We start from the raw sequence: 144,179 nt of genomic DNA, 5'->3' as shown, positions 1-144,179 counted from the left end.
TGTAAATTTCATGGATATTCGGTAAATGTAATGGAATACACGTGTTTACAATATATGCATGTGTTCTACACGTGTTCCTTTGGGTTGCCGAAGACGAAATAAAATTAGTGTAAAATTACAAGTGACCTACGCGTGTGGATTTGGGTTACCGCATACGAGATTTAATTAGTGTAAATGTATACGTGATCTACGCGTGTTCCTTTGGGTTGCGGAACACGAAATGAAATTAGTGTAAAATTACACGTGACCTACGCGTGTTGATTTGGGTTACCGCACACGATATTTAATTAGTGTACATTTACACTTGATGTACGCTGGTTGCTTTGGGTTACCATACACGAAATGAAATTAGTGTAAATTGTCATTTGAGCCACACGTGTTGATTTAATTAATTAAATTTACACCGGAATGGAAGATATACCACGGAATTTAACTTTTTGTATGTATCACTCCATCTTGTAAATATAGTACACTAGCTGAGGTACCCGGTATTTCCCGCGAAAATATGCCTTTTTGTATAGAGTCTAAAAATAGAATGCTTTAAAAAACGATATCAAAATAAATTACTTAACATAATTAGTACAAATCACGTATAAAATTTATATTTTAAAAAATGAGTATAAAATTAATTGAATTAACGAAATTTAAATAAAAAATTACTCTTATAAAATAAAAAATACAGAGAACAATGTAATCGTTTAAATAAATAATTATTGACCATTTAATAGTGTAACCTCAACAAATTAACACCAAAAATTAAAATCACATTCCTCGAACTTCAATGCCAAGACTCGAACCCATGCCCTGTCAATCATTGGACGAGTATCTTAACTAGGCTATTACATCATATGTTGCTTCTAAAAATTAACAACAACGAGTCTATCACCATCGACGAGAATGACGCCGCGCGGCGGTCTTACGTACCATCGTAGTCATTTCACTTTTATCTGCTAAGCGATAGTACAGGATAAATTCGGTTGGTGTATTAGTTAAATTAATAGCTTATGTATTAGTATAAATCGTTGTATTTTATGATAAATCCTTTAAGCAAGAATTCACTAAAGGTAGGCATGACGCTTTTTTAAAACTGTAAATTATTTTATATTCTTATGTTTAAATTAATTTTTGGTGTATTTCCATTAAGCCTTTGAAATTTCCTGTCCGTCCTCATGGTAACATTCGCTAAATAATAATAAAGGACATATTTCATTGCACTAAGGTAAATAAATTTTCATGCTTTTTAATAATTGAAATAAGTCATTGATTGGTTCCAAGGATTAATTACTAAAGCAAAAGTTCTACTTTTTTATTGCTTATGTATATTTAAAAACCTTTTTATGGTTTGTTGATGGCGAAAAAGTCAGTTATGGTGGTGTAGTCTAGAGAATGGTTATATTTTTGTTGCTTTTAAATTGAAATTAAGAGTTAATTTCAGTATTTAATACTTTTAATGGGAAAATCTCTTGCATGAAAACCTTAAAAAGGTTTGTTGATGGTAGCAAAGTCGATTATGTTGTAGTCTAGAGAGCAGTTATATTTTTGTTCATTAGAAAATGAAATTAAGAATTAATTTCAGTATTTAATACTTTTATTGGGAAAATCTCTTGCGTGATGTCATTTAAGATTTTATTGACCAAAGATTTAGTAATTAGTAAGAATATACTTTGTTTTTATATTTTCTTACATTAATTAAATCATTATAATTGACCAAAATGTTTTAAATTTTAAAGGTGCTGTACGAGTAAACAATTGCTATACAAAAGCTCAGGAAACGGATATTGAAGCGATCATTAAAGAATGGTTGAAAAAAGCGACCAATAGAATTAAAAGCTCGAGCAAGGGCAAAGGTAAAAAACAAACCAAAAACTTAAACGCTGAACAACAAGTAGAAAACAACAAGGAAAACAACATGAACAATGAGGATTGCGAAAAGTAATCATCTTGTTAAAATTTTTAATTTCATTCGACAAAATCGCCTGTAAAGTTTTTTGGCTAATTTTTATCAAAGGAAAACTGATTCGTCAATAATTGTACCACTATCACACTACAATAAATTTTTTATTTTACGATTTTTCGTTATGAATTTGGTTGTTTGAACTTGATTCTCAAACCGTAGGAAAATATTAATAAGCCTAATTTTATTGTTTATTTCCGATGTCAAATTATCATCGCAAAATATTTGTCAGCAACTATTAGACAAGTGTTTGATTGGTGTTGAGGAAGTGTAAGTAGGGTGTTGAGGAAGTGAAAGTAGGGTGTTGAGGAAGTGAAAGTAGGGTGTTGAGGAAGTGTAAGTAGGGTGTTGAGGAAGTGTAAGTAGGGTGTTGAGGAAGTGTAAGTAGGGTGTTGAGGAAGTGAAAGTAGGGTGTTGAGGAAATGTAAGTGGGGTGCTGAGGAAGTGTATAATAAGTGTTTGGGTGGTGTTATTTAAGTGTAAGGTTGGTGTTCGAAGGGTGTTATTCTAGTGTTAAGAAGTGTAACATTGGTGATTAAAAGGTGTTAGGATAGTGTAAAGTCAGTATTTGAAAGGTGTTGAATGGTATTTAGGAAGTGTAAGTAGGGTGTTGATAAATTGAAGTTGGGTGTTTTTTACTCGTGTTACTCACGTGGATAATAAATGCGTACACACGTGATTTAGGCGGACGTGATCCATCGTGGACACACGTGGATGTAACACGTGAAAAAAAATTATTTCAAAACTCGTGATACACACGTGATTTTGCTACCTGGGTCGGCTTTGACTAGTTCATTTTTCACTGAATCTTAGGCTCGGACTCGGACTCGGAATACGTAATTTTATTACTCGAACGGGTACCCGATTCCCACGAAAAGGGTACATAATTACTCGAAGCGGACTCGAATAAAACGATAATTTGAAAATTACCCGGCGAGTCCATTATTACTCGGCGAGTCCATTATTAAAAGTCCTAAAAATTAAAATATATCATACTAATTAATTAGAAACCACTATTAATGAATTTACAAATTTAATGATTATTTAAACAGCGGCCAATAAATTTCAGACGAATTGGCCACGATAACTTAGGACTCGAATTGAACTCGATAAAAATTAGGACTCGAATTGGACTCGTTAAAAACATTCCGGACTCGTATTGGACTCGAAAGCTTTAAACCTAATTCTTTAGGACTCGAGGACTCGATCAAGTCCTTAATATTTGGACTCGAGGACTCGCGAGTCCAAGTTTCTAAGACTCGAGACTCGACTCGAATTTCAAAAAACAGGACTCGCACACCCTTACTTTTTATACCTGCTTATGGAAGAGATGATTTTATATAATGATTTTTGAGGCTCCAGTTTAAAATGTTTAACAATAAGGTCAACGTTAAAATAATTAGTAAAAGACGAAATCAGAAGTAAATGAACCGAAGTTATTGAAATAGCACTCAGAATCGGAGGGCGTTTTCCTTATGGAAATGATGAGAAAATCGAGTCAAATAAAAGCTCATTTCCATCCCCGTCTTTTGACGTGATAAATTGCACTTAGAAATAGCTATACCAACAATTCCCATGTATAAAAATTGGTTTCATAAAAACAAAAAACGGTTTTTTTCGGCCTAGGAGCGCGCAAAATTTCAAAATCGAGGTCAAAATGTAACTTCATAAGAAAAACGCCTCCAACATGGGAAGTTTAGCAGTCTGATAACTTCGGTTCATTTACTTCTGACGAAATTTAATGTAAGCAATTTCTTAAGTATTAACAATTTTTAAAACTAAGGATGTTTTTAAAAGATTAAATTAAATTAATTAAAATAATTACATTTTTTTCAAAAATAATTCATTATGAATTTGCATTTTGATATGTAAACTGCGCATGTGCCAGTCACGGAAAATAAACATTTATAAGAGGAATTGGTATTTATTGCATAAATTAACAAAGGCTAGTTGTGAGTAGATAACAAAATCTAGTGTGAAGAAATATGTAGTTCAGGTTGTTATTCCTCTAAAGGCTGGTTAACACGGGCAGTGTTTTCCTGATTTTCTCAATTTTCTCGTTTTACCACCTTTTTCCGTTGTTCCGGGGAGTGAGAAATCGGATAACCTTTTTTTGAGGGGCGTTGGGCTCGACCAGTCAGCGAGCGTTATGCCGTCACGTGGTAGACGCAAAAATTCTTAAGCCTACTTTTAAAGAATTTCAAAATCCCGTGACAGCGAAACGCTCGCTGATTAGTCGAGCTCAAAGTGCTTCAGAAAACCGGGAAAAAAAGTAGAGATATTTCCACATTTTTTTCTCCGTTTTCTCGTTTACCGGCAGCGCTGACGGCGGAAAAATCCGTTAAATTTTGTCCGTGTGTACAGTCGTTTTCCCGTGCGCCAGAACAACGGGAAAGGGTGGTAAAACGAGAAAATAGAGAAAATCAGGAAAACACTGCCCGTGTGAACCAGCCTTAATAAATGACAATTATAGGAAGGTTAGCTTAAAAACATCCTTAGTTTTAAAAATTGCTAGTATTTCAGAAATTACGTAATGTTAGTTTCATTAAATTTCGTCTATTACTTATTATTGTAACGTTGACCTTATTGTTAATCATTTTAAACTGGTGCCTCACAAATCATTATATAAAATCATCTCTTCCATAAGCAGATAAAAAAGGCGAGTTTTACGAAGTGAGAAACATGAGCCGTTGAGTATTATTTTAACACATATTTAGTTTGTGATTGTATACGTAGTTAAAAGTAATACTGTTTTAGGGTTAGTAATTGAAAATATTTCAAAGAACCACTCCTGACAATACATATAAACATACGTTTCTCATTCTCTCTAAGTATACAAATTCCGGGTCTCGGTCGGGTATCTTAGTCTGGCTTGTATAGAGAGCAAACTCCAAAGAGAATTTTTTTTTAAATATTTCGGCGGAGACGCCACCGAGTGGTCAAGACGGCAACTAAAGGGGCGTTTATTGAACAAAACTCTACCCTTGGATCTGAAACTGACCTTGAACAAATATGGTACAGGTTTTTTGGGGGGAGAAATTCGATGAGCCAACCTCAAAAATTTATCTCTCTCGCGCCCTCGAGATCCGTTTCAGACGTGAAGCGTACCATAAGAGATGTAAGAAACGTTACATTCGGCAATATAAATTCCGAGTGAAGTTGAGGTGATACCCAGTATAGGGCGGTTATAAAGGGCTACCAGACCGACCCCGACAAAGACTCTAGTCATAGGTAGCATAGCGTTGTATCTACTTAGAGAGAATGATCCACTTATGATATAAATTATTTTTTTCTTTAAATTGTGAATTCCGCCTAAGATTCAGTGAGAAAAGAACTGGTCACAACCGAGGTTGCCCCCTAAGAAAGTTAAATTGAACCTACCACACATTATAGATGATATAAAATGAATCTTTTGAAAGTGTTGATACTTTTGGGTAGAGCTCGGCGAAACGGATAAATTAACCGCTAAAATTTCGATTAACCATAAAAATCACGATTAACTGTTTATTCGTGGATATTATCCAGACTAAAAAGCAATTTAACATGTAAAAATAATAGATTTTTTCGGATAATTTGGATAAAAATAAATAAAGTGATTAATTCTTATCCAAACACCGAGCTCTACTTTTGGGAGCTTGGTATTACAAAAGGTAAAAATTAAATTCGGAAGCATTTATTGTACCATATGTTTCTTAATGTATTTTCCAAGCTAACCAAAATGGTGGATTACAAAACTTCAATACTGAAGGATATAAGGTTTTTGCTAGGTATTTATAGATTAGGTTTAGTTTTCAGTTACAACAAACATTACAGGCGACACTAAAAAGTTCAATACCTCAATTTAACACGCAATTATTTTCAATTTAATATTTTATTAATTTACTACTCAAAATTAAGGGTTGAAAAATATATACATAAGTTAACAGTCTGTCGTAGCCTAAACGGGACGACAAATGCCATGTACCTCGTAACTTGATTTTGCGACTGATATCAACGCCTACAGAGACTGCTTCCAGAGCTAGATCCTTTATTCTTAAAGATTATTATTTAGAAAATGTTCGAGCATTATTTATCACACATCGTTAAATACATAGTAATAATTTCTAAAAGATTTAAACCATTTTTCGTATGATATAAAAAATTTCAAAAGTGTTGAATTTCAAGAAATTAGTTATTGATATTTTGTTAAAATGAAATATAAGTATAAAAAGTTATTAAAATTAAAGATAAGGGGTACTGAAATCGAGATACGATATACCAAAAAATTTGGGGTTTCGGTTAAACTGTGTTTATTCTAAAACTACTTAATATTTTCAGCTAAAGCCTTGGATATCACCGTTTTTTAGGCAAATCTATCAGTGTTTAAAATTAAAAAGAAATCGATTGACCCATGGTGACATGTTTGGTCGAAAACGTATGGAATTACCCTGCAGTCAAAAATCTGTAATTGTAGCTCGATTACAGTCTCAATTTTATTTTTGAAATCTCAACTGTAGTTTTAGACTATTCCATCTACTTTGCAGTTTACGTTTTGGACTGTAATTAGACTGTACTCCATTGCAGTTCATTGCAGACCAACTGCAGCAAAATTTCAGATCAGCAGCCATATAAAAGCCCGACAGCAGCAAATATACAGCCATATTTTTGTAAGGGATGTCCCAAACGAAGTAAACTTCGTTTGCCAGTTTTGTCAAGCAACCTAGTACCATTTTAGCAAGGTTACCGAAAATGTCTGGAAAATTTGTCGAAGACTATATAAGAAACATGGCATCGACAATAACGAAATCTTTTCTAATCAGTGCCAAAGTTTCAAATCTCTGTTCCAATGACTAGTAACATTTTGCACTTTGAGAGGATCGAGGTCTTAATTTCGTTAACTGTGAAAATACTGCTTTTTTTACGAGGAAAATTTTGAGCATCCTGAAGTTATTATACCACGTTAACCGAATTTATCGTACTTCAGTTAGTTCCCCGTTAACTTTCAAAGGTAGCACTTTTGCCAGTGGTAAGGCAGGGTTTTCTATTTTTTAATTTTTTTTCAAAAACATCAAATAGATCGATTATTTATTTAAATGGGATTTTTTAAAGACTATATATATATATATATATATATATATATATATATGTGTATAATGAATTTATTCAATTTAAGCTAATAATAATATACAAGTTTTTATTTTTTTAAACCTATCTTAATACTTTACAAAAAAATTCGGCGGAATCCCCAGCCACAGGTATAATCCAATGCAAAATTAGGGGGAAAGTACGATAAAAAAACTTATTTGAACATAAATTATAGCAAATTGGCGAGGTTTTTTTCTTTTTCAAAAATACTATCTAAAAATTTATTTTAACCAATGATTTTTTTACATACTAAATAACGAACCAGCTGATGCTTGGGAGGACTGCTATGAAGAATTTCATATTCTTACTAAGGGCCGAAATATATTTAAGATATTGGAATTCCCAGCTTTGGCACAGGGAGCTGTTCGCACTGTTAAAGATGTAATGGACGCTTCTGACGATTACTTTTCTCCTTACAAAAAGTTTATCATGTCCCGCTATCAATTTTCAACAACCAAACAAAAATGCTTTTCAAACAGAGCTACGTATTAAAGCGGACCATTGTGCTCTGGGTGCATTGCGTGACTCGCTGATCTGTACTTGTGGGGATTCAAAAACCTGAGCTCCGTAAAAAACTATTTGCCAGGCAAAACCTCACCCTCACTCAAGCATCAGCATTGTGTCGGACTGAAGAAACATCAGCTATGTCAGCTGTATCAGAAACGGGATTATACTCTGATCATTCACCTCCTGTATCTCCCTTAGCAGTTGATGAGGTACAATCTTTCCGCTGTGAAACGTTTTCACGTTTAAAGGTATGGCGCGGACATCCTTTCATCAACCGTAACCCACCAGTACAGCCTCAAAATACTCACCGCTCTATGCAATCTTCTCGGGGTATAACTCACAGCTACCCTAGATTGTAGGCGTTTTCTGATACTCATCCTTTTCGCACATATAACAAGACTTGTGACAAATGTGGTGGTCACAACCCCTTTGCTTAAGCCCGTCGTAGTGTGCTCACTCTTCAAGAAATCTAAGTTTCACCTGACTCACATCCTGAACAAGATGACTATCATACTTATCACTATGTAGAACAAGACCCTTATTATTCATCGACGAACTACCTTTATACTTGTGGAGATGGATCTCAACTTGACACTCAGGATACTAACCACTCGTTTGCTGATCTTCACCTTCTTGACAAATCACCGAATAAACATGCTCCTGGTCCTAATAAATGTATGGATCCTTTTCATATTGCATACTTGGCAGTCAACTCTACCACCACCACTACACCAGGAGATAGGAATACGCCAATAAAAATACAGAATTTAGACATCTCTTTCAAAATCCGAAGTGAACGTTCTCCCAGTGGTCTACTATCATAAACTACGCAAACGCCCTTCTACTATGCCACCACAGAACCATGTCATGGCATACAATGTAGAACAAGTTCACATGCTTGGAATGATTGATGTCGCTTACTCACCGGCATAGGACCCTGTTCGTTTTATATCACGGCTCTGGACACCATACCAATCATTGCAGCAGACACTTCAATTGTCCTCGGACTAGTCCAGCGCCTTGATGGCATCGTTTCTAGAAATGAGACTCTCACTAACTGTAATCAAGGCGTTGACTCTATTTATCTTTATCATGGAGAACCGGAAGGCATTTGAAAACCTGAATGACACCCCTAGGGGTTTAATTGAAGAATTTAAGGATAATTTTGGCGCAGTAGGATGTCTTCCTGATTTCCATGACATTAAAGTGAAATCCACTGCTAAGCCTGTCATAACTCCACCACGCTCTGTTCCATATGCATTTCGCCAACCATTCAGGGTGGAACTGCAATGCATGGTGGACTTAAAGATCATTCGCCTCTCACAGAAACCACTAACTGGGTTTATGCTCTAGGATTTGTGCCTAAGCCTTATGAAACAATCAGAGTGTGTTTAGACCCTCGTAATCTAAGTGGCTCCACAATCTTCACTATACTCAATGTCTCTGCCGCGTTTTCGCAAATCCGTTTGACGGATAGGAGTTCTCTTTTTTACACATTTTCCACCATATATGGTCGATTCTGTTTTAACCGGCTTCCAATGCCATATGCATACCATATTCGAAAGCGTACCATGCGTGTCTATTTCCACTGATGACATCCTAATTGCTGCCTATTCTACGATGCAACACAATGCAGTGCTATTTTCTAAAGCAAAATCATTGGGAATTAATTTCAGCCGCAAAAACCTTCAACTAGCAAAATCTGAAGTAACCTACTTTGGACACATTGTATCACCTGATGGCATTCGTATACACAAGATATAACTAGAGCAATAATCGCCATACCAGCTCCCTCAAATAAGTAGGAACTCCAAAGTTTTCTTGGAGTCATCAATTTTTAAGCCAGTTTATTCCTAACCATGCCGGAAAAACTGCACCACTTAGAATATTTCTCAAAGCGGACTCTACATTTCTCTGCGACGCTAATTCTCAAAGACATTTTTAAGAATTAAAAACAGCCATGACACTAAAGCTACAGTTCCCTCCTTTTATGATCCTAACAATCACTGTGTAATCTCGGCTGACTCTAGTCAAACGGGAATTGGATGATCATCCCATTCATTATTACTCTACCTCCTTGAACTTTACACAACAGCGTTATGCACAAATATAAAAACTTTTAGCGATTTTATATTCACTGGAAAATTTTCACTTTTAAATCAGCAGTACCGTACCAATAGTCCAAACAGATCACACACCGCTATTGCCTGCAGCGACTGGTTCTTCGGCTAACACGTTATAACCCTCAACTGGTATTTGTTCCGGTTTTTCGGATGTATATATCCCGAGCCCCAGCACAGTCGAATGATATTAATACCTCTTATCTCGAGGGTCCGAATACTGCTTTGAACTCCTTATCTACTTATCAGCTAATCGTGAAACTGAAATAAAATCAAAAAAATTCACAATATCAAGATATGTTGCAGCTGCTACATTACGCACAACATATCTGGCCACGTTACCCGACCTCATTAACACCTTCAATGAACCACTACTGGCTTTATAAGGCAGAAATATTTCTCCATAGGGATTGCTCTACAGAGGTGATCGTTTGATAATTCCAGCCGCTCTTCGTGAGAAAGTGATGAACCAGTTACATTTAGCCTATCAGGGCATACATTCTTGTTTTCGCAAAGCACGTCTACACGTACATTGGCCGGGACTCACAACAGACATCACTACACTAAAACAACGCTGTGACATTTGTCCATCTCGTGTGGTGACATCTCCTCATTCTGTTCCTAAGCGCCGTTGGGAAATGTGTGGATTACTATTCAAAGTACTTGGAAGTCGATGAAATTCCTTCTACCAATGCGGCGTCGCTGATACGTGCAATTAAATAACTTTTAATATTTTATCGGTATAATTGGCTTTGTAACCCTTTACTAAAGTGGTTTTATTCTTGCTCATACGAACCAAGTCGTCTATTTCAAAAGGGAATGAGACTGGGGGTGAAAAATCACTTTCCGTATAAATTCTGCCACACGTTCAATTTCAATTTCAATTTTTAATATAGTCATTCAAAACATACAGTATCAAACGAATTAAAAATGATTAAATTTGTGGTTTAGAACAGATAGTTTATCATATTGGACAAAGATTGGATTTCATGTGGTAAAGCATTATACATTTTTACCCGAGGGATGGATAAAACGTTATTGTTTCTTAGGTTATAATCGTCAGTATTTTGCGTTGAGTGGAAGAGGCTAGAGTCTGCTGAACCAATTGAAACCAAATGAACCTGCTCTTGTAGCCGGTTCATTTGGTTTCAATCGGTTGAGCAGCGATTGTCAAACCGAAAATGGAAAAAACCGTATAGTAGAAAACCGGTTTATGAAATTCTGCAAAGTTTAATTGGTTACAAGCTACTAAACGTAGCGCTGGGAAAATGCCTCCCCGTTTTCCAGCCAATTTGAATAACTTTGGTTTGTTTACTTCTGGTATTGTTAATGTTACTTAATTTATCTATTATGCAGGATGGACCATTATGCTTGTTAATTTAATAGCTAAAAATGAAAATGTTCGTATTTCAAACAATTTAGTTATCAGTCGATAAGAATAACTAATACAGGAAATATAATTAAATATTTTATTTTCTCTTCCTTACGTAATTTGGCTAACTCTCCATCTACGCCTGTGATTAGACCCATATAAGTTAACCAAAAAGGAATTGCATATTTTTAATTAATTGATTAATAACATATTTTTTTATATTTTTATAGATTTTAAATGCACCCAGAAACTTATCACTTGATAAATTCGAATCTGTATCTGAATAGAGCGTTCTATAATATCAGCCCAAAACTGGCCAAACTTTTCATTCAGACTATAGAGCTCGTTCGGCAGGACTAACAATTTCTGTTATTCTTTGGTTTAAGAGAATTCGGCTTATGTCCTGTCTTTATATGAATATTTTAGAGACGTACCTACTTTTAGGAGTTGTAGGAGGGACCCTAGGTGATGAAGTATGTTTGGGGTTAAGAATATTTTCATGATCTAAGTTTCTTTTTAAACCCGTGGATTTGGGACTAGTATTTTGCTTATTTGCCATCATACATTTATTACAAATATCATTTAAAATAAGAAAAACGGCGCGGAAAGCCGGAAATTAGTGAAGCCTAAGCTAGCAACTACGCTACTCCTAAAAATCGACTGCTCTCAATTTCTTACGGGTTTGCCAGAAAAATATTTTTCGCTCAAACGAAAAACCGGCCAAACCTTCACCTCCTCCGAACTCAAAAGGGGGAAAGCACACCACACCGATTTTATAGAAGGTTCTATTGCAAGAAACGTCATTAATCCTCAATGATTCCGGATTTTTAGACGCATCTCAAATTGAGAGTACTCCGAAGGGTAGTACATTTGGGTATTTACAAAGAAAAAGTGTGATGTCTAGTCTCGTAGGAATGTCCCACGTCAAAAAATGCAATCAATTTGAAAAATCTAGTGCTGCCATTTCTACAGCTGTGAAATTACAGCTTGTGATTCCTCTACACAGTTTCAAGTAGCATATTCTGTAAATGCAACACAAACTACTCCTTCGATTCGAGATGCTACTACTCAATGGGAAGATGAATCGCTTCGTGACCATTCATACATCACTGACTTTCACTGTATTAAAATCTACCAGAACTGTTAAAACTCGGACTGTTGGGGAGCAAGTAAATTTATCAAATGTTTCCTATCTCACTATGTCAAATTCAGACTGCGTTTTTTATACAGGGCTTGAGCTGGCTGTATTCACACAGTTATTATTGTATTTGTAAAAAATTTCCCAAGATTTTACCTTTCGAAGGGCACTTGGTGATCAGTTTTAAATCGTCTTGATGAGATTGAGGTTAGGGTTACTCTTAGAAGATTTGGCTAGGAGATTTTTAGTTTCATCTTCATTAAATTGCAATATTTTCCAGATGTGGTTAATAGTTATGGCAGAAAACCTCAATCATCTAATTTTCTGGTTGCCAAGAGCCACACTTCCAGCTTGTTTCAAGGAATGGTATCCACGTACAACTTGTATAATTGACTGCTCTGAGGTTTTCATCAATCGTCCATCACTATTAAGGGCAAGAGCCCGAACTTACAGCTCATACAAAAGCCATAATGACTCAAATTTTATAAGTTCTACCCTTAATGGAGATGAAATAATGGCTGACAAAGGATTTACTGTGACGGATGAACTGTAAATTAGACAGGTGAAGCTAAATGTGCCTTCATTTACAAAAGGAAAAAACAGCTCTCCGAGGAAGATGTGATATCTACACGACGCATAGCAAGCGTACGTATTCATGTGGAAAGAACCATAAAAAGACTTAAAGAGTTTCGGATATTAAAATATGAACTGACATTAACAAAACTTTCAGTAAATGCAGATAACATTTTATTGGTCTGCGCTTCTTTATCAAACTTAAAAGGTTATTTGATTAAAGACAAAAATGACATTGAATAAGAAACTTTATTGGCATTCTCTGATTTAACTGACTAATTAAAAGTTAAAAACCAATTTTAATTTAAGTGTGGTTTAAAATATGCCTACATGAGATTCCAAAATTTTGGTTTCAGTGTCTTTTAAACTATCATCAGTATTAGTCAAGTCAAATTGAGTGGTTTCCGGTAGTTCACGTTTTCCGTAAGTTTTCTGAAATAACCTCTGATAAACAGGGAAACTATATAACAATTACTAAAATCAATAAATTGGCATACTCTAGAAGATGTAAATATGCTTTGTTCTGGAATAGATATTTTTGGGAGCTCTTTCAAATTCTTGTTTAAATAAAGAAATTATTCATATTTCAGTTAGTTTTTTATTTCAGAATATATAGGGTAATTTTTTGCTTTCGAATGGTGCCTTACATTTTGAAAGTAAATTTCATCCGGCAGAAAATGTTTACTACACACCCATTTTCCTAGTAATTCAGCATTTCTCAGAGGAAATCTAAGTGTAAAAAAATCTCTTATTCCAAGATTATTATAAAATATTTACTATAATATTACATACTTATGAAATGAAAATTTTATTTCTTTCCCAGATGTGAAAAAGCGCAGTTTTTAACCATTTTTGGGGATATGCTTTTAGACGCAAAAATTTAAACACGATTAGACCGCCGTTGCGCAGCGGATCGCCTTTTTTCCCCTCTTCGAAATTCGCGTCGTAGCCATGGCGACAATGTTTAATGCGTTTGTCAGATGGCGCGTACATCGCTATTCCACCATAATGTCAGCCATCTAGTTCACCTGTTTCCCTTGGGATTGGCGGAAAGGGCAGTGCTTCTAGTCTAATTTCTATTTCTATGGAGAAAATACGAACATTCAGGCAAAACGGGTTTAATTTCTAGTCAAAATTAAAGATAATTAATAAATAATACAAAATCAAGTTGCAAATTGAGTTTGTGCAATAAAATAATTAGCGATTTGACCTGTATGTAATTGTAATTTGGTTATTTCTGGCTATTTCGTTCTCAATTCATCATTAAGACTTGGATGCTTTTACATATATACGTATTTTACTTGTTGAACTTGCGTGTGTAGAGTATGCCGGTGTAGTGGTTAGCGACATTAAGTGGTTAGCGACATTAAGACTTGGATGCTTTTACATATATACGTATTTTACTTGTTGAACTTGCGTGTGTAGAAGATGCCGGTGTAGTGGTTAGCGACGTGCGCTTATTATCCACCGGGCCTGAGTTCGTATCTCGCTTCCGCAAGTACTTTTATTAGATTTTTCATTTTATTTTTACTTTCAGTTTAAACATTTTATCTGCTTTTTATATCAAATATTTGATATTACTTAAATTCCTCGAATAATATTACTTAAATTCCTCGAATTTATTATCTTGTCATTTTAATTCATTTTGGGCTACCAACGCCATCTCGTTACAAAAAAATAACTAAGAATTTTGGAATTGCTGTATTATAATAGTTTTTAATTTCAGCAGTGTTGAAGTAAATTGGGCGTTAAAGATGCGGCAACTATTTCGTAAGCGAGAAAAATACAAATACCCTCTGTAGCTATTTCTTTCATTAAAAATTGCTTCGTATTATATAAAACTGATAAACTTGTACTGTAAATAGGGTTAAATTCAATTGTGCATTGTTTCAGTACGTCTAACTCACTGTTGTAACTACTTTATTTATAATATTCTGAATAAATTAAACTCGGTTGTTTCGTCTCAATTATTTTAATTATAATTAAAATTTTATATCGGCGGGATTGAACCGGGATTACGTTTTTAGTAAATAACTCTGAATTGCGGAGATAAATCTTTAAGGGTGATCTCGAGAAATTAATACCATTAGGGACGATTCTTCCGAGGAGAGGTATATTTTGGCTTCCCAACTTGTTACGTTTATATTGTTCCACCTTCATCACTTAAAATGTTTAAGTTCGTTTATGCCACACTCAACGTCTTGCGGTGTTATTGGATATAAAAAAGGCTTTCTACGATCGGTCCAAACATCAAGAATTATTTAATCAATTCTTTGCTTTTCTTCTTATTCCATTTGCTTCGATATTCGGAAAACAAATAAAAATGTTAATGGTGGTATTCCGTTTATTTGATTCTTTTTCTTGATGTTCGCTAGTCTACCGGGATCGAAAAATCTGTATTATAATTTTAATCAGCTAGGCTAATACCCAAGGCACCACCCTAGGCCTAAGTCATCAAGCGACTTTTGAAGCCATTAATTAAGGTGGCCGGGTTACAATGCGTAGGAGGGTGGTGGCAAGCCCTGCATGCCACGCGATCGAGCCAACAGCTCCCTACACTAACTATTACCGTTCTTGGTTGCACGCGTATACCCACAGATTTTAAAACTGTTTCTTCGTTTAGAGAGTGAAAATTTCGTGTGCACATAAACGGTTTCGAAAGCTAAAATTGAACATTTTCGGTGCAAACTGTATTAATAGCCATACGATAAATATATTCGACAGCAAAATTTTAAAATTTTAACGATCGAAAACGTTTTAAAACAATTTATGGTTTAATTTCCTATTCTCCAAATTTTGGATGTATTCCAAAAATAATAGATACAGTAGAATCTAGATCGACCGTAGTTGAGTACTATTACAAAACTATGATAGTATGAATTTACTATTGCACTCACCAGAAACCGAAATTAAAAAATTTAAAATTTTCTGGGCTGGTTATTTGTTGGTTGAACTTAGGAAAATTATAATTTTGTGTTTAGTTTTTAAATTTTTAAGTTATATATTACTTATTATTATTGCCATTATGGATTTATTATATTTTTCGTATTGTAAAATGTATTCTGTGGGAGGGTTAGCGTTTCATATTTTAAGTGTTATGTTTCATTTGCCTGTTGAAATTATGTATTGATTTTATATAATTGTTCTTGGTTGTTATTATGCTTCAGTTAGAATTTTCCTATTTCCAACAACATTATTATCAATTCTACTTAGTTAATATATTTTCCTTATGGATAATGTAGTTCCGAAAAACACGAGAGTCACCCATTTCCTTGAAAGCTTTAATGTGTAGACGAAAAATAAATCCTGTACATGAACAATCAATAGATTGGTTTCGCAAATAACATTATGAAAAACAAGATGTCATGGATATTTAAGTACACACAATCCCCCCGATGAATTAAGTATATTTTGAATTTTAAAAATAAATTAGAACCAATTTTCAATAATCTTCGACATAAACTTCACATAAACGTACTATGATAACCACTCTGTTTATAAAAACAATGCCTCTATCAAAGAAAACTCCGTAACCAAGTTGTATTAATCGCCTTTTCCATAATTAATTAACAATATATCAATCACCCTGTACAGTAAATAATTAAGCGCACTATAACTACCTAAGTGTAAATTTAACTAAAATGTTAATCGCCCTGTACAATAATTCAACAACCCTATCTTGAAGTTTTTAACCAACTAAGAGTAACTTTACCACAACAAGATTAACCACAACGCTATGTCAATAATAATGTTTATAAGGTACATTTTTTAATAGACCTGTTATAACCTTATAAGAACAATATAACGAGCTAAAAGGAATTTAAACCGAAAGCATCAATTTCTCAATCACCATTAACAAGATTTCATATTGTTTGTTGTGGTGTAGAGGAGTGATTGGCACTTTCGCCTCGCAGCAAGAGGAGCTGGATTCGATTATAGCTTGTTGTACTGTGTGAAAACTTGGAACCACTCCTTTTGCGTTAAGTTTTCAACTTATCTCCCCACTGGTTATTGGGGTTTCACCCTTCCAATAAAAGCTTGTCAAGGATAACGGTATAATAGTAAGTGTAGGGAGCAGTTCACTCGTGTCGCAGATGGACTTACCACCACCTCTCTACGCATTGTAACCCGGCAACCTGTTTTAAGCATTAAAAGTCACTAGATGATTTGGGCCTTAGGTGGTGCCTTGGGGATTAGCCTAGCTGATTATTTTTATTCATCCACTAGAAATTAAATTTTATTTATCATGTTCGTTGGTTTAATAACCAACACCCTATGTAGGAAGAATTTGCGCCATTAAAAATAAACCACTAAAGTACCCCATACAGCATAGGCAAAACCCGGTTCAGCAATTCCCAAGATAACATACCATAGCATAGCATAGCCCAAGTCTTATCTAATATTTAGTTACGATAGCAAGACGTAACATAGCTTATACCGAAAGTATCCATTTCTACGTAGAAAACAACATAAACAGATTGCGCTTGAATTCTGAATATATAATAGGTACTAAATTGAAATATCACAACAGTGCTTACGTGATTGTGGGTTCCACTTACTTAAAATATAATTTTCAACCAAGCTAATTTTATTTAAAAAAAGAGTATGTAGATTTTATTTCAAAAGTCGACAAATGCTTAACTTTTTGGGCTCATATTTCAAATTTTTTTAATATGAATTATTTAATGCTGGCGGTCGCTTGATGTATCAATCACTATTCTAACCCAAACGGAACGGCGGCGGCAACGCACCCGGTGAAAATAGTACACACAAAACCTGATGAGATTGTGCGTAAAATGGGGCTGGTCAGATCGTCAATAACATTTCTGTGAAAGGAAATAAATAGGAAACTATGGTGGATTTAATGACTTAGGACCAAATAACGATTAACTACTCAAACAGATAAAAAACTGCTAAGCCCTTTTATATTTTGTACCAACAATACACTTTTGAGGTTATAAGTCTCAGATCCTATCAGCGATTCTGCAGAATCAAATGCAGAGTTGCATGTCCTAGCGTCAGTGTAAATCTGTGCATTTCAGTCTGCTAATTTTTCTAATTTTATTTTTCAGATCACAACAATTTATATAAATAAATTATTTATTTTATTTAAGACCCGGCAATCGAATTAACGAAGGAGATAAGTACAGTTTATTGAGGACTTTGGTTAAATACTAGATACTTAAAATCCATTTCCTTTTGGACTTAAATGTAAATATTTAATTTATTACATGAAAGTGCGAATATTGTTACTTTTTCTTTAAATTAGTTAAAACGACAAGTCACTACGAATTCCTAGGCTTTCAATGAACTCCTTTCTTATGGGGGCTTAATATCACCCTCTCATTTAAAAGGGTTTTTAAACAGAATTCCAACGGGATTGGTGTGTACAATTTTAACCTGTTACATAAACGCCGTTGCCGCCTCCGCTCGGGGCATAACTCTATACCATTTGCAGTAAAATCGTAAATGATACATTAATCGACAGAAAACATCAAGCCCTGCCATTATTACTAATTTTATTATTTGGTTCTTTGACCATTGTAGTGAATTTGTTTATTTGACCATTGTAGTGAATTTGATTATTTGACCATTTTAGTGAATTTGGTTATTTGACCACTTTGGTGAATTTGGTTTCTTTGAAAATTTTAGTGAATAAGTTTATTTGTACATTTTAGTGAATTTGGTAATTTGACTATTTTAGTTAATTTTGGCGATTTTCGACTTAAAATTAAATTAAGACGTTACACTAATTATATGTTTGTCATATTACAGTTTTGTTGAAGAACTTATTTAAATATCAGGTTTTTTATTCGATAATTTTTTCTTTAAAGGAAGAACTGTGTGGAAAGGAACGCAACATTTAGTATTTAAAAAATGTCGTTTGTGGGAGAAATAAAAAAAATTGAAACTTTATTTAATCAATCAATTAAAGCAGTCACTTGCGAAGTAAGAGAGTCTTACTATGATAATTGATAAGATTAGAAACATAGCTTTAGATAAATCAATAAACTTATAGTTTTAATGACTTATACGAGCTAAGTATAAAAAAAGTATGATAAATTACAATTATTTAGCTTTTGTTATTAATCTAAAGTTAAGGTATGTCCAAAAATTATTTAAATGATACTAAAATTTGCTGAATGTAAAGTAATAACTAGTGTTATAATTTATACAGATTTTAGTTATTCCCTTGATATTCACTGAAAAGGACTATTATTCACAATTTTCTGGGCCCAGGCGCTTAATTATTTCAAGTAATAATAAAACATATAACTTTCTATTACGCATACGCAAACCTTGGATTAAGAATTTGCTTTCCAAAGTAACGCAATGCCAATTGCAGGATTAAGTGCGCAATGTGTATTAAAAGTACTTTTTTCATTTACTGAAAGCAAATTAAAAATAAGCACAAAGAAACAGCCTTCAGTAAAGATTTCTAGTTTGATTTACACGCAATTTCTTGTATATTTGAAGGTATTTACCTTTATAAATAAGCTTATTAGCAAAAACGCCGACTTTAATTCCTACATACTTTCTACGCTCTTGAGAACGCAGCCAACTGGCGCAGTCACGGGAATCTAGTGAAATTCAGTTTGCCCCATTGAAGTTTCCTATATCTATATACGAAGTTATTTTATCTATGAATCAATTTTACATAATGTTTGCTAAGCTTTTTCAGTTACGTTTAAAAATGCCTTAGTTAAAAAGGCTATTCAATAAAATCCACCGCAACCCTATTTAAAATAAACATTCTTAGCTTTTCTCGTGAGTAGGAAAAACGTTCTATGTGACTTTGTCAGGGATTTAATTTACGCAACAACTAAACATTATTTATGACGGTTAAGGTATGGTGGAAATTTAGGTTACGAACAAATCGACTTTTTTGACTATCTTGAAAAGCAATAGAAATTAGATAATTACATTCAAAACACCAAATGAAGTAGCAAATGCTCAACCCACCTCGAAAATAATGTCACCATAAACCTAAAAATTGTTTTCACTTTAGAAAAAGAATCATATTGGTATGCGATCGTTAGTTTAAAATTTTAAAATTCCGGTATCAAACTGTGATATATTGCGTAACATTTGAGAAAATCTTAACCCTATCCTGTAACATTGGGTAATTTCTTTTTACATACCTGTTAATTTTATGTTTAACCCACGATGCCATTCATATAGATGTCAACTTTTTCTAAAAACAAATATCTTGTCTGCCGTATTATTATAATGACTTACTCGGTTACTAAAGTAAATGAGCTTGAATAATCTTAGGTCTGATTTGACTTATAATATGTGCAATTATCTTCTAAAAAAAATTCAACGAAACAGCTTATACATTAAATGGATACATCCGTTAGGTTTATTTAAAATATCAGTTTATTAGCTTTCGGGACAATAATTTGGAAATAATCTGATTATTGCAGTGGTGGCCTTGGATTTCTTACAAGAAGAACCCTAATGGAGAAATTATCGACGTATTCGGTCCAGTTGCGGAATTAATGGACGTTTTGGAGAAATCTATGAAAATCAGGTACAATCAGACAGATAAGAATAAGCAATTAGCAAGTCAAACCAAAGAATGCAGGAAGTTAAAGATGGTGTCATTTCGGATAACAAAATTTGTTGCGGTACACACTGCTAAGTTCCATTTTAAGTCAATAAGTAAAAACTTCAGTATGGCGTTTTAATATGCAAAGTTGATGTATATTTTCATAACAATTTTCTAACGTGATTTAAATTGCTATTTATTATTATTTAATTTCTTTGCAAATCTCTGTATTGACTCGATCAGAAATTCATAAATTTCCTTTCGAACGCTTGACGTCACAGTATATTACCACCAATGAGATTTTCTCCACCAAATCTTTGGACCGATTTGTCGTAAAATTAGAATTTGAGGTTTGTAAGCAAAATGGCACCTTGATAAAAAGATTAACTAAAGTTTCTAGTGAGCTAATTTTCAGTAGAAAAAGGTTGTAAATTGAATCTCGTTTAAGTGTGATATTTAAAAAATATTTGTTTTTGTGTCAGTGCGTTTATTCTTTCTTTGGGCCACCACGAATGGGTACCTCCCCGACTGCTTATTTAAGTCGGCTGTTTCTTTTCGTGACTCGCTGAATAGGTATATATCTGTTCTGTTTCCGACTGTATTGATTTTCTTTGTATCCTTCGGTTTTGTGACTCTTCTGTCTCTTTTGATATCTTTGTGAGTTCGTGCATCTTTTTATTAGTCTGTTTTGCCTCTGTGACAAAACGTTTTTTCTTTAATAATAATCTATAATAATAATCAGCTAGGCTATTACCCAAGGCACCACCTTAGGCCCAAGTCATCTAGCGACTTATAATGCCATTAAACAGGTGGCCGGGTTACAATGCGTAGGAGTGTTTTGGCAAGCCTTGCATGCCACGCGAGCCAACAGCTCCCTACACTAACTATTACCTCAACAAGATTTTATGGAAAGAGGAAACCGAAGAACTCGGGGGAAAACCTCTTTAGCCAGTAGGGAGAGAACTCGCAAACTCAACGCGGAAGGAGTATTTACGAGTTTTCACCCAGTGCCACAAGCTGGGATCGAATCCGGCTCCTCTTGCTGCGAGGCGAAAGCGCTAACCACTCCGCCGTTAGTTTCGTGTTTCTTTATGACTCCAAGCTATTTTTCAGTCTTTTATCTCTCTCTCTTTTAATTTCCAAAATATTTATTTCAGCCTATTTTGCAACTCTCTATGACTGACTCCCTCATGGAAAAGCGTGTTAACAGATTTTCGTCCTGTAAAATTTCTTCAAGCTTCAACCATTCTTAATGTGCAGAGATTATTAGCTCATTATTAGATATATCTTTACGATATTTCTGGTTAATTAAAAAATAAAATGCTTTACTTAACAGGTTCAAATACATTGAAAACTGCGCAGGAGGATGGGGGAATAAATTAGCGGACGGCTCTTACGGCGGAATGATTGGGATGGTTCACAGAAATGTAAGCTTCAATGGTTTTGAAAAATTTGAAAAACAGAATAGTGGAAATAAATATAAGTCGTCTTAAATTCACCACTATTATTAATTAACTAATTTTATGTGAAACATGTGGAATGAAACCGTAAGCTAACGCTAAAATAACCTTTGTGTGAATATTTTGAAATTTTTATCTTGGTTTTATCCACATTTAAGCTAGATGATAAATTCGAGAGTTGAAATTTACTATTTACTATTTGGACTATAGTTTTTAAGTCGTCGAATTGCGTTTTGGAACCAAAACGCGCTTAAGGCATGCAGATATTTTTTTTAAATATTTTTCCGCCCAATGAGGAACTTGAAATGTTTTTAAATAAAAGAGGGCTGAACAGCTTTTCATTTAATACGCCGCACGAGACAGCGCGCTCTGTTTTTCTTAGCGCGCGCGGTTTTTTAAATATTTTTGCGCGCGCTGTCTCGTTCGGCGTATTAAATCGAAGGCTGTTAAGTCCCCTTATGTTGTGCAGCGCCCCCTTTTATCTTAAAGGGGAAAGGTCAAGCTTTAACCAGTTAGATAGCCCTATAGCCCATTAAAATCTAAAATTTATGGCGAAAACCGCATAAAAAAATATTGAGTGGTTAATTTTTAATAAAATAAAGAAATTTCGGGAAATCGAAAAGCGCGCGTCCGCCGCGACACCTGGTGAGAAGTCGGTGAGACAGGAAAACCACGTAAAAGCGCGCGCTGCTGAAGACGCGAAAATATGTTTTGCACGCGCGCCGCGTTCCAGTTAAGAGGGACCTAAGCCTTAATTGCGCGATTTTAAAAGTTAGGTTAGTTCGCAAATCGCTCATACGAGGTTAGGGGCGCTGGCGGCAGCCCCTAAGATGGCGGCGAAAATTCAAACCCAAACACCTGGCGTTATTTTCCGTTTAAACTTTTTGGGCCAAAAGCTATTTTTTCAAGACAAAATAAGGTACGTGTTAGTATATTGAACGTCTTGTTAATCTTTTGATACGGAAATAAGGCCATATTTGGAAAAGCTTGGCTGTTTTCCTTTAAAACATTTCAAGAACCTCATTATACCCATATAAATTATAGAGAGGAACGGAAAGTGTAGCCTCGACAAGGCATTAAAATAATCTTCACGTCTCAAAGCTTCGCGCTAGGCTCATAGGTGGGGTAGCTGAGTGGTTAGCACTTTAGCCTCGCAGCAAGAGGAGCCGGGTTCGATCCCAGCTAGTGGCACTGGGTGAAAATCCGGAACCACTTCTTCTGCGCAGAGTTTGTAAGTTCTCTCCTCCCTGGTTAAAGGGGTTTTCCACCGAGGTCTTCGGTTTCCCCTTCCCATAAAAACTTGCTGAGGTTAACGGTAATAGTTAGTTGGTTCGCGTGGCATGAAGGGCTTGCCACCACCCTCCTACGCATTGTAACCCGGCCACCTATTACTTGATCACGCACAAGCAACATTGCTTATGTGGTCGAAGGTGGTGCCTTGGGTATTAGCTCTATTTAAGAAAAAAACTTCCGGTTGCGTTCCAGCTTTCTATTGGCTAATCGAGGAAGGAAAAAAATTTCAGTTTCTACACTCTCATTGGCTGATTAAAATTCTTATTTCTTAATCATTGATCCGGGAATCAGGATTTCGCGGGACCTTGATGAAAGTATTTACATTAATTTCAATTAATTTTATTGGATATTTATTATTATTTATAAGTAATGGTTTTCGTGAACTTTTGAATATGTGTTGTAGAAATCTAAACAGAAAACACATTTATCAAATCTTAAAGCCTTAGCTTTTGACGCAAATAATTATTTACCTTTTCTAGTCTCTATACATTTAATTTGTTCCAATCATCGATAAATTATTTATCGTCGATTTTAACAAATTAAAAGTATAATATTAATCGATAATTTCCATTAAAAATGAAATTATTAGTCATATTAACCGAGTTAGTTCTATGCGAAATTGTAGCAGACAACAGAAGAAATGACCGTGTTACGTCACAAACTTTAACTGGAAAAGAGTAGTCCTTATCTACTTGAAGTCGGAAATGCGACTTTCCGTTCCTCTCTATAATTTCTCTGATTATGGTTTTTGATTAAGAATTAATCTCGTCCGAAAACTGACTCATTATCAAATAGGAGTATTGTATTTATTAAAATGTTTAATGAATGAAAAGATCTATTTTAGGACGTCATGGTTGCTTTGGGTCCATTCGCCATGACCCCAGACCGATTCGACGCAGTTCACTTCACCAATCCTATTTATACCGACGTCGGAGCGATTTTGGTTGGAAGCCAAAATGAAACGAAGGACCTTTTCCCATTTCTTAAACTGTTTCATTTCCGCGTGAGTCAATAAAATTACCTTTCTGATATCAAAGAGTTTGGCTGGCTTATTCACGAAGGGGTCGGATTACGGGGTAGAAACCTGATTTTGAAAAATATTTATATAACATTTTCCAGATAGCAAATATTACTCCAGAAAAATAAAATTTAGTAAATCGGTTATCTTTGGTTATTGCGATTTAAATGTTTTTACATCATTTATATTCCGCTAGGCTAATACCCAAGGCACCCAAGGCACCACCTTAGGCCTAAGTCATCAAGCGACTTTTAAAGCCAATAATCCAGGTGGCCGGGTTTAGTTGCTTAGGAGGGTGGTGGCAAGCCCATCATTCCTCGCGAGCCAACAGCTCCCTACACGAACTATTACCGTTAACCTCGACAAGTTTTTAAAGGAGGGAAACCGAAGAACTCGGGGGAAAACCCCTTAAACCAGTGGCGGAGAGAACTTGCAAACTCAACGCGGAAGGAATAGTTCCGAGTTTTCACTCACGTCGTCAGTGAAATAAGCTGGGATCGAACCCGGCTCCTCCTATTAATATTATTACTATTATAGTCTTATTATTTATATGTTGACCTTAATCAGGGCAAAATTAATTTTTCGTATCTTTTAAATAATTTATTAATTTTAGTGGAACGTCTAAATAAGTACTAAGAATTTTAATTATCTTTTTCAGGTATGGGTAACAATGCTTACCTTGTTTATATTCTCTGTGGTGTTCAACTGCACCTTTGATTTTAAAAGTAAATTAAAGGGTGACCGATTGGAAAAAGCAGGATTATCATTTCTACGTTTTTGGAGCTCTTTAACTTTAAAATGTGAGATCAAATAATGCTTTTCGAATTTATTATTGTAACACGGTAACACTTTCTTTTTAAGCGTTTTATTGCGTCCCGGAAATGTTTAGTCAAAATGTCCTTTTTACGTTTTGGATAATTTACTCTACATTAATGTGCTGGATATTCTCAGGAAAGCTATTATCATTTATCGTAAAATCTAGACCAGATGAATTCATTTCCCAACTTGAGGATTTCATGAAATTTCCGGATGTTATTCCGCTTTTATTCGAAGGAACCAGCCAACTATCGGTTCTAAAGGTTAATTTTCAATTCGTTTTTTCGTCAATTTATATTGTGGAAATATTTGTTGAATAATATTTACTTAAATATTTTAAACGAACATGTTTACTTTCATCGGCCAGGGAATTTCGTTCTGAAATCTCAAAAACTATTTAATCTATAGATCTGCAAATTTTAGGGTCCGAATGAGCCGTTTTTAGAGTATGATCTAAATGCCTCATATTTCAAAATTTCCAAATTATAAGATCTCTTTTAAAGCTCAAAATTAAGAAAATTCTTTTAAAATATATACATACATACATATATATATATATATTTTTTAAAAGAATTTTCTTAATTATCAGCTTCAATAAAATATTGCAAAAGGTTTTTTTTAGTTATTACAAAAATCTATCTTTATATATTAACCCTTTTCAATATTTGTGCTTCGGTACAACCACTACAACTAAAACCGTATTAGAAAATAACTCAACCTCGATACTTCAATTATAATTTTGGCTATCAAAAGCTTAGATGACCAATCGCATTTATTTATGTGTGCTCCATAGAGTAAAAACATACCTATCAAGAAACCTTTTGAGGCTTCTGGTAAATGTTTTATATCAATTTGCTTATTTAATTTATGCCCTTCGAAACTTTTTAAGCAAATCCACCTTTTTGCGCCTTGAGAGTATCTGTAATACATTGATTTTAAAATTTTCACGCACCAATCCTTTGACACTTGTCACATTAATTTTATAGTCCAGGCAACGAAAAGGTATAGAGGGAAATGTTGGGAACACAATTTTTAACTTCGTAACTTTGGACTAGTTAGGAGGTGAACATATCAAAAGTCCCCGCCCGTAGCCCTTGAGCCGGTGGGGGGGGGTTTGAAGGTCCCATATTTCGGTTTTTCACTTATATCTCGGATATTATGCGCTTTAGCGACATGGCTACTCTATACCAAATGAAAGCTGATTACATATTCTACAAGTTTGACCCAGTCAAGTTCTTCGATATCTTGTATAGTTTTCGAGATAACCGCTCTTGAAAGTCCGTAATTTTGAAAAAATTAAGTTTTGCGATAACTGTCGACTAATAAATATTTCAATTCCTCACCATTCCCAGTCAACGCATTGGCCGAATTATGCACCGTTATGTACACATAGTGAGTACTGGACGTCTAAACAGCACTGATTCTCATTTCACGCTCAACACTGAAATTGCTTTAACATTTGAAGGTAAATAGATAAAATAGTAAAGTAATATATATTATTGAAGGGAATTTAATACTCTACAACCCTATGACCGTCATTTATTTTTTGGGTGCATCGTTGAAGAGTTATCCGGTCGAAAAGAGGAAAAAATGTGAGACAAAAATGTTTTTTTTTTCAAAATTACAGACTTTCAAGAGCGGATATCTAGAAAACTATACAAGATATCGAAGAACTTGACTGGGTCAAACTTGTAGAAATTTTAATCAGCTTTCATTTGGTATAGAATGGCCATGTCCCTAAAGCGCATAATATCCGAGATAAAAGTGAAAAACCGAAAAATGGGACCTTCAAACCCCCCTCCCCCCACCGGCCGGGGACTTTTGATATGTTCACCTCCTAACTAGTCCAAAGTTACGAAGTTAAAAATTGTGTTCCCAACATTTCCCTCTATACCTTTTTTTGAGCATTCGTTGGCTGGACTATTATTTAAAGAATTCAAGTTTTACGATAAGGCAAGGCCTATAGTTATTTTTCCTCTTAAACGGTTCTTGTGTAAAATTCTAGCACTTTCAACGTGCAAGTAAAGATCATGAGATTTCTTATCAAACGTATATAATAAATTATTTAAAACAGTATTTATCGCCATATACTGCTAATGTTATTCACATGATTCTGCCGACTTCCCAAAATACTTTTCTGAAGGAAAAGTATTGTGATTTTGAATAGTTTCAGGGCTTATAAATAATTTAAAACCATATGAGGCGTACTTTTTACATCATCAAGTTGGGTTATAAACCCGAAATGTTTTGGGCCGTGATGCGTTGTATCTTTTTTCCATTTTAACGAGAAAATCGCTTCTATCGAAAATGCCTCTAGCTTGCGAAGATACACGTTTCCTTTTCACAACCCAAATGGATCGATCTTACCCAAAAATAATTTATAGACTTAAGGTATTTTCTGTTGTTCTTCAACACTACGGGAACGTAACTCTTTACATTTATCACTGACAGGAGAGTAAAACCGAGGGCGGTAAACATGTGTGGAATCAAATCCAATCGCATAAATCAATCGCACTCATGAGATTCGCTGATCTAAATAGTACTAGTTATATGGACACAATTTTGGATCGCAGGGACAAAGCTGCAATTTTGGATTATTCTCACGCACTGGCTTTGCTTGCTGAAAGATTCAGTAAGAAGGAAAAATGCGGATTTCACTTGTCGGAGATTGATTCGTTTCTTCAACCAGTGTCATTAGCTTTTAGCAAATCCTGGTCAGCAAAAGCCCTGCAGAGTCTTACTATTTAGTGAGTAGATATAATTAACTTTTCTACGCAATAGAATGGGCGAAGTATTTAGTAGTGTCTAGTGTAGAACTGGAATAGCAAGTTCACCGAAATATAAGTTCCAGTTTCAATTTGTTGATAAGTAGTATTTTTAGGTAGGTCTATGGAATTATTTTGATACCTCTAATTTTAATGATTTCGTATATGAAAATAACTATGATTTGTTGACAACGAATGTGTGAAATATCTGAAAGGAATCTGCGCAGATGCGATACATTATTTATGTCTCAAAATGAAATAATCATCAAGAGGTTACATAGGACTGTGAAAACATATGAAAACTCAAGAAAATTAAGATTAATATCCAAAAAATTGGAGAAAGTAATAAGCTGATAGACTTTCCTACATATGCTAAATTTTAGGTATTTTTGGTTTATCTTCCATACAGCACAAATGTTTTTGTAGACCGTGGGATAATTACACATAATGTGATGAAAAGCTGCTATTCATATTCATACTGTTTCCAGACATTCACTGACCGTCAAATGACCGCCATTGGTTTCAAAGACGTCTTGGGAGTATTTTGTATTTATACTTTGGGAATTGTCTTTTCATTAATAAGTTTCTTTATCGAAAATTATCAGTGCTGTAAATTTTAATGTTGCTCCAGGTTTGTTGTATGAAACATGTTTTAACTATAGAACATTTAAAATTCGATTAAAGTGGTGATACGACTTATTTATCAGTTTCTTTCTTATACCCATGTGATGATCCCTGGATCTGAATTACGATAGTTTCTACCGACCTCATGACGCGGTAAAAAATAGTTGGTTTAATGAAACCTCTAGAAAAGTACACTTTAAAAAAATGACTTTTTAAATTGAATGATCCGAGTTTCGCGTCTTTTTGTTTGCTCGAAGACCTATTGGTCGAGTTATTAGTAAGTTTTTTTAATTTCTTCAAATTTGTTTAGGCTTTAGCTATATTATCCCTTTTAATTACGGACTAATCTACTTTTTCGCGTATTTTATCATACACTATCAATAACTTCAAAGCTAAGATCAGTAACTAACGTAAAACCCGACCCCTCCTCCCACCCTGTCCTTTCTACCCAATCCTGAAAAGAGATAACCGTTATTGTAGTCGTAATAAGTATCCTGATACCAGGTTTCTACTAGGGCAAAATCTTTTACGTCGTCAGTAAGACTACAGTGTGTAAGAGAGTTATTACTTAACAAATAAGGGAAGTTGGCCGAGGCACTTTTGATATTGTCATACAAAATATTAAACATAAAACGGGAAAAACAAAGAAAATAAAGTGGAGGGAGAGTTAAATTTGTATAACTTTTGAACTAGTAAAATTGTATTTTTAATTGGTGTTTCCAATATGTATTTGATTAATGTTAGTAAATTTGTATTTCTCTGTAAGTTTTGATTTCGTGAAGGATGATAAAATTTGCGAATAAGTAGATATGTCCTTAATGAAAAGGGATAATAAAGCTAAACCCTAAATAAATTTGATTTCGTGAAGGTGCACAAGAAATTTCTTGGGTGTAGTCATGTTCTAGTTAGATGTTCATTCCCTTAAGCTTAGGACTATTTTTGAGAATCTACATTTTATCTTCGTATGTTTGGGCTTTGAAAATTGCATAACGGCGCTGTCCTTGGCGGTAGGGGCCTCTTCTGAAAGCCTGACTATGGAAGAAATCGAGGTACAGCTCTGGTTGATTACGAAATAAGTCTTTAATTTTATCGGCTAACTGAGCTCTTGTCTCTGCTTCCGAGTCGACTATACCCTTAATGATGACGTTGTTTCTTCTACATTCTACATCCATGTTTTCTAGTCCATTTTTTCGATTTTGGTTAATAAATATTTTTTTACAGAAACTAGGTCGTCTTTAACGTTGTAAATTTCAAATTTTAACCCCGGGATAGCTTTTACTTTGTTTTCAAGCGATGAGAGTTTATCTTGGACACTCGATAGTATTGTTTTTTTTCTTCACTGTTAAATTGTTGTTAAGTCTTTCTTCGGTATCCAACATAAATCCAAAAATTTTAGCAACGTAGTCACGGTGACGATAGCACATCTGTAGGAACTCTGTTTAGAATTTTCATTCGTCACTTCAACGGGTTTGCATTTAATAGATTTGTGGTAGTTGTTGTTATAACCTTCCAATAAATCCGGTAATACGTCGATATATTTGTGCGTATCTTTCTCCGTAAAATATCGGTACATTCGAGACTTCAATGTTCGATTGAATCGTTCTTAATACTGGATTTTATTTCAGAATGCGTTGCGAAAAACTAGATTCCTCTACGTTTTAATTCACCTTGCACGATCAGTCTGTACAACCTGTGGCTGACGACCTGATTCTAAAATAGATTTGAATGACTTTATACCATAGTGGATCCTTTCTTATCCTTGGTAGTCACAGCGAATGCGTTTATGCTAAACACATCGATATATGATTTTTGATATCTTGCATGTCTGCCAGATCAAGTTGTCATTGTTCGTCTATCCCATACACAATCGTCTCACTGGTCTGTGTAACGTATACGTTTCTTGTCGTTTTAAAAATAATCTCACGTTGTTTATGGTCACTTTAATACCCTTCACCTGGGCAGCCCGATAAAGACCGCGAATGCCTCCGTAACTACCAGTGTTCTTTACCTTGAATTATATTTCTTCTAGCTTATCTATTCGTTGTACAGTTCATTTTCCGTTCGTGATACCAGTACGCGAAATAAATTAGTTCAAAAACCATAATAATAAATAATTACAAAAACGCCGTAATAACTTTGGGCGATTTTAAGTATGATAACGGTAAAGAGGTTATCAACTCAGACGGAGTAGGGACGTTGCTTCCTTACATGATGAAGTGTAATTCGAAAATGAAAGAACTGAAACCTGATATTGGATTATGCCTAACTCAATAATCCATTGCCATATACATAGATTCGGGACTTGGGGGAAAATAATCTAAATTATCGTACACGTCCTCTGGTGAATCGTTAGAATTAATAACTACATAATCAATGGGAGGTTCAAAGGGGAATTTATTTTTTACAAGTGATTTGGGTATACATTTTCCTTTGTCAATAATTCATAAAATTTATCCAATCCAACGATTTCGTGTTTCGGTTGGGTTTTGTATCCTTTAACTGATTCGTGTAAAATGTCCATGATATTAGATCTAACTATAGGGCGTTCTTTATAAATAAGTTCCCCACTGGTAGACCATTCAAATCTACTGTTTCTTTCAATTCACTTGTACAAAGCAATGACGGGTTTAAGATGGGAATCTAGTATCGCGATAGCTATTTCCGAATACAAATCTTTCATTCATTTCGGTTCTTCAACAATTTTTGCCTTCTTAGTCCTTTTTTTTACGTTGTAACTCCACTTTTTGTGACTGATTAAGATTCTGATGATTTTAAACCGTTTTCGTATCCAAGTTTTCGTCAAGTTTCTTTTGCGAATTGAGTCGTCGATAAACGTCTTCGAGAACTAGGATTATCTTTCTAGCTATTTTTGATAGCTCTACGTATAGCCGCGCCTGCTGCACTGCTCACAATTGAAAGAAGTGGTGCTAATAGTAACGGTAAAAACCCGCCCTTTTGTTTTAGAATATTTTTCCGTTTTGCGACGGTATTGGGTTTAGATATCATCCGCAAAATTGGACAATGTCGCATCAATCGCTTTTTCTGATGATCTGTCAGTTTTACATTGTCACGCGGAACATTTATAGAACATTCCACAATAGCTTTAATCGCTTCGTTCTTAGCATATTTGATAGCGGTATTCCTCTGACACGAATAACCCGTAGTTAGATATTTTAAAAACTAATTATAATTATGAATTATCTTCATTTTGGGATAAAAACGGCAGCTGCTTCTCGTGGTATAAGTCCGGTTCGTAATCTGTGATCATCTGACATAGTTGGTTTCAAATCCTTCCATAAACTTGGAGGAATAAAACAAGTATACAGGAGTTGCGGAGAGCTGCGAAATCGGTTTCGTCAGTGACCGTGATCTCGCGCGATTCGGAGGGGTTCAAACGCGACTAGCGCCAACTGCATTCGGGATTTTGCAACTATTCTCATTTTATAGCATTGTTTTCGCGTCGTCTGGTTTGTTTTATTCCTCCAAACAAATACGAGTCATTTTGGAAAAAGGCGCAAAGAATTTAGAAATGTTTCAAAACAAACCAGACGACGTGAAAACAATGCTATAAAATGATAATAGTTGCAAAATTCCGTATGCAGTTGGCGCTAGTCGCGTTTGAACCCCTCCGTCTCGCGCGAGTTCACGGTCACTGACGAAACCGATTTCGCAGCTCTCCGCAACTCCTGTATACTTGTTTTATTCCTCCAAGCCATAAATACCCAAAGTCTCTAGCAATTGATTAAGATGAAAGGCGTTAGTTAGGGAAATCCGTTTAGCTAAATGAAATATCGCCGACTTGTCACGTGGTCACGTGGTGACTTGAAAATTATCAGATAGTGCGCGTTTAAATTTAATGTTGTAATTTCCTTCCCAAGATAATTCAAATTTTGCATAAATACAAAAACCGACGTGTTTTTATGATGGGAACCTCTTATAAACAAATTCGTGACGTCCTTGTTATTTGATATTTCACAAAGTAAATCATCAAGAATAACAAAATTCTTGACATTTGAGTCCCAAAATTTTCACGTCAAATAATCCGGGTGTAGCATCTAATACCGATTAAACACTTTGTGTTGATATTCCGTATAGCACCATATTATTCTCTCTGGTGGGGGCGAAATACACGTATCTTTATATTTGATAAGACTAGCCACGAAATACGATTTCCCAGAATGAGTCGCACCTGCGATCCAACCGTTAAAAGGATGTTGCAACCTGAAATCCATTTTAAAGAATTACACATTTTTCACAAATCAACTAGTTTTTATTCACGAAAGTTGTTTAGCGTTACAGATTATTCTGGCGACCAAGCATTTACAAAATTCATCATTTAAAATGGTTTTTAAAGTAATTTATTTTATAAATCTCATTATAGTCGAGGTTTGTTATCATAACAACATGCATTTCCCAGTCTTCTAAACAGTTGTCAGAATATATTTATAACTGACAATCCTTTTCATGTCCGCGACCGTTAGTTTCCTGGAGACAGTCGCGGTACTCCGTGTGCCGGACGCGCTTCTGCACCACACTCTTGCACGTAATTCTCTAACCTTTGAATAATAATAAAGAAATTGAATATTCTAAACATTGCTCTTTATTCATTCTCCAATTGTGTATTTACAAGATTGATATTTTTAAATAACCACTCGGCATATTAATTGCTTTTCTCTGAAGCGCATGAATATTTTTTTACTTAAATAGTTCGATTTATGCGGGATAAGGCACGGAAACATGGGTCCGTCTTTATCTGGTTCAGTCACTTTGAAGAATCCCACACCATTTACGTCTGTAACATCGCGGTGTAAAAGTTCCAATATATACACATTTCACCGAGCCTTTACAAAAAACTCTTCCGTAGCCTCGGGTAGCCATTTCCACGCATGCTTTTAGTTTGTTGTATGACGTAAATCCATAGTCCCGAGCGAGACCGTGAACGTTCTTCTCAACCCAGTGTTCTGACGTTGAGTGCGGGAGGGTAGATCGAATCGGGGGTACGCTGGGGTGAAAGCCCATGCCGCGACCAGGGGTGAAGCCTCGGCTGAACGAGCTGCAACTTCCTTGACTATTTTCTCCGGTCTCTCATCTTTGGTCCGCCCGTCAAAGAATTGAAAATCAACGACTATCAATTTCTTATACTTGTAATTCAAAAGTAAAATAAATACATTGTCCCCAGAGAAAGAGGACTAATATACTAAAAAGGGATTACACTTACATAATTCACCACCCTGCCTTTACACGTTCACCACCCAGTGGCGCAGCCTTGGCAGTTCACCACCCTGCCTTTACACGTTCACCACCCGGTGGCGCAGCCTTGGCAGTTCACCACCCTGCCTTTACAAGTTCACCACCCGGTGGTGCAGCATCATTTCAACGCAAAGTCGCAGTCGGCTTGTTTGAGAGATTAGAAGAAAAATCTTAAAGACGACCAAGCTATTACTCTATTGGACTTAGCTGAATTTTTTTCTTTCCTAACAAGTACAAGATCCCATTCAAGGGTTTCGCTGGGAAACTACTCAAGTCACTTTACGTTCGTTTGTTACTTATTTTAAGAGAAATGGACAGCTTGAATGCTTAAGTAGTTTCGTAGTAAGTGACGAAATGGAGCCCAGCGCAACAACGGTTCGCGTTTGCAAACATGAGGATGATTTTGGTATAACAGCTGAATGTGGAAAAAAATCCATGCGACTATATTTGTTTCATTGCAAAACAAATTGTAACCAGAGAGTCCTTTCAACGTTCTGAAAGTAATCAGATTCTTAGGCCACTTCAATTCTTCAAATTTGCAAAAGAAAACGTTAAAGGGATAAAATTATTTTATGTTTCAAAATTGGAAATTAAAAATTCCCAAGACTATCCAATGCCAGCATTATTGTCGGTACAAGTTCTCACCACAGATTTGTCCCGATTTCAAAAAGGCACTCAAAATGCATCAAATTTCTTCCGATAAGTATTTCTACACTCAAGGTAACGAAGTCCCCCGAAGACGCAATCAGATTTCAAGACCTTGTAGTTGGACAATATGTCGCAGAAATTTATGATCAAGATTATGGATTAAAAAATCAATTTTATGAAGAAAAAATGGCTTACGTGGCCATAGAAGACTGGTCAGTGCTATGTTCCATTAAGCTGTATTTTGTGCAAAGTAACAAAGCCTTTATTAGTAGAGGAAAAACCAATCAATTACTTTCAAGTTCTACCAAAAGAATTAAAGAAAATTCAGTACCTTTTCGAAAAGGTATAATACATTGACTTAATATTAATCAGCCCAAAAAACAAATTACGATGCCCAAAAACAACAATTTGAAAAGAATTTGTTCACGTATGCTACAGCTACGATATGCTTACAGATAAATTGTTTAAGATATACAATACTAGGACAAGAAGCCTCTTTCCAGTTATCTTCGTTGATAGTTACTAAACACAGAACGGTACGCTGCGACTTTCTAAATGAAATTTGACATTTTAATATTTGGTAGGTTTCATTTCTTTTTTATGGTCATCGTAAAAATTTGTTTGGTTACTTTCAATGTTTTTTAATTTCATTGCTTTTATTTAGGCAATCTAAATGGTTTTTTGGGCAATTTAAATGTAAGCGATAAAATGGTGAAAGCGATTTTAAAAGGATAAATCTTCCTCAACAATTGGGATCCTGTGACTAAAATAGAGTATATAACCCGAAGTAGGCACTACTTTTTCAAAATTTGCTTTTGTAAAATTTTCATTGGTGCTAAGGCACTACATAGCCAATATGAGCATTGGACTGGCACATTCGCATTCTTTAAGAGGGCAGCCAGCTGATACTTTTTTCTCCACTCTAAAAGAATGAAATTGTCAAGACGAATCAGTTCATTTCGAAGCAATTCTAATATCATAGTGTATTTTCCTAATTAATATTATTATTACTATTTCCAAATTATTTTTAGCTAGATTAATCAGTTTAATTTCGCACAATTGTTTAGCATTTACCCAGTTAAAACTTAAGAAGCGAGGATATTAACTGGGGGCGTAGTTTACCATGTACCAAGGTGAAGCTTTCTTCAGTACATTCATGGGATCTACTGACGCTTTATTTGCAAATTCCTAAAAAAAAACTCTTTTTTGATAACCCTTACTAAATCTTCAATACTTAATTTAATCAACTCTTCAATTTCGTTTCTGTCTTTGAAGTGATTATAGCGACCATGGAGTAAAGAAAAGCAATTCCTCATGGCTCCACTTTCATTTTTGATACCATAGGTCATCAGGATTGTACATTACCTTTAGGGCGACTTGTTTGAAAACAAGAAGTTGCGTATGAAAAATGTTAACAAGTTTCGCTGATAGCCTTCCACTATATCCGAGTGGTTTACTCTATGTTACTATTATTCAGTCATGACAGTTCCACGACCTGATAAATAGGTTTTCAGCCCCCAAATAAAATTGTTACGTACAGGTCCTCGCTTCCCCTGAAAATTTACGTTTGGGAAAGTTGTTTAATGATACATGAATCGATAGGAAATATAACAAAACCAATATAGGTCATTTGAGGGCCTACCAACTGGGGCACTGATTTTTGTGAAACCGTTTGGGACAAAATTTTAAATGATACTTGAATAGACGGTAAAATTAACGGGGTTGAATTTTTAACTGCTACTTTAAAACTGGACGCTAGCTAGAGAGGGAACACCTGATTGGTTTTTTGAGCATGCGCAGTGACCGATTTTTGCCATCTAAGTAAAGTGATCGTTATATTTCGGAAATAAAAGCTTGACAAAATGATCGTTTAACCGTAAATTTAAAGGGGGAAAAACCACCTACGCAAACCGCGCCAGGTATACTAGTCAAAGTAAGAAATGGAATCGGAAAACAGAAAAGCAGCCCTATTCGACCAGATCTACCCAATCAGCCCGTAGGAGATAGGTCACCAAACTTTCGTCAACCACCTCGTAGCTGAAAAGAATGGGGTCCGGACCTTGATATAAGGTAGGGGGACCAAGAAGAGGCCAGAGCAAAGTCACGTGCCCTAATGCGGCTGAAAAGAAGGGCATTCGGACCTTGATAAAAGGTAGGGGGACTGGGAATAGACAAGAGGAAAGTCAGGGGGACCAGAATAAAGCTAAAACGTAGGGGGTCCAAACCTTTATGTAAGGTACGGGGACTGAGAAGAGGTAAGATCAAAGTCAGTGGTCCCTAATAATGCTAAAATGTAGGGCCCCAGACCTTGAAAAAATGTTTCGATGTTGGAATTCACCACTTGGAATTTCCAAAAATAAAATAGTTTACAAATGTACTTCAACTATACCACCGTAAACTGCGATACACATCTGGGCACGGTAAAAAGATTTCGAAAAGGGTCTTGGATCATTTCTGGAGTAGCAAGATGACATGCTTCTGCAAATCTCTCGCGTAACTCTTGAAAGGTATCCTCAAGCATGTGGTATACGTGGGCGTTTATGAAGACCCACAAAAAAAATACAGAACTGTTAAGTCCGGGAATCTAGGAGGCCAACGACGTATTCCTTCCCATCCATCGATTTCGGAATTCGTTGGTGAACTGGCACTCCGTATTGCTGAAACCAAAGACACCTGAAATCGTGCAGGGGAAGATCATCCAATAGGTCCGCTACCTCGCTTTGAAGAAAGGCCATGTAATTCTGCCCATTAAGACGAGCCTATGGGTGCGTTGATCCCAATTATAACTTAACTTGAATTGCAAATAAAATGAAATTACGTAATAAAAAGACTGGATACTTCATGGCTAAAATTTATATATTTTTATTTACATGGGCGAGCTTTCGGACCGTGGTCCCTTTTCAAGCCGAGGATTACATTACATTTTTGTAATCCTCGGCTTGAAAAGGGACCACGGTCCGAAAGCTCGCCCATGTAAATAAAAATATATAAATTTTAGCCATGAAGTATCCAGTCTTTTTATTACGTAATTTCATTTTATTTTAAATTCTAAAGCCATGGCTGGTAAAACCTTTCAAATTTTAAACTTGAATTGATAATTTCGAATAATGATTTTATTTCGTATAACAGCTTTAAAAACTAAATGGCAACATTTTAAGAGTAAACGTAACTAAAAAACTTAAGGTCTACGCTTATTCTTCATTTCATTTAAAAATGTTAATGTAATTTTTTTGGAATTTCTAAGTGTTTAATTCAAACAGAAATATTTATGCTAATTTTCGATTAAAATAAATGTAATAAAAAGCTAGTTTCTCCTACGATCACCTTGTTTTTATTATGACCTCAGTGGCGGACTGGGTCTAATATTTAGAGCTGCCAGAAGACAAAGGGCCCCAGCTTTAACAACTATAACGCTATCATGTTTGAGGGGCCCACTTCATGAACGGTCCGTGGGGTCCACCTGCCATCGGGCAGGTTCACTCTATGGCCAGTCCGCCACTGTATCACCTCATATTTCAGTGAAAAAAGGCCGATTTTGACCAAGCCAAGTTCATTATAACCTTTTAGAGTCTGCTCTTTCACTTTCTCATTGAAACCTTTTGTCTGGAACCTCCACTGAAAAATACTTTTTTCCAAAACCATGATTTTCGTGAAAAATAAAATTTAAAACGCTTACTAGTCATCGAATACCCCTGAAAATTTAATACCTCCACAATACATAGTTTTTGCCAAAATCAATTGTATCGGTCAATTTCAAACACCCTGTACATGTTTAGCGACGGTAGTCACCAAACATTATTTGAAGTTGGATACTTACGATAATGGCGAGTAAAGGTCAATATTGAAATATTAAGAAATGCGAATAATTATAAGACGGTGAATGGGGACATTTTGCAGGTGCTAATACAATCCATGAAGGCATCAAAAATAATGTATGAGCGCTGCTATGTAAATTCCACAAGTTTTAGTCAAGAGCCTGATTTTAATACGTAACGATTTGGATTTTATAATAAACATACAATTTCTCAATAAATACGATAGATAAATAAGTAGAATTTATCAGAGATAACAAAGATTCAAAAATTGTAAATGTGATTTAGAATATCAAAGTTATATCGGAAAACCAAAACAAGTCTTAAAATATTGAAGTGAGATTTTCGTTCTGGTTTTTTTTAATTTAGTATCGATTGGCGCCTAGATTTCAAGATATTCTTGTTATTTTCCCAGATTTAAAAATATGTGTTGAGCATTTGTCGCGTATTTGACTCGTGGGAGAAATTAGACAACTCCGGCGTCTTTGGCCAGAGAATAAAACATAGAGGTACAATCCGCTAATAGTTGTGAAGGTTTGTCGAACTCCGCAATTACTCCGTTATCCAGAACCATCACTCTGAAATAAAATTAAAATTATGTGCAATATTACTTGTAGATTTATTACAATCAGGATAAAATTAAATATATATAGAAGTGATTATCTTTTACCACGATACGCTGAGTTTAATCTACAACTTACTGTTTGCTTAACAATGTATTTTTTCTTTAAAAGCTCGTTTTGTTTTTGAATTTCTAATAACAAACCGGTTGGATTCAAGCTAAAAAATAAGGACTAAAAAAACCTTAATTCTTTCAGATTTATTGCTAACGGATTTTAGTTCGACCAACACTTTACCTGTCGTAATCCAAGATGGTTCTGAGACGATGAGCGATGGTAATGACAGTGCTCGCTTTGAATTCCCTCCTGACAGTTTCTTGGATGAGGTCGTCAGTGTCCAGATCGACCGACGCCGTCGCTTCGTCCATAATTAGCACCTTGCTATTCCTCAACAGAGCTCTCACCAAACAGACCAGTTGGCGCTGCCCGACGCTGAAATATATATAGAATTAAATTTATTAGTTGCACATTTAATAAACAATATCTCATTAATTCTGCCCGATAGTATTTAAGGCCTCAACGATTTTTTGGGGGAAAATTGGTACAGACAAAGGCAGGAGGGTTAATAGTCGGACGGCAAAACAAATTGAGACTTTTTCTAAGCATTTTTCCGGCTCAAGATTCTGCATAGGAAGAAAAGTCACAATTATTGATTTATTTCTACTGTTGACATCATCGGAGAACCCATAGAATTGTATTCTTTGACGAAGGTAAGTTAACAGTAGATAAAAAAAAAACTTTATACTATATTGTACATAGCGTAACAAATTTGACATAGAAGGCTTTGGTACATAAATCAATAAGAAATATGCAAACTTTTGATCGTAAAACCAATATGATTTATCGTGGAGCTATATGATTTGTCTGCCACAGCTTGGGCCAAAACTAAAAATGATTCATGAATTGATAAGAAATACAGAGTGTCCCAACTTTCTCGGTCCAGGCATTGTTCGCAAAAACTATATCTCAGAGAATTGTGAAATTTTCCAGGTAAATACATTCCATAGACCTCTTTTTATATTGTGATTTCACAAAAAGCGAAGCATTTTTCACGGTTTTATTTTTTTTTACCGGTAGGTGGTTAAAGCCTAAAAATGCTCAAGAGCGTACTCTAACACCTATAAAGAAAGTTAGTCCTGTCAAAAAAGGTATATTCTTCAATAAGTTATGAAGTAATAAAAAAAAAACAGTTGGTTTACCCCAAAGTTAAATTTTCTACTATAAACATCATTATCGAAAGTGTATTTGCTTCAGTAAGACAAATGTCTAATCTTTTTTTGGGTAAATAAACATTTTATTGTTAACGTTTTAATTTAATAGTTAAAGCGACACAATTTTCTGTTATTTCCTTCTTATTGGTAATTATTTAAAAACCAGTATGCCTCTTTTTACTCGGTGACGGTAAAAACAACCTCTTAGAGTAAGTCAGTTGTTAAGAAAGCGATATACCAACTGTAGCGCTAGTTATTGACGACTTATCGAATACTGGAAATATTGATCAGAGGTTCCGTGCGTTGAGCCTTAACAACGTCGCTGTGGAAGAATCTGTCCTGGCCCACTTACAAGGAGAGTACCCGAGGTGTTTATTGCCGATTTAGTTCAAAGTCGGCCGTAATTTAGACCTATATGAGATATGAAATTTCCCAAAAGGAGACGTTGCACTACCCATTCGATTTGAACAAAATCGGCAATAAACACCTCGGGTACTCTCCTTGTTAGTTTCATGACCCCGATCGAGCATTAGGATTCCAAGGAGAGTCCTTAACCGTTGCCAGACCTTCCATCAAGCACTACATGTGGACTTCAACTTCCCTAGCATCAACTGGGGCTCCCTTACCAGCCCCTCCTCTGTGGCATCGGCCTTCATCCACGCCACGCTCGCTGCAAGCCTCACGCAATGCGTTGAGGACACAACTAGGGACACTACTGCGGGTGGAAATTTGCTCGATCTTGTCCTTGTTTCTGATACTGACCTTATTGGCCCAATCACTCATCTCCCTGGCCTCGCGGACCATGACTTCCTCCTGTTCACCGTGCGGTGGGTGCGTCCCCAACAGCGCCCTACACCGCGTATGGTACCGAATTTCAAAAAGGCCGATTTTATTGTCCTTACGGCGGAGCTGTCCCTAATCGCTCCCCCCAATGTCATCTCCGTCCGCGGTGTGTGGGACGTCATCAAAGGCGCGATTGAAAAGGTAGTGACAGATCACGTCCCCACGAAGAAACTCTCCTCAAGACGGAACATACCTTGGGTGGGACAGTCCCTCAAACGCCTCACCCGTATGACCAAGCGCCGCTATAATCGTACCCGTCTCCATCCCTCGGCTACCAACCAACGGAAATTCGTTAGCCACCGCGCGATCATAAAATACACCATCCGTGTTGCCCGCTCGCCCCACATGGACTGTGTTGCCTTCGACCTCTCACAAAACAGGCGCCAGTTTTACCAACTTGTGGCCCAAAAATCTAAGTCGTCCGGGATTCTCGATCTCACCTACAAAGACAAGGTCATCTCTCGACCAGCAGCGAAGGCGAGCCTACTGGCTGTCACTTTCCAACGAACATTTCCAGTTCTCCACCTCTCATCGGTCCCCCTCCTACCTCAGAGGGCTCCTACAATGGCGCCTATTGTCTTCTCTGAACTTGGTGTCAAGAGGCTGCTGCTGAAGGTAAAGCCGTATAAGGCGGCTGGCCCTGACTGTGTCCCGGCGATAGTGTTGAAAAACTGTGCCGAGGTCCTAGCTGCCCCCCTAACTTACCTCTTCCAACTGTCCTATGATGAGGGTATTATCTCTGACGACTGGAGTTCGGCTAACATCACTCCCGTACCGAAGGGAGGCGACAAATCAGACCCTTCGGAGTATCACCCTATTGCACTTCTCTCGCAGGTGCTTAAGCTAGATGAACATATAGTTACCTCCGACATCACAGTCCACCTCACCACTACGAGGTCCTGAAGCCGTAAAAACATGGTTTCAAGAGGGCGTACAGTACGGAATCCCAACTCCTCTGCTGTATGGAGGAATGGTCTGCTGGCCTCGAAAACTCTGGCAGAGTCGATGTCATATTCTTGGATTTCCGGAAAGCCTTCGACTCTGTGCCCCACGAACCCCTGAAGACAAAACTTAACTCCTACGGCATAAGGGGCAGTACATTAAACTGGCTGGCCGCGTACCTGGAGACCCGCCGGTTCCGAGTAGTGATTCCGGGCGGTACTTCCGAGTGGCTTCCTGCTCCATCGGTGGTCCCCCAGGGCTCGGTCCTTGGCCCACTCCTATTTGTGGTATATATTAACGACATTGGGGACAATGTCGCCTCAACTCTGTTTATCTTCGCTGACGATGTGGCCCTATCCAGAACTATTTATCCACTCTTGACGTGCCACTTCTACAGGAGGACCTCAACCGCATTCAGGACTGGAGTGACCAATGGAAGCTCCCACTAAATGCGTTCAATGCAACCAGCTATAATTCCCACCTACACTCTGGACGGCTCCGCGCTGACGGTCGTCCCCACGCATAAGTACCTAGGAGTCAAGATCACCAATTCTCTAGAATGGTCTACCCATATTGACCAAGTCACCTCTCGCACTGCTCCTTCTCCACCAAAGCCTTGGCTATAAAAACTTACGTCCTGCCCATCCTCTAGTATTGCCCCTCGGTTTGGTCACTGCACTCAGCGATCAGCACGCACGTGCTGGAGCGCATTCAGCGGCGCGCTCTCTATTTCGCGGTCAACGTCGGGTTATCCTGGAGTGTGAGCATGACCAGGGTTATGAAAAACTTTCGGTGGGATACATTGACTTCTCGTCGTCGGGTGAAACGCCTCACCCTATAGTGCGTGGCGTTATGTAAAAAAAAACCTTCTCGTGTGCACGTAAATGAAAGAGTATGGTGGGTGGTACCCAAATTTTCAGAAAAATGAGGAGAATCCGAATATCGATGGTACAACTTTGGGGGGGGGGGGGGGCGCGTCTGGGGGCGGTTACCCACCCAATAGCTTTTCAGGGATTAATAATTAAGTAATTAATTCCGTAATTTATTAATTATTATTGAAATGCTTTAGAACTTACATATATATACACTAATTACCACCCTGGTTAAGCAAAACCTAATATATGTTAGGTATTTTAGATAGTTGCGCTATATTCTCCGCCTCCTTCACACATTTAAAGTTAACTCAGTTTTTGAACTAAACCACGTGATGTAGGTTATCAAATTAAAGCTTATAATCTCAAGACTAACAACAAACTAGAATAACCCTGGGTGGATTTATGCAAAGTATTAAAGATAGGTGGCGCGTCAAACCATAACCCTAGATACTTTGATGTCGCCGTTTGGAATATAACCGCGCGGTGTAGGGTGTCAAATGAAAGCTTTTACGTCAAAAAGTATTATTTTTTAAAAATGTAGTTTCAAGGGGTATACTTAAACAAAATAAAAAGTTTCCAGAGCCATCAAGTTTGAAAGGTTGTAGAAACCATACGTAATTAGCGGGCTCGCATAGAACGGGAGAGAGATATGTGGGCGAATAAGGCAAAGGTCTCCGGTTATAACACCTAACTGTTACAAGAATGAAAAACCAAATTTCAGGGCTATTATTTAGGGTCATGTGGATGGGCAGATCGATAGCGTTTGTTGTCTTCGAGAACCCCGATTTATTTAGGAAAGAGTTTCGTTCAGCTAAGGAAACGTTCGTTTTCTGGGGATTGAAATTTATTTTTAAGATGTCACGGGCGCTTAAACGTGATAGCTGTTTGTTTTGTAAAAAGGATACCAGAGAAAACCTTGTGGAAAATCCAGCAAATTCTACTTACGAGACTATATCTTCTTTATTGACGAAATATGCAGACCAAAAAGACGTTGACAGCCAAGAGCTTCTAAATATCCTGGATGGAAATGTAACAGTTGGAAACTTAAAGAAGCGAAAGGTAAAGTGGAATTTGACCTGTTATAAAAAAAATCTCTGGAAGTCTCGTGGAAGTTAAATTGAAAAACGTTATCGAGAAAAATTGAAATCTGAAGCTAGCAAAGTGTCTTTAGAGCTAGCCGCTTCTACTAGCAGGGGTCAGACTGAGAGTGTACCATTGCCTTTTACGAGAAGCAAAACCCCAAAGTACTCTCAACTTCTTTGCTTCTTTTGTGATAACAAAGAAATTAAACGGCACCCTTTATTATAGCTTATGATTCAAGCGGTGCATCTTTAAGAGAAGCAAATGAATTAAGTGGGAACGACACATGGAGGGTACGATTAAATGAATGTATAAATGAAACGGACGCACACGCAGTAGATATTATGTATCACTTGCAATGTTGGTTAAAAAACGTAACTAACGCTTTACGATCCAAGACGTTAATGGCAGCTCCACAGAAAGTTAAAAAGGCGGCAGTGGTAGCTTCTGGCATCGAGTTCCTTAATCTAGTTGAAGAGGACTTTGCACAGAATACAATGAAAGTCATATCTATGGCTGAACTTCATGCCTTGTACTTAAGTAGAAGGAAAGTGAGGGTGTGGCATCGATCCCGGGTTCGGGTTTGGGTTCGGGATCGAAATCCGGGATTTAAGGGATGAAATGGGGGTAAAATCATCGAAAAGTCAATGTATTTAGGGTATTTCTCGCGACGATTTGTTTTCCCGTATATCAGCATATTGTGTCCAGGACAACTTGTTCATTTATCTACGCTTATCTCGAAAGATACTTGAACGTATATCTTATCGCGTTTTATCGTACGGAATAAGTTGAAATGATGTAAAAATTGATAACCTAGGCGACGCGTGCGCAGATTACCCCGGGGGACGCGGTTAATTTGAATTGAAGTGTTTTGACGTCATGGAATATTCGTTGTTAAAGTAGAATGGAAATATTTTTAAACTTCATTTTAATATCATTGTAGTATGCTTGACACTTGAACCAATCTCACGAGTATTTCTTAAAACGAATATCTCGATCGCGTTTTATCGTACGAAATAAGTAGAAATTATGTAAGTTGTATGATACTTGATAACCTAGGCAGGAAGATAGCGCGCGCGTGCGTGGATTACCTGGGAGGCGTGGATTACCTGGGAGGCGCGGATTGCCCGGGCGCGCGGTTAATTTGAATTTAAAACATGGATTCCCTCTCCGAAATAATTCATGTACCCAAAATTGGACCGCAAGTTTTTTTCTTTTAGGGGAATCTCTATGGGAGTTTAACATTACAATAAAGCTAATAGGTCCAGTTTGGGGTACTTTTGGTCCGAAATGGGATACATAGGGCCGAAAATGGTGACTTTGGTCGTTTTAAGGGTACTTTTTTTCTATTTTGGTCCATTTTTGGGTACATCAGAAAAGCAGTTGGAAAAACGAAGAGCCTTATTTTTTTTTTCCCACCCATCTCCAAACTCCAAAAATTTATTGCTTTAATTTATTTATCGCTTCCGTAGGTATAAAATAAGATAAAAACCACTTACCTATATTTTAATTACGGTAAATTAAAAATACTTAATTAGTGTACTAAGTTACGTTTAAAAGAACCTTTTGTAACAATTCCAATATGTAAATATAGGTATAAGGATTGAAAAAATACTTAAAGTGGTTTTACTGATAAACTCTAAAGGAATTTAACTTTAAAGGGTATCTTAGATTATTGTTTTTAATTTTATTCAAGTTGAAAACGTATTAAGAGTCCTTCAAAGTACTATAAAAGGATTTTATTTACGAACTTAATTCATATTTTCTTCAAACTTTCAATTCGCTTTTATTACTATTTAAATACGGTAAAATATAATTCTTATACACAAATATAGTCAGAAAGATACTATAAAACACTAAAATTAAAATTAAATTAAATTGGTGTGGATAAGATTTGTAAATATCATTTTGAAACTAATAACTTTCACGCTTTATTTAAGTCAAGCCAATAAAAACAATTACCTATATTTTAAATACGGTAAAATATAAATACATTTCCGATATGTAAATAGGTAGAATAACACTATGAAAAGTTCCTTTTTCTTCTTTTAATACGACAACACACAACTCTGATACGCAAATATATAAAGAAAATATAAAAAAAAATTTACTCTACGTTCGATACGTTAAAATACATTTCCGATACACAAATATAGATAAAGAAATACTATAAAATGTAAAAAGGAAGAAAAATACTACACATTAACCATTATGAATTTAAGCTTACAACATCCTTCACGTATAGAGCATAACATATATGTTCAGAGTTAACTGGTTTCCTCGTTATCTTTATCGCATGTGTTTTAAATAGCGTATGGAATAAGTTAAGAATGTACTGAAATGGTGTATGTTTAAACCTCGTAGAATAAAGAGTAAAACATATGTTCAGAGTCGGCTTGATTACTAAAGCGAATAACACAGAGACGTTTCCGGTGTAGTCACGTAGGAAGAAAAATACTACAACACTCTCTATACTCTACATTCAACACGTTAAAATATACTTCCGAAATGCCAATATAGGTAGTAAAATACTACAAAATCTCTATACTTTACCTTCAATACGTTAAATTACATTCCAATATGTAAATATAGGAGGAAAAATACTACAAAAGCCTCTTTTCTTGGCGTTCAATATGTTAAAATAGATTTCTGAAATGCCAATATAGGTAGTAAAATACTACAAAATCTCTATACTTTACCTTCAATACGTTAAATTACATTCCAATATGTAAATATAGGTAGTAAATACTACAAAAGCCTCTTTTCTTGGCGTTCAATATGTTAAAATAGATTTCTGAAATGCAAATATAGGTAGTAATTACTACAATTTAAAAAACGTTGGTAAAAAGAATATCATTTTAACTTATTTAATTGTGTTTTTTACCCAACCAAGCATTTATTTGAATAAAAGTGGTATTTATTTAAATAACCAATAGTTAAATAAAAATTGTTAAATGTTTAAATAATCGAAAGTGAACAACCCTATTTTTTAAATAAAACAAACAGACTTTAGAGTTGATAAGATTTGTAAATATCATTTGAAACTAATAATTTTCACGCTTTATTTAAGTCAAGCAATTACATTTTTAAAAATGAAAGAAGTTAAACAATATAAAAATTTGTAAATATTGTAAATATTTTTAGGTAATAAAGAAATTAAGAAATGTTTTAATTAAAATATCTTTCATTTTCTACTACATTTTTAAAAATGAAAGAAGTTTAACAATATAATTATTCTAATATAATTTCAAAATCAGGTATTATTTAAAGTACAAATGCATAATTTAGTGAAGCAATTCTTATTTAAATACTTTTATTTAATTAATTTGTGTATCTGAAATGTATTTATTGAAAAATAAGTGGGTTTTACTATTTATCACGGTTTTTTATATATATATATATATATATATATATATATATATATATATATATATATATATATATATATATATATATATATATATATATATATATATATATTGGAATTGTTACAAAAGGTTCTTTTAAACGTAACTTAGTACATTAATTTATTTTGGAAGTTCAAAACGTATTAAGAGCCCTTCAGAGTACTATAAAAGGATTTCATTTACAAACTAAATTAATATTTTCTTCAAACTTTCAATTCGTTATAATTCGAATTTAAATGAAAACATCATGGATTATAGGTGCGTAATCTACTATTAGACCGAACGGATTAAAAAATACTTAAAGTAAGTGGTTTTACTGATAAACTAAAGGAATTTAACTTTAAAGGGTATCTTAGATTATTGTTTTTAATATTATTCAAATTCAAAACGTATAAAGAGTCCTTCAAAGTAATTTAAAAGAATTTTATTTACGAACTAAATCCATATTTTAGAAGTTAGTTTGTATGAAATACTTACTAATACCTGAAAAATGGACTTTAGAGTTGATAAGATTTGTAAATATCATTTGAAACTAATAATTTTCACGCTTTATTTAAGTCAAGCAATTACATTTTTAAAAATGAAAGAAGTTAAACAATATAAAAATTTGTAAATATTGTAAATATTTTTAGGTAATAAAGAAATTAAGAAATGTTTTAATTAAAATATCTTTCATTTTCTACTACATTTTTAAAAATGAAAGAAGTTTAACAATATAATTATTCTAATATAATTTCAAAATCAGGTATTATTTAAAGTACAAATGCATAATTTAGTGAAGCAATTCTTATTTAAATACTTTTATTTAATTAATTTGTGTATCTGAAATGTATTAATTGAAAAATAAGTGGGTTTTACTATTTATCACGGTTTTTTATATATATACATATATATTGGAATTGTTACAAAAGGTTCTTTTAAACGTAACTTAGTACATTAATTTATTTTGGAAGTTCAAAACGTATTAAGAGCCCTTCAGAGTACTATAAAAGGATTTCATTTACAAACTAAATTAATATTTTCTTCAAACTTTCAATTCGTTATAATTTGAATTTAAATGAAAACATCATGGATTATAGGTGCGTAATCTACTATTAGACCGAACTAATTAAAAAAATACTTAAAGTAAGTGGTTTTACAGATAAACTCTAAAGGAATTTTGGAATTTTCTAGAATAGCAAAGTAAAACTAAAACGTAAACCAAGTTTAAAACGAAACTAATAACTGGGAGAAAGGTTGAAGTAAGTAATTTTTTTGATTTTTCGTTTTTTAATTTTTGAGTTCCCTATATTATTATAAACTAAATTAAATATAATTTATGAAAATTTGTGATAAAAGATCTGCTCCTTCGTGTTTTACATATATTTAAAAACTCGAGATTTTAATGAATTGTTTTCAAAGCATGAAAAATATAGCAGATCCTTTGATTTTAATTGTAGTTAGTAGTTACTTAAAAAAAAAGTCGCTAGCTGACTTGGAGCTGGTGTAGTTAAATTTTAAAAATGTGTATTTTAAATTTTGTTTGTAAAAGTTTTTTTTGAAAAAGTTTAGTATTATAGTTTAAATTTATTAAATAAAATAAAATATAAATTATACATTTGGTTTAGTATTTTACTATTGCAAGTAAAATTAATAGTAATTTCAATTACTTTTTTAGTTTTTTTTTGACAAATATGCAAACTATTTAGTTATTTCAAAAACAAATACGTCGAATTATTTGGTATTCGAAATACTATTGGTTAGTTTTTATATCTTTAATTTTATTTTTCAGAACAATTTATCTTTGTCTAGCTTCTTCTAACTTTAATTTATATATATATATATATATATATATATATATATATATATATATATATATATATATATATATATATATATATATATATATATATATATATATAAAAAACCGTGATAAATAGTAAAACCCACTTATTTTTCAATAAATACATTTCAGATACACAAATTAATTAAATAAAAGTATTTAAATAAGAATTGCTTCACTAAATTATGCATTTGTACTTTAAATAATACCTGATTTTGAAATTATATTAGAATAATTATATTGTTAAACTTCTTTCATTTTTAAAAATGTAGTAGAAAATGAAAGATATTTTAATTAAAACATTTCTTAATTTCTTTATTACCTAAAAATATTTACAATATTTACAAATTTTTATATTGTTTAACTTCTTTCATTTTTAAAAATGTAATTGCTTGACTTAAATAAAGCGTGAAAATTATTAGTTTCAAATGATATTTACAAATCTTATCAACTCTAAAGTCTGTTTGTTTTATTTAAAAAATAGGGTTGTTCACTTTCGATTATTTAAACATTTAACAATTTTTATTTAACTATTGGTTATTTAAATAAATACCACTTTTATTCAAATAAATGCTTGGTTGGGTAAAAAACACAATTAAATAAGTTAAAATGATATTCTTTTTACCAACGTTTTTTAAATTGTAGTAATTACTACCTATATTTGCATTTCAGAAATCTATTTTAACATATTGAACGCCAAGAAAAGAGGCTTTTGTAGTATTTACTACCTATATTTACATATTGGAATGTAATTTAACGTATTGAAGGTAAAGTATAGAGATTTTGTAGTATTTTACTACCTATATTGGCATTTCAGAAATCTATTTTAACATATTGAACGCCAAGAAAAGAGGCTTTTGTAGTATTTTTCCTCCTATATTTACATATTGGAATGTAATTTAACGTATTGAAGGTAAAGTATAGAGATTTTGTAGTATTTTACTACCTATATTGGCATTTCGGAAGTATATTTTAACGTGTTGAATGTAGAGTATAGAGAGTGTTGTAGTATTTTTCTTCCTACGTGACTACACCGGAAACGTCTCTGTGTTATTCGCTTTAGTAATCAAGCCGACTCTGAACATATGTTTTACTCTTTATTCTACGAGGTTTAAACATACACCATTTCAGTACATTCTTAACTTATTCCATACGCTATTTAAAACACATGCGATAAAGATAACGAGGAAACCAGTTAACTCTGAACATATATGTTATGCTCTATACGTGAAGGATGTTGTAAGCTTAAATTCATAATGGTTAATGTGTAGTATTTTTCTTCCTTTTTACATTTTATAGTATTTCTTTATCTATATTTGTGTATCGGAAATGTATTTTAACGTATCGAACGTAGAGTAAATTTTTTTTTATATTTTCTTTATATATTTGCGTATCAGAGTTGTGTGTTGTCGTATTAAAAGAAGAAAAAGGAACTTTTCATAGTGTTATTCTACCTATTTACATATCGGAAATGTATTTATATTTTACCGTATTTAAAATATAGGTAATTGTTTTTATTGGCTTGACTTAAATAAAGCGTGAAAGTTATTAGTTTCAAAATGATATTTACAAATCTTATCCACACCAATTTAATTTAATTTTAATTTTAGTGTTTTATAGTATCTTTCTGACTATATTTGTGTATAAGAATTATATTTTACCGTATTTAAATAGTAATAAAAGCGAATTGAAAGTTTGAAGAAAATATGAATTAAGTTCGTAAATAAAATCCTTTTATAGTACTTTGAAGGACTCTTAATACGTTTTCAACTTGAATAAAATTAAAAACAATAATCTAAGATACCCTTTAAAGTTAAATTCCTTTAGAGTTTATCAGTAAAACCACTTTAAGTATTTTTTCAATCCTTATACCTATATTTACATATTGGAATTGTTACAAAAGGTTCTTTTAAACGTAACTTAGTACACTAATTAAGTATTTTTAATTTACCGTAATTAAAATATAGGTAAGTGGTTTTTATCTTATTTTATACCTACGGAAGCGATAAATAAATTAAAGCAATAAATTTTTGGAGTTTGGAGATGGGTGGGAAAAAAAAAATAAGGCTCTTCGTTTTTCCAACTGCTTTTCTGATGTACCCAAAAATGGACCAAAATAGAAAAAAAGTACCCTTAAAACGACCAAAGTCACCATTTTCGGCCCTATGTATCCCATTTCGGACCAAAAGTACCCCAAACTGGACCTATTAGCTTTATTGTAATGTTAAACTCCCATAGAGATTCCCCTAAAAGAAAAAAACTTGCGGTCCAATTTTGGGTACATGAATTATTTCGGAGAGGGAATCCATGTTTTAAATTCAAATTAACCGCGCGCCCGGGCAATCCGCGCCTCCCAGGTAATCCACGCCTCCCAGGTAATCCACGCCTCCCAGGTAATCCACGCACGCGCGCGCTATCTTCCTGCCTAGGTTATCAAGTATCATACAACTTACATAATTTCTACTTATTTCGTACGATAAAACGCGATCGAGATATTCGTTTTAAGAAATACTCGTGAGATTGGTTCAAGTGTCAAGCATACTACAATGATATTAAAATGAAGTTTAAAAATATTTCCATTCTACTTTAACAACGAATATTCCATGACGTCAAAACACTTCAATTCAAATTAACCGCGTCCCCCGGGGTAATCTGCGCACGCGTCGCCTAGGTTATCAATTTTTACATCATTTCAACTTATTCCGTACGATAAAACTTGATAAGATGGGGATGGGTGAAAAAAAAAAGGCTCTTCGTTTTTCCAACTGCTTTTCTGATGTACCCAAAAATGGACCAAATTACCAAAAGTACCCTTAAAACGACCAAAGTCACCATTTTCGGCCCTATGTACCCCATTTCGGACCAAAAGTACCCCAAACTGGACCTATTAGCTTTATTGTAATGTTAAACTCCCATAGAGATTCCCCTAAAAAGAAAAACTTGCGGTCCAATTTTGGGTATATGAATTATTTCGGAGAGGGAATCCATGTTTTAAATTCAAATTAACCGCGCGCCCGGGCAATCCGCGCCTCCCAGGTAATCCGCGCACGCGCGCGCTATCTTCCTGCCTAGGTTATTAATCATACAACTTACATAATTTCCACTTATTTCGTACGATAAAACGCGATCGAGATATTCGTTTTAAGAAATACTCGTGAGATTGGTTCAAGTGCCAAACGTACTACAATGATATTAAAATGAAGTTAAAAAATATTTCCATTCTACTTTAACAACGAATATTCAATGACGTCAAAACACTTCAATTCAAATTAACCGCGTCCCCCGGGGTAATCTGCGCACGCGTCGCCTAGGTTATCAATTTTTACATCATTTCAACTTATTCCGTACGATAAAACGCGATAAGATATACGTTCAAGTATCTTTCGAGATAAGCGTAGATAAATGAACAAGTTGGCCTGGACACAATATGTTGATATACGGGAAAACAAATCGTCGCGAGAAATACCCTAAATACATTGACTTTTCGATGATTTTACCCCCATTTCATCCCTTAAATCCCGGATTTCGATCTTGAACCCAAACCCGAACCCGGGATCGATGCCACACCCTCACTTTCCTTCTACTTACTTAATTATTTGTATTTCAAATGGTCTTGACCAAACTAAAGACGAAATTATGTCAAGAAGGTAACTGAAAGATTTTTTTAAAGATGAAGTATTAGGAATCGAGTTTTCTCAACCAAAACAAAAGCGCTCCTCGGAAATAGTGTCTTTGAGAGGCACTAAAGACGAAGATAACCAAGAGTTTCAGGTCAGGAGTCTGTTCAAAGCGTCGTCAGTAATACGGAAGTTGATTTTGTCGTCAGAATAGTGGTGTTTTAATGGGTCTCTAGACATGGAGAGTGACGTAATACCTCAAAAAATATTACTTTTTTTAATGGTGTATGATCGGAAAACTACTCTAAGTTCAAATGAAAAACGCTCAGACGCTAATTTTTGAATGTTTATCTCCTCGTCAAGCATCTGTCACGAAATCCCAAAGTATATGAAGAACCCGAGAAATGCATTTGCAGTTGGGGGTCGAACTATCCATTCACAAGGAGTCACGAAGCTCAAAACTAGTTGAACTACTAAGTAATTTAGGAATGAGCGTCAATTATTCAAGAGTAAAAGACGTTGAGAATTTAATAGCTAAAAATGTGCTTTGTAGAATGAACGAAAACGGTGGTATCTATCTTCCACCGAATTTCATATTTGGAAGAGCAATATCGTTCGCTTTTGACAACTTAGACTTCCAAGAGGATACCCCTGATGGTCAACGTACTATGCACGGAACAGTTATGGTTATTTACCAAAAAGTCAAGTCATCTGATGCAAACGAACCTAATCTCTTTAAAGAAGAGACACAAAATACAGAAATTCCACCGTAAATTTTCAAATTACTTCCATGCTCAGTTTCGAAGTCAATACGCCCTAGAAGCGCAGTATTTTCCACTTATACCCAAGGTGTTGGAGTTTCTAGTCAAATGGAAAAAGCTTTCAATCACGATTTAATGTGGATTCTTTCAAGAATAGGTAGTGGAAAACAAGATGGTTTAGACCATGGGCTCACTTGGTCAGCACACAATTCCCTTGCGTATAATACCAAAGAAATTACACGCATCGCTGTTCTACCACTACTTGGATTCTCTCCTACCGAACGATCAGTTCAAGTGACTGTATTAGACATTCTAGGAAAAACAAGCAATCTTCTACGTGGCCCCGAAACAAAGCGTATCGTTGCTTTAGATAAGGGGCTTTACCGCCCAATCAAACCACTAGAAATGGCGATAAATGCGAAAGGATGGGTATTTTTGCCCGGCGAACTTCACATCGAAATGGCGGAATTAAGGGCTATTCGAAAATTCCTCGAACTGTCAGGTATTCCAGAGCTATGGGTAGAATCTGGACTGTATGGATCGCACACTGTCAATCGTATTCTGGAAGGAAAACCTCTAAGGAGATCAATTGACGCTCATTTCACAACTCTTCAATCTCTAACAAAATTACTCACCGAAGTCTTTTTCGAACACCACCCAGCGGAAGAAGAAGAATGTAGAACACTGCGCAAACAGCTCTCGGACTCCTGGAAAAGTAATATTCCGGAAAATGTCGCCTTCGAAGCCGAAAAGTTCCGTAAAAAGTTAGAATCGATGAAATTGGCCGAAAAAATAGAATCGTTTTGAAATAAGTTTTTAAAAATCCAACATTCAAATTCGTGAAACAGTATATGAATATGGTTTATTCCTCGCTGGCATTGGCCCTAAATGGGTCGGGGTGTGCACTCACTGGTGGCTTTACCGGGGAGTCGGGGTCCGGCTCTTGTAACCCATACGGGCGGTGGCGCACTGGGAACTGTTAGCTCCGATCAAATGGTCCTATCTCCACCTCCGACTTCGGTCAGGTTTGGGCTGGATACTGTGCTTCGCCTCAGGCTAACGGAGAGGGTCCAGGCGAACTGGCCGCCTCGGTGGATTGGGTAGCCTGCTGTGGGGCGGCGGGCCTCCATATGCGGGCGTGGCGGTACTGTTTCCCGGCCTTTTGGGGTCCACCGGGATCTCCGGTGCCAGCTGTGCCGGGGTACTTGGACTGCTGTGTGCTCGTCGTTCCCCTTAGGAGCTCTCTCCAAAGGGTTTGACTCCTTACCTACGTAGGTAGGGTGTCGGCCGGAGTTGCTAGAGCATCCGCTCTCATTCTCACTGCTGTGTGCGAAGTGGCGGGCTGGTCGTACCATTGCTGCACCTTCTGCTGGATTGAACGGCTTGCGTCGAGGGTGCGACCATCAGTAGTAGGGTTCTGCTACCCATGCTGGGTATGTCAAGTGTCCGCAGACATGGGCAAAATCACGAGTGATTCTAACAAATCACTCTCGCTCAAGAGTGGGAGTGGGTAAAATAATTTAGTTCACTCTCGCTCAAGAGTGGGAATCGGGTAAACACAATTTAGTCAACTCTCGCTCAAGAGTGGGATTGGAACAATTTTTTATTGTACTATCACTCTCGCCCAAGAGGGGGAATAAAACATTATTTTTATCGCACTTTGAATTTTTTACCACTCGTCGAGTGCACTTTCATCGAAAGAGTGAATTTATACAAGGTCATCATTTCCACTCTTTTTCTTGGCAGGACATCTGCAATTTGCCGGCGGGAAATTCCAATTTCGTGTTGGAAATAATCTCGGAAATTGTTCTTTAAGGGAAAGGTCATTCGAATTTTTATTGCCAGTGTTACAAAATTAAATAAACAAATGGACAAACATTAAACGTTTTATAAATCAAATACATATAGTTTGTAGCATTTCTATAAAGAAACTACAAAAAAAAACATAAAAGGTTGTGTAGCCCCTCAGCTCTTTTTTGGAATTTTGTCTTATACATGTAAATTTGGGAGAGGCTCAAAATTAATTTTTTAATCTTGTTTCTTATTTGATAGTTAATTTAGCGATATTTGGTAAGAGCACGTTGAGACCAATCGACCAATATCAGGTCATATCAATTTTCATCGTCACCGGAAGTGCCGTCACGTGGTTCGTTTTTCAGGAAAGCCCCCCTTTGCTCCGTAAGACACACAGTTCTATGTGACAAATCACTAACCTAATTTAAAAATATATTGACCCACCGTTTACCTTATCACATGCTTATTTTGTCATGGGCTCTGGGACTATAAGTATGACGCTGAACGATTTCAGCTAATGATATTCTGTCTCAGAGTGATTGTAACCCGTACGGGCGGTGGCGCACTGGGAGATGTTAGCTCCGTCCAAAGGGTCCTATCTCCGAACTCCGACTTCGGTCAGGTGTGGGCTGGATACTGGGCTTCGGCCCAGGCTAATGGAGAGGGACCGGGCAAACTGGCCGCCTCGGCGGATTGGGTTGCCTGCTGTGGGCCTGCGGGCCTCCGTATGAGGGCACGGCGGCCTCATCTCCCGGCCTTTTGGATCCCACTGGGATCTCCGGTGCCAGCTGTGCCGGGTTATGCGGGCTGCTGTGTGCCTGCCGTTCCCCTTTAGGCGCTCTCTCCAAAGGGCTTGGCTCCCTGCCTCTATAGGTGGGGTGTCGACCGGAGTTGCTAGAGCATCCGTTCTCTATCCCACTGCTGTGTGCGAAGTGGCGGGCTGGTCGTCCCATTGTTGCACCTTCTGCTGGGTTGAGCGGCTTGCGTCGAGGGTGCGACCATCAGCAGTAGGGTTCTGCTACCCATGCTGGTTTTGTCACCTGTCCGGGCTTGTGGACGCTGGCGTAGGGCATTCTGATGATAGGCCTCCGGTGGTGTGGTTTTTTGTTACCGGTACACCGGGCTATAAATTCTGACTACATGTCTCAGAGTGAATCCGTAATTGGAGAATTCGGAACCCAAAATTGATGTCTGTCTGTATATACGAGGCAAATCGAGAAAAATAGGATATTTCATACTTATATCGTCGAAAGCAACTTATGCTAAAAGTATATAAATGTACTACTATACTTATCCCGCGAAACAATGTTATTTTATAAAAAAAAATTATTCCTTGGGGCCCGGAAAAACCTTTACTGGTGGCCCGGCCCGCTCTCAGCGTCTTAGCTATATAACCTTGCCCCAAAACAAATACCTTGCGACGCTTAAGATTTCATCAATAATAGTTGAAAACCCGATAAAATAAGATGGTTAGATTTCAGTCAGATTAAATAAAATTATTCGTACTAAATTAAAATATACCGCTCGGAATTTAAAATTTCCCGCGATATATTAGGGGTCGAGAAAACCAAATAAAAAGTGAACTCCGTGACCTTGGCCAGATTCACTCTTACTCCGAGGCCGCACTCCGCGAGTGTTTTTTATTGTTGAAGAGTAGAATGAGAAAATTGAAGGGCAAAAAATATAAAGAGGGGAAGTCATGACCTTGACCAGATTCACTCTTTTTTACCGAGGGGCACTCGGCTTGTGAGGAAAAAGTAAAAACTCCACTCTTGCGAGTGGAGTTTGTTTTTGAAAAGTAGAGTGAATAAAGTGAAGGGAAAAATCACTCCCAAAATTTCACTCCGAGTTTTGCCCATGTCTGAGTGTCCGGGCTTGTGGACGCTGGCGTAGGGCATTCTAGTAGGATGTGCTAACGTCTTTGAGGGTTTTCCATGTACAGGTAGAAAGGGGGTCGGCACCGGAAGTCCCCGCTTCCTTCCCCCTTCCGGCAGGTGGCGCGGGGGGTCGACATTTTCCTCCCCCTCGGGGTCATTGACCTCGGCAGAGTGGCGCGTGTACTGCGCGCTGATTGGCTGGCGCGGGGACCACGTGGTAACTACGCGGCGCGCTGATTACGCGGTTACTACGCGTGTACGCGCTAATTGGCTGACTCGAAATTATTCAAAATGGCGCTTTTTGGTTGGTGTTTTGGCGCGAAATTGTTCAAAATGGGGTCAGTACTCCTTTAAAGGAATACCCAGGCTCGCTATACTCGGTCCCCGTTTTCCATTGTTAAAGTGGTGACAGGTTTGATTGATTGAGCATGTGTAGAATGTACGAGGAATGCGCCGTTGCTAGGTTACCCAGTACGCTGTTAGAGGAAACTCTAGATTTTTATTCGGGACGATTTCGTTGTACACGTAAATTTCGAAAGAAAAATGGCTGCGTTAAATAGCCATGATATTCCTTTAAAATTTCTTTCGAAAAAAAAACGATTAATGAGTTTCGTTAATTGGAAGGTACCAGGTGTACATAAATCAGACTTGGCCGCGCAAGGGTTTTATTCGTTACCAGACAGCGTATCGGTCAAGTGCGCCTTCTGTCCGCTACTCATAACCGATTGGAAAAGCGTACCCCTCATTCGACACTTGGAAAAGATACCGCTTTGCCCTTTCATGAAAGGAGAATCTGTAGGAAACTTTTATGTAACTCTACCGAGTAACGCCTCTAGCGACCTCTATCCGGCGAATACTCAGTCAAACTTTAAAGTAAACTTGGGTCGTTCTATAACACTACCGGACAAATTTGTTGTTGGCGTGTCGGAAGTAATTTTGCCTCCCAACTGGGAAAATATCACGGATAAAACTAATATTTTTCATTTAAAAACGGTAGCCGCTGACTATTATAAAAAACGACCTTACATTTATAAAATCTCATTAAAAGTTGCTAAATTGGAAGCCGAAAAAGACACTGCCGGATTTGTCATCAAATATAGTCTGGTTAAAAAAGTTGTACGCGCTATTAACGAAGGAATAAGGGAAAATGGACGGGACGCCTACATTTCTTTCAAAATCTGGGGAAAACCCGATGGACTTTATTGGATTTACGATCCGACAATACATAACCCCGCCGACCCGACCAAGAAGAAGACCAATTTCGAGTTATTTATTCCTGACGGACCTTTGAAAGAACTGATATGTTTCGAGAGCAAGGATGACACGGGATATCAATCGGGGGTATATCAGCCGTCAAAACCGGTAACCCCTATACGAGGAGCATAATTTTAAATCATCTAAATTATATTGAAATCAAAGAAAATCATCTACGCGATATGACTTTTACACGCAACGTAGAAGTTGACTGTAATATTCCGATTGGAACTTATTTAAGTATTCAAGCAATATTAGACGCCATGTCAAACACTATCCCTGATAACGTGAGAAACCTTGTTCATTTCGGTATAAACCCCAATGGCACAATACATGTAGGAGTTGATCAGGGGGGCTGTGACTATTTTCTTCAAATCGAGTAAGAAAGGCTTAGGCGAATTATTAGGATTTACGGATTTCGATTTTGACCTGGTTGGTCACAACAGTACTTATCCGGCCGATTTATCTAGAGGCGCGAGTACACTTTATATATATTCGAATTTATATACCCCCAGTATACCGGAGATACTTTCGCTCCTCTCATGAAAATTATACCGTTAGCGAGCAATGATCAGCCTCGTAATAATTCTATTATATACGACAAAATAGACTATTACCCGGTTAAAGCAAGAGAGCTAGAGTTGATCGAGATAGACTTAAAAACTGATTTTGGAGAAAATTTGATATTTAACGCGGGGAAGACGGTCGTTCGACTTCATTTCAAGAAAGATGTCAGAGAGTGACAGTTATTTCCGTTACTATAAGTCTCAATATGGGGGACGAGTGTTTGCCGGCCCCGTTTACCAGAGAGGGCGTGGTTTGGGTGGAATATTTAAGAAATTAATGAGATATATTACACCGATGATAATACCTTTACGCAGCGAAGCGCTAGGTCTCGGAAAGCGTATGTTCGATGATTTGGAATCCGGTGTAGATCCGCAATTGGCTATCCGCAACAATTTACGATTAGCCGGAAGCAATTTGTTACATAAAGCCGCTGACAGAATGAGTAAGCCCCAGTCAGGCAGTGGAACTCGTAAGAGACGCGCGCCTCCTAGACAACGGAAAAAGAAAACGACAAAATCAAGGACGAAAGACAATTTTTTGGGATAAGAAACAATGGCGCTTCGAGAAGGCATGCTAAGTTCGTTAGACTTGTTCGAACGACCCGTGTTAAATACCAACATATTAGCTACAACCGAAATACGATTTCTACCCACGAATAACTTAACCGACAATGGACCTCTCGAATTTTTTATTCCGGCATCTGATGACTTTGAGCATAGTTTTGGATAAATCAATGTAAAACTCGTGCATTTCGATGCTACAGACGTACCAGCCACTGAAGTGAAAGTCGGGGTCACGAATAATCTTATTGGAACTCTTTTTTCGCAAATCGACGCTTATCTGGGCGACACGTCTGTACAATCTACAAATAATCTTTCGGCGTATAACGCGTACTTGGCGAAATTGCTGAATTTTGGTGAAGACGCTAAGAAAACGCAACTGGAGAATGAAATGTATTATATGAACTTCACCTGTAACCCGCAAGGCATGTGGGAACCTGCTTTTAACAATGATCGTAACGGAATGCTGAAGAGATGCGCGCGAACGAAAGAATCGACCACGTTTGAGTTAATGGGCCATTTACCCCTCGATATTTGCCACATGAATAAGTTTATTGTCAATCAACTGCCCGTAAGATTCCGCTTAGTAAGAAGCCCTCGTTTAACTTGTATAATAGCTTTAGAGCAGGGAAAAGATTATAAGCTAATTTTAGAACAGGCGTATTTATACGTGACTAAAGTCAAGGTGGCTCCGCAGATAAGTTTAGCCCACGCTAGGAAGTTAGAAAGCGGAATACCAGCGATTTATCCCATTACGCAAACAATTATGAAAAGTTTTTCTATCTCTCAGGGTCTGAAAAACATAAATCGCGATAACGTAATACTTGGGAGAATACCAAAAAGGGCCGTTGTAGTTTTTGTCAAAGAAGAAGCTTTCAACGGGTCATTGACCACAAATAGCTTGCAATTTGAATATTTAAATATCACCGACTTATCTTTGTCAGTCGGACCGGATAGATACCCTCCTGACGGCTTTCAAATGGATTATGCAAATTCCAATTACTGTTTACCTTATCAGGCTTTATTCGAGTCAATGGGCATAGCTTCCGAAGATAGGGGTAATTATCTAAATTTCGCGAATTTTAAGGCGGGGTACACGGTCTTCACTTTCGATATGTCGGCGGACCAGAATGCCTCGGCTGATCATACGAGTATTCCTCGACAGGGGTCTCTACGATATTTTAGGACATAGAAAATATGTCAATTTTAGCGTAAAAGTGTGGAAAAATCTCTGGAACTATGAACAAGAAATTGAAAGGTTTTTCAATAACACTACAGAAGCTATACGTTTTCACAGCTGGTTGTCGGATAATGTCAAGTTGGAAGGATTCTTCTGTCAGCGTGGAAGAATTATTTATATTCGCGGCTATATTCGCGGGTCTAATTCAAATTACGACGTTGTGTATTCCTCCGCCAACGGGGTCGCCCTAGATTAAGAATCCTGGGACCGTTTGAAGATTATCCGTACGAGTCTCGACAAAGAAATAACCGACCGAAAAGACGCTTTTGAAGGAATGAAAATGTCTATTTTAGGCGAATTAAAAAGTGTATTATTTACGTTAACCGAGGCGTGCCCAAACCTGCCCTGCCATAATCAATTGGCCCATCACATTAGTTGCAAACCGATCGCGTCACATTTCTGCGAAAGACTCGAAAAAAGTGTCAAGATGGCGATACCCCTTATGAACTATGACAACGTAATTAAGGCGTTTTACGTCAACTTTCCCGACTATAAACTGGGGATAGAAAATTTATATCATAATATCATGCAAAATGAATCGGAAATTTTATCATAGCTGATGTAATAAAAATTTCCATTAAAATGTATAAAAATGTAAACTTTGCTGGTCTTTCATTTAATAATGTAGCACACTTTGAACTGTCAAGACATGAATATAGAATCTATTTATTTTGACCCAGAAAATCCCGGAATTCTGGGAGGACTAAAACGTTTATCCGAACAATTACCCTCTATTTCCAAGAAAAAAATTAAAGATTGGGCGCTGACCCAAGACGCCTATACGTTGCACAAAGATAGAAAATTTAATTTTGCTAGATATAGGACTTATGTCACGAGCTTGAACGAAGAACACCAGGCTAATTTAATCGAGTTAAACGAATTAAAAAATATTAATAAATTTAATTATATTCTTACTAATACCGATATTCTGTCCCGATATTTATTCGCTATTCCCGTGAAAACTAAGAGAGCGAGCGATATCTTAACGGCTTTCAAAAAAATCCACAAACAACGTAAGCCTTTGAAAATTAATACTGATCAAGGTTCTGAATTTTTAAATCGTAAAGTGCAACGCTATTTCAAGGACCAGGGGATTAAGCATTTCGTTTGTTACGGCGATAAAAAAGCAGCGTATGCGAGAGAGTGAATAGGACCCTTAACAATAAAATTTACAGATTTCTTACCAAAAGTCGGGGAAACAAATTTATAAATGAACTACCAAAAATTGTAAAGTCCTATAACGACAGCGTACATCGACCGGGTTTAGACCTAGCGAAGTAACCTTAGCCAATGAGTATCTTGTTTGGCAAAAATTATTTGGAAAGAAAGTGAAAAGAGAGGAACCGAAATTCAAGATTGGCGATCACGTGCGCCTGTCAAAAACCAGCAAAGTATTTCGTAAGGGATTTAGAGGATATTGGGGTAAAGAGGTTTTTACCATATCGAAGGTGATAAATAAACCCCGCCCACTCTACCATATCAAGGACAAGAATAACGAGAAAATATTGGGGTCATTTTACCGCGAAGAAATTCAAAGGGTTTTGCCATGAATACTTTTCAATTCGCCGCCTTTTTAAAATGCGACCCGAGAACCAAACCTTTTTTTCTGGGCACATTTTCCAAAGATACTTTACCTCTAGATTGTCCGAAAAAAAGCCCTTTTGTTTGGTGGCCAATGTACAAGACTCATCCATGCCGGGAAGCCATTGGATAGGAATCTTCGTCAGTGCTAAAAATAGGAAAGGACAACGCGTGGGAGATTTTTTTTTCTTTCGGTCAACATTTTGATGTCTATGGTTTTTAATTGGATCATTTAGCTCAGAAATGGTTTTATAATAAAAATATAATTCAATATATGAACCAAGAAACTTGCGGTTTGCACGTTGCTTCGTTTCTGTTAAATAGGTCTGCTGGATTAAGCTTTAAGAAAATTTTAAAAATGTATAATAATGAAATATATATGAACGAAGTAATCTCGCTATTGGCATTGTGTGTACATTTATTAAATCAAGAAAACAGATTTTGTAATCAATAGTGTTTAATAAACATTTTTTCCTATTCATTAATTTCCCAATCATTAATTTCACGATCTTTAGAATACGCCCGGCGTCTTTCTTTGCGACCTTGGCGGGTTGGCAATTCCTTTCTTGTCAAGAGCGGTCCTACGAAAGGCAAGGAAACAGGTTCGGTCGTATTACGAAGGGTGGATTCCGAGGGCTTATAGCTGCTGTCTTTGAAAGTTGGCGTGCTATATTCATCGAGACTCGTTTCGCTTCGAGATTTACGTAGCTCAGCTCGAGCGGGCGAAGTGAAAACGTTGTTAGCGCCGTTCTTCCATTTCCCCTTTTGGTAGCCTGGAGTACTCGCAAATTCAGGCTTGAATAGAATATTTCGTGACGTCACGAGATGCGGTGGGGCTGCAATTAAAGTTTTATGGGCGTAATCGGGCGATATAGATTCGTCCAACCCCGAAATTCCAGAGACACTCTGCCATGGTGTAGAAATTCCAGGATTTATCGGTGATGCTGGGAGGGGGCTGTTAATAGCCATTTCCAGTTGGTGGAGAGGTTGCTGTACGGCTCTTTGCACCTGTTGTACGGGCGGCGCGGCGAACAGTTGATGGAACTGATTTGGCGTTTGGGGAGGCGAAAAAACACTTGGCGAGGCGAGCGGCGGGTTACCGAATGAAACGTTAGGTACAGCGGGAGGCTGGTATATCGCACTGTGTGGTAACTGTATCGGCGCTAACGTACTCGAAGAAGGAGGTAAAGGGGGCGGTTTTATTTGAACGGCTGGAGCGCCGTCGTAGTCTTTAATTCTGAGATACCGCGCCAACATTGCCAGATATTCTCGTAGTTTTTCTTCTTCACTACCGTCTCAAATGGATTTGTTAAGAATACTATTCATGTGTTCTTGTATTAAATTTAGCAATTTTTCGGTATCGGATAAATAGCTATCAGCGGGTACCAAGACAAATTTCTTCATCGCGCCGGATTAATTATACGACCCAAGATTGGCGGGATGAGCGAATCGAGAATCGCTCCCCAAAAACCGCCCGTTTGCGAGACTAGAATTCTTCGTCGATAACGATCACTGAGATCTCTTTGACCTAGTTTTCTAATAGATTTTTTATATCGTTGTAATTGCCGTCGTTTATTCTCGCCAACGGGTAAAGCTCCGCGGCAAATATTATGACAGATATTCGCGATTGAGCCAACCTGATCTCGCGTGGCGTTCTTAAGTAAAAATTGTCTTTGATTTGGGGAAGCCTTTTTCAATAAAGTTAGATACGGGCGGCTTTCTATAATTGACCTGGGCAAAGGCATTTTACAGAATGACGTAAAATTCGAATAAACACTTTGTTATACAGGGTCTTTTTTTTTGCTCGGAAAAGTGTTTTTTTTCAAAAACTATTTATAGTACCGATTTCAAATTTGGAAGGTCAATTCTCTATACCGGGGGACATCAGTTTGAGAAATTTGAGCGTTTTCGGTAATGTTTTTCACCAATTTTGAAAAATTATTTTTCGACCACTAGGTGCGAGATAAAAAAATTCTATTATAAAGTTGTAGGCCGTCATCGAAAACCCTTAAAAATTGTTCACTCGACGAAAAACAATTTATTTATCAGTGAAAATTCGAGCTTGAAAAATTTACAAGTTGGTGAAGCCAAATTACGATTGTTTGAAACGATAATTGAAACCGAATTACCTAATCCAGTTGAAACTTTGGTTAAAAAAACGACCGGATTTAAAAAACACGAGGCTATAGGTCAATCCTAAACATGCATTGGGTATTTAAAGGAAAACTTTGGGAGATCATTATCAGTGTTTGATAATATTTCGAACAATGCCTCGTTATTCAGTAGCTGAGCGTACCGAGATAGTTGCCATTTACTATGGAGAAGCAGCGCAAAACCTTAGAAGAGTGACTGAAATCTTCGCAGAAAGACATCCAAATGGAGCACCATCTGTAAATACAGTAAGACGAGCAATTCACGATTTCAATCAATTTGGTAACTTGCAACCTAGGTTTCGCGGATTGGGTCAACCGGATTTAGACTTCGAGAACAATGTACTCGCGTACTTTGTGGCATATCCTCGTCACAGTTGCGCTAACCCCGCTGCTGATTTGGGTTGTTCTGCAAATCGTGTGTGGAAAATTCTTCGTAAGAATCGCTATCACCCATACAGAGCTACGCTCCACCAAGGACTAATTGACGGAGACCATCAAAGACGTTATGAATTTAGCAACTGGTTACTAAATGCTGTCCAAGAAGATAGACAATATTTGCGCCATGTTTTGTTCTCCGACGAAGCGTCATTTTCTAGAGATGGGCCCTTTAATCATCAAAACAACCATCTTTGGTCTGACATCAACCCACATTGGGGTTTTGAATATCATCACCAGGTTCAATTTGAACGGGTCAATGTTTGGGTTGGACTTGTTGGAAACCGTTTGATTGGTCCCTTTTTCCTGCCGACGAACCTCAACGGCCATTGGCTGAAAGACGTCAGTTGTGGTTTCAGCAAGATGGCGCCCCTCCGCATTTTTCCCGGCAAGTAACTGAGCACCTCAACAACGAGTTTCCTGAAAGGTGGATAGGGAGAAATGGTCCAGTGCATTGGCCAGCAAGGTCACCTGACCTAATACCACTGGATTATTTTCTCTGGGGATTCGTTAAAGCAAAGGTATACGCCACGCCCATTGAAACTAGGGAGGAACTCATTAGACGAATAATCAGTGCTTGCCGAGACGTCACACCAGAAATGGTAGAGAAAGCGTTTGAGAACTTAATTGTCCGCGCACAAACCTGTGTTGCAGCCAATGGTGATATTATTGAAAATGTTTTGTAAAAATTTATGTGAATAAAATATCTGCATTTAAAAACTAAACGTGTACATTTTTCAAGTGTGAAAACTCTACTACGTTTGTATTAGACTTGTTCCCATTTCAATTATCGTTTCAAACAATCGTAATTTGGCTTCACCAACTTGTAAATTTTTCAAGCTCGAATTTTCACTGATAAATAAGTTGTTTTTCGTCGAGTGAACAATTTTTAAGGGTTTTCGATGACGGCCTACAACTTTATAATAGAAATTTTTTATCTCGCACCTAGTGGTCGAAAAATAATTTTTCAAAATTGGTGAAAAACATTACCGAAAACGCTCAAATTTCTCAAACTGATGTCCCCCGGTATAGAGAATTGACCTTCCAAATTTGAAATCGGTACTATAAATAGTTTTTGAAAAAAAAACACTTTTCCGAGCAAAAAAAAAGACCCTGTATATTCTGATTATTACAATAATATACATTTTCCTCTACCAAAAATGATAAATACATAAAATAAAAAAATTAAATTTTCGGTAAATACTAGCATCGGTCCTTCTTCCATGAGGCATTGCGTTCTAACTTTTAGAAATTCGGGAGTTTTTTGTTGTAGGTCAACAACCACGTTAGAATAGGGCTTATCCGACGTTACGTAATTATAAACGTACGTTGCTCAGAAAATTAGGGTTTAGCGGAAAAATCTGTTTTATTTGTGATGGATCACGGGGGCTTCGGAACAGGACTATAAATGAGGCGTTAAGCGAAATGTCGCGAGAAAATCTGCCCTGACCAAAGACGTTCTGGCATAAGAATACAATACTCAGATTCAGATGATGCGAACACACGCGAAAAAGGTCGGATACCAGCGCGTTGTCTAAGCACTCGCTCGAAAGGTCGTCTAGCACCAAGAGGTTGTTTTGTCTTTTGTCAAACAAATCTTCGGGTTTTTCGCTAAAGAGCCCTTTATGGAATTCAATTTCAGGGGCGAGGGTTTTTAATTCGTTAAATTGATCGTTCCAAAGATTGTAGCAATATAAAAATTTTTGGGGTGGATTGTCGAACATTAAATTTTTATTTTTCAGGAGATTAAACGTCCAGTGACTTTTTCCCGACTTACTGGGGCCAGCCAAAAGAAAGGTACAGGGGGTTTGAAATTTTAGGCGAGTGAGGGACATGAATATCCGTAGGGAATAGAAGTACCGTCTTTGAAAAATATACGTTTCGTCGACGTAAAGCCCACGATTTTTTCGGCCTGTCTGAGATACAAGTGCCCGGTTTTTTGTCTTTTCACGTTAAAGGGAATCTCGACTCGGTATTTTAATTCGCGGTTCTCGAGCGCCAACTGCTTTATCGTGTCAAAGTTTAAGATGGTCTGATTTTTTTTAGTAAAAGTGACGCCTTTTATCTTGGTTAAAATTTTGCCCGATTCGAACAAGATAGAGTAACCCTTGGGGGCTATCGTGGTAAAAGCTTTAATGGGGTCATTAGGATATTCATCCGTAAGTCCGCCCAAGCTGCTTGATAAAGTTAAATCTAATTTCTTATCGTGTATCAGAATACAACTGTCCGTATCGCCATAGGCCAAATTAGGCCCTATTTTAGCCATAAGATTATATAATTTAATACGCCCATAAGAGGCGACGAAAATGCCCACAGTTGGGGAACCTTTACGATAAGCCGGGACGTGGTCTTCGTGATCTTTGGTCGTCACGAGAGCCATTCCATTTTCTAGGAGTTTTAAATCGGTCAGCTCTTTCATTTGATCAGTTAAAATTTTAACCAAGTCGGCGTAGGAATTTATAAAAGAACTATTATTTTGACGTAATTGAATTAGGTGACGCCCCCAAAGCTGGTTAAGGGAAAGCTTGCCAAGCGCTTTGAGAGCCGGGTTAGAGCTAACCTCTTCTAGGCCTATTTTTATCCCGTCCTGTTCCCAAAAGTCGTTTAAATATTTTTGTTTTTCTTCTAAGGAGTCAACGTTTTTAGGAAAACCAGCGTATTGGGTTTTCATTTTATAAAAATTTCTGACGTAATCGTCAAATAGGGGGATTAGGAGTCGAAAGTTTCGCGATAATGCTGCACTTCGTGAATTTGTAAAACTTTATAATTATATTGAAGGGATAAATAAAACTCGGGGGTAGTATACGTATCCGTAATCGCGCGTTCCGCCTCGGTATGACGACAGTCGGCTAGATTATAGAGGGCGCACGTTCTGCATAGCGTAAACATTAATTTATCGCCAATCAGGGAGCCCAAGACGGGGAGATATAGATCTTGGGGTGGGACAAGAGTCCCTTTAATCAGCCCGAAATAGAAATCGGGTTCGTAATTAAAGTTGCTAGTTAAGATTTCGGGGAGCCCTTTGGGGTAGCGGTAATTTTTGGACATGGAGACAGAGGGGTACATACTGTTAAAGTCGTAAAATTTAATAGGCCTCTCGGGGGTGGATTCTATATACAGTAAAAAGTTTTCAACGCGCCCGCCCCTCAGAGCGCTTCGCGAATTGATCGGATCGAAGAAAGCCAGTTCGTCGCAAAAATAATATATTTCGGGGTTTTCTTTTAAAAATGTGTCCCATTCACATTCCCATATGGTAATTAAACGTGCGTTGGGGTAATTTTGACGATAAAATTCGATTTTGTCGAGAGTTTTTAAGTAATTATTGATATTAGATTCTTTAAGTTCGTAATTGTACCCATTATGGTCAGTGTGATTGGTACACCCGTGCCAGAAACACCCGAAAAATTCCCCAATTATTAAAGGGTCAGCGCTCTAAATGTCGGGGTGGTAGGGAGCTAAATACTTTTCTCCCTCCAAAGATCATGCCGTTTGAAACTTTACGTGCATTTTTTGCTCCAAGTAAGCCGCCCATCTGAGAGCTTTAACGGAATGCTTACCCCTGTACCCTGCCGGCGGGATAATAGCTATGGTATTTGGTTTCAGATACCGGCTCAAAAATAAATCGGTTAAAGCTCCCGGTAGAGTCACGCTTTTTCCCGCCAAAATGTCGAAATTGACCTTTTCTCTAAAAAGATTTCTGAACCGGTCAAAACCCCTCTGTAATAGCTTGACGTCATCAATGTCATACTTTGTCAACACTTCTTTTAAATCAAAAACGGAAAATTTTTGGGCGTCGTACCAAGTTTCGAAATTTGCCAATTGGTCGGGGGTGAATTTATCTACTTCGAAAAAGCATTTTTCCGGTACGACGCCGATATAGTCTAAGGTGTCTTTTTTTAAGAAAGAATACGGGAAAAATCCCTTGCTTTCGCTTAAATTAAAGGTTTTGGAGAAGCTTCCGAGAGGGGCTGGAAAATAAGAAAAGTTATCTATAAATCTTATATTGTATTTGGAAAGAAACATCGCGAGAAGTTTGCAGCCTTTAAAGATAACTTCGGGGATTATTGAACGGGTCAGAACTCCTTTTAATACGAGTAAACTATCAAATCCAGATCCAAAATGCGAAATGCACGTAATGTTTTTAAAAAGTGGTTCGACCTTTGAATATTTGGTCTTACCCTTTTTTGCAACGACCTGACTCTCCAATAAATAATCTAAAAACGTCTCGACGCAGTTAAAGCCGGTAAAGGTACGGTAATCGTACGTTTCAGAGTAAGGACTGTCTTGCATAGCGGTAATTAGCAGAACGGGTTTAATCTCGTCATTGTCGACTAAAGTTTCAAAATCAAAGGATTCTGGTCGAATTTTCCGGTAACGTGATAGGTTGAACATAACACGCATTTTTCGGGTGTTCAATTTTACAGTAGTGACATGTCAAATCGCATACGTGGTCCCCTTCAAACTCTTTCCCGCAAGTTAGGCAACGTTTGAGTTTGTCGCACGTGCCTAATTCTATATGCTTTTGGAAGCACGCATTCCCCGAAAAATATCTAAAGCAGCTGACGCAACGTTGACTAGCTTCGGTATGGGAAACATTCGTGTCGAGACACCGCTTACAATTAACGGGGCCCTCGCAATTATGCTGCTTTTTTACTTTGTTATTCGTAAAAACTTTCAAACAAAATGGACAGTACCCTATTCCCCCGAACATGGCGGCGTAAGACCTCACTACGTGGACGTGGTTTCCTAATTTAAGGAGAAAGATTTTTTTGGGTTGAAAGTGGCCTAAATAAATTGGGTCAAAATTGGAATCGGAATCGAGTAAGATAATTTGATAATCTGGCAAGACATTTTGGAATTTAGGAATGTCTTTTATTTCAATAGGACCTGGGGGAACTTTTGATAATCTGTGTAACGCCAAGGCCGCTTTTTTGTTTTGGATGGTTGACATTACGAATGTAAGTTAGATCATGCATATTAAAATTTTTGGATTTTTTAATTCTTGGTAGTGAGCGAGGCAATGTCCTACCGCTACAGCCCTCGCAAAACACAGATTATCAGAATTGCGAATCGGGATAAAGGTATTGCCCTGTTCAATATAATAATCTAAGCACTCTATAGTCCTGTTACGAATACTTTTTCGAATACCACTCATATTGGTGTCTTGCAGAAGAATTATGTCGAATTTTAGGGGGACTGCAAAGTATAAATTCTTATGGGACTGGGCTACCTGCTCGATACCGCTTAAAATTCTATGGGCCGTCAAGTCGTTTAGATTCATAAATTGGAAATTAATGGGCTCTTCGAGTTCGTCCGAACTGACCGCTATTCTGATACGACTATAACCCTGATTTTCATCGCTAATTTCGTTTAATAAGGATTGGAAAATTTCGTTTAATTGGGTTTCTATTCGCGCGTGGTTGAGATCGTCCAAGTTTTTGAACTCGCACTTGAATTCTAAAGTTTTAAATTTGTATTTTTTGGAAGTCCGAGAGATAATTTTAGTAACCGAATAATAGTTCTCAGGTCGAAACCTGGTGCTTAAATCGAGAGGGGCTTCTTGAGTCATTGTAATTTACGAATTTCGTCGTAGCGTTGAGTCACTTCCTTCAATAACCGCAGGACGTCGTGAATGTCTCTTCTTCCGTATAGGGTCAGCGATTTTACAAATGAGGAACCAGAATTTTTGGTCAAGCAAGTGTGACCGGTGGCCGGGCTATGGCGAATTTCTAATTTATCGCCCTCAATTAGGTAAACGGCGTCTTGGTCCTTGACGTCTTCTAAGGCTGCTTTAAGCTGGGGTCCTGATTCTAGTTTAACGCATACACCCTGTTTAGTCGGTTGCGGACGACTGGATGCTACGTGCGTGGCGTAACGCCTTATATCTATATATATTTTTTGGTCAAAGGTCGCTATTTTAACGCCCAAATCTCCGAGCTCGGAGAATTCTAATACAATATCGTGTCAAGTGGTATTCTTTGTTAATTTTTCTTGGTCTTGTTTAGCCCCTTTCCCCGCTTCGCATTTTTCGTTCAATGATTGTCGAGGTTTAATTTTTTAATTACTTCGCCGACTTTTGATTTTCTAGCGTATACTTCGGGCAACTTCACTGGTGCTGTTGGGGGAGTGTCATAATCGAGCTTAATGTCGTCTCGGGCTGCCTAAGACATATAGAGATTAAAAACTAATCTCGCTTAAAAATTTTTCAAAAACATAATTACCATCTTGCTGATTTTCTTGAGTCGTTGGGAGAGTGAGGGCGGTGTTCGTCGCTTCTGCGAAATTGACCGTTGGGCGATTTCTTATATACTGGCAAGGTAAGGGGGGAAAGAACAATATAATCGCGTGACAGTCCTATTAACAGGTGTATTCAATTTGTAAAAATTATAATTACTTAACGAATGCGGAATGAACCGGTTTTTACGTCGCTAAAAAAGGATTGTTCACTAACGCGGCCATTTTTCCAGCGAATGCGCGACCTCAATTAGACGTAATAATTCGATGACATAATTAATAGGTGATTCTCTCGGTATTGTCACTAAAGGTATTTTATTTGTTGATACTCTAACAGCGAGCGGGGTAACCTAGCAACGGCGCATTCCTCGTACATTCTACACCTGCTCAATCAATCAAACCTGTCACCACTTTAACAATGGAAAACGGGGACCGAGTATAGCGATCCTGGGAATTCCTTTAAAGGAGTACTGACCCCATTTTGAACAATTTCGCGCCAAAACACCAACCAATCAGCGTCATTTTGAATAATTTCGAGTCAGCCAATTAGCGCGTACACGCGTAGTAACCGCGTGGTCAGCGCGCCAGCCAATCAGCGCGCAGTACACGCGCCACTCTGCGGAGGTCAATGACCCCGAGGGGGAGGAAAATGTCGACCCCCGGCGCCACCTGCCGGAAGGGGGAAGGAAGCGGGGACTTCCGGTGCCGACCCCCTTTCTACCTGTACATGGAAAACCCTCAAAGACGTTAGCACATCCTACTCATTCTGATGATAGATCTCCGGTGGTGTGGTTTCAATCTTACTGGTATCTTTATTAAATATGGAACATTCTCAGAGATTCAAGTAGTATTCGACACATACTTAGAGAACTCGTTAAAAAACGCTACACGTTTGAGGAGACAAAAAGGAACAACGCCTGAGCAATATAAAATTGAAAAGAACACCCAAATTCGAAATATTTCTTTAAAGAAACTTTTGTCTCACGTTAAAACCAAAGACGAACTTACAGTTTTCATTGGAAATGCCTTAATACAAGAAGGTAAAATCTTAAACAAAAACGTAATAGTGTCGTACAAAGAAGAAGCCAAATCTACAAACATTGATGTCTCTGATTTAAAAAGCTCTCACGAAGAGGTAGACACTAAATTCATACTCCACGCTATATATTCTTCGAGGAGAGGTGCTACTAGATTGTCCATATTCTCTCCGGATACCGATGTTCTAGTTTTGGATATACGTCGCTACCCTTTATTTTGTTCTCAAAGTACATTTGTTCGAACCGGTGTAAAAAAATTGTAATACGTTTGAAAGACTATTACAATGCACTAGGGTCACTGAGGTCGTCGGCTCTTCCAGGATTTCACGCCGTATCCGGTTCTGATGTGACTGGCTGGTTCGCGGGAAAAGCTAAGACGTCATTTTGGAAAGCATTTTTAGACGCGGACGAGGACATTCTGGACGCATTAGCGTCACTTGGAGAAGGCGAAAACATTACAGAAGAAATATTCAGTTTATTGGAGAAGTTTGTTTGCTTTGTATATCTAAAACCAACGAAGAATGTATCGAAAACAACCCTGGGCGAGCTTCGTTGTTGGCTTTTTTCAAAAAAAAGGTTTGCATGGAGAAATACTACCACGTACATCCGCAGCATTGAGACCTGCAATACGTAGGGTGCATTATCAAAGCAAGAGATATAACACCGCATCCCCGATTACCACCACCAGAGAATTACGGGTGGTTCGTTCAAGATGGTACCTATCAACCAGTTCTGTACGACCTTCCTTGCGCTTCAGAGGACGTTTTGGATTTTATTAAGTGCAATTGTGGACGTGGCCGTTGCAAACCCCCTGTAAATGTGCTTCCCACGCTCCTCGAATTAAATGTACTGAAATGTGCGCGTGGGGGGGGGGCAACCCAGAAAACTGTGACAATTCGTACATAGGAAATGAAAATGTCGAAGACCTTGAAGGTTCTAGTGAAGATGATGACAGTGAAACGGAACTTTCTTTTTAAAAGGTGTATTCCCTTTTAAAAAATTTCATTTCCTAAAAATGTGATATCAAATATATTTAACCATTATTGTTGTATTAAAATAGCGTAATAAACATTTATCTTTCTGTAATAGAAAACCGTTTTATAACCTAAAAAATTGCCTTAGCTAATGCGCTCTTAGCCTGCTCTCTATATATTATAATTTTTGACGTAATAAGCTTTCATTTGATACCATACACCGTGCGGTTATATTCAAAACGGCGACATCAAAGTATCTGGGGTTATGGTTTGACGCACCCCTTATCTTTAATACTTTACATAAATACACCCAGGGTTATTCTAGTTTGTTGCTAGTCTTGATGTTATATACATATTTTTTCGCGCTTCTCGTATGCATTCGGTATAGTGATTCTTGTATATATAGCTATTGTTTGTATTACTGTGTTGGGCAATAAAAAGAACTTAAGAAAAAAAGGAACGGTATGCAACGTCGATTTTACTTCTGCCATTGGCTCAGAATCATGTATGACCAATATCAGGGTTTCACTATCTTATTACATTTTTGAGCGATAAGTGTTCTTTACTAATAATCAAATAATTATAATGAGTTAGACTAATACCTAAGTCATCTAGTGACTTATAGTGCCTTTAAACGGGTGGCCGGTTTTCAACGCGTAGGAGGGTTGTAGCAAGCCATTCATGCCACTCGAGCCAACAGCTCCCTCCACTTACAATTATCGTTAACCTCTACACGTTATTATAGAAAGAGGAAACCGAAGAACTCGAGGGAAACCTGTTTGGGGAGAGAACTTGCGAACTTTACGCGGAAGGGGTTTTTCCGAGTTTTCACCCAGTGCCACAGTCTGGGATAATGAGCCTTATTGTTTGCGACAAGGAGGTTTTTTTCCTAAAAACATTATTTATGGCGGTAGGCAGCCAACAGATAGCGAAGGCCCGCTATCTTAAGTTACGCAAGTGGTAATTTTTATTTAAACAGAGGTACCTGAGATTCTGTCCATTCTCCGTAATTTCGAAGTTAAAGCCCTCCTTGAAATTTAGAACAGTTGATTTCAAATGAGCTCTCTCCAAGGCGAGCCAAATCTCCTGGTCCGTGTGCTTCTCGAGAGGGTCCACGTTTGACCGCAAAGTTCCAGAAAAGAGAATCGGGTCTTGGGGAATGATGGTCAGTCTGGAGCGCAAATCGAACAGCCCTAGTTCAAAGATGTTAACGCCATCTATCACAATTTGTCCACTGACTGGTTCAATTAGTCGGAAGAGAGCCAATGTGATAGACGACTTTCCAGCTCCAGTACGACCAACAATGCCGACCTGGAAAGTTGAAAATTATAAATTTCTTAATGTCCTCGTTCATTGTATCCTCCTTATACGTTTTATTTGGTCCCACGTGTCATTTTCAAACGAATTTGATCTTTAGTATGCCCACATGGACCATATTTCTTTTGTGTCCTTGTTTTTAAATTGAAATATCTGGGCTTCTCATTAATCGAATTAGTCAGTTGATCATAAATTGTGAGCAAGAATGCTTTTCGAAATGTAACTCAGTCGCTCTCGAAATTTATTTTGAATGAACTTCAAAACATGGTTCAAGGTCCACCAAATTCTTAATGTTCCATGACCCCAGGATATATTTACCCCGCATTTTTGTTATAACAATTGTGTATATATGAAAAAAAGATTAAGAGTTTGTAAGAACCTTTTCAGTTGGTTTGATGGTGAACGAAATGTTTCTTAAAACGAGGTCCAGTCCTGGTCTGTAACGCGTGGAGTAGTTGCAAAATGAGATTTCCCCAATGTCCGGCCACGAAGGCTTAATTATTTGCTTCTCTTTTTTCCAAGGAGCCTGTTTTGGGAAAATTCAAAAAGTACATACTATCTTTGATAAATAATGATATCAATCCCTGAAAGATCAAATTTCATCTATCCCACTGTGTAGAAGATTCAATTTTAAATCTTTTAAATTTGACAATGAAACCTGTTACTTTATTATCATCATACGTCAAGAAACATTCCACTGGTATGTTATGATAATTGTGATTTCAAATATAATATAATGTAATACAACATTTCCGATTTTTTCGAAGTACCCAGAAAGTTTAACGATTTACCTCTGATTTCAATTTCCCGTATTCCAGAATGCGCTCCACGGATATCATCGATGTATCCAAAGTGGTCAAAAGTAAGGGTATCATAGCGAAGGAACTCAAAGCCTGAATTAAGAAAACTCGAGAAAAATTAATTGAATATACAGTATAGGCATAAAATTAATTTCTTTACATGTTGCAATGTTTGTTACACTTTTTAATTGAAATTTGGTCTTATTTTCTCGCCTTCTCTCTCTTTCCTACTTTATCTATTTCTCTCAGATGTTAGGTTCGATTGGAAAGACTGACCTGACCAAACAACACGACAATAATATTTTTACTATGTGTTGGGAATTTTTCTCAAAAACTACAAGAGTTAGAGTTGCGAAATTTTTAGGGTACTATATTTAATATGGGAACGCTTTACATAAAATGTTTCAGAAAAATCGTTTTTCAAAAACAATTTAGCAGGAAAATGCTGGAAGAAAACATTGAATGATAACGTTGTAGAGAATTATCGAAAATGTACAATAAAGTTGGATTCATTGAAATGGACTAATTTTTACAAGGTGATGAAAAAAACAGCTCTTCATAGGAGGCAATAGTGTTTAGAGATTTGTACGTAAATGTAAGAAATGGCGTAAAAGGTTAATTTGTTTTCAAGTTTAATTTCAACAAAAGGATATTTTTATCCATCCAAAAATTATTTGTGGCCTACTAGTTGAGGTCTCAATTTTCTTTTAAATATTAGACCTACCAATAAAAGATTTCCTTTTGCTTTTGTTCAAAATACTATTTTTAAAAGCGAAATCCTTCCGTTTTAAAACCATTCTCTAACGAATCAATTATGGCACTTAATTATCGTGAGCAGCGCGCTTTTATGGTAGACTTGTATTACGGAGATGCGGATCGTAATGCTCTTAGAGTAAGTGATTTGTTTAGTATTCGCTATCCTGACAGGAGACCACACCACAACACCGTTCTTGGAGCTGTTCGATACTTCCACGACAACGGAGACGTCAATCCCAGGTTCCACGGAGCCTGTCGTCAAAACCTCAACATGGAAGTGACCATTCTGGCTTACTTTACCACGTATCTTCAAACAAGTGTTAGATGCCCAAGTGACGATCTTAGTTTATTCAAGGTACTACGTGTGGAACACTCTACGCAATCACCACTTCCACCTGTTTCGAGTGACCCTCCATCAAGCTCTGCATGAAAGTGATACGGGACATCGATATGATTTCCTCAATCAACTTCTGGTGACCGACGAGTGTTCCTTTGCGAGACATGGGCCAAAAGACAAAATAACCACATGTGGAGTGATGACACTGGGGTTTCCCTCACCATCACCAACAACCATTTATACTTAATGTTTGTGCAGGTTTGCCCGGATATCGAGTTATCGTTACATTTTTCTTTAAAATCATCTTAATAGACAAGAAATACTTGGAGATTTTGCATAACTAAGTAGCAGGCGCGTTAGACGTTCCACTGGCCACTTACAGACGACTATAGTACCAACATAACGGTGCACCACCCCAACAACCTCGAGCTGTTGTTCAGCACAGGGCCGGATTAAGAGGGGGGGGCGAAACTAATTAATAATATCCTGTGACGTCACTATATTTTTAGTAGGAAATTTGGAGGTCTGCTACAAGTTTTTAAGTATTGTTAGTACTTTACCCCATTTTAAAACAGCTTTTGACACCCCCCCCGCCGTAGACAGCGAGAGAGTCGCTACTTCCCGATTTACACCACGTCGCGCGCCCTTTTTTGGTAGGTAATTATCGTATTTTTCCCCTGCTCAACTAACCGATGGGAAGTGCCATCTAGTCATTTAAAAAATAATAACGGAGCCAAAACCATTAAATCACTTCCGAATACAAGGTGATCAGCCAGGGAAGACGCGTGTAGTTCCCTTTACTGTGGATGCGGTGAAATTAAGGAAATGTTACTTGAAATGGCAAACGAAGACGCAAAGCAGCAAGCAGAAACACGCCATGAAGCTAAATCTCTTTTAGACAAAATGTGCACTTTGGAAATAGCTTTTATGGTCGTTCTTTGGACTCCAGTGCTAAATCAAATTAATTCAACTAGCAAGACTCTTCAAGGAGAGGAAGTAGGACTATCAACTGTAACGTCTTTATATCACTCGCTCGTAGTATACGTTAGTTAGTTCACTGCGGTATGAGTTTGGCCACTTTCAAATCGAAGCCGAGGCTTTGTGTGGAAAAAACGAATATACAAATGGAATTAACTAGGAAGAAAACGCAAAACAATAGCAGTTGATGAAGGCCTAGCGCGAGAGGTTGAATAGGCTAGGTTGAATAGGTTTGGAGTTAGAAAATCTAACAGCTAGGTAAATCTCAAACAATTTAGTAGAGAAGAAATTAAGTAATTAATTTCCTAATATCGAAATTATCTTAAGTATTTTTATGCCTCCCGTTCTCTAACTGTTCGGGGAAAGATCCTTCTCAACTCTAAAGAGGGTCAAAAATTACTTACGTTCCACAATCCACCAGGATAGATTTAATTCCTTAGCTATACTCTCTATGGAATCTGATATTCCAAATAGCATTAGCTGGGATGAAACAATTGACAAATTTTCTAAGATGAAGGCGCGAAATCGTTATTTGGAATAATTAAAAAAAAAACAAATCCTTCTGTGATTATGTTACTTTCTTTAAACAGTGTGTAATAAAAATTAAAAGTTTGAACTTTATACTGTTGGTTTCTAACAATTTTGAAGAGTATCCTGACGGTCTCGCTTGGTGTTCTAGGGGCGCATATTATCAGCATTGGATTGGTGAAAACGTTCCCGTTCAATGGCCTCCGAAGTCTCCAGACCAAACGCCGATGGACTTTTTCTTGTGGGGTTTCATCTAAGAACGAGTTTACGAGACGCCTGTTGCGAGCATCGAAAATTTAAAACAACGAATCACTGCAGTCTTCGGACTTCTCACTCCTGATATGATTGCACGCCCAATTCGAGAGATGGCCCATTGTGCTGAAACCTGTATCGCGGCTAACTTTTAATTTTTGTGCATTTGGACAAATAAAAATATTCTTTTGTTTAAAACAAATGAACCATTTAAGCCATTTCCTACATTGCCGTACAAATCTCTAAAAACTATTACCTCCTATGAAAAGCTGTTTTTTTAATCACCTCGTATCTCCGTGAAAAATTGGTCCTTTTCAATGAAATGAACTTTTTTATACATTTTCGATAATTCTCTACAACTTTCTCATTCAAAGTGCTCTTCTAGCATTTTCCCGCCAAAAGTAAATTTTTGAAAAACGTGAAAGGTTTTTCCGTTTTTTTCTGAAAATTTGAATGTAAATCGTTCCCATATTAAAAATAATACCATAAAAATTTCGCGTCTAACTCTTGTAGTTTTTGAGAAAAATTCTCAGTCAGAGCAATTCCGGACACCCTGTATGTTGACTTGAAGTCTAAGAAAATTTTGAAGTGCTTTTGCTAAATATACAGTTTCATTTGATATACAGAGTGTCTCGGGGCAATGGGCCAGGGCGTTTTTCTCAAAAACTATTAAATCTTGAGTAAGGGAATTTTTAGGATATATTTATTGACAAAGAAACTTAATTTTGTTATACCGTAAAAGGAATGCGTAGTTTAGAAAATATTATTTTTTTTTACGTATGGGCGTCAGACAAAACGTCTCAATGAGAAAGTTGTAGAGCATACCCCCGAACCTACAAATAAAACTTCTTTCATCGAAAGAGGTCAATTGAAACTTAGATATTACGCCACGAACAAAACAAGTTGGTACTACCTAAAATAGCTTTTGCGGAGCCATTTCTAAATGAAGTACCACTATTCAGTGTACCAAAGAATACTTTTTTTGTTCAATCAAACAGTAAGACATTTAAGACTTTCTGAAACGTTCCCTCGCCATAAATATACCATGAAAAGTAGTTTTTAAGAAAAATGGGGTATTCGGGTGTCTCCGGGTTACTTGAAACCCGACCAGGATCGACATTAAAGCGGCATTTCATATGATATAAATTCATTCTGTATCACCGGTAGTCTGATCATAATGCATTTTACGAGAATCCACAGCTCGGATGGGTGACGAAACACCCATAGGCAGCGAGAGGACCATACTGCTGACAGTCACCCAACTCTATAAAAGGCGCGGCAATGGGTCGACCACTCCCCACTTCGGACACAACTGTCGGCATGAGGCCGGATGCTATTGAATCCCAAAACTACATAGAACGGGAGCCATAACGCCCATTAGAAAGGTACCAAAAGGCCGGACGATGGGCACACCGCAACCCAGCACCACCCGCGCAGCTGGCACCGGATATCCTTGTGGGCATCCAAAAGGCGGGAAAGCAAAGGGAAATGCGCCTAATACAGAGCCAGCCACCGCGCAGCTAGAAACCGACTCCGCAGGAGCGCCAGCGATGCTGGGACCCTCTCCGTTAGCCCGAACCGAAACTCAGTTTCCGGCCTCTACGTGACCCAAGTTGGAGGTGGAGATAGGAACTTTGGCCACGGCTAACATCTCCCAGTGCCCTTATGGGTTACAAGAGCCAGATCCCGACACCCCGGTAAAGCCATCCGTTATTGCACATCGTTGCACCTTAAGGACCGGACCGCCTAGACACGTAATCATGTATACATGCCATTGCAACTTTTTATCGGAAATAAAGTCCCACAATTGTCTACTTCTATGTCGAGATGATCTACCGTGTTGGCGAACGGGGAGTTAATAATTCTGTACCTTCTGGGGTATAAATATAAAATAAATTAATATTATTAATAGCTAAAATTGAATATTAGGCATTTCCCCAAAACCGTTACCTTCAACCCATGACTGAAAGAGTTTTGTTTAATCAAATTTTCGTACTTCCCAATCCAAAATATAATATTTACATTTCGCTTGTTAATGTAACTCATTACTTACATTTAATAAACACACAACAGTATATCCCACTTCACTTGATGATAGATATCGGGCTTTCCAAACCAGAAATGTTCCAAAAACCAAGAAGACTGCGGCATTGCTAATGTGGCCTCGGACAATACACCAACTATACAGTTTAGAAGAAAAAATCAGTAGTCATTATTTTGGTTAAATTAATAAAGTGACATTTTGCACGATTTTGAAATAACTGCTTGTTCCTTATTCTTCGTCACAAAAGTAAAGCTATTAGAGGACGTCACATGATCGTGACGAAACCCAATTTATATAATTTAACCTTTCACCAGAGATTTTTTGTAGGCGAAGATAGTTACAAACAAAATCAATATTTAACTTGGGTCTTTATTATTTTTGTTACCTTATCGTCGTATTTTCCAAGTAGTCAACTGAGTTATTTACGTCGAGCAGTTCTGAGGTTTTCTCTTTGAAGCGTTCAGTGGCTTTCATGGACCTGATGACAGCAGCGCCGTTGATTGATTCCGAGAAGTGAGACAAAAGCGTCGATATTGAATTGGCATTCAGTCGCTTCAAGTGAAGGTTGACTTTTTTGAAATAATGCTGAAAATAAAATTTGTTATTAGGCAACCATGAAAATACTTAACGGGAAACGTCTCATCAGCTGCGGTGTGTCAGAATTTATAGCCCGGTGCACCTAGTAACAGAAACCACAGCACCGGAGGTCTATCATCAAAGTGCCCTACGCCAACGTCCACAGACCGGACAGTTGACAAATTCAGCATGGGTAGTAGAACCCTACTACTGATGGTCGCACCTTAGACGCAAGCCACTCAACCCAGCAGAAGGTACAGCAATGGGTGGACCAATTCCCACTTCGCATACAGCAGTGGGATTAAGAGTGGATGCTATGACAATTACGCCAGCATCCTACGGAGGTAGAGAGCCAAGCCCTTTGGAGAGAGCTCCTAAAGGGCAACAATGTGCACACAGCAGCCCGCATAACCCAGCACAGCTGCCACCGAAGATCCCGGTGGAACTCCAAAAGTCCGTGCCCTTATACGGAGGCCCGCCACCCCACAGCAGTCTACTCAATCCGCCGAGGTGGCCAGTTTGCCGGGACCCTCTCCTTTAGCCTGAGCCGAAACTCAGTGACCAGCCCCTACCTGACCGAAGTCGGAGGTGGAGATAGGACCGTTTGAACGGACCTAACATCTCCCAGTGACTGCGCCACCACCCTTATGGGTTTCAAGAGCCGGACCCCGACTCCCCGGTAAAGCCACCATTTATTGCACACTCCGACCCGTTAAGGGCTCTCATCAGCTACAATATTAATTTGAGCGATCGAGGGTCCAGAAGTTGATCCTTGCAATCATCCATTTTGCTCCAACCTTAAGGTCCTTAACGTTCGCTTGTTAATCTGGAGCAGACGATTATGGGTTTTTTAAATATCGTGTGGTACCAGAAATAAACCGATTCCTGCGCCAATATTTAAAGGATGGTAAAGGCCATTTCAAAGAGTTCATTAGAATTGACCTCTGGTACTGGAAATATGACAATGAACGGTTTTGAACTTTTGACCAAGCGTAAAAAGGTTAAGTGTGTAATGCCATTTCCTAAAGCCAAAGTGGCTTTAAATAACTTATTTTTGTTCACAATCCACCGTTTTTTTTCAATATATTTAATTGCAAAAAGGCTCACGCAAAAGCTTTAAGGAAGTTAATCAACTGTAAAGTTCGGCTACAATGTTCTCATTAAACCCTTTTGTCTACCAACTACCGATGAAAAAAACCAATTGTTCAACACACATTTATACTGAAATTTTCATGTAAATAGCTTAAATACGAAATCCGAGTTATTTCCAACAACCTGTATTTTTTCAATGATTTTTTAAATGGCTTACCTTTAAAATAACGGCAAGAAGACACAAAATTAATACGAAAAACCAATTTCCGTGAACAGTAATTGTACTCGCAATTGAAAAAGTCACGAAGTTCATTCCGACGCTTAAAATCATCGCAGCTTTAGTTGTAAGGTTCGTGTCCAGTTCTTGTACGTCTTTCGAAAATCGATTAAGGATTCTTGCAGAAGGAGTGCAATCGAAAAACGATATTGGAGAGAACATCACACTGTGCAGCATCTTGGAGTGGATATTTTTTAACGCTTGAAGCACACGAATGGAAAGAATCAATACGACAAGAAAAAGTGACGCAGTTTGACCAATCACCAACAGAGCAGCGACAACAATGTTGGTATTTTCTTTGACGTGTGAACCGTTGCACCAAAATGTGAGCCAATAGCTTAAAGCTACCGTAAAACCAACGTTGCCAATGAAAAACATTATGATCATTGCCAGCCAAAACCACCCAATTTCTTTTGAGAGTGTTCTATAAACAGTCCATGTTACCTAAATAATTAAATAGATAGAAATGCATATTTGAGTTAATGTTATTTAAGTGAACTGTCAACATTTTTGCACATTAAGCAATTTTCATGACTTTCAGCTTTCTGAAATTATGAAAATTTCGTGGTTCTTCACAGGCCCGGACTGGCCATAGGGGCGACCGGGCGCTTGCCCGCTTCAGGGGTCTGGTTCTTCACCAATGATACCAACACGAATTATGATTTTAAATTGAGGTAAAATATAGCTACGTTAAAAACATTCCCGAAAAATTAATATCTAGGTTTTCATTTAATTGAGTCAAGAAATATCTTACATCTCCAAAGAAAACTCGTTCAGCGATCACAAGCTTTTTCTTTTCCTCGTCGCTCATTATTTTATCGCTTGTGCTGCCATTTTCCAAGTTAGTGAAAGAAGACCTGCATTATTCAAATATTTTTATTTGTAGAAATTATGTTTAATTCAGAGAAAACGGCATGGTATTAGAAGATAAAACTTATTTTATACAAGACGTTTCGAGCCGAGGCTCTTCTTCAGTCGTTCGTTAGTTTTAATTTGCTTAATTTTAGAAATGTTGAAATAAAACATCTTCAACTCGCAAAAGGATCGTTCATAAAATAAAACAAAGCCAATCTTCAAAAAAAGTGGTACAAATTGCTACCGGTCGTCATAATTAATATGGTTTTATAATTTTCAAAAACGAGCTGTGATTTAATCCAAATTAAGTCGATTATAACATTCTCGGCATTTCAGATCAAATAACAATAAAACATTAAATGGTTTTCCCAAACTGAATTTTATCTTAAGAATTAAAACGAAGTTTCCAGGTTATTAATGAAATATTTTCTAAATTACACGAGTGTAAAGGGTTAATGAAATGTTTAAAACACGTATTTCATAAACTCTCGCGTAAAATTGTAAAAATCAAATTTTCGAATTTTAAGAAAACAGTAATTATTTTTTAACAGACGCTCCAATAAAACCGATTCAAAAATACCGAATCAGCGTCGGAACATACAAAGTACATTTCATATGGTCTATGCTGCTTGGGACATACAAAAATAAGCTGGTTTTGAAATTTGTAAGACCTCCGCAAAAAATTTATTAGACCAAAAGGAGTTTTAATTTACTGGTCGCCGTCATGTTTTATTATTCAGAAAAAAATAAACTTGCCTCTATAGGAAAACGTTACGCAACCAAACCTAGTTATTATTTGTTCAATAAAGATCAATTATTAGAATAAAAATTAATAATGAGGCAAGGCTGGCTTACAATGCGTAGGATTGTATTGGCAAGCCCTTCTTAGCTCCATACACTTACACTGTGAAGCGGAAGTTCTAAGCACTTTACCACCCCAACTGGTTGACGTGGTTAGGCTTAAGTATAGATTGCAGTTGACTTCTTTGGCTAGACTAGAAATCCAGAAACGGAAAATGTTTTGCCTAGGGCGCGTCAAAATTCTTAGAAGTAAGAAGGAATTCTTCTCTTGAGAAGAGCTCTTCGTGAAAATTTTAATATCCGTGAGAACTCGCTAAAAAGCGTCAATTGTAAAAAGATTCTTCAAAAGATGGCAGCTTACGAGAATGCCACGAACATTCAAAACTAAGCCTTTGATAATAAATATAATTTTTACACAATATATAAAGGGAGAAAACATTTGATTTATAATTTAAATGGAGATATTTCATCGGAAATTAACTTATTCTCTGAAATTAATTTTCGTCCACAGAAATATGATTATGTTTATTTTCTTTAGCATCAAGCAAACTGACTAGAATATTAGCTGCCAATTTTGAGAAGAGATTACGTCACTTCCTGTGAGAAGGACCGTCAAGATTTTGAGAAGTGAGAATTCTCACTATCAAGGGAAGAATTCTTAGAATTTTTACGCGCCCTTAGTGATGACGATTTTGGATTCTTAGGGGAATGGAAAGGAGAATAGATTTTTATAACACTTCTATCGTGACGTCACCATTTCTTGTAAAATACTTCAACTGAAGGGACGTATCATTTTAAGAGATCAAGAACAATGGATTTATTATGGTTTAAAAAGATCTTTTACCTTTGAATGCACTTCATGGATGAAGGATATTGAGTATTTGTAGAAGTTGCGTCATTCATTAAATTATTATGAGTCAAGAAGAAATCTTTAAACGGACCATTTCTGGCGAGAAGTTCATCGCAAGAACCTCTCTCGATGATCTGGCCGTTTTTCATGAAGAATATCTCATCCACATCTGCCAAGAACCCAATATTGTGAGTCACGAGAATTCGAGTCTAAATTTTAATAAAAGAAAAAAAAGAAAAATATTTTTAGGTGAGGTTTTAGGATATATAGTTTAATTTAAAAACTTCTTACGTTAAAAGTTCAGCAGTGGTGGATTCATATCAAATAATTTTTATTTAAATTCGCAAATTTTAGGAGGGTATTGCATTTTTTAACCGTCTGTTAACATAGATTTGTTTCAACTAACAAGTAAGTTATACATGTGTTTCAATTAACGTATTATAAATAAATGTGAATTTTAAACGATTTAAAAAGCTGACGTTACAAAAATATTAGTTATGAATACTTATAATATAAAAAATGACAATAACTAATTTAGTTATGTATTTTAGGATTAATTATTCATATTATAGTTTAGATGTTTCAGACCTCATCAATGGAATACTTTTTGCCATTAAGTTTCAAGGGCATAATTGGGGTCCAAATGCTAGTGCTTTTCAGTGTGATTAAAGTTCAAAACAGTACAGTTTTATTGAAATGTTTACTTTATCATTGAGCATTCCCTGGGGACCAATGATGTTCTGGAAAATGTGTTTCCCGACATGAGAGTCAACCGCGCCCAGAGGATCGTCCAACAAGTAAACATCGGCGTTCAAGTACACTGCTCTGGCCAAGCTCACGCGCTGTTTCTGGCCTCCGCTCAAGTTTATTCCCTGAAAGAAAAATCATGATTAAGGATATTATTTAATTAACATCATTTCCACGTGATGCGACTGAACATGAATGAAAATAGATACCAATTATCCGAGCTAACCCTCTAGCTTTCGCTGCTATCCTTGTTGCTTTTTCTCAACTGCGCTATCCCGAGAGTTTTACGGCCGCTTGTATAAATTATTTTATCTATTTTAATTTAAGGATTTTCTAAATAAATTAAACAAAAAATAACTTGAAATGTTGACATGTCAAATAGTTGAAATGTTAGGAATCCCATAGGGGTTTTAGAGGTTTTTTACGATTAGTAGTCTCGTTATGGTCTCGTTTCCAAATTTACAATACAAATTATATCCAATGTAGTGCTTTTAGCCGATTCTCAATTAACAGGGCCGTTAACCTCTAAGCAAGAATAAGTTTATTTCTGATAATGTATTCAATACCCTTTCTCCAATTTCCGTTTCTTCGTTTGCGGGTAAAATTTTAAAATCCTGCGAGAGAGCACAGCCGTCTACAACAGTCTGATAACGGATTTTATCGAATGTTTCTTCCATAATTATGTTCTCCTTTGCCGAAGCGTTCAAAATCCAAGGCAATTGCGGAACATAAGCAATTGAACCCTGTAATAGCAATGAAATAATAATAAAAGCCTTATCTTTTACATCAACTTTGTCATCCAAAAATGGTTTATCAAGTGGGAAGAAATATTCCATATGCATTCGATACTAAATTTATGACTATTTCAGACATTTTTTAGTAGTTGAAGAGTGCCACTTTTTGTAAGTCAAAATAATTTTAAAAGTAATGGGTTCTTAGAGAAAAGTTTGTTAAAATTATTATTTCGAAACTTGACCAAAAGCTGGCATCCATTTTTACACACAATCCCTATGTATATAGGGATCGTATTGTATTAGGTTCACGTACAGTGTAGTCCGCCGCCGCCGCCGTTCGTTCGTTTGATTACTCTCGAACCGTTTGCATTACAAAATCAAACGATACGTCGGTCGATTAGACTTAGAAAACCCTCGTCGCCATTCAATTATTTTTGAATCGGGTGCTAAGAAGTTAAATTGGTGAATATGTAGATAAGTCCATAATGAAAAGGGATAATAAAGCTAAACCCTAAACAAATTTGAAGAAATTTAAAAACTTACTAATAGCTCGTACCGATAGGTCTTCGAGCGGATGAAAACGCGAAACTCGGACCAAATAGATCTTCGAGTGAATAATTAAATTAAATAAAATAAAATAAAATAAAATAGCCAGAAAATCCAACGGTAGACCGGTTTCGTCCTATTTGGGACTCGTCAGTACCGTGCGGGAAATCTGGCTTGCGACTATAACACCGAATAGAGAAACTAAGCCTAAATATTAGGCAAGCCAGATTTCCCGCACGGTACTGACGAGTCCCAAATAGGACGAAACCGGTCTACCGTTGGATTTTCTGGCTATTTTATTTTATTTTATTTTATTTAATTTAATTATTCACTCGAAGATCTATTTGGTCCGAGTTTCGCGTTTTCATCCGCTCGAAGACCTATCGGTACGAGCTATTAGTAAGTTTTTAAATTTCTTCAAATTTGTTTAGGGTTTAGCTTTATTATCCCTTTTCATTATGGACTTATCTACATATTCACCAATTTTTCGTCCTGTACAATGCAGTCCATAGGTGGTTCCTTTTAACTTGCTAAGAAGTTAGTCATTTGCCCAACTTAGTGGACCCCCCTCCCGCTTCTTGGCGATTAAAATTTGAACGGATTTCACGTTATTACTCTTAAACCGTTTGCGTTACAAAAACCCCAAATATGCCAATCGATGGGAACTATTATAACCTAGCTGCCACTGTTCACAATTTTGAAATTGAAAAACAAGAAGATGGTCATTTGCACTTTCCAATGGGACAGAATCCAAATTTCATCGAATTTCAAATTTCCCGCAACACCCAAGATAAACCAGATAGCTTTTAAAGAGGTATCAACTAGGTGTTACTAGACTCTTATTTATTTCACGTGTTCTTTGTAAATTATTTTATCTGTGTTAAGTTCACGTTTGCTACTATTTTGTTTTGCTATACACGGTGGTTGTCCAGTGAATAAGAATGGCGTTGCAATGAATTTTTTTCTTTCAATTTAATAGTCTGATTTGATACGATTTTTTTGCACAGAAAATTCTGGTGCTAATTTTGATACAGGGTGAATGTTTTATATCGGGTTTGATTATTTACTATGTTGGACATTTTCTGGTGCGAATCTTCATACAGGGTGAATATTTTATTCGGACTGTGAGTTTGAAATCTGGGACAGGGGTGAATGTTTTATCCTGTGGTTTTTGAAATCACAGGGGTGAATGTTTTATTAGTACTGTAATTTTTGAAATCTGGGACAGGGTGAATGTTTTATATTGAACTGCGGTTTTTGAAATCTGGGACATTTAATAGTCTGATTCGATAAGATTTATTTGCACAGGGTGAATGTTTTATATCGGGCTGTAATTATTTACTGTGTTGTGGACTTTATGGAAATTCTTCTGCTAATTTTGATCAGGGTGAATGATTTATATCGGTCTGTGATTATTTACTATGTTAGACGCTTTCTGGTGCGAAATTTGATACAGGGTGAATGTTTTATATCGGACTGTGATTATTTGCTTTGTTGGAGACTCTCTGGAGCTAATTTTGATATGGGCGATTTTTTGTATACCGGGCTTGATTATTTACTGTGTTGGGCATTTTCTGGTGCGAATTTTGATACAGATGAATGTTTTATTCGGACTGTGATTTTTGAAATCTGGGACAGGGATGAATGTTTTATTCGGACTGTGAAGATTAACACATCAGCGGGATTGTGTGTACGGAACTGTCTTTGACATCTTGTTTATTGTAAGTCCACGTTTCTTGTGATAATTAACCTAGCTGGAAATTGCTCATAATGTCGCCTGTAGGAACTATAGTTAGTTACCTGAACTGTTACTGTCCCTTTGAGTTTTTCCATATTTCCCAAAAGAGCACTTAGCAAAGATGACTTTCCGCACCCTACTTCTCCAATAACTGCCACAAATTTTCCTTTTGTGACTGTAAAATTAATATGTTGAATGGTCGGTAAAATTTCCTCCCAAGAAAATGATGCATCAGACAGAGAAATTACTGAAATTCGAACAAACAGTTTTCATATTTAGAACCGCGTGTATTTTGAAACGTGTTAAAGATAACCTTCATCCGTTGGATTTCCAGGACTAGAGTCGACGTAGTTTTCCATTTCTTTATTTTTCAACATATCTCTTATTCTTTCGAGAGAAACTTTAGCCTGTAAAATACTTATATTCATTGTTTATTCATTTGGCCGTAATCAGTATTATATTATACAAAAAGATTTTGCTAAGTTTCCTGAGGATAATAATAAAAATGGTTCTCGTAAAAATATATAAATTCTATGATCTTTTAAGTGATGTTTTAAATTTCCGAATCTATCAAAGTCTAAAAAACAATGTTTAAATTTACTTACAACATTCATAATGTTCCTTGAAACCACTAACGAATATGTTTGATTAAGTTTTGAACACATTTTGATCAAATATTGGACCAGCCAAATCAAACAATTTGTTTCAAATTATTTGATAAAATTTTATGACCTTTTGATGATGGTCTGTACGGTCGAATTTTTGATTGAAGTTTGATCAACTATTTTCATAACATACACAAGACCAGATTCCACACACTCCACCCACCCATTTCCAACATTACACTACACTACACTACACTATATTGCCTGCCTAGTCAAAAAATATATTATATATATTTATTAATATTGAAGATATTTAAAATAACATACCAAAATGAGAGAATTGACAGCAGAAGGCAAGAACTTAAAAAGCACGCGACTCTGGATGAATATCCTATACGCAAAGAAAATGGTTTTGGATGATATTACTCCAACGGTTTTGCCTTTCGTGAACATCGCCAATGATAAAATAAATCCCTAAGAGATCATTAATACGTAAAGAAAAATGTTAATAACTTTCAAAGCTGGCCCCTACTTTCAATTTCATTTAAATTTGACCTTCTCGTCTCCCCTCCAAACAATTCATCCGGCGATAACACTTTTGATTTTATGAAACATTAGCTTTAAAAAGGCTTATTTTACAAAAACCCATAACTATAAATGTTTTCAAAATTTTTAAATTTATGGTAGTTTTTGATATTTGATATTGTTTGCGATTTTTGTTAAATTTTAGGCAATCTGTCATTTTGTAATTTTTTTTATTATTATGGGGACACGTTTTAGATTTTCATGAACTTTGGGTTTTTTAAATATCGTAAATAACGTAAATTTGTTTACACAAATTCTTAATTTGTAAATCGTGCGAATCAAAATCACGTAGATATAGCCGCCTCCGTAGCCGTATTGTAAAAACTCTTGAACCGTTTCGTTTAAAATAGTAAATGATAAATCAATTAATAAGAAAATCCCAAATTTGGCTGAATGGAAACGTCAGAGTTAGAAATAAAAACTTGTTGAGGTAATAGTAAGTGCAAGAAGCTGTTGGCTCGCTTGAATAGTTCTTTTTATAAAGTAACGTGGCCTTCTTGTCTAAGTGGTTCACTTACGTCAACGTCTCTTACTTTTACAAGTCTACGAGCACGCGTTACAGTCACCAGAGGAATATAGCTTCTTCTAGCGCGCGTGCAAATCGCTCGTGCGGAGAATATACTTATAAAGCTGGGACGTAAGAGAAATATTTCAACAAGCTGGTCAAGAACACTTTTTATTTTACAAAATTTTATTGAGGGCCCTGCCACCACCCACCTACGCATTGCAAACCGGCAACCTGATATAAATCCATTAAAAGACGCTAACTACCTGACTTGGGCCGAAGATGATGCCTTGGGTAACGGCATAGCTGATAATTATTTTATTTGGCCATTTCTGTGATTTGGATGATTTTGCCTTGAAATCTTCATTCTTTTTAAATTAAACTTTATTTACGAAATAATTCTTAAAACACCCATGAATGTATGAAAATATTTTCTATTTACTTAAGTTTCCTTAACTTATTACTAGAAATCCACCTTCTGGTTAGATCTACAAAATACTAACCCAAATAAATGAAATGGCTAATCTATGGCCGAAACTAGGGGCAAAAATACACTTCCTACTAAAATAAATAACTAATCTTTGTAGACAGGCATGCTTTATTGAAAATGACTTCAACCACTTGTTGGTGCAAAACAAAATCTAAAATTGCATCAATAGACTTTATAGTAAATTCGCAGGTCCCCAAAGGCCGCGTACGTGCTTTTGTTATATTTGAATTTAGTATCAATTAAATATTTATAAACATGCACCATCTATCTTGGGATATTAGATATCAGACTTTAAAAGGCACGGTAGCGTAGTAAACGTTCACTTTAACTAACAATGTGAATGCTACATTAACTGATTTTAATACACATATTTGCACTCAGAAGTAGTCTGGTTGTCCCAGGCAGCAGTTAGAGATAGAAAGAAAATGAAATTAGTTGCGTGTTCTCAAATGTCCGTGACATCTTGTTTAAATTGCAAAGAAAATAAGGCATGCTAAAAAAATGCTTATTCTTACCGGAAAGGCTAGGCCAAGCCAAATCGTTGTAGACAAGGAGTTTAAAATGGCTAACTTTCGTAAAATCGTATTTTCTCGCGATTTGATTTGTTCAATGTGCTTCTCGAAAGACATATCCCATCCGTAGAGTTTCAACACTTTCATTCCGTTCAAAATGTCACTCATTTTCTTCACTCTTAGAACCATTACCTTCATAAAACTAACCTACAAATGAAAATCTGATTTTGTAAAGGCTTTGTGCTTTTCATAGTTAAATTATAGAGAATTCGTAGATTTCGTTGAGAGTAAAAAATATTCCAAAACCATTTAGAGATTGGAAGCAACAGATTAGGAATTATTTTGTTCCAAATCTTCTCAAATGTTTAAATTATCCCATATTTGTTAGACTTTTATACCTTATTATAGAAATATTAAGAAATAAAGACTAATATTAGGCCAAATTTACAGCCTGGTTGTGAGACTCAGTAAGAGTAATTAAACACTTGTAAACATTAGGCTTAGGTAGCGGATGACAATTATGAATCAACCAGATGATAGTTAAAAGGGGAAGACGGCTATTTGGCTAAATGTCGTTCGTAACCTCAGATATCCAATAAACTGACAACATGGTGAAATATTAAATAGGAGCATCAAAGAAAATCAAAGCAACACCTTAAATTCACTAAATTGTCTGCATAATTAAAAATAACAACCCTAAATTAATCAAATAATAGTTTAAATTCAGGGCAATTATTTCGTCATTTAAGGTTAGAAAACCTAGAATAGCTTTTAACTTGTTTCTTCATTGATAAGTAACCAGAATGTAGTGTAATTAGTGTTGCTTAAATGTTACAATTTATAAAATAGAATATTCGTAGTTGTCTGTAATTTATATCGATGAAATTATTCGTAGACTATTTGGAGTGTAAACACTATTCTTCAAGTTGTTTTGAGTTTTGTTATTGGCGGTTTAGTACTTGTTATGGTGGAAGACGCATCAGTACGTGTAGTGTCAGAGATGCGTTTGTGATGTTCCACGATACCGATTAATCCAAAAAGACTAAACATAGTCACTTTGTGGCTAATTCAAGATTTAATTAGCTGCAAGATTTCTTTTTGTTAAATAAATGAAAATAAACCAGCCAACACCTGTAAATGACTCTATGGTAAGCAAACGTGGATAATTATAATTTCAACTTATGAAACATAAAATTTTAAATTTATGAAACAAAGACTTCGCGAAGTACAAAATATTAGTTTCGGTAGATTGTAGAATTAAGATTGGCAATCGTATATGCCATAGACTGGAATAGTTGACCAATAACATAACGGTCTGTTTTTTGGTGTCTAAGTTCTCTGTCCGTCACCATAAGTTTTTATCAAAAAAATATAATAAATAACGGTCTGTTACGACATGTATGTAGAGCGTACTTAGGAAGACGTTTCATTTTAAAGAAACAACAATGCATTCGGTGATATCACTTTTATGACATCAATATAATATAACAGAAATATATGGCTCATGGGGTCTGTTATGTCCCTTATTGCCTCTATCTCAGTTTAATATGTATACCCTAACCTAAGAGTCTTTTCGTATTTCTGTCCATTCATGGCCTCACGGTGCAGCTAAACATTTCCCTTAAATGTTCCGCTGGTGTTTTTATAAGTGACCTTAATTTGAACCTTAAAACGTGCAATTGTTATATCGTAATTGACGCAGTGAGAAAACGCATTGTGTACGGATTGTCGCGTTATGTCTTTAATATTTTTAAATATTTGGGTAACGGCCAGGGTTGCCAGATACCAAGCGTTAGATTATCGTATCAAGTTTGGATTTGGATGGTACTAGATTAAGAAGGATCGTACGGCTGAAAACCACTCCGCAGTTAAACCTTTTATGTCGTCTACTTTAGCACGTGATAAAATATTTTGGAAATATTTCCGATTCGTGGCGACAATAATAACTCCCCCAACAAACCGTGATAGCGTGTTTCGAAGTGGGAGTCCAGAATCTGGGAGATAACCTTTGATTAAGATCAATTGTCACCGCAATTTTTAGAAATATATTAAGTTTTTCGTTCGAAATATAACAGTTTTTACACGGATCGTGCATTGGATCGAATTTTATCGTATGATAGTATTTTTGCCGTACGATCCAGCCTTCGGATTTTTATATCGTACCGAGGCTTCAATTATCGTACAAATACGATCTGGATCGTACATATGGCAACTCTAACGGCACAGACTCCACGGTTACACGACATTTTAAATCAAAAAATAGAAAGTGATAAACCGATTTCATTAATCGTGTGTCCAAAACCAGTTGCGATGAAACCCGATTCGGTTTCGCAAAACGAAGAGGGTTGGCTATTAGTTCTGACTTGTAAACCATTTTATGTTCAAGATTGTGAAAAACCAGAACACACGAAGAAGAAAATGTGATTGGAGTAGACTACAGCTCCGGTAAAAATACTAAGGACCGCAATCTACGCGTACTGCATCGTTCTCGTGTATCCTGTTTTATCAAAAAATAAAACACCCTGACTAATACTATTTGTTATCTAAGGCTCGTATGAGCTGCTTGGCATAAACTGGCATTAAAATAATTATCAACAGTTTTAAACCAAGAAACGAACCAATTTATCGCGCGCTGTGTCCGTGGCTAGAAAGATACGTACTTCAAAATTCTTTTTCATTTTCATCAAAATGGAAATGAAGATAATGCCAATGAAGTTGAAAGCCATTCCGTACAAGCCGAAAACTCCCATGGCAACATAAGCAAAGTAAGAGACCAGCGTGACTTGAAAAGGAAGTGATATGATGTAATGCAGTTGAGAAAACGCGTTTGTTACACGCTGAACATCCACGGAAACGAGGCTCAGCAGTTCTCCACTTGAGCATTTGCATTTCGCTGTGCCGGATAGTTGGAGAGCCTAAAAATATAGTAGTACTTGTGATCAATTTATGCTAACTTAATATATGGACAAATATTAATTTCAAGCTACTGCCGCGACTTCTTTTGAATATTGATATATAAATATTTACATGTCTCTTTATTTGTTTGCAATTAATCAAGGATAATACAAGAGATGATACGAAATGTTGAGGTGAACTTGTATACCTGGCTCGTGACAGGAGTGTCCCACAACGGCTGGATGGGCTGGCTTGAGAAGTGGGGACCGCATCCTTGTATAACGCTAGCTGTTGCCATCTAGAGGCAAAACTCCGCGACTCGCTAGCTATTTTGAATAGGGAAAATACTGCGTGTATAGTAAGTGTAAAAATTACGATAAATCTAAACTTTCTCGTAGTGGATACCAAAACCCATCAAAACCTTTGTTGCTGCGCCTTAGAAGGTTTTTTTAGGGACTGGTGCAGAGACGTTTTGCGATTCCTGTTAATCGACGACGCTGTTATTTTTCCGAATTTTTACATCAAAGTCACGGACCAATTGGAGAGCTTGATTTTTGACGTAAAAAACTATCACGTGGTTATGGTTGGCTTGTATTTTGACGATGAAAGCCTGGCTCTTCTAATTAATAATTATCTTACTCTAATTTTATTGTTAGGTTTTAGAATTTTTATACTTAAATCCGTTATTTTATTAAAATATATTTATATAGTATAGCCACGAAACGCAGCAAATCAGTTTCTGAAGAATGAGAGATTATCCAAACTCTTTTTAAAAGCAATAAAATAGTGCATGAAAATTAGTTTCTTCTGATTATATAATTTTCTTACTCATATTATTTATTAGATTTGTTGCATTTTTAACACAGTTTCATGGTTTTATTATTTTTAAAATATGGTTTGTACACCAATAAAATAACGAATTAAAATAGGATTAATTACTATTATAAGCCAACATTTTCCGAAAAGAATTCTCTGTTAGAAAATGAGCCGTATCATTTGTTTTTTGGGAAAATATTTTTTTCAAAACTTAGCTTATAGCAATTAAAATAAATCTAGTTATAAAATAAATCAATAAATAAAAAAGCAAAAATTGGTAATTGTCATGAAGCAATTTCTAACTAAATATCGTAATTGATCACATGTAAAACAATGGTCCGGCTTTTTGATATAAGTTGTTGTTTTACCTAATTATCTGGCATTTACATAGCCTAGTCAAGGTATAAATTGTAACAAATGATATAAGCGTGTAGAAATAACTGACAAACACTTTTAAGGTAATACATCAAATTGGCTCGGTAAGCTCTTGATGCATGCCAAATAAACTTGACTATTCCAATACATCTTTTATCGCAACTCCTAGTCTACCTGAGGAAAGGTTTCTTCTTGTTAGATGAATTGTTATAAACGCTGGTTGATAGCTAAAGATCTTTGATGCACGGAACCAATTCACCATGTCATTACTGACTCATTAGTTAAAACCCAGTGCATACACTACCAGCAAATAAGGATCTATAAATAAACCAAGGATAAGAATACACCCAAGAAGTAATGTATAAGATTCCCTATTATAATTTATTCTTACCTGTAAAGTTGCCAAGAGTGGCTGGCTTATTTTAGTGTTTCGTAAATCATGATTGTGGTTAGGCCTTGGCTCTGACAATAATTTGACAAAAACATTTTTCGGAAACCGATAGTGAGCTAGAAACTCAAATTTAAATAATTAAAAATATTCTGACCTATCGTGTTGTATTATTTATCTTATTAGAGAAGGTTAAAAGGGTTTACTTCTCAATTTATTTCCTGAGCTCTTTGCGTAACACAATCCGCCATTGTTTTAGCGAGCTTTTCGGCGGCTAGCGACTGCCTTTGACCTCTCGCCAAATAAACAGGAATACGTTCTGTTTATTTTGGCGATCGCGATGTCTCTGTACACCGATTTGGCGTGAAGCTCGCGATTTTCCGAAACCACGCCCCTTTTCTGTTAATTTAGCGAGGAATCGCTATTTTGCGATTCTTAAAAACGTGTCTGCACCGGTCCTAAAGCTTAAAATAACTGTGATCGCTTTGAATTTGATCCACGTCTTGCTTAATGTTAATAAATTCCTGACTGAAAGCGTGGGCTGGCTTGCGATTGTTGTTATAAAGGAGCCTGGTGATAAAGCCACGTGGGGCTGCTTCGTATTGTGGTGGAGCGAGGGCGCTACAAAGCTGTTTTACCAGGATCAAAACTTTCCCCCCCTTTTTCAAGAAACGCCATTCATTTCGTATCCTCTCTTGTATTATCCTTGATTTAATGCGTTGCCTACGAAAATAACGTAGCAACGTTTAATGTATACATGGCATATTTCTTAACCGATTTTGACCAAACTACGGATATGTTTATTCCGATGCTGATTAGCCTTGGGTTTAACATTATAAAATTTATCTCATTTTTAGAAATAAACTTTAAGACCTAAAACCGCCATTTAATTCACCATCACTTTGAAAGAAAAATGTGTCATCCAAATGTCGTTTATATAAAAAAAAAGAAGCGACGCACTCATCTCACAAAGGTTTGTAGTTAAAGTAGATTAGTAGATATGCTAGTTTTTAAACGTATTGACGTTAATAACAACTGGCTGACGAACTATTCCTGTACTAATTCGCTTTGAAAAATATCCATTTGCGATTGCCACAGTGGGAATTAACGTAAAAGTAAACTTTTTACCTTTTTATATAAAGCTGTGTTCAGAATTGTTTTCATACGAAGCTTAACACGAAGCATCCTTTTAGAGAAAACTTCATGACCGATACTTAGTGAAAACTCAATTACAAAATAAAGCAAAGTGTAGAAAATTCCTTTCCAAAGTGGATCATTTTTTTCCGCAAAATCGATTATTAAACTGAAAAGTATAATTCCTGGTATTATTTAAATAATATAATTATCCGATGATAATTCAGATATGACAAAATATTTCAGTTGGCGGGCCCAAATTCAGAAGCATAAAACCTTTCTTACTTGTAACAATTGTAAAAATTCACAGAAGATTTTCCCACTTAAATTTGATGAGCCATTCATTATTTTGATTAAGCTTACAATATTTTTTGTAAATCACATCACAATCACTGTCAAGATCAGTAGCTTAATGTTAAATTTGCCACTTACCGCTGATCAAATAAAACTATTAGACCATTTTTTCTTATTAACGAAAAATAAGGCTAGCAAATTTAACAAATTAAAGTTATAATACAACCAATGAAAGAAAAGATATGAACGGAATGTAGACAAAAATAAAGCGACTTCATAACTTGTGGTGCGATGTTAAACCAGATTGAAACATCAGAAATAACAGCCAGTGGCGTGTTCACATTTAGACACATTGAAATATTCAATGGCCTTAATGGACAATAAAAAATAAATGTTAAATGAATTAATTTCTTGTCTAATGACAATCAGAAATTTAGCCACCTGAAGCGACGGTTCAGAAAGTAAAGTTTTGATTTCATTTTTAAACGATTATTCGGTTTTGTTCGATTTCAAACGATTATTCGGTTTTTATTCGTTTTAAAATTATTATTCGTATAGACAAGAGGTATTCGTAAGTGAAACGATTACTCGATATTCTTTTCGAATAATCGTTTAAAAATTCAGATAATCGTTTTTCACGAAATTTCAAATTCGATTCTTCGAATAGAATACTCAATACGCAACCAACGATTACTATTTGAAAATTCGGTAATTCGCCCACCCCTAGAAATAATGCTTACAACGGCCATCTTATCAGGTCCGTTTAGTCAGATCATGTCGATCTGATATATTCCCCTCACCAATTAAGTAGTCGGATCGCACACTGTGTATGCTCTATAACATTCTAATTGAACGTTTTTGTCTATCACATACCAGTCAATTAATACATTTTTGAAAAAAAACGAGGGGCAAGTCACTTCCATTTTGGGTGCGTCTTAATCATAGTAAAATGATTAAATCACGGTAATCGTGGTAAAATCAGGGTAATCCAGATTAAAAAATTAATCAAGATTATAAAATTTAATAACGATTTAATCAATCTAATCACGATTTAAACGAGATTTAATCATTATAATCATGATCTAATCTTTTTTCTCAGGATTTAATCATTTTAATCAAATTTAATCAGATTTAATCATTTTAATCAGATTTTATCATTTTAATCAGATTTAATCATTTTAATCACGACTTAATCATTTTAATCATGATTTAATCATTTTAATCACAATTTAATCATTTTAATCACGATTTAATCATTTTAATCACGATTTAATCAAAATAATCACGATTTAATCAAAATAATCGGTTGAATCGAGATTTTATAATTAAAATCAAAACTAAAGTACGATAATTTAATATTAATTATTAATATTGATGGTTTTATCGCAATTGTGTTTGATTCTCGTTCTAATTTCTAACCGCGATTTAAACAATCTAATCACGATTTAAACGAGATTTAATCATTTTAATCACGATTTAATTATTTTAATCACGATTTAATCATTTTAATCAAGATTTAATCATTTTAATCACGATTTAATCAAAATAATCACGATTTAATCAAAATAATCGGTTGAATCGAGATTTTATAATTAAAATCAAAACTAAAGTACGATAATTTAATATTAATTATTAATATTGATGGTTTTATCGCAATTGTGTTTGATTCTCGTTCTAATTTCTAACCGCGATATAATCATACTAATCACGATTTAATCGTTTCAATCAGGATTTTATCATTTAAATCAGATTTAATCATTTAATCATAACTAAATCTGATTTAAACATTCAAATCGTGATTTAATCAACATAATCGTTATTAAATGGAATTAAATCAAAATAATCACGATTAAATCGGATTTAATCTTTCGAGGGGTGCGTTGTTAATCAAGGAAGTGACCTGCCCCTCGGAAAAAAATGTCAATTTTCTGAAAATTAGAAATAAGAATGTTTCTTACGCCATACCAAGAATGTATTAATTTATACTCAGGGAGAATGCATGTCGAGACTATCGACGGACACGTTGAGGCCATAACCCCGTCACGCTAAGGGGAGGGGAGGAGGAGGTCTTATTTCTTGCGTCCTCGCAGCAGCGTTAATCGCGTCGAAAAACGTAATTTTTAAGAACCAATGAGATTGCAGTATTATTTGATTTTATTAAAGCGGAGGAGCAGACTGGGGGCCCCAACGGGTGGAATTGGAGAAACGCTAAAAATTATCTCGACACATTCATTCTCAGTCTTTGTCATACGTATACACCCTGAAAATTTCAAAACTCAACCTATTATAATTTTCAGGAAAAATGCTATGTGAGAGCAAAATCATCCCCTTTTTAGTTCCACATCGAGATATATATATATCGAAGTGGGACTATTGCTATGGACGGATTGTCGTTAAGTGTTGTATGTTGTATGTTGTATGTTGTTTGGCGTGGAAAAGCGACGACACGGTAGATGGAGCTGCGAAAAATAATTTATTAATATAATTTATATTAGTGGCCTCACCGAGACTCGAACACAGATAGATGCAGGCCGCGTAATCTCCAAAAAACCGACGCCTCTACCAACCGAGACACACCGCTCTCGACAATTTTTACTCGGAACTTCTAGTCTTTCTTTGCAATTCCCGTTCCTTTTTCCGGGTTATTTTATGTATATTTACGGCGTTTTAGGGTCAAGTTAACCTCAAACTTCGCCCTCCCGCGCCCCAATTTCGACCCCCTTATCGAAACCGTGTATGGTCAGAAGTAATAAATAAGTGTGGCACTTTCTTATCGAAAACGTGTATGGTCAGAAGTAATAAATAAGTTTGGCACTTTCTTATCGAAGTCGTTTATATGTGGCACAAAATAATATTATCGCCTTCTTGGAGAACTTGTATAGTTTGTATAGTTGGTCCAGAGATTTGGTCTCATTCGATAGAACTCTTTGACGCGCACGCAGTGCCGTTAATTTCCGCCCCCACCGAACAACCCCCTTAAAGGGAAAGTGACCGAAAAAAAACAGTTGGTCTCATTCGATAGAGCTCTTTGACGCGCACGCAGTGCCGTTAATTTCCGCCCCCTCCGAACAACCCCCTTAAAGGGAAAGTGACCGAAAAAAACAAGTTGGTCTCAATCGATAGAGCTCTTTGACGCGCACGCAGTGCCGTTAATTTCCGCCCTCTCCCAACAACCCCCTTAAAGGGAAAGTGACCGAAAAAAAACAGTTGGTCTCATTCGATAGAGCTCTTTGACGCGCACGCAGTGCCGTTAATTTCCGCCCCCTCCGAACAACCCCCTTAAAGGGAAAGTGATCGAAAAAACCAGTTGGTCTCATTCGATAGAGCTCTTTGACGCGCACGCAGTGCCGTTAATTTCCACCCCCTCCGACCAGCCCCCTTAAAAGGAGAGTAATCGAAAAAAACAATTTGGTCTCATAGAACAATAAAAGTAAAAGATTGGATCGTCTACGCTAGCGTCTACTTGAAAGAGTGAGACCAAAAAATCCAAAGCAGTCGAACTTAGGGCGTGTTGCAAAAGTCTGCTTTGCTAGAATCAAACATGTTAAGTTCAATAGGCTAGCACTTTGGCTAGGGCTTTGGCAACAGGCCCTTATGCTGAAGAGTATGCGACCGTGGGGACAGAATCTCCGTCTTGCCATATTCTTAGTACATAAATACATTCTTGCAATAATATGATTTATGCAGTTGTTAATAATCCATATTAAATATCTGCTCTAAGAAAATACTAATTTAATCACCGAGATAATATAAAATCACATGGCCTGAACAGCTTTTGTATTGGTTTGCCCACCCGGGTATCCTGAGGGTGGGCGGTGGCCACTCTTTAACATAGTATGGTAAATTATATATCAAACGATAGGAAATAACATGGCCTCAACAGCTTTTAAATTGGTATGCCCACCCGGGTATCCTGAGGGTGGAAGTGGCCACTCTTAAACATAGGATGGTAAATTATATATCAAAAGATAGGAAATCACATTGCCTCAACAGCTTTTGTATTGGTTTGCCCACCCGCGTATCCTGAGGGTGGGTGGTGGCCACTCTTTAACATAGGATGGTAAATTATATATCAAACGATAGGAAATCACATGGGCTCAACAGCTTCAGTATTGCTTTGCCCAACCGCGTATCCTGAGGGTGGGCGGTGGCCACTCTTTAACATAGGATGGTAAATTATATATCAAACGATAGGAAATCACATGGGCTCAACAGCTTCTGTATTGCTTTGCCCACCCCCTCCCCCCCCGCTTATCCTGAGGGTGGGTGGCGCCCAAGTTTTAATCCTTCAACTTAGGATGGTATTTTATATATCGAACGATAGGAAATCACATAGCCTCAACAGCTTTTGTATTGGTTTGCCCACCCGCGTATCCTGAGGGTGGGCGGTGTCCACTCTTTAACATATGATGGTAAATTATATATCAAACAATAGGATATCACATGGGCTCAACAGCTTTTATATCACTTTTCCCACCCGGGTCTCCTGATGGTGGGCGGCATCCACTCTTTAACTTAGGATGGCAATTTATATATCAAACGATAAGAAATCACGTAGCCTCAACAGCTTTTGTATTAGTTTGCCTACCTATGTCTACTAAGGGTGTATGGGTTTGCCCACTCGAATACACTGATGTGGAACTAATATTACGGCCTGGGCCGACTTGTTTGACACTCCTTTTCTGTAGGTTTCTTTTTGTGTGTCGGTCGTTTTCACGTTTTTCTTGTCGTGTGTTTTAATTTTTAAAACATTCCATTAGTCTTAACTTGAAGGCCTATCGGCCTATGTACCGCGTATCGGTTCCACTTAATAAATAAATATATTTAAGTTTCCCCGCACGTAGTTATTCTTTTTAACTTCTTCATCTTTAGACCAAGGGTGGTTCTCGTTTTCTTGTAGAAATGATGGACGAGCTGAACTGCAGCAAAACGTTCAGTTAAATTTCAAACTCAATGCTAGCCAAATAAAATTAACTCACTCTATACCATAAGCTTACCTGAAAATTTTTTCATCTAAAATTTTCAGAAGCTACTTTCTTATGTTAGAAAATTTTACTTACAACGGAATTAAGAGTTCACTTGTGTATAAGAGGTCGGAAAAAATATGAATACATAAACCCCAAAGAAAATAAAAGAGATCCTTTTTCAGAAGAATTCTTAACAAAGTTGAAAATTCCGATTCACTGAAAAAGATTAATGTTCGTAATTGTATAGTATGAATAAATAAATATATACGAAAGAAACCATACCTATCGGTTGTTATTTTTCCACTAGACAATTCCGTAGGTTCCGAAAACCACCACTTGAAAATCTCAGAATTTTTCAAACTTTTATTTGAGATTTGCGAAATTACTCTGCATTTAAGGAATAAAAATTTAACGAAAACACAAAAACTCTCTAAAAATAAATATGGGTTGACACAAAAATCATCTTTCTTGTTATAAAATTCCAAATTGTTACGAGATATTATAATCTGAATTTTCCTGAAAACGTCCAAAAGGTTCCGGGTACGAATACCTTTATTCTTTACTGCGTGATATTGTGTCTTAAAGGACTCACCCATTCATCCAATGAAAGACTAGCTTAGAAAATATTGACGCGTCCTCTTCCGGGGAATCACGCTAAAACAGGAAAATAGAACTAAATTATTCTGAAACTAAAATAATGTTAGAGAATAATTTGCATTTCCAAAATGGTCTCTAGCACAGAGAAATATAAAAAATACCTAAAATAAAATATATATTACCCTATTTCTTAATTACTAATAAATGGGTTCAATATCCCTACTTAAAAGTTTAGACTATAATTTGAGTGAAAGGCGTAAAAGATAAATAAAAAAAAAAGACTGGATAGAGACTTTTTATTATTAAATCCTCTTTGTCGTAATATTTGTGTTAATTGACAACGCTTGATTCGTCTAACAAAATATAAATCATAAAGCGAATGATGTGGGAATAAACCTAGCAACGGTTCCTTATTTTATAGGACAAACATCATTTTACAACACGAAGTAATGATTAAAGCAAATGTTCAACGAAATGCCAAAATAATTATCGTAACCTGATTTAACGCACTTAACTTTAATCTAAACGTAATCTAACCAAACCATAACCTGATATTATGAATCACAGCTTCATCAAATATTTAAGAGAAGTAATAGGAAAATCTAAGTCTATCTTCCGATTCCCGAAATTCAGAGATGTGCAACGCATCCAATGCAATTGCGAAACGTTGCTACGTTTAGTCACTTCTATCAGTTGTGCAGAATTTTGGCGAATGTCCCAGGCTCTGCTTTTAATATAACGCGGTTACAGCCTTCAGCGCGTTAAGTTTTGTTAGTTGATTATCTTCGGTTTCTTATAGAGTTTTAGGTGCTCTCTCAAGTGGTGAAGCGTTTGCACCTCTCTTCTTGTGTTCCTTGCCGCCATTTTGTACAATGACGCCCAAAATCTATAAATATACCGATCCACCTAAAAACCATTCGGTTGAAAATTGCAAGGTCCTTGTAAACAAAAACGTCACGTCCTATATTACTTTAGGCCATAAAAGTAGTGAAATAAAATAACGGGCAAGATCTGTAATTAGATTCCCATAAACGTCATAAACTGGACTTATTTATCGACAAGTGATGTGCTCTGAAGTAATATGCTAGACCTTGCGCGTCCTAAGTGTTTTCTTTCGTTCTCGAAAAGCTTGGCCCGGCTTGTTTATTTTATTAATAGGTGCATATATTGTTTAGATCGAAATATATTATCTACTCTGTTTCGATTTACTATTTTACATTAAAAGCATTGTAAACGAGTTTCAATAATCAGAGTCAACATAACTTGGCAGTGAAATAAACGTTCACACGGGTTTAATTCTTGTCTCGCTCAAAGTAGCACCTTGGCCAACCGAGACAAAATAAAAACACTCGATAAAATTACTGAAACTGTCCGTACTAGTGGTACTCGAACATTTCTGAACATTATCGATAGGTGGCGGTGCGACTATTACTGAAAGCAGACAAGTTGTTGACTGCAGTGACGTAATTACTGCAGTCAACAACTCGTCTGCTTTATTTAATTGTGGTTTTAAGGTAAAAGAGTAAATTTAAAGTAGATAATGTATTTCGATCTAAACAATATATTTGATACACTGCGATTCTAATATTAGCCATTCTCTTTGAAATGTTTTATGGTTGCACAAAGGATTTTAACTCAGTAAAACACTTAGGACGCGCAAGGTCTAGCATATTACTTCAGAGCACATCACTTGTCGATAAATAAGTCCAGTTTATGACGTTTATGGGAATATAATTATAGATCTTGCCCGTTATTTGATTTCACTACTTTTATTTCTGGTCGCTCCGGTTTAGTACTTCTTATGTGTTTATTACTCCATGGTTTCGTTACCGACTCGCTGAACAGTACATTTGTCACCATATCTCAAGAACTATACTAGATATGAACTTCTCCTTTCGCAGGACACAATGGGAGCGTAATTTGAAACTGTGTACCAAATTTCATTTAAATCCGTTCAGTAGATTTTGCTGTAGAGCGGTCTGCGAGGAGAAGATGGAAGAAGAACAAGAAAAATTAAGCCATACTTTGCCCCATTACTACGAAACGTCGCCTCAACCCTGTTCGATGGAATTCGTATATGTTTGTCGCGTGCCTGTAACCTTTCAAACGATACATCACTTGTTTTGATACGACCTATAGGTTTTGAGATACGAGGGGGTAAAATCGGCTTCATTCTGACTCGAGATAATATAGCAAGTGCTCGGGTAGGTGCTCTACTCTACCGGACCTTGCATAGGGACTACCGTCCCTTTTGATATAGTTTTTTCGATTGGTGCTATGGGAGTGGTCCCAAACGATTGACGAAGAACATTTACATGTGATAAACCCTTATTCGAAAACTAACGTTTAGTACCAGGCATATAACCTACATAAACCAACGGCAGACAACCTCCTCTGAAGTAATGACAACCTTATCTCATAATCCTAAAGTGTTAAAATATGTTTGAAAATTGCTATTTTATATGGTACTAGCGTTAATACCCGGCTTCGCCCGGGGTCTTAGTTTAATTAATTAGATCTGATTTGTGCGTAAGAAAGGTAAACGCTGCGCTGTAGCAAAAAGGTAACACGCGTAAAGCTTGGTTTCCACCGACGCGCGTAAGAGCGCGTCATAATGTTAATTTTTTGTCGCACGTAAGAACATTTGCTCGTTTCAAAGCTGAGTGTCGCTTTTTGGCACGCGCTGGTGGAAACCAAGCTTAACACGCGTAGCAAAAAGTCCTGAACTATTTAAAAATCCCAACTAAATCTCCTTCTACGAATTTCACACTGTTGTGTTCAACAAATACCCATTCAGACATTGGAAGAAACGTTTATTATGATAATGATATATTTCCTTGAGATATCAAGTTATAGAGACTTGCACTCGGTAATCTGGCCCTCTTATAATAACGGGATGACTATTTATAGATCGTTTTAGATATAGCGCATGCGCGTACAGATAAGATAAGAGTTGGTGATATTGGTTTTTTAGTACACAACTCACACTAACCCGTTAAAAAAGTTTAAAGGTCGGGACGGGCGCAAGGAACTCAAGAGAGGAGATAAGGGAAGCAAAGGGGTGGAAGTCGAGAAAAAAAATGGAAAGCCGAGACCGGCCGGCAAAATAGATAAGGGAAGCATGCAAAAAGGCGGAAGTCCAAAGTCGAGTAAAATAAAAATAAAATTGAATAAGATTAAAAACCATGTCAGATATTTGGAATCAGGCGCGTTTAGTTGGAAATCAGGCCCTGAACATTGAGATAAAATTTCAAAGCTCTAGAGCTAAGCGTTCTAGAGTTTTTAGGAACATGACATACAAATAAATAAATAAATAAATAAAAGAACAAACTTTAAGACTTATAATTATAGATCTTTTTTCTTGTTCAAAGTATGTGTCACAATTAATATCATATCTAAGGCTCGTTTCTTCTCCAAAAATTTCAATTTTTATCTAGTTGGTCCTTTAGTGGGGGAGTTTAAATTTATTTTTTAATTGGGTTTAATGGTTCAATATTTTACCTTTTAAAAAGTTTCATCTTAGAACCATAAAGAAGGAGTCGAAACGGTTGCAAATATTTGAACCATAAACGGTCTATTTAGATTTTTTTCCTTCAGCTATATCAAACTTACCTCCTCCGAATAATGTCCTTCACGTTTCAGATGATGCCACGGCTTATTGTCAGATTTAAATGATAAGACAAACATGAAAACAATGAAAATATATTCACTGAAGCTCAACACGACCTTTGTTCCATCATTTATACAACCCTGAAAATATAAAAGGTTTTCTTGAAAATGAAATCATTCATGCACAAAATACTTAAGAACTGTCAATTTTCCATCTTCTCTTGATTCCCAATCAAACGTTCGGTTTGCAAGCCCATAAGTGTAGGAAAAAGTAGTTACTAGGGTCAAATAATGAGGACTAAATGACTATTTTGAGATACAAAAGAATTGGAGCTCTTGGCTCTACGATTTACTTTGTCGCGTGCGGAGCATGTGGTAAACCAAGGAGAAGCGTAGCTATATTGTCTGCCTGGGTTTCTTTTGGAAAACAACAACCTCTCCGCCATTGGTAAATTTGTTTCAGTCGGTGAAATTTTCCGGCAATTTTATTTTGAATAAATTAAGGTAATTCTTTTATTAGACATATTTTATAAGATAAACTAGCTTTAATACCCGGCTTCGTTCGCTGTCTTTTTGATTTGTACGTAATAAAAGTACGGCACCATAACAAAACCGTCTTCAGAAAACTGACGATTCTTCCTAATAACTTTTGGGAGAGCTAACTTTGAGTTTGTTCTTTAATTAGCCGACTGAAAAGCTATCTAAGATTTAAAAACCCAGCAAAACCCGCTAACTTTCAATACGCAAAAGAATACGGGCGAAAAGCAAAACTCGCTAACTTTCCATACGCGGTTTCCCCGCTAACTTTGCTAACTTTGGAGCCTTTATAATTAAAAAAAAAATAGAAATAAATATTATGCCAACGTTATGCAATTAAATTTAGAGGGAACAGCTGCTATATCCTTAGGTATATTCACTGAAGATGCCAGAGTATGGTACGAGGGGTTTGAACTCGAACATTATCCGTTAAACTGAACCTGGCAGCTAATAATAAAAATAATAATAATCAGCTAGGCTAATACCCAAGGCACCACCCTAGGCCTAAGTCATACAGCGACTTTTAAATCCTTTTAATTCAGGTGGCCGGGTTACAATGCGTAGACAGAGACCTGGCAGCTATTCGAGACATAGTTTGCGGACCGGTTTATGACAAGTGGAAGAGAGGAATATTATTCAATGTACAAAACAACGACCAGGTGAAATGGTCTCCAAATTTCTTATCAAGTTAGAGCAAAATAATTTGTCGCTTCTGCAACCAATGGCCAAAGGGCAGTTAATCGAGGTGGTAAAGAAAAACGTTTTGCCGATGTACGCCCATCATTTGATTAATTTGAAGGCGACAATATGGGGAAGTTGAAACAATTACTGTTAAAAATGGAAGGGGTGTTTGGGATAGCGCATGGATCGGTACAAACGTCCACAGGAATAGAACAAACTATTTACAATCAGCCTTGCTTTAACTGTGGACAAACAGTTCATCCCGAAAGTATGTGTCCTCAGAGAGCTGCGCCACAAGAATCATTGGGAAGATATCGCGAATCTATAAGCAGAGCAGGTCGGTCAACTTATCGTCAAACCCATAGAGAGGGTCGGGTTGACTTGAACCAACCCAATTAATCAAGAAGAGCAGGCACAGGGAAACGAATAAGAGGGTTAGATCAAGCAGGGAACCACTCCCCTTTTTTCAAGAATCCTGCGCGTTGTTATGAGCATGTATTTTCAACAGTCCTTTGGTATCTATCTAACACTGCGTGGTATTACAAAGTTGACTTGTGTCGACATTGGTGCCGAAGCAAGCTTTCTAACGATGAATTTTTTTAAATCCCCACACCATAGCAACGAGTCTCGAGCTAAAGAGGTGCGACGTTGTCAGTCCTCAAGGGAGCGTCTAATTTACGATAGATGCGGTCATCTTGGCCACAGGGTGCCAAACTGTCACTCCGAAAGACGAGTTCTGCGATCTAATGCGCAACGGGTAACCCACCAGCTGGCAAGAATCATACCGTTATGTCAAGCAGGCAATAAGTGAAACCTAAGACATTTTTCTGAGCTGGTCAAAATTGGTTCCTAGTCCCGCGTTTGTTCATTAGTACTGGTTATGGTTTTCATTCGTTTAATTTAGTATTTTTGGTCTTTGTTTTTTCTTTAACCGTGTTACTGTTTGTGAAATTTAAAAGCAAAACCAGAACTTGGTTCTTACAGTATTAGCTCCATGTTAAAACAAATTATTCTCATTTTTTGATATGCGAGCTAGGAACTTTTCATTAAACTTCTTTTTTGTTGTTTTGTTATTGATGGGGCGAACCACTGTCAATTAAAGGGGGAAATAAGATGTAAGACTAAAAGATGGCACCACGGTGCAATGTTCGAGGTGGCGCCCTCTGGGGGAGAAAGTTTGGACGAGAGATATAGGAGAAGAAGAAGTGAGGGAGAAAAGACACGAGTAATATGATAGTGCGGTACACGTGTGGAGTTCACGTGGGGAAAACGGTGAGCCTGTCACCCTCAAACACGTGTTACAGCACGATTTGATAACGTTTTTCGTATGTGTGCATTCACCAACCGTCCACGTGTACATACACTGACCGTCCACGTGTGCATAAACCAACCGTGCACGTGTATATTCATCAATCGCTACGTGTGTAAATACGTACCATGCACGATTCGTTCACGTGATCATATTGTTACGCAGCCACTGCCCGACGGACCGACGGACTTCTCTCTCGCCTCTGACCGGAGAGAACCGGCTTCGCGCCTCTCTCTACCGCTAGAGGAAGCGCCCCTGACCCATATAAAAGGGTCGTCGGCCCTTGAAACAAGGTCTTCGACACTTTCTCGCCAGTAGGAACTTAAGCTGAAAAAGCTCAGCGCTTCGAGTCGGAACGTTAAGGTGGATAGGTCGCCTGCTGAAAAAGCCAGCCCGGACACGTTAACCCACTAGTCGGAGACTAGTCCCCCGCGTAGAACTTTTGAATGGTATTGCCGTTAAAGTAATAATAAACGTATTTGGATTTCAAACTCTGTTATTATTATTCTGCCTACACCTACACGTATTCTATACGTAACAACTGGTGGAGACGCCAGGCACGCTCCCATTCCTCACCGTAACCGTATGACCGACTCCTCCGATATGAAAATTTACGTCGAGTTTCAAGACGCTCCTGAGTCCCCCGCGGAAGATAACGCATCCGCCGCCGCTAGTACCGACACGGTCACCGTCGTCGCTTCCGGCGCACGCCCTGACGATCCCGATGCTATTTCCCGACGCTCCCAAAGAAATCTCGGACTAGCCCCCGAATTTGGCCTTCTCTCTCGGCCACCTTACTCAACTACAACGTCCACCAGGGCCGACGTTGCCGCCGCTCTCACAGCTGCGCTAAATTATCTGACTCTCCGTCAAGATTTGGCGAAATTTGATCCAGACACCGCCGAAGTAAATGACAGGTTGCAAATTTTCAACAACAATACCCCCGAACCCGAAAGAATTTCATGACTCTCAAAAAGTCTCCAGGGAAAGGCTCTTTCCTGGTATGCGCTGAAACTACGAAACCCTGCCACCGCCAACCTAAACTGGACAGGCTGGGAGAACGCTCTAAAAGCAGAATTCAGAATCTCCCCGGGCCTTGTTCAACGAACTACTTTCCCGCCAACAAAAACCTGGAGAAGACCCAATCAAATATTATGGAGACGTACTCGTTTTATGCTCCCTGGCCAATCCTGGCATGACCGACCAGAAAAAAGTAAATCATCTCCTGCGTGGTCTTGCCAGTGACGTTCGAGACAAAATAGTGCTGATGGAGCCCACTACGACGGCCCAATTCCTCGAAAAATTACAACATTTGGCAACCCTTTCTCCCCCACCTAACACCCCCGCCACCAGCGAAGGTCGAATCCTCGATCTTCTTGCCACCGTTCTAAAAAACCAAACACCCGGTGCAAGTAACAACGTACCACAGCCAACCACCACACCGCTGTTATACACCTCATCCGTAAACGATTGCCTCGAAACGTTACGATCCGAAGTCCGTGATCTACGACGAGATATGGATGAAATTCGGCTCCTTGGTCACCCCGATTGGGACTGCCCAACTCACTCTTTAAATCGGCACCGACCGCTACGACATCGAAGCCCTAGTTATAAGCAACTTTAACCACGCCCTCCTGTTAGGCCTGGCCTTTTGCTACACTCATGGCGTAGATATTAGCTTCAAAAACCGTACCATCAGCTTCAATAATTTCGTTTACCCCCTCCCTGATCACATCTTCGACCATTCACTGCTGATGTCACCATTCGGCCGCAGACCGAAATGGCCCTACAAGTTTCCATACCGAACGCATCGGACATCCTTCTCGTCGAAGCAGCACCTAGCGCCATCGAGCGTTTCGGCCTACTCGTATGCAAGACACTCCCTGACTTCAAGAACGGAACGGCTCTGCTTCGGGTGGCCAACCCACATCAACGCCCGATTTTCATTCCTCGCCGAGCTCACTTTGCAACTGTTACGAGATTTGGGACCTTCACCTACTCGAGGACGCAACCAATGCAGACCACTCGTTTAGTATTCCTGAATCATTAGACATCGGCGAGCATCTCTTGGATCCTGAGCGCCAACAACTACGGCTTCTGCTGCAAAAATACAGCTCCGTCTTCTCTCGACACGAGACCGACCTGGGGCGAGCCTCGCTGATTACTCACAACATCTGTACCGGGGACTCCGCGCCTGTACGATCTCAGCCCTACCGGAAGTCCATCACGGAAAGGGAGATCCTCAAAAAAGAAGTTTCTAAACTTCTATACGCGAAGGTCATTCGTGAATCTTGTAGCCCTTGGGCTGCCCCGGTCATTCTGGTGAAAAAGAGAGATGGAGACTGGCGTTTCTGCGTCGACTGGCGGAAGCTCAACAACGTAACCAAAAATGACGTACACCCGCTTCCGCGCATCGATGACACATTGGACAAATTGGTGGGTTCAACACTTTTCACCACGTTGGACCTCGCTTCCGGTTATTTTTAAGTTGAAGTATCCGAAAATGACAAAGAGAAGACAGCTTTTGTCACTCCAGACGGACAGTATGAGTTTAACGTGCTGGGGATGGGCCTTTGCAACGCCCCCGGCACGTTCCAACGGCTCATGTACAAGGCGCTGGGAGGCCTTATGTGGCAGGTGGCGATCGCCTATTTAGACGACATCGTCATCTTCTCGTCCACCTTCACCGACCAGCGACCACCTCACACATTTGGACCAAGTCCTGTCCAGCCTACGCCGCGCTAACCTGAAGGTCAAGCCGAGCAAATGTTCCTTTGCTAAAACCCGTATATGATTCTTGGGACACATCATCGACGGTGATGGTATCTCGCCAGATCCCAAAAACCTGGCAGCTGTTGAACATTTTCCACAACCAAAGACCCAGCGCCAAGTTCAGCACAGGTATTATCGCCGGTTCGTCAAAGGCTTCTCAAAGATTGACAAGCCACTCATCAACCTGACGAAGAAGGACGAACCTTTCGTTTCGAGTCCTGCAGCCAACGCCGCCTTTCATCTGCTCCGCAACTGCCTCGTTACCCGCTCAATAATCCAACATCCCCGATGGGATTTACTATTCGAAATATTTACCGATGCCTCTGCCTACGGAATTGGTGCCATCTTAAAACAGTGAGTGAACCACAAAGAACACGTGATTTGCTATACTAGCCGACTTCTTAACTCCGCCGAACAAAACTATAGCCCCACAGAGCGGGAGTGTTAAGCTATAGTTTATGGCCTTATATTTATGGCCATCCGGTAACTATAGTTACCGATCACCACGGCCTATGTTGGCTCACGTCCGTTAAAAAAAAGAACGGACGTCTCGCAAGGTGGTCGCTCACATTACAGGAGTTGATATTCGAAAACTTCAAAAGCAAGATTCGTACATGCGAGACATCATTCTGTACTTAGAGGATCCTGATAAACCCGTCGCCAGAGCACTCCGCCGAGCGGCTTCCTGTTTATTATTATATGACGATGTCCAAGTGGGCCATCCAAAGATGATGTCTCACGTCAATAAATACGTGACTTCCTGCATGGCGTGTCAGCGCCATAAGACATACCCTTTTAAACTTCCCGGTTTCCTGCAGCGAGGGCCGGCGGATCGTGTTAATCTCGGGTGGGTAGTCAGAAGAAGGGGGGGGGCGGATTTATTGGGTTATCCTACATAAAAAGATAGGCCTATATAATACTAATTAAGAGAAATTGATAGAGGTAAAAACTACAAAAAATTAGTATTATTCAAATTTATTATTACATAGTATTAATTGCGCAATGCAAAAACTGTACTGCGCTTTGCATTTTCGGAAATGAACTGATTCAACAATTTTTCCAAATATTTTGACGCGTGATTTCATGTAGCTATTATAATTCATATGGCTACGTGTAACGATGTTTGAAGGATCTGAGTACTAATATTTAAACTCAATTATATAGAAAGGTGGAGACAACGTTATAAAACGTAGTATTGACAACTGTGGGTACTTTTACTACCCCAATTTGTGGTAGAAGACTTCGTTCCTTAAAATTAGGCACCGATTATTTAAATTACAATTATTTAAAAAATAAATGGAAACTTTATGGCTTTGGTGTCAAATAAGCAGTTTAGGGAGAATCAGTTATTTATTTTTTGAACACTTACATTAGAGCCCACTACTAACAAAAATAATCAACTCAATATCATATATGTAATATACATTTAGTATCGTTTACCTTCTAAAATTTATAGTGTATGTATATGCACTTATAATTCCTACTTCACAACGAGAGGTAGCTAATAACTATTTTATATAAATGTTTGATACAAAGAGACTAATGACGACAAACATTAACGTTTAAATACACTTATGAAAATTATGCTTTTGTCATTTTATGTATTTTTAAATTTTGATTTTGATGATTTACTTTAATCTATTTCAATCGGGGCAGTGCCGCGTGCAAAGTTTTCGACAGCACCGATATTTAAAGCATGAGATAAAGATAGTGTTGTATTTAACTTCTGCATCACTTCCCGATAGAAGTCAGTCTTTATCGTATTTTCAGAAATAGAAAGGGGATGGACGCGAAGGAAATGAAAAGACTTGTCAAAGGTCTATGCTTAAGTTGTGATTTGCCCTTTTGGGAAGACTGCATTTTACTATTCACGCTTGTCTCATTAGAATTAAAAACTAATATTTAATAACCTATTTTACAAATTTACTTCTGGAGTTTTTATACTGAATGAATTAACTTAATCAAGGAGGGGATAGGAAAAATACGTAGTCCCTGGAAAATTGCGGAAACCTAGCTATTCTGTGAAAATGGCCGTGGCTCTATCCCCATAGTACCGACTTTGATGACATCAATTCCGGGTGGGTAAAATACCCACCCGGAATATCCCGGGTGGGTACTTCTACCCACCATACCCACATTATCCGCCGGCCCTGCCTGCAGCCAATTCCTAATACCACCAAACCATTTCGACAAATAGGAATCGACAAATTGGGCCCTTTTCCGGAATCTTACGACGGGAATGTGCACGTTATAGTGTCCACGGATTACTGTTCTCGAATGGTAGTTGCCGCCGCAGTACCTCGCGGCACCGCCGAAGAAACAGCCCGGTTCCTGGTCAACCAAGTCATCCTACACTATGGTACTCCCCGCGACTTAATCTCGGATCGGGGAACCGAATTACTGAATCGAGCTTTCGCGGAAATAACCACGCTGTTCAGTATTCACCACCTTCGAACAACCACCTATCACCCCCGTACAAATGGCCTAGTCGAAAGATTTAATAAAACCCTGGCCGAAATGCTTTCCCAATACGTGTCGGAAAATCATAGGGACTGGGATCGTTTCCTCCCGTATTTGGTGTTTGCTTATAACACATCCCTACACGAGACAACGGGGTATTCCCCCTATATCCTCCTACATGGTTACCACGCCGATTTAATGCTCGACGTGGCCCTAAATCTACCGTCAACAACCCTTCAAAGTCAATTCGGCCTGGAAAATATCACGTACGCTCAACGGGCCCGCCACATCGCCGCCGACCACCACGCTATTACCCAAGACAAAAGCAAGACTCGTTTCGACGCCGATCGCCGCGAAAACTCTTTCCAGGAAGGTGATCTCGTTTTCGTGAGAACTCCTCGCCGTATTCCAGGGCGATGCGAAAAATTTTTACTCCAGTATTGCAGCCCCTATCGCATTGTGCGGCACACAGCGCCCAATGACGTCGAAATCATCGACTCCAGACCGGTTTTCCCCCCTCACCTAGCGTCCCTGGGTCGCACAACAACAACACTCCCAATTCTCTATTTCCTTTTCAGTATTTTAATTTTATTTTCACCGACTGCTCGTCCTCCTCAAGCTCTCCTTCGCCTCACGATGTCTTCGGAAAAACACTCTCAACCCCGATGGAAAACCTACGACCTACGGCTCCGCGACCTCCGGTCAACCGACCCTCTGCACCCCGGTGTTACTCACCGACTTGAACGCCGGGAGCGGCGTCGCCTTCGTCGCCAGGCTACACCTATTCCGATTGCCGCGTCTTTATCGGATTTCCCGCTCGTAAAATTTGGAATTACCATCACACTGGACGACGTTCACTCACTCGCCACTCCCGCATCATTCACCAATGCTATCGTGGTTTATTACCTTCGCCTTGTGCGATCCTCCACCAACTCATCAGCATTTCTGTACCCCGTGGCCTTTGCGGACGCCCTCATCTCAACTGGACCGGCATCTGTCTCTTCTTGGACCACGAGTGACGAGAATCTTTTCAGCTAGGACGTCCTTCTGTTTCCGTCGTTCCATACCAAGCGTTGGAGTCTCCTCTACATCCATCTTGGTCAGGTAAACCTCTAACATTTGGACTCAGTTCAGCCAGCCGATCTTGATCTCGTCACCGCCATTCGCTCATATTTGGCCCACGAAGCGCGACTTCGGGGCAATTTAGAAGTTGATATTTCCGCCTTTTCAACGGCTCTTCCAAGCTTCACACGGCCCTCCAAACCGGCCGACGATGGCCCGTGCATTTTGGAATACGCCACCCGTCTCTTTCACCGCCACTCTCTGGATTTCTCACCATTGGACGTCCTGGACTCACTCGTGGAATGTGTGTGTAGTGGACTCCTCGCTTAAACATTCCGTGACATTTTTGTGCCATTTCCATTTTTTTTTATTATTGTATTTCTGTTCCATTTTCAGTATTTTTTTGCCCTTTTAAATACTATTTTGAGATTTCAACTCGTTTTCTGTGCCATTTGTTTTAATTTTTTTTATCGCCGAGTCGGCTCTAAAAAAACAGGGGTAGCTTTTACGTAGCCATTACCCGGCGGACGGACGGACTTCTCTCTCGCCTCTGACCGGAGAGAACCAGCTTCGCGCCTCTATCTACCGCTAGAGGAAGCGCGGCGCTAGTGTCTTCGACACTTTCTCGCCAGTAGGGACGTAAGCTGAAAAAGCCGGAAAAAGCTCAGCCCTTCAGGTCGGAACGTTAAGGCAGAGATCATAAATTACAGTTTTATAAACGTTTTAAATTTACTGACCTTGAAATAACATAGGCTTAGAAAACTCATACCCAGGATTTTGTCTCTTGAAAAATAATTCTTATAATATTTCATACTTATGAAATTAGCATATTATTTACTAAATCGGTTATTACGAAGCAAAAAAACACAAACTCAAAAGGACCGTCACAACGTGATGCGCAGTTTCTAACCGACTTCAAAATTTCCTCCGTAACCATGGCGAAAATGTTTAACTCGCTTGTCAGATGGCGCGCATAGCTCGATTCCACTCTAATGGCAGCCTTCTAGCTTGCCCGTTTCCCTTGGGAATGGCGCAAAGCGCAATGGTTCTAGTCTAATTTCTATTTCTATGTTCAGGCCACGTGTAAATTCACACCAAAAAACCATTTAAGACACCAGGAGACAGGGTGGCTCAAGGGCCGGGCAACCCGGGCAACTGCCCGGGGCGCCGGTTTGAGAGGGGCGCCGAAATTGAGTTGTGCGCCTTTTTGGTTTATCAAGAATTGGATTTGTTTATAAAACTTTTAATGAAAGCATAACATAATTTAAAAAATATTTAGCAGTTTTCCCAACCAAAATGTCCAACGTCGTCGATGAACGTTTTTTTGCGACTATTTATTTTACAATAGCAAATAAACAATAAAATTACGGTGCATAGTTCTGACGGATAAAGCATTTTCGTGGTATTTTGATTATAAACCAGGGTATATAATATGAAGAAGAAAAAGTGTTTGGGTGATACTACAAGAATAGAAGGGTGTCAGAATTTTTAGCCCGGGGTACCTAGCATCAGGGGCCATACCACCGGAGGCCTATCATCATAGTGCCCTACGCCAGCGTCCCCCTAGCCCGGACAGGTTACAAATCCAGCATGGGTAGTAGCGAGGGGCTAGCCAGTAAGAATTTGCCTGTACACCAATTACGTAATCATTAATGAGTCAGAAGGATTACCCAAATCATTGAAATTGTTACAGATGAGTAATTGAGTACGGGATAATTCCAATGAATACGCGTGATTTCAGATGATTTCGCGCTATTACAAATGAGTACACGTGATTTCATAATGATTTCGGGTGATTACAGATGAGTACGAAGATTACAAATGATTACGGGATTGCAAATGAGTACAAAAGATTACAGAATATTACGTAATCATTACAGTTAGGGTGTATACCGATTACGGGAAGTGGTTAGCCCCTCGCGTAGTAGTACCCTACTACTGATGGTCGCAACTTTGACGCAAACCACTCAACCCAGCAGAAGGTGCAGCAATGGGTGGACCAATTCTCACTTCGCACACAGCAGTGGGATTAAGAGTGGATGCTATAGCAACTCCAGCCGACACCCTACCTACGTAGATAAAGAGTCTTACCCTTTGGAGAGAGCTCCTAAAGGGGAACGACGGGAATACAGCGGTCCACATAACCCGGCACAGCTGGCACCGGAGATCCCGTGTGACTCCAAAAGGCCGGGAAACAGGACCACAGTGCCCTCATACGAAGGCCCGCCGCCCCACAGCAGACTACCCAATCCGCCGAGGTGGCCAGGTTGCACGGACCCTCTCCGTTAGCCTGAGCCGAAGCTCCGTATCCAGCCCAAACCTGACCGAAGTCGGAGGTGGAGATAGGACCATTTGATCAGAGCTAACATTTCCCAGTGCGCCACCGCCCTTATGGGTTACAAGAGCCGGACCCTGACTCCCCGGTTAAGCCACCAGTTATTGCACACTCTAAACTATTTAGGGCCACAAGAATAGAAGGAAGCCCAAAATAATACAGTACTTCAATGTACTTGCTTGCTATTTCGTTACGTTTATCCAGCTTTATTATAAATAAACTAGCAGGCCATCTCCAAGAATTCTATTTGTTTCTTAGGCTATTATGAACCTGCATTTAACATTCTAAAATGCATTTAAATCGTTTTAGATGGCTAGTTCCAAAGCAGTCTAGCGGTACGATTTAAGGGGGAAGACTACAGTGGTCATTGTCTACTTCCGCGCTATTTCAAGCTGAACCCTTTTAATTTGGTAATTTAACTTATAAAATTAATATTTAAGTGTAGAACAGTCTCTCGTATAGTGCTTAAAATTATTTTGACAATTTTAAGTAAAAAGTAATTAAGTTATTACGTTTTAATTCGGATCCCGGAACTGAACAAGTTGGGCAAGCGCCCAAACTACCCTTTAGTTAGGACCTTATATCTCGTTAACTATTAATATTAGAATTATCAAAAATATTTTAAGAACTAGAGGAAGGTTCAGCCTCAGGGCCGGCTCAAGAAATTTTATACACCCGGGCAAGGGGGATTTTTGGCGCCCCTTTTATTTTGAGACTAAATGAAACTACCCCCCCCCCCCGGTAAAAAAACATAACCATGTCCATGTTATAAATTTACCGTTTTCATAAAAATAAATAATCCCTTTAATTACTTTCTCAATACTTTGTGTAAATAAGCAAAATACTAGTCTCAAATCCATGGGTTTAAAAAGAAACTTAGATCGTGAAAATATTCTTAACCCCAAACGTACTTCAATACCTAGGGTCCCTCCTACAGGCTACCACTCCTAAAAGCATATGTAACTTAATTACTCATAAGTATGCCACTAGAATTATTTCTTCACTAACGGTTTGTTTCACAGATATTGCGTCATACATACCCTTCGTAATATTTGATATCATATTTTATGTCATATTTGACGTCATCGAATCTCAAATGCCGATAATACCGTCGCCCAAATAGCTTTACGTCTGATAAACCGACGGCCATTATTTTAGTAAACAAACCGGTTTGAACAACCAAGGCTTGGGAGCTAAAATATAGTGTCAAGTTCTGCTAATGTAATTATTTTGCCAATTAATTAAGTTCTCGGAGACTCACGTTCTAAAATAAATTTGCATTGTCAAATAAAAGAAGCAGGTTTATTGGAAAAAATAGTTGAAATTCAGGTTGAGCTTTTCCGGGGCATCTACAAGGTTGGAGTCTTTGCAGAGTTTTTTAAGCCTAAGCCTAACCGGGCCTAACTCTTCTAGGCTTGGTATGGGATTTAATAACGCTGGTGGAATATCCCACTTCGACTACTTATTTCATTTTCGGAAAGTGATCTCTGAACCGAACCGTATTGGTCATTATCCTTTTATTTTTCTAAACTACTCAGTATTTAACTTCATCCGCACAAACCGAGCGAGTTTATAAATTTCAATAAAGCTACATTGGGCTGACTAAAATTCCGACGCAAAAAATTCCTTCTCAATTTAGAGGTTTTCCATTGGCTTAAATAAATATGTTAGTAGCCAATAGTGTGATTCCCAAAATTACTAGGATGAATAAAAAGGTTAAAATCTAACGTAGTCCACCTTTTTACTGGTTCGTGGTGAAACAAACCGTTAGTGAAGATTTTTGAAAGGAATAAAGGTACAGTGGCATACTACTGAGCAATTATGTTACATATGCTTAAAGGTACGTCTCTAAAATATTCATATAAAGACAGGATATAAGCCAAATTCTCTTAAACCAAAGAATAACAAACTTTGTTAGTCCTGATGAACTAGCTCTATAGTCTGTATGAAACGTTTGGCCGGTTTTGGGCCTATTTGATAGAACGCTTTATTGCTTTAACAACTTAATTAAAACAGTATTTGGCGGGATTTTTTAAGGCCTACACTTAAGAACTTTTTTTAAGCTGTCGCTTTCTTTTCTGCTTCAACGGCTTCTCTTAATTTCCTTTTTTTATAATCTTAATTCAATTCAACGTGTCTCTAATTAATATCTATCTAACTAAAACTATCTAACTGAAACTAATAAATGGCTTTCTGCGCGTGCATGTAAAATAAAAGTGACTAACTGTAACCACGGACACACGACAGATTAAGGGGGAAGAATACAGTAAAAGCCTCTTTTTCGTTCAACGTTTAACAATTACATAATTGAATTATATTTTTATTATTAGGCTGAACCTTCCTCTAGTGCTTAAAATAATTTTGATAATTCTGTTCCTGTTTCTCGGCCTTTTGATGTCGCACCGGGATCTCCGGTGCCAGCTGTGCCCGTTTTATGTGGACCGCTGTGTTCCCGTCGTTCCCCTTTAGGAGCTCTCTCCAAACGGTATGACTCTTTACCTACGTAGGTAGGGTGTCGGCTGGAGTTGCTATAGCATCCACTCTTAATCCCACGGCTGTGTGCGAAGTGAGGATTGGTCCACCCATTGCTGCACCTTCTGCTGGGTTGAGTGGTTTGCGTCAAAGGTGCAACCATCAGTAGTAGGGTACTACTACCCGAGGGGCTAACCACTTCCCGTAATCGGTGTTCACCCTAACTGTAATCTTCGGTAATCTTTTGAACTCATTTGTAATCCCGTAATCATTTGTAATTTTCGTACTCATCTGTAATCACGCGTATTCATTGGAATTACCCCGTACTTAATTACTCATCTGTAACAATTTTAAAGATTTGGGTTGCCTGTTTACTCATCGTAATCATTATGTTCTCATCCTAATCATTCTGTACTCATCGTAATCGGTCTGTACTCATCGTAATCATGTGTACTCATCTGTACTCATTATTGATTACGTAATTGGTGTACAGGTAAATTCTTACTGGCTAGCCCCTCGCTGGATTTGTCACCTGTCCGGGCTTGGGGACGCTGGCGTAGGGCACTATGATGATAGGCTTCCGGTGGTATGGCCCTTTTGCTAGGTACACCGGGCTAAAAATTCTGACACCCTTCTATTCTTGTACTATCGCCCAACCACCTTTTCTTCTTCATATTATATACTCTGGTTTATAATGAAAATACCAGGAAAATGCTTTATCCGTCAAAACTATGCACCGTAATTTTATGGTTTATTTACTATTCTAAAAAAATAGTCGCAAAAAACGTTCATCGACGATGTTGGACATTTTGGTTGGTAAAACAGTTTGTATTTCCAATTAGCTAAAGATTTTTCAAATTATGTTATGCTTTCATTAAAATTTTTATAAACAAATCCGATTCTTGGTAAACCAAAAAGGCTCACAACTCAATTTCGGCGCCCCTCTCAAACCGGCGCCCCGGGCAGTTGCCCGGGTTGCCCGGCCCTTGAGCCGCCCCTGTTCAGCCTAATAAGAAAATTTAATTCAATTATGTGATTGTTAAAACAGAAACGTTCAGCTTGAACGAAAAAGAGGCTTTTACTGTATTCTTCCCCCTTAATCTGTCGTGTGTCCGTGGTTACAGTTAGTCACTTTTTTTTTACACACACGCGCAGAAAGCCTTTTATTAGTTTCAGTTAGATAGATATTAATTAGAGTCACGTTGAATTGAATTAAGATTATAAAAAAGGAAATGAAGAGAAGCCGTTGAAGCAGAAAAAAAAGCGACCGCTTTCAAAAAGTTCATAAGTGTAGGCCTTACAAAATCCCGCCAAATACTGTTTTAATTAAGTTGTTAAAGCAATTAATGTAAGGAATAAAAGAATTAAGATTACTAAGAGCAACCCAGGAGTTTAAAATAGAAATATCCATTATTTATATCTTTAACTCACGGGTTCTTCGTAAACCTTATTCTTTTATTTCAAATATATGAACCGTAATATTATTCACTGTATTCAGTATGGATTTTATAATTAATGTACTTAAGGTATATTAGTCTGGCCACCTTACCTACTGTTTCAAGCTCCATGTAAAATGACCATGTACCATAAAGAAGGTATTAAATATGTTTACACAAAGTATTTAGAAAGTGATTAAAGGGATTATTTATTGTTATGGAAACGGTAAATTTATAACATGGAAATGGTTATGTTTTCGCGGCGGGGGTGGGGTAGTTTAATTGAGTCTCAAAATAAGAGGGGCGCCAAAAATCCCCCTTGCCCGGGTGTATAAAATTTCTTGAGCCGGCCATGGCAGGAGATCAAGTGTTAAATTACATGAACTGTGTTTCGTGAGCTAATAACCCTAAATTCCACGTGTTCTACACGTGTGTAATTTTCAAACACGTATTATCCACGAAAAATACGAAAATTCCACTATAAATACACGTGTTTTTGCTACCTGGGACTGACACATAAGAGATAAATGAGCGTTATGTTTTTAAACAATACAACACACCATGCTGCCATCTATTATGATAACTTAAAGCGCGAAATTTAAACTTTGTATTTCTACAATAAGGTTTCTTTTATATTCATGATTTTCAAGAATAAACAAAATCAAATCAAATGATAACAGGAAATTTGTTATAACCAAAAGACTCAGGGTCGATATCTGGGATTTGGGAAGCAGAACAAGTGGATTTCAGCGGCTCCTTTAAGAAAACGTTTCTAACAACGATCCTAATTTTAAGATAGTTTGCTTTTAACCACGAGCTTTGTTTTAGTACAAAGAAGAGATCTCGTTAAGGTTGTCCAAATCATGAGACGCAATGACTACTTCTATTCTTGAATGCCGCTGAGCTCCTACCAAATCATCTGAAATCACCACAGCTAATGCAAATGGTATCTGCAAATTTCATAAGATTCCAACTAAAAACATTCTTGCGTGCGACCAAACAACACAAGCCTTCAAGCAAATTGCCGTATAGTAATTACACCCAGATTGTTTTTGTCAATAAATCACTAACGGACAAAGTGAATTTTTTAACTTCTAACTACATGTATTTGAATTTGAATAGATGTTAACTGAATTACTAGTTCTTAGTTCTGAAAATTATTAATTAAATTCTTCTACTTATTTAATGTGACTTACTTCGATAAGTTCATCTTTAATGTGAGATATGAATCTGGGCATTGTCGCGACTGACGCCAACAGCCAAAACGTGAATTGAATTCCGGATGATCGAATGCCATGTTTCCGAGATAGTATTATTAACATCAGTAATAAAACCTATTCGTAAGAATATGATTAGGGATACATGGGGTCTAGAAAGATAAACTTATTTTACGAGAATCATTTCATTAAAAGGAACAAACTGAAACATCAAAGGGGGGCCCTCCGTAATTTAATTAAATCACCCAATGTGATTGGTAAAACGGTAAAGGTTTCCGCCCAACGCCCATTTTAGTTACCTCTGTGTGTTTAGAAAGCTTTCGGTCAATTGTCATTATGGTTGTATGGTAGTAAGATTAAAAAAAATACTTGCGAAGGTCACTGTTTTGATGATATGTGCCGACAGTTCGTCTGGAGGACAACTTCCAAGAGAAACGACATGCCAAATGTTGCAAGCTGATATAACCACCAGAATGATCGAAACGACCTGTTCAGGGAATCCAAAAATATTGAATAACTAATGGGAATTTTATTCGACTAGTTTGCTTAAGGTAATTGTTGAGGGTGCAGTATTCTGTATTGTCCGATAGATAAATCCTCGTCCGAAAAACAAATCAGTTTTTGAATTACATGGTTTTTGCATTAAAAAGTTAAGGAAATTTTGCCATAAAATCTTATAACAATTTTTATAGAATATTTGTATCAGTATTTCCCAAAGTAACTAGCATTGTTACTTAGTTTAGTTTTCACAAGCTAAGAAATTTCATAAGCTAATTTCATGTTACTTCAACATTTAAAATGTTCTTTGGGAAATTTGGTGGAATTTGTAGATAAAATAACGCCTATGGATTATCTAAGCTGATTGCAAATTGCGATTGGCCCAAATCATAAACCAGAACTGGTGGCCTATTCTGTAAATATTCGAAATCCAATTTTCGATCGAAAACTACATTTCGAACTTCGAGATCTCGACGAATGGTATTCGGTAAAGATTTCGAATAAGCATAAATCAATGCAAATTGTCGAAGTCGATCTCGACATGGTATACGGTATCGAGATCGAATTCCCATTCGATTTTGTACAGAATCGCCCCCCTGATGTCACGGACATTTGAGTACACGCAATCACCCCGATGTATTAACTATATTTTGAATATTTAATTTAAATTTGAACAAATTTTTAATCATCTTGTACATTAAATTAACAAACCAACCCAATAGGGATTTTATCAACAAATAATTTTCCGAGTTACCTGGTTTTGGAAAAAAGGTCTCGAAACGCGAACAAGTTAGATGGCGCCTGTATCAATTGGAAAGAAATTCAAATATGACAATAGTGCGTACGAGGGCTGTGGGTCCCGTGAATTGGCCAGAAATCTCACTTAAAATTAAAATTTCTAAATGCAACCGAAAACGTAGTTCAGAAATGATCAGCACCAACTAAAAATATAATATTCAACCAAGTCGCTATTAGTTTAAAAAATATATACTATACCCACGGAAAAAAGGACGATTTCTGGCAAACACCTTTTCCACAATTTCGAAAACTACGAACGCGGTTTAACCTCTCCGAGGGGGACAAAGTCCCATAGGAGGGGTTATACAATCACCTTGTCTGTGCGTCTGTCTGTTTGTCTGTCCCCACCAATTGTTCACGGTATTCGTCTTAGTATCAATTTGCGATTTATTGTCGCCGGCCGGGAATCGAACCCGGTTCTGCCTCGTGCAAGAGATTTACTCTAACCACTCAGCCACCAACGCTTGTTAAGTTGCGGTGTTTTTCTAAAAAACAGCTTTGGCGAATGTCCTTTACAAAGTTATAACGTTAGGTACTATAATTTATTCTACATCATTTTAAATATTTATAAATTATATTAATCTTATATTTAATTAAATATTTATATATTATATTAATCCTATATTTAATTAAATATTTATATATTATATTAATCCTATATTTAATTAAATATTTACATTTTTCGTTAACGCCCACCGTCGCTACGTTTGTTATGCGTATTCTCTCCTTATTGACTTTCGGGACGGACCGAGTGCTGATTGTTATGGCAACCTCTCAACTTCCAATGGCAGGGTTTCCACCAATTGTTTACGGTATTCGTCTTAGTATCAATTTGCAATCGCATCGGGCGGTATTTGAACCCGAGACCTCCTGCTTGACAGGCGGACGTTCTACCACAGAACCACCGACACTTGTTTCGCTTCATTGAAAATTAGACCTTCAGCTTTATCGGAAGCGTATTTAATAGAGTACGAAATTTTGGTTTAATTTAAATGGAATTGAAATTGAAATTATTGCATCGAAGAAATTCTAATTTAGCGTTTTCTCTATTGATTAAAAACAAATGCGCCACCCAGGTTTCGAACCCAGACCATTCGGCTTGGCAGTCGAGCGCTGTATCACAGAACCACCGATAGCTGCTTAGCTTCACTGAAAATAAGACACTCATCGTAAGCATAATCGGTAATAAAGTCTTGAATTTAAAAAGGCGTAATCTGGTTTTTTTACGAATGAAATTATGTTGATTTAATCTTGTTTGTCTAATCTTTGGTATTGTTGGTTTTTTCTGTCTTATATTTGTATCTACTATTTTTTAAGTTTATTTCCTTTTCCCCGAAAAATCGTCGTCTTAGAGGAACCTTTAAGAGCGTAAGTCATGCCCAAAAGCTTATCCGGTTTCATTATAATAACGTGAAAAATCGTATTTGTGAATGGTAAGGTGTTGCGCTTCTTGATATTATATTTTCTATTGCTTGATTTCTAAGTATTTGAACTAATTTATTGCTTGACTGCGTTATAATATTTTTCTATGAAATATTTTGATTCTGAAGTCTGATTGCTTGACTGCGTTATTAATAATTAATTAATTATTTTAATACAAAATACGGTTGTGGCCAGGAATCGAACCTAGGTCATATTTTTAGCAGGTGCATTGTTTACCGCTGAGCCTGGCTTTCATGTCGCTGTATTGAAAATAAAAATATAACAGGAAAACTCTTACAAGGAGAGGTACATTTTGGCTTGCCAACTTGTTACGTGATGTTATGAAATTTGCAAACTTACTATCTTGGAAACATTAAGACCGTTGAATGGAATGTCTCTCCCTTTTGACCTCCGAAAGTGCATTACTTGAATGGGCGCAAACATCCAAATGAAGGTGGCCGGTATCCACACCAACACAGTGTTCGAGAAGCAGTCTGTGAAGACAGGGTTCGAAGTGTACCATGTCAGGTTGGCGTCCTTTCAATCACAAATTGAGGTTGTTTCGGTAAAAGAAAAGACAGAATAGCTTCATGTTAAAACATGTACCTCTTGAAATTTAAAAATAAACATTTAACGGATATACTATGGCGTTTATAATAGTTTATTTTAACAGGCTCCTGTAAACTAATAGAAAGCAACTCAAATGGTTTTATGACCTTATTTCTTGTAAAAATCGAAGATTTAAATTTAAATAAATAAATAAAATTCTAGTACCAACTGGAAAAGGACCACGAGCGAAGGCAAGAATGTTAAATATGAACTTAATTAGGTAAATGGTTCAAAAACTGAATTTTTTGGTGAGCTTGCCCCACCAAAACAAAGAAACTTAACAGTTTTAACGAGGGTTCGGACATTTTATTTGTTACAGGGAATTTGCTGATTTTCAAACATTCGAAATTTAATAGAGAATTTTAGGCTGCTATCTAACGGCCTGGTGCAGAGACGTTTTGCGATTCCTGTTAATTTTAACAGGATCGCAATTTTGCGATTCAGATTTAGCGAGCTGTTTATTTTGCGATCCTCGCAATCGAAATCACGGTGCAGAGACGTTTTAGCGATTCCTGTCAGGGCCGTAGCTAGAGAAAATGGCGCGAGGGGCGAGCTGCAATTTTGGCGCCCCCTAACATAATAATATGGACCAAATTTGGCGCCCCTATACCCTATCGCGCGCACGGCGCCTGGGGCGGCCGCCCCGGCCGCCCAGCCCTAGCTACGGTCCTGATTCCTGTTAATCGGCAACGCTGTTATTTTTACGAATTTTTTTACCCAAGTCACGGACCAATAGGAGAGCTCGATTTTTGACGCAAAACGCTATTACGTGGTTATGGTTGGCTTGCATTTTGACGATGAAATGATGGCTCTTCTAATTAATAATTTTCTTAATCTAATTATATTATTAGGTTTTATAATTTTTATAGTTAAATCCGTTATTTTAATAAAATATATTTATATAATATAGCCACCACCCTCCTACGCATTATAACCCGGCCACCTGAATTAAGGGCTTCAAAAGCCGCATGATGACTTAGGCCTAAGGTGGTGCCTTGGGTATTAGCCTAGCTGACTGATTATTTAACCAAATCAGTTTCTGAAGAATGAGAGGTTATCCAAAATTTTTTTAAAGCTATAAAATAGTGCATGAAAATTGGCTCCTTCTGATTATATAATTTTCTTACTCTTATTATTTATTAGATTGGTTGCATTTACTACACAGTTTAATGGTTTTGTCATTTTAAAACTATATTTTTATTATGTGGTTACAGGTTGGTACACCAATAAAATAACGAATGAAAATAAGATTCAATACTATTATAAGCGAACATTTTCCGAAAATGATTCTCTGTTAGAAAATGAGCCGTATCATTTGGTTTTTAGGAAAATATTTATTTCAAAACTTAGCTGATAGCAATTAAAATAAATCTAGTTATAACATACATCAATAAATAAAAAACAGCAATTTCACAAGTGTACAAACATTGGTAATTTTCTAAAGCCATTTCTAGCGAAATATCCTATATTGATCACACGTAAAACAATTGTCCTGCTTTTTGATATAAGTTTGTAACCGGCTTCTACCCTGATTTACAAATATTTAAACGGATAACGAAGCCAACGGTTACAGTTATAGTTAAACCCGTAAAATCTATTGTTAGGCCTACCGCAAGCAATGACAATGGATTGAAATGGAATAGTTATTTTATTCGTGGCGAAAATAAATAATGATTAAACACAAAAGAAAACTCACAATATAGTCCAGCCCTTCTACAATTAGTTGGCCGAACACTTTTGACATTTTGACCTACGAGGTTGAACGTCGTGGCCTTATCATAAAAATATTAGAAGAAAAACAACAACCATGTCTCCCGGCACATGTGGTTTTATAGTTTTTAAACCCAACAAAAAAAGAGAATCATGACGTCACCAATTAATAAAAAATTACGACAGAGTTTCTGCAACGGAGCGGGCGACATCTACTTGTTGTCGTCCGAACCGTTGCATCCTCCCCCTCTTAAAAAAAAGAAAAGAACAATAATAAACAAAATATCTCTCGATGTATAGTACAACACGTCCAAAAACAATTGGCTGGAGTTACTTCCAAAGTTTGTTGTTTTTGGGTATTCGAGGCCAATTTTTGACTCGATGGCCTTTTTGCCGGCACTTGTAACAAGTCATGTTACTTTCGTTAATGGTGGTTGGAGTTGCTGGGGTTGATTTGTTCAGTTGCGCGCAATTGCACGCGCCACATTGGTGGTTGCTGGAAGCAGCGATCGTGGAGGTAGCTCTTTGAGTAGGCGGTAAGGTGGAATGAGCGGTGCGCATGTTGGGTGGTGGAGTCGATTTAGGCTGGGCATCCGTCGATGGGATGGAGGCTTTGTTCGGAATGGAAAGTTTAATTTGGTCGATTACCGTCTTCCGGATTTTCAGTGGTGGCGAATCGAGCGGAATTTGTAATTGCGGGTCGTTTAAGATATCGTCGAGACTAGGAAGGTCGAGACTAATCGCGGGTGATGGGGATCGTGGCGGAGTATGGGTGCCAATGTCCAAGAATTCCTCTATCGCGTCATCGTTTACTGATTGTAGTGCGTCCGGATCGAGTCGGAGTACCCCTCCATGGGAAGATAACCAGGTAGCTTGTAATGTGGGGTGATGGAGTTTAGATGAGAGTGTCGGATAATGACGAAGGCCCCCGTTAGTATCCAAACAATACGGGCAAGGGCAGTATTGAAGGTGGGCTTCCTTCAGAGTCCAAGGACCGACCACGAGGAGTCGCCTTCTGTCTTTGATAATAAAGACATTTGGAACTTTTGCCGTCTTGTAAAGGATCTCGAGCTCGATATTGGCAACTTTCCCTAACATTAACCATCTGGGAAAATGCCGCGCTCGTTTCTCGAAGAGTTCCCAGTCTGCTTCAATTAATGGGATGAAGCTTTTGAACCCAATTTCGTTGGCTAGTGTACTAGTCAGTACGTCGAAAGGAAAACTGAGGTTTAAGTGACACGTCGTCTGCTCCGGGCGGACAATATACGAGGACTTCATGAGTCGCCGATAATTCCTAAAAAGAACAACAAGAGTATATTTAATGAAGTTTACTCCCAGCCTTACGTATCCTCTCCCATGGAGGTTTCGATACGGCCTCTCGGGTAAAGGAAAAGTCAGACTTTTCGAGGTTGGTGATTTTATTAGTTTGTAAATATCGGTCGACGTCTGCTAGTGATCGCAAGCGGCAATTCGGGTGTAAAGGCGGATAATAATAGATATCCAATGCGGGTCCTTTTTTAGACACCGTTTTTCGGTAACACAGTTCCCGAATCCAACCCAGAGTCAAGGGCTTCAGCCACCTCTCATCACCCTGCGGAGGATTAACAGGGTCTCCGGGCAGAGATGAAGACGACTCGGAGTCGGATTCACTGTCCGAAGAAACTGAAGATCTTGCCGCAACGTCGCCGATATTCGATTCCTCTGGAAGCGTTAGGACTTCGGGTGCTGAAGGCGGTTCCCAGGTGAAATCCTGTGTAGTGGTCGGTTCTTCAACCTCCAATGTGTCCTCTTGTCTTCTAGGTTCAAGAGTGGATTGAGCGGAACCAGAAGGTTGTGGATCGTCAACGGCGGCGTCTGCCTCATCAGGAATTATTACATTGAAATTTGTCCAATATAATTTCAGTTGACTGTTGTGTTTTAAGCCTCGGCTGATGTTGGTCAAGGCGTCTTCCAACTCGTACACGAGTGGGGTGACTTGTCGGATGACACGATATGGCCCTTCCCATTTCGGACTTAATTTCGCGGCATGATATGTCGCACCCTGGGAAAGGTCGTGTGTCTCCAGCCACACTAGTGTACCCACTGGAAGCTCCATGTCCGCACGTCGTTGGTCGTAGTACTTCTTTTGGTGTTCCTGGGCTCTTCTCATGTACATCTTGGTTCTTTCGAGGTCATCATGAAGTTGCGTAAAAGAAAGTTCGTGCCGAATGAATTCCGGGGGATCGTCATCGTTGTCCAGGGAATTCCAGGGCAAGCGCGGTTCACGGCCCATATTCAGATAGAATGGAGAACGGCCAGTCGTGTCCTGCGGCGCAGAATTGATGGCGAATTGCAGGAATTCCAAGGACTGATCCCATCGTCGGTGTTCGTTTCCGACATACATGGAAATCATTTCGCCGATTACGCGATTCAACCGCTCTACTATATTGCTCTGGGGATGATACCCGCTAGTAGTTTTCTTTTTGACCTCCAAAAGTTTACAAGTACCGTCCCATAGAGTGGATACAAACTGTCGGCCTTGGTCGCTAAAGATACGTCGTGGGCAACCCCAACGCAATATAAGCTTTTTGAACGCATCGCCGCATATTTCCGCTGTGATACGTTTCACCGGAACCAACTCCACGAATTTCGTAAAATAGTCCACGAAAACAATGAGGAACCTGTTACGTCGGACATTCATCGGTAAGGGCCCTAAAATATCGACCCGTTGTTTCAGTGGCCATCATTAAACCTGGAGTTTTTCGATTCCTACTTTTATATTGTTGACAAACAAGACAGCCACGTACATAATGTTGCACGTCCTGCCTCATTTTGGGCCAGAAATACCGAAAGCGTACCTTGGCTAAAGTCTTATCGCGTCCTCTATGTGCGGACGTTGGATGGTCATGTAATAACCGGAGAGTTCCTTTCCGAAAACGTAGCGGTAGATAAATTTTTCGGGGTAACGTTCCCCACGGCTTACGGTATAGCACGCCATTTATGACTTCGAAAAGTCTTCCCAATTTCTCATTTCCCTCTGCTAACTTATCCATAATTTCCTTAGTTTCCGCGTCCTCAATTTGAGCGGTTTTGACGTCTGATAAGTCAAATACATTGAACATAGCGTGAGGAGGGGGAGGTAATATTATATTATCCCCCCCGATTGTCGGGATTGACATTTCGCAGCTCCATGGCTGCCAGACCGATCGGTGCGCGAGAAAGCGCATCCGCTACTACGTTTTCTACTCCTTTTTTATAAACAATTTTAAATTGAAATGACTGCAAAAACATAGCCCATCTTACTAGGCGTGCATTCGGGTCCTTCACGTTGTATAACCACTGTAGTGACTTATGATCCGTCACCACAGTAAACGGTAAACTCTCCAAAAACCATCGAAATTTTTTAACGCCCCAATGAATGGCCAAACATTCCTTTTCCATCGTGGTATAACGCGATTCGGCAGCGCTTAAAAGCCTGCTCGCGTATGCCAACGGGACCTCAACGCCGTCTTGAATCTGACTTAGCATCGCGGCCACTCCCAGGTCAGAAGCGTCCGTAGTTAATATGCACGGACTTCCTGACCTATAAGTCGAGAGTGGGCCAGCGCGATATATCGCGTCTTTTAATGATTCAAACGAGCGTTGCTGTTCGGGTCCCCATTGGAAAGGAATATTCTTACGTTTTAGCCTATTCAGTGGTTCGTCTAAAATCGAGTAATTCGGAATAAAACGTGAATGCCAGCCCGTAAGACCGAGAAAACGCTGGACTTGTTTTACGTTACGAGGCGCGGGAAATGTTTCGATGGCTTCGAATCTAGATTTGTCTATGTGAATTCCCGTCTCGTTAACTATATGTCCCAGTATTTTAGCTTCGGTTCTTGCAAAAAGTTAAACCGGCATTTCTTAATTGTGCTAATACATATTCTAAATTAATTAGATGTTGATCCCAATCATCGGACACTACGAGAATGTCATCCAGATAGACACATATGTCAAACTGAGCGCCATCACGGAATAGTTCGTCCACCAACCGCTGGAATGACGATGGCGCGTTTGTGAGCCCAAACGCCATTACGTTGAATTGGTATTTACCGAACTCCGTGATAAAAGTCGTTTTAGGTGCGCTATCTGGATGCATTTCGATTTGCCAATAAACTGATCGTAAATCTAATGCCGTTATGAATTTAGCTTTTTTCATACGACAAAGCATTTCTTCGATTCGCGGAAGGGGATACGGGTCTTTTCTCGTTATCTTATTCAATTTACGGTAATCGACACAAAATCGAATTTTACCGTTTTTCTGATATACCAATACAACGGGAGACGCCCAGGGACTAGTCGAGGGTTGTACGACGTGGTCTTTCAACATGTGTTGAATTTGTCTTTCAATTTCACGTCTTTTTTCTTCACTAACCCTGTATGGTCGACTAGAGACTGGAGGTGCGTCCTCTGTGTGTATTTCATGATAAACTAGACTCGTTTTTCCTTCTTTTGGAATTACGCTGATCGTTGCGCGGCTTTTGGTTATGCGGACGATACGAATTCTGAGAATGTGGGCTATGATGACTCGTTTTCGAATCATACTTATTGGGAAAGTGTCGAGGGTTTACCCCTTTTAAGGCGGACTCTATTAAGTTACATTTTACTTGTAAGGAAGCTAAACTATGAATAGAGGTTGTTACAATTTGAAGTCTCATTTCAGGGCGTATATTTCGTTTTAAGATCGCCATTAAGGCTACATCCGATTGTGGATGTGACAATTGTTGATTTACTTTAATAATTCTTCCGAAAAAATTATCAATTGTCTCATTAGGCCCTTGAACTGATTGTAGCATATCAATAATGCTATTCTCTTCTTGTTCAGAAGGGAAAAAATAATCCCGAAATATGCCTTGAAATTGCGCCCACGTTGTTCCCTCCAAAGTACCATTAATTTGGCGATACCACGCCAAGGCCCGATCTTTTAATACTAAAGGTAACATTCCCATTATCGCGTGGTCTGACAATCCTTTATACATTTTAAAATCGTTTAAGGCCATTAAAAATTCAGGTGCATTCTCGTGACGCTTACCGCTAAATGTTAGGTCTTTCGGCGGCTCAGGCGGGCCTCGGCTCGCCTGTAACGCTGCCCCTAACATTAGAGCAAAGTCATTTAAATCCATTTCAATCCTTGCTTAAGTTGCAGCCTGAATAGAATTTAAATCGGGCCCCAGTTCGGGCGCCAAAATGTAACCGGCTTCTACCCTGATTTACAAATATTTAAACGGATAACGAAGTTATAGTTAGACCCCTAAAATCTATTGTTAGGCCTACCGCAAGCAATGACAATGGATTGAAATGGAATAGTTATTTTATTCGTGGCGAAAATAAATAATGATTAAACACAAAAGAAAACTCACAATATAGTCCAGCCCTTCTACAATTAGTTGGTCGAACACTTTTGACATTTTGACCTACGAGGTTGAACGTCGTGGCCTTATCATAAAAATATTAGAAGAAAAACAACAACCATGTCTCCCGGCAAATGTGGTTTTATAGTTTTTAAACCCAACAAAAAAAGATAATCATGACGTCACCAATTAATAAAAAATTACGACAGAGAGTTTTTGCAACGGAGCGGGCGACATCTACTTGTTGTCGTCCGAACCGTTGCAAGTTGTTTTTTAATCATCTGGCATTTACATAGCCTAGTCCAGGTATAAATTGTAACAAATGATATAAGCGTGTAGAATTAACTGACAAACACTTTTAAGGCAAGCACGTAGATATAGAAAGTCTAAGGGGGGGACGGGTTATAAGACAACCAGATGAAATCGCGAGCGTAGCGAGCGCGAAATTTTTCGTTAGCAATAACGCATATTTAAAGTACTGGCTAGACTCGGGACGAGTGACAATGACATTTCCGAACGTGTATCAAACGAAGTTTTTTTAATACATTTAATGTTGCGCTCCTTTCGTAAGAAAGGAATCTACTCCTAAGGGGGGGGGGGGTTTGAACCCCCTAAACCCCCCCCCCCCTTATATACGTGCTTGTTTTAAGGTAATACCGAGGGGTCAGACATTTACCAAAATTCCATACTTTAGTCTAAAATTTCATAATCTTTTAACTCTCTCTATGGTAAATTAACATTGAAATCCCAAAATCGCTTCAAAATTTAATGATAAAATCACCAAAATCTCTACAAAATTATTGTACAAAATAATGGCAAGTGTCTGACCCCTCGGGTAATACATCAAATTGGCTCGGTAAGCTCTTGATGCATGCCAAATAAACTTGACTATTCCAATACATCTTTTATCGCAACTCCTAGTCTACCTGAGGAAAGGTTTGTTCTTGTTAGATGAATTGTTATAAACGCTGGTTGATAGCTAAAGATCTTTGATACACGGAACCAATTCACCATGTCATTACTGACTCATTAGTTAAAACCCAGTGCATACACTACCAGCAAATAAGGATCTATAAATAAACCAAGGATTAGAATACACCCAAAGTAGTAATGTATAAAATTCCCTATTATAATTTATTCTTACCTGTAAAATTGCTAAGAGTGGCTGGCTTATTTTTGTTTCGTAAATCATGATTGTGTTTAGGCCTTGGCTCTGACAATAATTTGACAAAAACATTTTTCGGAAAGCGATAATGAGCTAGAAACTCAAATTTTAATAATTTAAAAGATTCTGACCTACCGTGTTTTATTATTTATCTGATTAAAGTAGGTAAAAAGCGTTTACTTCTCAATTTATTTCCCGAGCTCTTTACGTACCACAATCCGCCATTGTTTTAGCGAGCTTTGGGCATGGATCATGGGCCAATAAAAGATTTCATCTAGGACAAGACAGCCGTACGCTTGTGCGTATAAAAGCTCTCATCTTTCCAGAGAAACAAGCTTCCTATACAAGAGTGGGGTGAAATGGGGGATGAACCGGAATTTAGAACAAGTTGACTATAGTGCCATCTACCGGTAGTTGATTTATTTTCTAAAATGGCGCTTTGAAAAAAAAGTTCGTTGGAGGTTTTTAATTTTCAATATTTTAAATTGTAGTTAAAAATGGTTACCTGTAAGCACTGTGCATTTCCAAATTGTAATAGCGATAGTCGCTATTTTCATAAGCCCCATATGAATGGTATTACGTTTATAGCGTTCCCCAAGTTAAAATCTAAGCCTTTGTTATGTCAACAATGGGCGGATTGGTTGGCGAAATTTCGGCCCGGTTTTAATGTAAATAGTGTTACGTATCACACTTATATTTGCTCAAAACATTTGGACGATGAATTTTTTCCAAGTCAAGAATGGTTAAAGTCTAAAAATACAGTCATGGTTCCAGGTATGTATTTGTCTTCAGACTCTTATTAATACTTTTTTACTAACATAATGTTTCCCTAAAGGCCCCGTTTTCTCTATTGTGAAACCTCCAATTTCACTACTCAAGAACTCGTGCACTGCAGTGGCAACAGAATTGATTCCGCTTGCAATAAAAACTACTACGATCGCAACAACATCCACCCCGATTTCAGCAACATCCACCCCGATTTCCACAACATCCACCCCGATTTCCACAACATCCACCCTGATTTCCACAACATCCACCCCGATTTCCACAACATCCACCCCGATTTCCACAACATCCACCCCGATTTCCACAACATCCACCCCGATTTCCACAACATCCACCCCGATTTCAACAACAGCCACCCCGATTTCAACAACATCCACCCCGATCTCAACAATGTCTTCACCTGTTTCTACAGAATCTACTTCTATAACATCACATATTCTAATGACACCCAAATCTTTTCACGCGACTCCACGATTAAAATCGGGCAATTCTTGGGCAGTGAAAAGAATGTTTTCCACAACTACAGTATCTACTCCTATGTCGAAAGAACTTACTCCGATGACATTACTAAATATTCCATCAATAACTCCAAATTATTTAACTGCGAAACCAGGATCGATATCAACAAATTCCTGTGGTGAAGAAATTGACCAAATCAATATGGAATCTTCTTCTCCGACCAATGTAGAAAAGGAAAATGCTATTGACATATCAGCTAATCCAATAAAATCTACTAGCGTTATGAGTATCAATTTGTCTCACAAGAAAATTGTGGATATATTTTCCTCTTACATTTTGCCTGGAGAGTGGTCCATTGCTGAAGTCAAGGATGGATTGAGAATTTCAAAAATCAATTATGAGACTGGAGGTGAAACTATTTCAATACATATTAATCCAGAATTAGATTTATCACTAAAAATACTGAATGAAGCAGTGGAAAATCACACTTTAATCCCACATTTCACAGTCAAATTATCACATCAGGAAGATTTCACTAAATTTATGGATAAAGTTTCTTCTCTTCATGTTTGCGAAGGTATTCATGAAGATGTTTACAAAAATATTTTCCAAGAAAAAGTAATTCGAAATGGAAAATTTTGCTGGATTACTAATGGCATCCGACATAACTCATGCTGCTTACTTTCTCAAATGAAAAGATGTGGAAATTGTATAAAATTAAGAAGTTACTTCCGTGGTGAGATTTTTAGGAGAAAGAAGGTGAAGCAAAGAAACTCTTCTTTTAAAAGCCTAAGTCAAGCGGAACTTATCCACGAACTTAAAAAGAGCAAATGTAAGGCAGTAACGTTGAAGAGAAAGCTGGATAGGAGGGAGAAAAAAATTAGTAAATTGATTATGAAGGTTGGAGAAGCTGTAAGTTCTAAAGGTGAAGAATGGCTAGAGAATGTACTCGAGAAAGGGTTAAATGAAGAAAAATTGGATTTCCCTAAACTTTTCTTAGGTACTCAGTTAAAAATGAGTAGGCTTAATAGTAAAAAGAAAAGGAGGTGGCATCCACTAGTCGTATAGTGGTGCCTTTTTATGTATCACAAATCACCGGGGCTTTATAAATCCTTAGAATCATCAGGTATCCTTCATTTACCTAACTATAAGACTTTACTCCGCCACACAAGTGAGGAAGGTAGAAAACCCAGCTTCCAACCAAGCATGTTTATCAAGCTTGCTGAACAAGCCAAGATAAATTCCTTAGAAGAACATCAAAAGTATTTCACTCTGCTTCTTGATGAGATGAAAATCAAAGAAGACCTGATTTACAGCAAAAAAACAGGCGATTTAATTGGTTATACCAATATTACTGACCCTTTTGACAAGATGACAACAATTGAAAAAGACTTGTTTGAAAAAGTGCAACCAGTCGCAACCCACGCGCTGGTATTCATGGTTAGAGGCGCTACAACAAACTTAAAATTTGCTTTAGCTCACTTTCCCACCAATGCCATGTCAGCTGACGATCTACATTTTTTGGTTTGGAGATGTATTTCACTTTTGGAATTGAAAGATTTCAGAATTATAGCTGTTATTGGCGATTGAGCCTCAACAAACCGGAAAGTTTTTACCAAAAGCCACGGTGATCAAGAAAGCTGCTATCACTGCGTAAATGTCCATGCACTAGACGAACCACGATACCTATACTTTATCTTTGATCCACCACACTTAATTAAAACTACTCGAAACTGCCTCCTAAATAGTAGAGAAGGTTGTAGATTTAGGTTAATGTTCAAAAATGGTCAAGAATTAGTGTGGACAACAATCAGCAAATTACATCAACTTGAACGGAGTAGGTCAACATTGAAAAAAGCATATAAATTGACAGACGATCATGTGTATCCACAGTCCCAAGCGCTGATGAAAGTGAAATTGGCAGCCCAGGTTCTCAGTGCTTCAGTAGCTAACGCGGTCGAAGAGGAATTTGGAGAGTCTGTGTCCGAAACCACATTATTTTTAAGGACATTCAACAAGTGGTTTGATTGTATGAATGTTAGCAATCTGAAGGAAGGGTACCACACCAGAAACACATGGCTGAATCCATATCAATCCCCAAATGATAGAAGATTAAAGGTATATCTAAAACGCTAAAGTTACATTAAATTAGAAGTAATTATTTAATTTATTTATAGTGGCTGAAAGAAGAGTTTATGTCTTATCTCAGTGACTGGCAAGAGGACGTGAGGCAAAGAGAAAATCCCCAAGGTGAACCTTACACAAATGAGCAACGAAAGAAAATGGTACTCAGTCAGGAAACTCTATCAGGACTAAAGCAAACGAGTGAGATATTTAAACTTTCAACGTAAGAATAACATCCTAGATAATAGTTCAATATATTTCCTTTTTTCAGCCAATTTCTATGGTGGAAATTATTCCATTTTTACTCGCCAAAGGGGCAAAATTTGTCTTGTCAGCTAATTTCAATCAGGACCCACTGGAAAATGAATTTAGCAGACACAGACAAGCTATAGGTTCTGGACAACATCCTACATATCAACAGGTATGCACCAATGGACCAAAACTAGTAGCGATCAAACGTGGCAATATAAAAATTAAAGCAATGGGAAGAAATTGTCGCTGAAAGTTTATTAGTAAATAAATAGTCAAATTCATTTATGAACATTTTTAATAGGAACTTCTACACACTTTGCATCATCTTTATCACAGGTCATAGCTTTTACGATATTGGAACCTTCTGGTGACTTAAGAAGTGATCTCAGAAGTGTTCCCACTACGTAAAATAGCGCTCCTTCATTTCCATTTTTTTCATTTGGCAGAACTTGCTCTTGTGAGATCTCATTATATCTGTAACTTGCTTCAAAAATATGGAGCAGCAAGAAATTGACTGCTCTCGTCTGATGAAACTTTGATATTTCAGGTTCCTATTTGCAATCCAGAATTAGGAAAAATATTTTAGTATCAAAATATTGGTCCCTAAATAATTAGCTCAACTTACAGTAACATTTGTCATTGTAGTCAAAATACAATCCATGAACCTCTCATCTGATTTGATTCTTTCAGTTTCACCAACATACTTATCTTCATGCGTCTTCGTGAAAACATCTTGAAGGAGTTTTTTAAAGTAGCAATAGTTTTAACATTATTTAATTGTAATGCCCAATTCATGACTTTTGAGTTAGGTTCTGAAAGTTCCATTTCATTAAAAGCAGTTTGTATGACTCCAACAGCGAAATTCATCACAATTTCAAACATTCTGTCATAATTTTCTAACGTTACTATTCTGTCTCTCCTCGCTCTTTTTCCTTTTTTGGCTTTTTCTTGGTGGTGTATTTTCACTAAAAAGGGATATTAAATGTAAAAACATTGCCTACACACTAAAAATATAGCGTTATAAATACCATTTTAATTTAACTCCACTGCCATCATAAATGTCCAAAACCTTTTCAGAATCTGAATCTAAAACCAAATGGATTGTTTATAAAGTTATAAACCTTAAATGAAAAGTTATTTTGTCCTTACCTGATAAAATTACAAGGGGAGGAGGTTCAACTCCCAAAGTGTTATAGGTGTTCAGTCTAAACATTCTGAAAAAGATGTATTTGTTTTAGCATAAATACCAACATTTGCTTGTATGTAAGAGATAAAAAATACATACAAAGGCTTTTACTAGCTATTCTATTGTAACTAATAGAATAGCTAGTAAAAGTTTCATTTAATAGCTCTTGTTGAAAATATGTTAAACTTTCAAATCTTAATACTTACATAAATTTTAATTCCTCCAATGCCGCTTCGGAACTCCACGTGTTGTTTTCCCAAAATACGATTTTTTCGGAATTCCTTCTTCCCCCCCCCCCCTCCTTTGAAAAGAGTCACGTGATTTGTTCTTAAAAGGGCTGTACTTCCGTTTTATAAAAATGTGACCGGTAGATCGCGCCACTAGTTGTCGTTTTTTTTGTTAGACATATTTTGGTAATATGTCTTGTCCTAGATGAAATCTTTTATTGGCCCATGCATGGATGAAGGAACATGGCCTGTAATACCACGGCCAACTTTGATTTATCGCGCTACAGCGGCCATCTCATTCGTTGACGTTTCTGTGTTAACCTATGAGCAAAAGATGTGTATGACGTCAGCGCCCCTAGCGGATTATTATTTTTAGTATAGTTTTTACATTGAAGACAATATAACCACCGAGCGTGGCGCTGAACTCCTACACATTATAGTACAGTTTATAGGGGGAAAATCCTTGCTCGCGGAATTTCGACGAATGTGTTGGCCGTAGTAGCGCGAACAGCGCGTGATCAAAGTTGGCCGTGGTAATACATACCACGGCCGTCTCGAGATCTGCTTCGCGCTCATAGAAGCAGATCTCGAGACGGCCGTGTATATACAGCCATAAGGATTGACATCTTAATAGGAAATTTGGAAGACTTTTTACACTAGCGCCACTTACCCGCCAGCGCACCGTACTACAAAAATATATACGAATATTATTTTTACTTCCGGCGGGAGCAGCGGGATAGACTTTTAAAAATGGAGGGATTTAGTAAATCGGCGAAGTGGAATAAACAACATTGCGCGGTCCACAACTGTAGAAATTCGAGGGTTTATAACACTGATCTTTAATTTTTTCGTTTTCCTAAGGATTCTTTAAGGGAAATATTACTGTTTACGGTTTTAAATCATTTATTATGCACTTTATAGAAATATATCAGCTAAGCCTTTGTCACTATAATTATTTAGATATAACAAATTGAAAAGTGTGGTAGGATGGATTTATCTCGACGAGAGTCTGAGCTGTTTAAAGCTGGGGTCGTTTGTCCGAGTCACTTTGAACCACATTCTTTTTTCGGTATCAATAAGAGGTTAGCTTTGAATCTGTTTCAATATAATTTTCCTAGATTGATGAAAATATTTTTAAAGGAACAAACCAGGGTTGTTTGATTAAAATCAAGTTGATTTAAATCAGCGATTTAAATCGCGATTTTAATCAAATGATTTTTTAAAAAAAATCGTTGATTTAAATCTGTTCCTATAAAAGATTGTTTAAAAGGTATTAACTTTCCATAAATGAGAGATTTACTATTGAATTATTATATTTTAGACCTGTTTTGTCATTATATTACACTATAACCTATCACTACCACGATCCCTTCCCCACCTCATTTTTGGTGTTTTGAAAATAATGGACTCTCGGAGGCTGAGAAATAAGGAATTGTTTTAAACTGGACCTGTGGCCAGTAGAGCCTAGGTAGTTTAATTAAAAAACTGGCCACTGGCCACTTACCATTTTTAACCTTCAAAATCAGGCTTTCATAATTTATGGTCAAATTATCTACTCTTGACAATATGTGCTAGGGTATAGGCTTAATAGGTTAGTTATTATGGGTATTTCAAAATTTTGGAGTGTTAAATAAAGAACTATAAATCTTGAAGGGAAAAACTTTGAATTAATTAAGTTTTCACCAGGGCCACTAACACCCCAGGCATTTAATTTTTAAACTGGCGATTGGCCTGTGATAGTGCCTTATTTCTCACACTGTTTAGTTTTACTTCAAGGTTACTCCTGTGATACAAATATACTTATTTCTTGGAATAAATATTTTTTGACATGATAAAACTGTCTAAAACTATTGAATATTATTTATACAAAATAATAATTATATCAATAAGCTTATATATTGCTTTTAATAAGTGACAAAAACCTAAAAATAAATAAAAAATAAAAAAACGATTAAAATCAAAAAAATCTGATTAAAAAAATCAAAAAAATCAACAACCCTGGAACAAACTGTTGCAAAATGCTGAACCTTCAATTTTTAATCTTGAGCCTGAAATTGACCTGTTTGAGGATGTTGATCAGTTGATTACCTTCCACTTTCTCACAAAAATGTTTTAACTAATGTTGCTCGGTACATTGGGAAAAAAATGATTGAGATGCATCCAAATTGTGAAAACTGTAAAATATCAATGGTGAAAGAAACCACTAAAATGGAAAGTGACAACGAGATGCTTCTCATTTTAAGGGCTTATGTTAATGATTCTGAGAAAGAATGTGGAAATCTAAAAATGCCAACTACAGAATTGGCAGATGCAATCATGAAATTTGATAGATATTTTGAGCAGCTCTTTAATAGAACCATGCACAAAACTGGACTATAAACTAAAAGAAATCCCAATGCCAAATTTAATGTGCGAAGAGACCAAAACAAAAGCCCGACATTTTTTTATAAAATGCTTCATTCATCGTTCACTCGTTTCATATAATGAAGAGCACGCTGCAACAAAAGCTGCTATGAGAAAAAATTACTGCAAGTCTGACAGTAATGAGAGAAGGAATAGAAAACTGGCTAAAGTTTTACATTTGTAAGCAGTGGTATTAGTTTCTATTTAAAAACCACACAGTATTTTGTATTTTCAAATGTTTAAATTTATCATTCTTGTATTACATATTTTTAAGAATATAAATATTTGTATTAATTAAATTTTGCTTTCTAACATATAATTTAATAACAATCAGCTAGGCTAATACCCAAGGCACCAAGCAACTTTTAAAGCCATTAATTCAGGTACTAATTAAAGTTTCCAGTAATTATAATCATATAACAAAGCATTTCTTAAACTATGATATAATGCAGCTCTAGGTAAATTTAAGGATATTTGGATTCTGAAATTGGAACACCAAGGTTTAGTTGTATTAGTTGAATAAAACTAGTAAAAAACCATTTAACAACGAAATTAGTAATAATTACATTAAAAGATGTTTAGGGAAACTATGAAATGTAATTCTAAGTAATTATTAATCGAATTTTTACGATTACGAAGGAATTATTTCTTTTGAGCGATTCGTAAATCCCTCCATTTTAAAAACTCCGTCAGACGCCAGATCCGCCAAGAAAAAAAATAATATGCGTATTTATTTTTGTAGTACGGTGCGCTGGCGGGTAGGTGGCGCTAGTGTAACCAGTCTTCCAAATTTCCAATTAAGATGCCAATCCTTATGGCTGTATGTATTACAGGCCATGTTCCTTCATCCATGCTTTGGGGCGGCTAGCGATTGCCGTAGACCACTCACAAAATAAACCGAACGTATTCCTGTTTATTTTGCAATCGCGATGTCTCTGCACACCGATTTGGCGCGAAGCTCGCGATTTTCCGAAACCACGCCCCCTTTCTGTTAATTTGTCGATGAATCGCAATTTGGCGATTCTTAAAAACGGCTCTGCACCGGGCCCTAACTTTTGAATCTGTTTTTTTTTTCGCTACAAGCGTTTGCGCTTTCTAGAATAATTCAGAATATTTACTTTATTTACTGATTAATTAACTTAATAATTAATTTTAGATGCCTAATATGAAAATATATTAAAGGCACCCCTCTTGGCCAAAAAAGGGTTCAAACATCCTTTTTACTTCCCCCTCGAAACCCCACCATTGATAGCGACGGGTCAGCTCGCTCTCGCGATCTCTCCATGTGGAAGGATTAAGTCCGGCATTGTTAGCGCTGTAAAAATTGACAGCAGTTAAAATGCCCTTGAGAACCGCGAAGTCCGAATGATGAGGTGACCGTCGCTATCAATAGGGCGATAGCGAAGGGAAAAGCAAAAAGATGTTTGAACCCTTTTTCGACACTGGGGGATGAAATTATCTGAAACTAGGCCTTTAATCCTTATTTATGGTGGTGGTTATCAATAAGATATTTTGAAATAATTTAGGAAATTATTAATTTGAGGTAATCTACGTAGATGTTAAAGGGACACATATTTTAAGATAATCGAGGTGACTCAAAATAAATCAATATTTTTAGAAAATCGAAGCTGGTGCCGATAAGAAATCAATATTTGCCGCAATTTTTACCTGTAATTATTTTTTTCTTAACGAAAGGACTCTTAGTATTAAATTATGAAGAGCCCTTATAGAAAATAATTACATAATAGGCTATATGCGTGTCGTCATCTCCAATTTCGTCATTACAGATTTGTTAATATTTCTTTTTAAACTTACCCAAAATTTAGTTTCACAAAAGCCTTCTAAATCCATTTCTATTCAATCAAAATGAATAGCGATCACAGGCACGCTACAGCTCACAGATACGAAATGTTTGTATCCAGACACGAAACTAAATCCCATTTTCAAGATATGTAATCGTATCAAAATTCCTTGACATCTGTGTTTATCTGTTCAAGTAGAGGGTTTTCATACGTCTGCATCACAGCCATATTTTTTTATTTTTGATATAAGCAGAGCAGTTTTGAGCCTATATAAATATTTTACAGACGTTTTAAAAATCACTTTTCGACTTAAAAAATAACCACTTAAAAGGTTGTAAGCTTGGATATTACCTGTTAACTGAGGCATAATATTAATTTGAATGAAAATAAATCAAAGTTCTGTAAGCTGCATGGATACACTATCGACGCGGAGTGTAGGCTCAGGGATAGTCACGAGAGAAATAATTTATATGTCGGGAGATTTAATCGGAAAGCCAATAAATTAAAATTTACTATTTCAAATATATGAATGAAAGTTTCAATATGATTATTTAAAATTTGATTTAATTCCATTTTATGTAAATAATTCATCATTAGAACAGTATATCAAGAGTATATGAATAAAAATTTTATAAATAAATCTGTATAAAAGAGGCTGGTTGTACACCGTGAAGGAATATGACGGAATCATGTAAAAACGAAGTGAAATAAATTACATCCCACCAAAGGGCAGATCACTTTAGCGTTTGAGTGACGTAAGAGACATTAAAGATTTCAGAGAGATTATATTAATCTTTGCTATAGTAGCCTCCGCTGATTCCACCATTCGTTGGTATTTGCCAATCAAATTTTATTCCAGTGCCATATAACATTGATTTAACCAACTGCGGCGTTTGGAGTCACTGATTTCATTTATTTGAGAGGTCTAATCAAAATTCAATCAAACTTAACACGCGTATTTCATTTAGAACGTACCGCAATGTCACTAAGGGGAAAGGGGGCTGCGAACGGCACAAGGACACACACACTCGCATCATCATACATTTATTTTTATGGTCTAGTTAATATGGTGTAGGGGTAACGTGACCATTTTTATTTTCACTCAAAACGGGACATTGCTAAAACACTACTCAAAACAATACAGGTTACCCCTTCCTAACCTAAACAGACCACAATAC

General features: G+C 37.3%; 1 protein-coding gene across 3 annotated transcripts; it reads right to left on the bottom strand.

The window, feature by feature from the left end:
- Positions 1 to 38,214: 38,214 nt before the first annotated feature.
- On the bottom strand, positions 38,215 to 143,175 carry LOC149926422 (ATP-binding cassette sub-family C member 1-like). 3 transcript variants are annotated; one of them, XM_090159167.1, is made up of 26 exons: positions 143,015 to 143,175; positions 125,270 to 125,446; positions 122,565 to 122,678; positions 122,171 to 122,308; positions 105,914 to 106,051; positions 102,297 to 102,358; positions 101,987 to 102,091; positions 101,798 to 101,920; positions 96,438 to 96,612; positions 93,496 to 93,750; positions 90,839 to 91,042; positions 89,071 to 89,217; positions 88,452 to 88,545; positions 88,201 to 88,385; positions 85,687 to 85,863; positions 85,078 to 85,245; positions 84,368 to 84,582; positions 82,622 to 82,724; positions 81,808 to 82,311; positions 80,308 to 80,507; positions 79,932 to 80,058; positions 75,019 to 75,120; positions 74,607 to 74,753; positions 73,896 to 74,221; positions 38,884 to 39,078; positions 38,215 to 38,604 (listed from the first exon to the last, which is right to left on the bottom strand). In XM_090159167.1, the coding sequence occupies exons 1-26, from the start codon at positions 143,048 to 143,050 to the stop codon at positions 38,493 to 38,495; spliced, it is 4,329 nt and encodes a 1,442-aa protein (XP_090015293.1). In that variant the 5' UTR covers positions 143,051 to 143,175; the 3' UTR covers positions 38,215 to 38,492. The 3 variants fall into 3 exon arrangements, with proteins under 3 accessions (XP_090015293.1, XP_090015294.1, XP_090015295.1); XM_090159168.1 differs by lacking the exon at positions 143,015 to 143,175 and adding an exon at positions 133,524 to 133,610; XM_090159169.1 differs by lacking the exon at positions 90,839 to 91,042 and having other exon boundaries at positions 143,015 to 143,171.
- Positions 143,176 to 144,179: the final 1,004 nt, after the last annotated feature.

Source organism: Leiobunum rupestre, chromosome 9 (assembly GCF_980474605.1).
Source record: "Leiobunum rupestre chromosome 9, qqLeiRupe1.1.hap1, whole genome shotgun sequence".
NCBI lineage: Eukaryota > Metazoa > Arthropoda > Arachnida > Opiliones > Sclerosomatidae > Leiobunum > Leiobunum rupestre.
This window is presented reverse-complemented; position numbering and strand designations above follow the sequence as displayed.

Bases quoted from the DNA above. Each gene is read 5' to 3' on its own strand.
- LOC149926422 (XM_090159167.1), bottom strand. From the start codon at position 143,050: ATGGATTTAGAAGGCTTTTGTGAAACTAAATTTTGG. The intron at 88,546-89,070 runs GTATGTTATTTT...AGTATTTTACAG, and splicing joins CTGTCAATTCTCTCATTTTG to GCTAAAGTTTCTCTCGAAAG. The intron at 82,725-84,367 runs GTAAAAGATCTT...TGAATAATGCAG, and splicing joins TCCATGAAGTGCATTCAAAG to GTCTTCTTTCACTAACTTGG.